General features: G+C 41.7%; 1 protein-coding gene, 1 non-coding gene and 1 pseudogene across 3 annotated transcripts; 1 reads left to right on the top strand and 2 right to left on the bottom strand.

The window, feature by feature from the left end:
• Positions 1 to 37,523: 37,523 nt before the first annotated feature.
• On the bottom strand, positions 37,524 to 137,095 carry C11H12orf56 (chromosome 11 C12orf56 homolog). 2 transcript variants are annotated; one of them, XM_003252725.3, is made up of 13 exons: positions 136,648 to 137,095; positions 104,744 to 104,906; positions 94,564 to 94,636; positions 81,688 to 82,096; positions 77,708 to 77,781; positions 68,857 to 69,001; positions 57,144 to 57,250; positions 55,898 to 55,987; positions 48,238 to 48,361; positions 45,860 to 45,934; positions 45,467 to 45,541; positions 41,037 to 41,215; positions 37,524 to 37,823 (listed from the first exon to the last, which is right to left on the bottom strand). In XM_003252725.3, the coding sequence occupies exons 1-13, from the start codon at positions 136,897 to 136,899 to the stop codon at positions 37,718 to 37,720; spliced, it is 1,872 nt and encodes a 623-aa protein (XP_003252773.1). In that variant the 5' UTR covers positions 136,900 to 137,095; the 3' UTR covers positions 37,524 to 37,717. The 2 variants fall into 2 exon arrangements, with proteins under 2 accessions (XP_003252773.1, XP_003252772.1); XM_003252724.2 differs by lacking the exons at positions 77,708 to 77,781; positions 81,688 to 82,096.
• Positions 107,590 to 107,693, bottom strand: LOC115837431. The gene has a single exon (XR_004032472.1). It is a non-coding gene; the product is annotated as a small nucleolar RNA U13 (small nucleolar RNA).
• Positions 137,096 to 137,830: 735 nt separating the features above from the next.
• Positions 137,831 to 143,596, top strand: LOC115837245 (annotated as a pseudogene).
• Positions 143,597 to 144,179: the final 583 nt, after the last annotated feature.

Genomic DNA, 144,179 nt, shown 5'->3' with positions numbered 1-144,179 from the left:
TCAGCCCCCACTCTCTTCTGGCTTGTAGAGTTTCTGCCGAAAGATCAGCTGTTAGTCTGATGGGCTTCTCTTTGTGGGTAACCCGACCTTTCTCTCTGGCCACCCTTAACATTTTTTCCTTCATTTCAACTTTGGTGAATCTGACAATTATGTGTCTTGGAGTTGCTCTTCTCGAGGAGTATCTTTGTGGCGTTCTCTTTATTTCCTGAATCTGAATGTGGGCCTGCCTTGCTAGATTGGGGAAGTTCTCCTGGATAATATCTTGCAGAATGTTTTCCAGCTTGGTTCCATTCTCCCCATCATTTTCAGGTACACCAATCAGACGTAGGTTTGGTCTTTTCACATAGTCCCAAATTTCTTGGAGGCTTTGTTCGTTTCTTTTTATCCTTTTTTCTCTAAACTTCCCTTCTCGCTTCATTTGATTCATTTCATCTTCCATCACTGATACCCTTTCTTCCAGTTGATCGCATCGGCTCCCGAGGCTTCTGCAATCTTCGTGTAGTTCTCGAAACTTGGCTTTCAGCTCCATCATCTCCTTTAAGCCCTTCTCTCCATTGGTTATTCTAGTTATCCATTCGTCTAATTTTTTTTCAAAGTTTTTAACTTCTTTGCTGTTGTTTTGAATTTCCTCCCATAGCTTGGAGTAGTTTGATCGTCTGAAGTCTTCTTCTCTCAACTCGTCAAAGTCATTCTCCATCCGGCTTTGTTCCGTTGCTGGTGAGGAACTGTGTTCCTTTGGAGGAGGAGAGGTGCTCTGCTTTTTAGAGTTTCCAGTTTTTCTGCTCTGTTTTTTCCCCATCTTTGTGGTTTTATCTACTTTTGGTCTTTGATGATGGTGATGTACAGATGGGTTTTTGGTGTGGATGTCCTTTGTGTTTGTTAGTTTTCCTTTTACCAGACAGGACCCTCAGGTGCAGGTCTGTTGGAGTTTGCTAGCGGTCCACTCTAGACCCTGTTTGGCTGAGTGTCAGCAGCGGTGGCTGCAGAACAGTGGATTTTCGTGAGACCACAAATTCAGCTGTCTGATAGTTCCTCTGGAAGTTTTGTCTCAGAGGAGTACCTGGCCGAGTGAGGTGTCAGTCTATCCCTACTGGGGGGTGCCTCCCAGTTAGGCTGCTCTGGGGTCAGGGACCCACTTTAGGAGGCAGTCTGTCCGTTCTCAGATCTGCAGCTGCATGCTGGGAGAACCACTACTCTCTTCAAAGCTGTCAGACAGGGACATTTAAGTCTGCAGAGGTTCCTGCTGAATTTTTGTTTGTCTGTGCCCTGCCCCCAGAGGTGGGGCCTACAGAGGCAGGCAGGCCTCCTTGAGCTGTGGTGGGCTCCACCCAGTTCGAGCTTCCTGGCCGCTTTGTTTACCTAAGCAAGCCTGGGCAATGGCCGACGCCCCTCCCCCAGCGTCACTGCCACCTTGCAGTTTGATCTCAGACTGCTGTGCTAGCAATCAGCGAGACTCCGTGGGCATAGGACCCTCCGAGCCAGGTACGGGACACAATCTCCTGGTGTGCCATTTTCCAGGCCCGTTGGAAAAGCGCAGTATTAGGGTGGGACTGACCTGATTTTCCAGGTGCCGTCTGTTACCCCTTTCTTTGACTAGGAAAGGGAACTCCCTGACCCCTTGCGCTTCCCGAGTGAGGCAATGCCTCGCCCTGCTTCGGCTCGCGCACAGTGCGCTACACCGCCTGTCCTGCACTCACTGTTTGGCACTCCCTAGTGAGATGAACCCGGTACCTCAAACGGAAATGCAGAAATCACCCGTCTTCTGTGCCGCTCAGGCTGGGAGCTGTAGACTGGAGCTGTTCCTATTCGGCCATTTTGGCTCCACCCCTGAACATCTTACTTTCAACTAAATTACTTTTCCTTTCGTATGACAACCCTCACACATAAACACACTCTTATTTACACTTAATTAGCTCTTCCTATTTTGTTTTTCTATATATCTAATTTTAATGAGATTTTAAAATCAAGGTTAGGGAATTATACAGAGCAATGGAGTAAGAAACTAATCCAAGCTTCAAGAGAGAAATAATATTTTAAATCTGTTCTCTAAATAACCATTGCCCAGTGTTGGTCTAAAGCCATGCTGTCAGATATAGTAGCCACCAGCAACATGTGGCTATTTACATTTTAAATGAATTTGAAATGAAATAAAATTTTAAAAATGTACTTCCTTAGTTGTGCTAGCCACATTTCAAACGTTCAGTAGTCTCCTGTGGCTACTGACTGCCATATTGGACAGCACAGATACAGAAATTTTCATCATCACAAAACTTTCTATTGGACAATGCTAGAAAGAAACAATGTTATAAGAAAGACTTTCACAGATCAGATAAACCAAAATGAACAGCGAGATCCATGTGTTATTTTAAATCCTTTTTCACACTTTCATTCTTTCTGACAATGTATATATTTGTATTTTCTTTTTAAATTATATATGTATATACATTATGTACTCAATAAATTTACCTATGATTATTTTGAATTTAGAAAGAAATGTATGTGTGTACATATATATACAGATTTCTTTCTAAATACAAAATAATCATTTATAAATATATTGAATATTTCATAAATTATAGGAGTTATGCTAAGTGCTTTACATGAATTGACTCATTTAATCCTTAGTACAATGCTGTGTTTATTGTGAAAAATTTGGAAGACATAAAGCATATATAGAAAAATTTGGAAAAATAAAGCATATAAAGAAAATAAAGCATATAGAAAAATAAAGCATATTAATCCCCAAACTAAGATAATCACTGTTGACATTTCTAGTGGATGCTGTGGTATGCTGCCCAGATCCCAAGATACAGCTACCAGGAATGTTGGCTATTGCTGGCTCAGAGTTTAATTCCTCTCTAAAATTGTCTTCAGTGAGGGAAACTGCCTCACCCACCATTCCCCTCCTTGGGTCAGCTCAAATCCAATGACTGGTCAGTGGTGGAGGTACAAAGGCATCAAGTCAATTGGCACAATCTGGGATATCCCAGCTTTAGAGTGTCCCATGAGACAAGTTAAAGCCTCTGTGGCAAGTGCCCTGCAATTCACCCTCCCCCTCTGCCCAATCCTGCCCCTGCTTCCCTTAACAGGTGCTGTTCCTGAGCATTCTCACCAGTAAATCACCTGCATACAAACCTCTGCTTCAGAGTCTCTGCTTCCTGAAAAACTCAACTGAAGTCAACATTTTTGGAATATAACTTCCATTTTTTTTCTTTTTGTATCCATCCATTTAAAATTTTTAAATATGTATTTATTTTGCTCTAAAACATTTGAAATTTTCTTATTATTTTATATTAAATGTTTAGTTGATAATACTTTATAGATAATTTAGCCTGTAAACTATCTGCAACAGTATTTTTTTTTTTCTAGATGGGATCTTGCTCTGTCACCCAGGCTGGAGTGCAGTGGCATGATCTCAGCTCACCACAACCTCCGCCTCCCAGGTTCAAGTAATTCTCATGCCTCGGCCACATGAGTATGTGAGTAGCTGGGATTACAGGCATGCACCAGCATGCCCGGCTAATTTTTGTATTTTTAGTAGAGATGGGGTTTTGCCATGTTGCCCAGGCTGGTCTCAAACTCCTGGCCTCCTGTGATCCGCCCTCCTCAGGGTCCCAAAGTGCTGGGATTACAGGTGTGAGCTACCGCACCTGGCTCACAACACAATTTTTAACAGCCACCTGAGATTCATATGGCATGTGACACTCAGTCAATCTTGTATTGTTGGATATTTTGGTATTTCCTGGTTTTTCTGTGGCCAACCCTAAAACTTAGCAGAGAAACACTCATTCCCAAATCCCTTCTCACTAACCTACCTCTACAATATCTAGGAATATTTAGTTTTGTAGCCTCACTTACAAGTTCCAGCCATTGAGAAATAAGCTCAAGTTTTGTGATAGTTGAGGGGGATGTTCCAGGAAACATCTTGCCTTCCAGATAAAATGGGACAGCCAAAGCTGGTATCATCTCTTACCTATTTCTTCTTGGTAAGGAATGAGATGTTCAGAGCTATCGTACCCATTTTTCATCCATGAGAGAGAAGAAATTAGATACTTGGCTTTGACAAAATCACTGAACATTTAAACCAATGCTAGCAACCGCCTATCTCTGGATTTCTTGATATGATGAGTAAACTAAGTATTTTTTTAATCTACTGTGTTTGGCAGCTTAAATGTCACTATTCCTTACATTCATAATTTGAAGTATGCAGTGATAAACATCATTGTATGTAAGTACTTGAATAGCAACAACTTAACATAAAAGTCAGGGAATTAGGACCCTACATTTTCAGCATATTTTCTGCTTGACCTTGTGCAGCTCTGTCCCTAACCTTCTCTCCCGTTTTATTTTTCTTGTGGGAACCAGAAAAATAATGCACATAAAGCTTTCTAAAATTTTCTGTTTCCATAAGCAATCTTGGATAAATAATTTTATCATGTGCTAAATCTCAATAGGAATAAGAATTTTGACAGTGAGGCAATCAGCCATTTTCCATAAATTTTTTTAGGCCTTTAAAAATCTCGTCAATATTGACAAGCCAACCTATTCAGCTTCTCCAGTTGTGTACTTCGAAAAGGCAGTAGTGGTTGAAAGAGGAAATAGACCTTTTGTAAGTCAGAACCTTATCTCTTCAAATAGGATGTTTTAGCAAATGCACCATTCCATAGTGTTCATATCCACTTGTACAGAATCGGCAAGGTTTTTCTGGAGCAAGTTTTGTGTGAACTGAGTTGCATTCTAGACCAAGCCTTGGATTAACTCTCCACGTACTTCCTGGGAATCATTCAGGTCTCCAGGGTTGGGATGTTTTATTTCCTCAGCATAAGCATGAAGCATCAAAGAAACTGAACTGACTACCATTTGAAGCAAAAAGGAACAATAGTGAATTGAAAAATAGTTATTGAAATTGTTTGATTTCAGCATTCTAGTGGCAGACACTTAATAATGCAAACCTGAACCTAATGAGTCCACGTCCATATCTCCCACTTACTCAGTCTTGAGGCTGCTTCTAATTCTACAGCCCCAGAAACCTTGAGTTGGCTGGTTCTGGCTCAAAGCAAAGATATGGGAATGCTTTTGGATATTGTAGAGGATCAGAATATCCAGATCTAAAGTATCCAAGACAGATGTTTTGACTCATTACCAGTAGTGTCTTTAGGACAGAAGACAGCTCCAGACCTGACCAGACTGCCAGCAGTTTGCTCCAGACTAGACTTTCATTCATGGGCAAAGATTAAAACTGGATTAGCACAATCAACAGAGTGAAAAGCAACCTACAGAAGGGGAGAAAATATTTGCAGATTCTGTGTCTGATAAAAGCTCAATATCTAGAATATAAAAAGAACTCTTGCAGCTCAACAAAAAGAGCCCTAATTTTAAAATGAGCAGAGGACTTGAATTGACTTTTATGTAAAGAAGATATACAAATGGCCAACAAGCATATGAGAACATAGATACTCAAGATTACTAATCATTAGGGAAATGCAAATCAAAACTACAATTAGGTACTGCCTCACATCTATTAGGCTAGTCAAAAAAAAAAAACAGATATTGGCATGGATGTGGAGAAATTGGAACCTTCGTGCATTGTTGGTAGGAATGTAAAATGGTGCAGCTGTTGTGGAAAACAATATAGAGGTTCCTCAAAAAATTAAAAATAGAACCACCAGCAATTCTACTTCTGGATAATTATCTAAAAGAATTGAAAGCAAGATCTTGAAGAGAGGTTCCTACACCCATGTTCATAACAGCATTATTTGCAATAGCCAAGAGGTGGAAGCAGCCCAAATGTCCATCAAGGAATGAATGAATGAAGAAAAATGTTACATACATACAGTGGAATATTATTCAGCCTTAAAAGGGAGGAAATCCTGTTATATACTGCATGTGTGAACCTTGAGGATATTATGCTAAGTGAAATAACCGGTCACAAAAAGACATATATTATGTCACTTTTATGTAGTAACTAGAGTAGTCAAATTAATGGAAACAGAGTTGAATAATGGTTACCAGGGACTGGCTGGAAGGGGAAAATGGGGAGTTGTTTAATGGATGTAGAGTTTCAGTTTTACACAGTGAAAAGGTTCTGGAGATCTGCTGCACAGCAGTGTGAATATGCATAACATTACTGAATTGTAGTGTTTTTTTTTACCATAATAAAGTTATTTTTTTAATGAACTAGGCATCAAAGTTGGGTAGGCAAGGGACAGTTTATTTACCTGAATTCTGTTGCCTCCTCTCATCAACTGTTGATCCCACCCCAGGATTTGTTGTGTGTCTTAGTATGGTAACATCATTCAACATATCTTAAATATTTTTTTCTTTTTTTTCTTTTTTTTTTTTTGAGACAGGGTCTCGCTCTGTCACCCAGGCTGGAGTTCAGTGGTGTGATCTCGGCTCAGTGCTACCTCCACCTCCCAGGTTCAAGTGATTCTCCTGCCTCAGACTCCCAAGTAGCTGGAACTACAGGTACATGCCACCACGCCCGGCTAATTTTTGTGTTATTTTAAGTAGAGACAGGGTTTCACCATGTTGGCCAGGATGGTCTTGACCTCCTAACCTCAAGTTATCTGCCTGCCTTGGCCTCCCAAAGTGCTGGGATTACAGGAGTGAGCCACTGCACCTGGCCTCATTAAAAATATCTTGCTTTTAAAAATATGAGCTATTTTCCTTCAGTATTTTAATTCTTTGACATTTCATCATGTTCTTTCGACATCTCATCAACACTCTATCAAGGGTGAGCAAACTATAGCTCATGGGCTAAATCTGGCCTGCAGGGTTTGAGAATGGTTTTTATATTTTTAAAGGGTTATTTTAAAAGAAGAGAAAGAAGAGGAGGAGGAAGGAAGAAAAGGAGGAAGGAGGAGAAGAAATCATACGTGGCTCACAAAACTTAAAATATTTACACTCTTGGCTCTTTGCAGGAAAAGTTTGCTAGTTTGCTGACCCCTGAAAACTATATATGACATTTTGCATTTTTTGTATTCTGCTGGTGTATTAGGTGCAAGAAATAGAACCACTCAAACTATTTTTAGCAAAAATGAATTTAATGCAGGGTATCAGGAGCTTATAAAATCATTGGAAAGTCTAAAGGAATGGTCACTTAGCAGGCCTCCAGAAATGATTCCTAGAGCAAGTCTGCTGGATGGTCTACTGAGGAGCTGCCATCTCTGCAATAATCAGAAAGGCAGGCAGTCAGAGACCTCCAGTGGAGTGCTGAGTTCAAAGACATACTGCTGTACCTGTGATCCAAGGATCAAGGGGCCACTGCTGCCCCTGCTACTTCCTCTAAACAGGCACAGGGGTAGGACCTAGACACTGAAATACTGCTGCAGAAATGCCCAATGTGTCTACAACTAGTTTTCCAGCAGAAACAAAACATAACTGTAGCCTAGGATCCACCTTCCAAGTGCATCTAATTGGCAGAAGCATAACCCTACCTGCGGGACATGAGGGAAATGTGTCTTTTCCTTCTTTAACCTCTGTATTCAAAGAAAGCACACTAGAAGATTGGAATGGCTGAGAGCCAGAGCCAGTCCAGAGTACTCACCACAGCAGGTTTGTTGCTTTAGGCTCTATTCAACTCTTCTCATCTTTGGACAACTCCTTATTCTTTCATTTGAGAAACCTTCCCTGACACTTCCTTCCCTACCTCCACCATTAGTGGATTAGATACCCTTTCATAACCTTCCATAGCTCTCAGCCCTAGCTCTGCAGTGTGTATATCACTCCATGTCATAATGGCCTAATTTCTTGCTGCTGCTTCCACTAGACTAGCTCTTTGCAGAAACTCAGTCTTATTCATCACTGTGTAGGTAATTGGTGTGTATTTGTTGTGAATGATAAATAGTTTATATATTATAACATCCCAAATAGCATTTCTTCTCTTTCTTTGTTCCACATGACTGTGCACTGATACCTGTATACAGTGAAAACTCAGTAAATGTTGTTAACTGACTGGCTTCCTTTTTTGTCAGCTCAAAGAGAAGTTCCATCAATACGCTATATGTGTGTCTTTGTTTGACTCCCTGTGTACCTATATAAGTTAATAATGCAGTGGAACAGCTAATATTTGAACAGTTTCAACATGCTAGGTGATATATGAAGCACTTTATACATACTATCTAATTAAATCCTCAAGATTATCCTTTGAAGTTGATATTTTTATTCTCATTTTGTAGATAAAGAAACTGGGACTTAAGTAGCTTGTCCACAGTTACACAATAAGTCACAGAACTGGGACTCACATCGAGGTCTGGCTAATACCAAAATTTGTACTCTTAACCACGATAATGATGATGATTATGATAATGATGACAGCTAATAGTTCCAGACTTGGTTCTAGGCATTTTACATGTATTATCTCAAGCCACATATTGCCTTGCCTGGAATTGATGCTTAATAGTTGTTACATGTGATAAGATAAACAAAGCTCTTGATAACTGATGTATTTCTGGCTCTGCCACTAATTTACTTTGTGACCTTAGGTAAACTGCCAACTCTCTGAGCTCCAATTTTCTCCTCTGCAAAACAGAGAACAATCTCTACAATATTTATAGTCCAAAAATTCCAGAACTCTATGAATAAATTCTACTTAGTTTTTCATTCCATCATTATTACTTCTATGTGATAACATCTTAACTTCTAAATTCTAAGCTCCTATAGGATCTCAATTTTGTTTTATAGTTTTCTTCCGTGGTACCTGGTCTGGTGCTCTGCACAGTACATAACAGGCTCATGGTAAATATGTATAAAGATACATAGATACAGATTGAAATTTGTCCAAGGGGAAATATCCATCCTCACAAGAATCTGTGCTTGTTGTCATTTAGTGTATTCCTTTGGGGGTGACATTCAAATGTAATTTAGGGCTGCCACAGAGAAATCGGCACTCAGACCTTGGGAAACCTTTTCTCTTTCTGTAGTCACAGGTAAGAGTCTTATCCTTAAAGCAGAGCTGTGGTCACTGCCCAAGCAGCTACTCTTAGGGCTGAATGCAGAAGATTTCTTTCGTGCTGAGTGCAGGTAAAAAGGTCTTGGCCTGTGGATAATGGCAGACATAGGAAGGAGTGTTCTAGAGGGAACTGGCCCCCTATCTCTCTCTCTTTTTCCACCCCACCCCCCATCTCTTATAGGGGAATCAGAGAATCCCAGATCATTTGATAGCTTTCGCAGATTACACATGAAGAGTTAATGCCTGATCCCTGAGCAGCAGAAAAATCCCCAAACTGTTGAGAGTCAGCACGGATAGGTCCGCATGCTCTTGCTCCAGTTTCTTTAAGGACGTGAATACAAAAAATCGACAGAGGTGATTGTATGAATCACCTTTGTATGGAAACTGATATTAAGAATCATTCATCGGACTGGGAAAACACTACATATTAAAAAAAAAAAACCGGAACTCGGTAACCTGTTCATATGTGCATCTGTGCATTTCTTAGTAACTGTCACCATGGTAGCAAAGCAGTTCGACAAGGGTGCCTTTTTAGCACAGTACATATAAAGGAGAAAGATGAACAGCCAATCATGTACTTACTATCTTATACCATTCTTTGTTTCTTTATTTCCCTTTATTTAATTGTGTTGATCCTAAATCCATAGCTATTAGCCTCTGACACTTATCTTCCTCAAGCATCAAGTACAGTGCTAGAAATATATTAGGCACTAAAACATGTATGGTTATTCCTTTATTTGATTGTGTTGATCCTAAATCCATAGCTATTAGCCTCTGACACTTATCTTCCTCAAGGATCAAGTACAGTGCTAGAAATATATTAGGCACTAAAACATGTATGGTTATTGACAGAATTAAATGAATGGTATTTCTGGCCAGGTGCGGTGGCTCATGCTTGTAATCTCAGCATTTTGGGAGGCCAAGTCTAGCAGATCGTTTGAGCACAGGAGTTTGAGACCAGCTTGAGAAACACAGCAAAGCCCCGTCTCTACAAAAAAAAAAAAAAAAAAAAGGTAGTCAGGCACGATAGTGCGTGCCTGTGGTACCAACTACTCAGGAGGCTGAGGTGGGTGGACACCTGAGCTCAGGGAAGTTGAGGCTGCAGTGAGCCGTGATTGCACCACTGCACTCCAGGCTGGGCAACAGAGTGAGACCCTGTCTCAAAAAAGGGTGTTTCTGCTGTGTCTTCCTTTCCAAGCGAGAGAGTGTCACTGAGAATTTGATTTTAAGAAATGGCTCCAGCGGGGCATGGTGGCTTTTACCTGTAATCCCCTGCACTTTGGGAGGCCGAAGGAGGAGGATCACTTGAGGCTAAGAGTTCCAGACCAACCTGGGCAACATAGTGATACCCTGTCTCTACAAAAAAAAAAAAAAAATTGTTTTAATTAGCTTGGCACGATGGCATATGCCCGTAGTCCTAGCTACTGGGAGGTTAAGGTAGGACAATCACTTGAGCCTAGGAATTCAAGGCTGCAGTGAGCTATGATAGTTGGTGCCACTGCGCTCCAGCAAGATCCTGTCTCAATAAAAAAGAAAAAAAAAAGTAAAAGAAAAAGGAAACGGCTTCTACATTTGGAGAAATCAAAACTAGGCCATTTTCCTGATTGGGCTGGCCCAATCCGGATTTCAGATTGAGACGGTAACAGGATGGTGATTAGGTACTCTGAGACACTGTATTACTAGAAGACTGATACCTAAGTGGTAAGTAGAATAGTAAGTAAATTCACATTCATCAGTGAGGACATTCAAAGCCCAGAAGCTTTGTGTAAGGACTTACAGTGACAAGTTTGGCAGCAGTTCCTGAAGTGTTTACTGCCAGGCCTGAGTTAAAACCCTGAGGACAAGGAGCTCCACCACTTGGGCTTCACACTGAGAAAGCTTTTTGAGCCCCTGCTTCCACCTTATACCCAATTAATACTCAGTCTGGGAAGTCTCCTTATTATAACTCCTTGAGTTAATGATAATCTTTTATTATGGTCTTTTCCCTAATGTGTTCTTACATTTCATTTTAATTGTCAGCTGCATAATTGCTCTGCATTTCAGTTACTTCCATTTCTATTTTTAATGTTTGTTATTTCATGTTTCTTTTTAAGAGTTTAAACGTAGACACACCCTCTTATTTTAATAGCCAGAGTGCCCCTATTTGCCGCTTTAAAATCTGGGTTCCTGTTGTTTCAACAGATCCTCAAGGTGTGCCACCTCCAGCTTATAGATTGATATTCTAGTCATGTTCAAGGCTGAAAACAGCTGCAAGAATTTGTCCTTGAAATTCTTTAGCAGTTGCTTCCAGTGGCTAAAGTCCTAATTTGGCCAGTCTGGTGGATCAGCCACTGGGACAGGATCATCACTGTGTTATCACCCTCACTGGGACAAACTAAGCAGAGCCAGCCTCTGGGCAGAACAAGTCATGGAAGGCACTGTTCCCAGAAAGGAATGGGTTAAATCCTTCCGAACCTGCTAAGGAATCTGACCTAGTTTCTTGAAACTAGAATGTAACTTGAAAGTATAATTGGTTGCAAATGTGTTTTCTTTCTTTCCTCAAAATTACTTTTGAACACCTGTGAGACAGGGAGAAGGCATTTCTCTTCACATGTACTCAGACTACCACCACTGATAAGTTTGACTAACTGATCATGAAAGTTGGGGAGCAAGGCCAGGTGCAGTGGCTCACGTCTATAATCCCAGCACTTTGGGAGGCCAAGGCGGGTGGATTGCTTGAACTCAGGAGTTCAAGACCAGCCTGGCCAACATGACGAAGCCCTGTCTGTACTAAAAATAGAAAAATGAGCCGGGCGTGGTGGCGCTTACCTGTAGTTCCAGCTACTTGGGGGGCTGAGGTGGGAGGATCACTTGAACCTGGGAGGTTGAGGCTTCAGTGAACCAAGATCATGCCACTGCACTCCAGCCTGGGTGACAAAGTGAGACCTTGTCTCAAAAAAAAAAAAAAAGCTGGCGAGCAGACAAAAAAATATGACTTAATTTAAGAAAAGAACGTTTGGGTCTCTGAGAAAATCTATGAATGCATAGTTGGTGTGGTTGTGGCATTCAAGGCCTCTATCTGTTTTGGGGAGTGTGTGTTGAGGAGTGTGAGATGGGTTCTCACGGTGTTACCCAGGCTGGTCTGGGCACTCCTGAGCTCAAGCTATATCCTCCCACCATAGCCACCGAAGTAGCTGGGCGTGCAGGTGTGTGTTGCCATGCCTGGCTCCTATTTTTTGTTGTTGTTTGTTTTGGCCACTGAGTTTAGCACAATGCCAGGCACAAGGACTCAGTGAATATTTGTTGAATGAATGAATAAAAAGCTTTTCACAATCTGATTCCTACCTACCTTTCTAATTGTAATTCCTACTGCCCTTCTTCTCAAACATATACACTTTCTACTCTGGCAAAATAACTATTGAGTTTCCTAAAAATCTCTTCTGCTTTCCCACTTCTGTACTTTTGCTGTTGCTGCACCCACTATCTGAAAGCATCTACCCTCATATCCCAGACTGTGAATATATTACTATTTTTAAAGACTCGGCTGGGCGCAGTGGCTCATGCCTTTAATCTCGGCACTTTAGGAGGCTGAAGTGGGCGGATCATGAGGTCAGGAGATTGAGACCAGCCTGGCCAACATGGTGAAACCCTGTCTCTACTAAAAATACAAAAAATTAGCTGGGCGTGGTGGCATGTGCCTGTAGTCCCAGCTATTCAGGAGGCTGAGGCAGGAGAATTGCTTGAACCCAGGAGGCGGAGCTTGCAGTGAGCCGACATCATGCCACTGCACTCCAGCCTGGGCGGCAGAGCGAGACTTTGTCTCAGAAAAAAAAAAAAAAGCCTCATCTCAAATGCTGCCTCCTTCATGAAAATGTTAGTGATTGTCTCAGTAAGATTATGAGCCTTTTCTCCTTCTAACTCTCACAAAACTTTGAATCTCCTGGTCATTTATTATCAGCTACCTTATAGTTATTTTTGTGGTTAACTTGTTCTCCTTGCTGTATTCTAAGCTTCTTAAAGCTAGGCACTGGGTCTTATTAATCATTATACTGCTTAGCACCTAGCTAATACTCTGTAATTTACTGTTGAAATAATCACTTTTGCTAGTGCTATATACCATGAGTACCATAAAATACACTAATTTTTATCCTTCTTAAAATTTAAGAGTTTTCATACATAGACATTATTTAAACTCTAGAACTGGATGGGAAATATGCCTTTGTCAACATTTTCTTTCCAGTTATTTCTGCAGATTGAGCACTCATTAGGACTCTCCCTTTTTGCCTTCTGGACTTGTTTCTTTTAGTGACATAGGCATCATTAAAATTTATATCTTGTGCACCTCAGAGTTGATCTTTAGAGCACTTTTTGTTAAGTGTGGATCTGTCATTAAATTCTTAACTCCTCTGAACGTTCATTCCTGTCATTCTTGCCTCCATATTAAAAGGTGGCCTTTCCCTGCATTCCCTCATTTACATTTGAGGCAAAGGTCTGCACCAACCCTTGGGACTCTGCTTTCTGCATGTTATTAAACATTTCTTTCCATAAATGCCCTCTTTCTGACACTTAATGATAAAACCAAAGATTGTCTTCCAGCTTTTTAAAAATTAGGTATTGCCACCAGTGAGGGGAGATGAAACACAGATTATCCTAGAATTGAGCCTGGAAGTGAACGACTGAGAAACTTCCCTCTTGAAAGCAGAAACAACTGCTATGTGCTGTATTTCCTAAAACTTCTAGCCCTCCTGAGGAAGGTTTGTAATATCTCATTTGGGAGAATGTGAAGTTTTGAGACAAAAGACATAAAGAGGTGGACAAAATTGGTCATTATAAAATTTGGGGTAGTTTTTGACCAGTGTCTGGGTAGCAGTTCTGGGTTTTAATTGTCCAAGTCTCCTAAAAGTACAAATGCTCCTCCAGGCAAGCCATCACTAGTTTTTATTTTAAATAAAATTCTCTCTTTTTCTCCACCCTCCTCCTCTTGCAATATAGCCATTATTCTGCCAATTTCCTCCTTATCTCTTTGTCACTCACTCTCCGTCTGCTTTCCTGCTTTTCTAATCATATCCCTCTTTTTCCATTATTTTAATTTGTATCATAATATTTAGCCATAAAATACTTTTTCACTTTTTAAGGTAATTTCATAATTGTCTTGTTCTAATTGATCTTCTTTTTCAAAATATCTGTTTGTGACTGAAAACACCTTTTGAGCGTCTACTATGAGCCAGATTCTGGGCTAGGTAAGGAGATACAGTGGTAAACATATCATACATGACCCTGCTTCATGGAGCTCATAGTCTAATGGAGGTAATGTTAATTAAATAAGAACATAAATAACTATTGTAATAACTAAAAGTGTATATATGGTAAGATCAGAAATAGCCTCAAGGAGAAAGCTGAGTTTTGTGGATGTAAGTGCACATAAACCTGGTGAAGGTTTATGTGTTTCAGGCGCGAGATCACAGCATGAGGTCACAGCATGTGTAATGGAGGTGTGAAGGGGCTTGGCATTTCAAGATAAAGAGAGAAGACCAATGTGGTGGGAACGTTGCAAGCCAAGGACAGAGTGATCTCAGGTGAGGTGGGTAGGGACCAGTAAATGCAGTGCCACCACAGGCCAGGTAAATATTTTGGACTTAATCCTAAGAAAAATAGAAAAGCTATTGAAAGGTTTAAATAAGGAAAGGTTATGATCAGATTTGATTATTTTAATAACAATGGGGAAATTGAAAATTCAGGGAGATGTGTACAAAAGCTATTGCTGAGCCAGGTGTTGTGGAACACAGCTGTAATCCCAGCTACTCAGGAGGCTGAGGCAGGAGGATCATGAGCCCAGAAGTTCAAGTCCAGCCTGGGCAACATGGTGAGATCCTCATTTCTTAAAAAAAAAAAAAAAAAAGAAAGAAAAAAGAGAAGTGGATTGGATGTTTTTTAACTATGCTCAGTCCAGGATGAGTTTGACTCTATTCTCCCTAGAGGAAGTAGTGAAATGACCTTTCATGGAACACAGGACTCTGATTCAAGACTAACTCATGATAATAAAGTATAGCATTTCATTATGGAAAGAAGCAGATGAAAGAAGGGTTAACTCCATCTTATTAAAATATAAGCTCCGGCTGGCCTCAGTGGCTTACACCTGTAATCCCAGCACTTTGGGAGGCTGAGGAGGGCAGATCACCTGAGATCAGGAGGTTGAGACCAGCCTGGCCAACATGGGGAAACCCCGTCTCTACTAAAAATACAAAAATTAGCCAGGTGTGGTGGTGCATGCCTGTAATCCCAGTTATTTGGGAGGCTGAGGCAGGAGAATCGATTGAACCCAGGAGTCAGAGGTTGCAGTAAGCTGAGATTGCACTACTGTACTACACTCCAGCCTGGGCAACAGAGCAAGACTCTATCTCAAAAACAAAATAAAATAAAACAAAAATAAAATATAAACTTCACAAAGGCAGGGATTTTTATTTCTTGTTTACTACTATATCTCTAGCACCTGGAATAGTGCCCAATGCATAGTAGTCATAAAATATGTATTTGTGGAATGAATGTGTAAGATCCCAAGTGCGGTACAAAAACTAAGCAGTTGCCTTGGCGAGGACTCTGATTTTAAGAAGGAAATTTAAATTAAACTCCACCATTAGCCCCTCATATTAGCTCTCCAAAAGGACAGTGAGATGAAGCTTTGTTTTTCAAATCTGAGAAGGTTAGGAATTGAAGCTGACTAGCCGCTATAGACTGAATGTTTATGTCTCCCCAAAAAATCATATGTTGAAACCTGACCCCCAATGTGCTTGTATTTGGAGGTGTGGCCTTCAAGAGGTGATTCATGTGGGCACAGCCCTCACAAGTGGGATTAGTGCCCTTATATGAGACTCCAGAGAACTTCCTGGCCACTTCCACTATGTGAAGACACAGTGAGAGGACAGCCATCTGTGGACCAGGAAGCAGGCCCTCACCAGACACCAAATCTGCCATGCCTCGATCTTGAACTTCCCTTGCAGCTCCTCAAAACTGTGAGAAATATTTGTTTTGGATAAGCCACCCAGTCTGTGGCATTTTGTGATAGCAGCTTGAGTGGACTAAGACACTAACCAAATGGTCTAGAAGAAGAGAGATGGATAAAATGATTGCTTGTCTGGGAAGTGTGGCTGAGACCAAGTGAAGGTCCTTGCAACCTAGTAGCTATGCAAGAACCCAATACTAGAAACCACAGTGAGTCTGAATGTACCTGAGTTCCTGGGCTGAATTCGTGGCTGTAATTACAAACCAGCAGGTGGTGAGGAGTTCATTATTGCCTATATCAAACATCTATAAGATAGATCCTTTCACCAGCAAGACCTGAGAACAAAGGACTTTCTGATTACAGTCAACTTCCAGCTCTCCTTAAGTGAGTCTTCCAAGCTCAAATAGCTGAATCCACTAACAGGCCTCTGAAATGAATCAGTTCATCTGGCATCCTGCATGAATATATCGACAACAGAAGTTGCCAACCTACCTACCACCTACAGGACCATTTGGCTCACAGCCCACTGTTGTTTATTTTTCAACAGCTTGATTTGAGATATAATTCACATACTATACAATTCACCCTTTTAAAGTGTGCAGTTCAGTGGTTTTTAGTATATTCACTGAGTTGTGCAACCATCACTACAATTTCATAACGTTTTAATCAACTCCCTCCCCAAAAAAACCCACACCCATCCAGCCCTAGGTAACTGCTGATCTACTTTCTGTCCTTATAGATTTGCCTATTCTGGCATTTCATATAAAGGGAATCATACACTATGTGTTGTTTTGTGACTGGCTTCTTTCACTTAGCATGTTTTCAAGACTCATCCATGTTCTATCCCTTTTGTTTTGTTTTGTATTTTGGTTTTTTTGTTTCAGTAGGTTTTTGGGGAACAGGTCGTATTTGGTTACAGGGATAAGTTCTTCAGTGGTGATTTCGGAGATTTTGGTGCACTCATCACTCAAGCAGTGTACGTCGTACCCAATATGCAGTCTTTCATTCCTCACCTCACCTCCCACGCTTCTCTCAGAGTCCTCATAGTTCATTGTATTATTATTATTATTTTTGAGACAGAATTTCACTCTTGTTGCCCAGTCTGGAGTGCAGTGGTGTGATCTCAGCTCACTGCAACCTCTGCCTCCCAGGTTCAAGTGATTCTTCTGCCTCAGCCTCCTGAGTAGCTGGGATTATAGGCACCCGCCACCATGCCCGGCTAATTTTTGTATTTTTAGTAGAGATGGGGTTTTGCCATGTTGGCCAGGCTGGTCTTGAACTCCTGACCTCAGGTGATTCACCTGCCTCAGCCTCCCAAATTACAGGGATTACAGTCTTGAACCACTGCACCCAGCCCATTGTATCATTCTTATGCCTTTGCATCCCCATAGTTTAGCTCCCACTTATAAGCGCGAACATATGATATTTGGTTTTCCATTCCTGAGTTACTTCACTTAGAAAAATGGCCTCCAACTCCATCCAAGTTGTGAATGCCATTATTTCATTTATTTTTATGGCTGAGTAGTATTCCATTTATATATATATATATATATAGTCACATTTTATCCACTCATTGATTGATGGACATTTGGTCTGGTCCCATATTTTTGCAATTATGAATTGTGCTGCTTTAAACATGTGTGTGCAAGTGTCTTTCATATAATGACTTCTTTTCCTCTGGGTAGATACCCAGTAGTGGGACTGTTGGGTCAAATGGTAGTTCTACTTTTAGTTCTTTAGGGAATCTCCACTGTTTTTCACAGTAGTTGTACTCGTTTACATTCCTACCAACAGTGTAAAAGTGTTTCCCTTTCACCATATCCACACCAATATCTATTATTTTTTTATTTTTAAATTATGGCCATTCTTGCAGGAGTAAGGTGGTATCACATTGTGGCTTTGATTTGCATTTCCCTGATAATTAGTGACGCTGAGCAACAATCATATGATTGTTGGTCATTTGAATATCTTTTGAGAATTGTCTATTCATGCCCTTAGCCCATTTTCATGGAATTGGTTTTTTTCTTGCTGATTTGTTTGAGTTCCTTGTAGATTCTGGATATCAGTCTTTGGTTGGATAGTTTGCGAAGATTTTCCTCCCTCTCTGTGGGTTGTCTGCTAACTCTGCTGCTTCTTTTGCTGTGCAGAAGCTTTCTGGTTTAATTAAGTTCCATTTTATTTATCTTTGTTTTTGTTTCATTTGCTTTTGGGTTCTTGGTCATGATGTCTTTGCCTAAGCCAATGTGTAGAAGGGTTTTTCCGATGTTATCTTCTAGAATTTTTATGGTTTATGTCTTAGATTTAAGTCTTTGATCCATCTTGAGTTGATTTTGTATAAGGTGAGAAATGAGGATCCAGTTTCATTTTCCTATGTGTGGCTTGCCAATTATCCCAGCACCATTTATTGACTAGGATGTTTTTTCCCCACTTTATGTTTTTGTTTGCTTTGTTGAAATTAGTTGGCTGTAAGTATTTGGCTGTATTTCCGGGTTCTCTATGCTGTTTCATTGGTCTCTGTATCTATCTTTATACCAGTATCATGCTGTTTTGGTGACTATAGCTTGATAGTATAGTTTGGAGTTGGGTAATGTGATGCCTCCAGATTTGTTCTTTTTGTTTAGTCTTGTTTTGGCTATGTGGGCTTTTTTGGGGGGGTTCATATGAATTTTAGGATTTTTTTTTCTAGTTCTGTGAAGAATGATGATATTTGATGGGAATTGAATTTATAGATTGCTTTTGGCAGTATGGTCATTTTCATAATATTGATTCAACCCATCCATGAGCATGGGATGTGTTTCTATTTGTGTCATCTGTGATTTCTTTCAGCACTGTTTTGTAGTTTTCCTTGTAGAGGTCTTTCACGTCCTTGGATAGGTATATTCCTCACTATTTTATTTTATTTATTTTTATTTTTTTGCAGCTATTGTAAAAGGGGTTGCATTCTTGATTCTTAGGTCGGTCACTGTTGGTGTATAGCAGGGTTCTGATTTGTGTACATTGATTTTGTATCCTGAAACTTTACTGAATTCATTTATCAGATCTAGGAGCTTTTTGGAGGAGTCTTTGGGGTTTTCTAGGTATATGATTATAACATTGGCAAACAGCAACAGTTTGACTCCCTTTATTGATTTGGATGCCCTTTATTTCTTTCTGTTGTCTAATTGCTCTCGCTAGGATGCTTCATTCCTTTTTTTTGCCAAATAATATTCTATTATATGGCTAGGCCACATTTTGTTTATTCACCCATCAGTTGGTGGACATGTGGGTTGTTTCCACTTTTTGGCTATTATGAATAATGTGGTATGAACATCCTATACAAGTTTTTGTGTTGGCATGTTTTCATTTCTCTTGATACATATCTAGAAGTGGAATTGCCTGAGCATATGGTAACTATGTTAACTGAGGAGCTACCAAACTTTTCCAAGGCACCTGTGGCATTTTTACATTCCCAGGAGTAATGTATGAAGGTTCTCATTCTCCACATTCTTGCTAACACTTACTCGTCTTTTTTATATAGCCATTGTAGGGAGTGAGAAGTTGTGTCTCACTGTGGTTTTGTTTTGCATTTCCCTAGTCCTCAGCCTGTTTTTATATAGCTTGAAAACTAGAATGCTTTTTACATGTTTTAGTTGTTGAAAAAAATGAAAGAAAAATATTTTATGACACATGAAAATTATCTGAAATCTAACAGTGTCTATAAAGTTTTATTGGAATACAGCCATGCCCATTCATTGTATATTTTCTATGCCTGCTTTTCTTGCTTCAGTGACAGAGTTGAGTACTTGCAACAGAGTCTGTATGGCCTGCAAAGTCTACAATATTTACTATCTGGCCCACTACAGGAAAGGTTTACCAACCCTTTGTCTACAATATAGTTGGATGAGACTACAAAGAATCTGGAGTGGGAAGAAGAAATTGTGACTTCCCTGTGGAAATGTATGGTTTCAGGGGTTTTGTTTTGTTTTGTTTTAAATAAAAGCAGAATGCAAGCAAGCAGAACAAGGGAAGAAATCAGGATGTTAGGGGGTATAGGGAGATCATTTTCACCTGAATCACTATTAATAAGATCCTTTCAACTTTGGGCCATCCCAGTCCTATAAATTTCTCCTAGAGTTCTATTTATAATTTACTGCTCTGATCATATCATCTTACTCGTGAGAAACGTCCAGGGATTCCCCACCACCACAGCCCTCTCAGCTAGTTAGGACCACTTAGGTCCTGCATGATCTGACTTTATCTTACCTTTCCAGCCTTATTTTCCAGCACTCACCTTCAATAGGACCAGACACCCAGCCCTGAATTTCAGGATTCTCTGCTTTTGCTCAGACATTTTTTTTTTTTTTTTTTTTTTTGAGACACGGTCTGGCTTTGTTGCCCTGGCTGGAGTGCAGTAGTGCAATCTCGGCTCACTGCAATCTCTGCTTCCCAGGCTCAAGCCATCCTCTCACCTCAGCCTCATACCTGTGGTCCCAGCTACTCAGAAATTAGCCATGCCTGGCTAATTTCTGTATTTTTGTGGAGATGGGTTCTCACTTTGATGCCCAGGCTGGTCTCGAACTCCTGAGCTCAAGCAATCCACCCTCCTAGACCTCCCAAAGTGCTGGGATTACAGGCGTGAGCCACCATGCCTGGCACTCATACTTTCTTTTCCTTTTTTTTTTGAAAGAGTCTCACTCTGTCACCCAGGCTGGAATGCAATGGTGTGATCTCAGCTCACTGCAACCTCCACCTCCGGGTTCAAGCTATTCTCCTGCCTCAGCCTCCTGAGTAGCTGGGATTACAGGTGCACACCACCACGCCCAGCTAATTTTCATATTTTTAGTAGAGACGGGGTTTCACCATGTTGGTCAGCCTGGTCTCGAACTCTTGACCTCGTGGTCCACCCTCCTTGGCCTCCCAGAGTGCTGGGATTACGGGTGTGAGCCACCGTGCCCAGCCTTCTCTTCTACTTAGAATGCTTTTCTCTTCTCCAAATCCTAGAGATACTTTATTGTTATTGTGAAATATTTCAAGCATACAAAGAAGAAAAGCGACATCTGTGAACTCACCGCCAAGCTTTGTCAAATCTTAATCATTTTGCCCTGTTCCTTTAGTTCTTTGAAATATTACAGGCTTAGATATGTTTTTAAACCTCCTCAAATGCCAACTCTTCTAAATAGGCCTCTTTGATGTACTCAGTCAGGATGACCTGCATTTACCTACAGGTAAAGCTACTCAGTCCCTTGTATGATGTCTTCTTTGAGCATTCCTTATTATGGTCATTCCCATAGAGTACTACAAAGATGACTTTAGGTAATTCAAGGAAGACACATTTTTAAAAATTTTGTAGGCCAGGCACAGTGGCTCATGCCTGTAATCCCAGCACTTTGGGAGGCCGAGGCAGGCGGATCATGAGGTCAGGAGATCGAGACCATCTTGGCTAACACAGTGAAACGCTGTCTCTACTAAAAATACAAAAAATTAGCCGGGCGTGGTGGCGGGTGCCTGTAGTCCCAGCTACTAAGGAGGCTGAGGCAGAAGAATGGCATGAACCCGGGAGATGGAGCTTGCAGTGAGCCGAGATCATGCCACTGCACTCCAGCCTGGGCGACAAAGTGAGACTCCGTCTCAAAAAAAATAAATAAAAACATTTAAAAATTAAAAAAATATGTATGTTTATTTTTAAAAGTACATTGGAAATATGCACATACAGCCGGGCATGGTGGCTAATGCCTGTAATCCCAACACTTTTAGGAGGCTGAGGCAAGAGGATCACTTGAGCCTAGGAGTTCAAGACCAGCCTAGGCAATATAGTGATACCTTATCTCTACAAAAAAAAAAAAAAAATTTTTTTAATTAGCCAAGGAGTGGCATGTGCCTGTAGTCCCAGCTACTCAGGAGGCTAATTAGGGAGGATTGCTGGAGCCCAAGAAATTGCTGCAGTAAGCTGAGATTGTGCCACTGTACTCCAACCTGGGCAACAGAGTGAGATGCCGTCTAAAAAAAAAAGAAAAAGAAAAGAAAAAATGGGTCTGGCATGGTAGCTCATGCCTATAATCCCAGCACTTTGAGAGGCTGAGGCAGGCGGATCACTTGAGGTCAGGAGTTCGAGACCAGCCTGGCCAACATGGTGAAACCCCGTCTCTACTCAAAATACAAAAATTAGCCAGGTGTGGTGGCACAGGCCTGTAATCCCAGCTACTCAGGAGGCTGAGGCATGAGAATCACTTGAACCCAGGAGGCAGAGGTTGCAGTGAGCCAAGATTGTGTCACTGTACCCCAGCCTGGGTGACAAAGCAAGACTCCGCCTCAAAAAAAAAAAAAAAAAAAAGCACAAACAAGTAATTTAAAACTATATACCTAGAACACCAAATCTGTGATTTCCCAGGTATTCTTTATGACAAGGCTAAGGTAGGTACAAATATTGGGAAATTATTGAGTAATATTAGGAAAATATTGAGAAAAATATTGAGTAAATCTGTATTGAGTACTATTATACAGATGATATGGGAAAGATGTTGAAGGTTGTATTCAAATAATTTAGAAAAGAATGTAAATTCTTGACAACAGAGACCCAGTTTTATTTATTTTTCTATACCCTAAGCATTGAACAAACTCAGAATAGATGCTTATTGAATCAGTTTCTCTCTGGGGCAGAGAGATCTCTGAAAATTATATGAAACCTCCTAAACTTTCTGACAGATAAAATAACTTAAAAGACATTTTCCCCACACCGAGTGCCCATGCCTGGGACAAATGATACATTTTCCCCTCTTCCTTCCCTGCCCATTTTGACAAGTTGCCCCAGCTGGGGCTTAATAGATATTAAGTAGTGCTAATAATAGTCATCCTCTGAAGGAATGAGGACTTGAGATTGCCAAAATGATCTTTTTTGCTCCAACATACCAATCTCAGCATATTTCAGTTTGTGTGCCACTTTCGTTCTTGGATATGGTCCAACACACACACACGTACATACACTTTCTCTCAAAACACTTTATATATTTTTTAGAGAAAATATTTCTCAATCTCCTTAAAAATCACTATTTCATTCCATCTTTTCATCATTGTTAACACCAAACCATTTGGAGTCACGTTGGCAACTGGATTTTATCTTGAGACTTGTCATTGAGGAATCATTTTGTTGTGTAGCAATCCCTGTTCACAACGTCAGCCAAATTATGTCATGTGGTTGCAAAACTGCTGTCCTGTCTTCCAGCTTTTCTGAGTAAATTTGACTCTTTGAGAAGCTTCGTTCTTCCTATCCTAAAATGACCTTATATGCTCTCGTATCTCAGGGGATCCTAATTGTGATGAAATCTTTCTCTTTATTTCCTTTCTTATAGCCTGTGTTTTGAGGTGGTGTTTCAGGGGTGTGGGGAGTAGGGGAACTACTGAGGTCTGAGTCACAAAAGGAGATCTGAACAAGATATCTGAAGTTCAGTTGGGCCCTCAAAGCTTCACTCATATTGGACTAGATGTGCTTCCTTAGAGAAGTCTCTGAAAGTTCTGTTAATGACATTGACCCTTTTGGTTCCTAACTCCTACTCTTAAGGCACAGGTCTTTACTGATCTTAAAACCCTAGGCCAGGATGGCTGTAACCAGGGTGTATAACTTTATATTTTATTGTCCGAATGAGGACACATTTTAACATTTTGTTTGGGGGTACAGGTGGTTTTTGGTTACATGGATGAGTTCCTTAGTGGTGAATTTTGAGATTTTAGTGCACCTGTCCCCCAAACAGTGTACACTGTACTCAATATGCAGTCTTTCATTCCTCCCCCCGTCCAACCACCCCCCACCCCATCCCCAAAGTCCATTAGATCACTCTGTATGTCTTTGTGTCCAAATGAGGACACTTTTGAAATTGAAAGTGGGTGCTGGGGAAAAAAGACGTAAGCCAGGGCCCACACAGGCAAACCATGCTGTCAGGTCAACATACCTAAAACACTTTGAGCCTCTTATCCTCTATTAGCAGAGGTTAAGTTGGAGTCTCTAGATTTCTTTTTCTTTTTTTTTTCATTGTTGTTGTTGTTGTTGTTGTTGTTGTTGTTGTTGTTGTTGTTGGGATAAGGTCTTGTTCTGTTCGCCCAGGCTGGAGTGCAGTGGCACAAACATGGCTCACTGCAGCCTCTACCTCCCAGGCTCAAGTGATCCTCCCACCTCAGCACCCAACCCAAGTAGCTGGGGCTACAGACATAGGCCACCATATCTGGCTTTTTTTTGTTTTTTGTTTTCTTAGGTTTTGCCATGTTGTCCAGGCTGGTCTCAAACTTCTGGCTCAAGCGATCCTCCCACCTCAGCCTCCCAAAGTGCTGGGATTATAAGTGTGAGCCACCATGCCTGGCCTAGATTTCAACTTGAAAGTCTGTGAGGTGGCTAGGAATGGTGGCTCACACCTGTAATCCTAGCACTTTAGGAGGCTGAGGCAGGTGGATCGCTTGAGCTCAGAAGTTCAAGACCAGCCTGGGCAACATAGTGAGACCTCGTCTCTATTTATTTTTTAAATAAATAATAAGTTTTTTAAAAAGAAAGTCTGTGGGGTTTATTGTATAATTTAAAGTTTTATTTTCATTTCAGTAAAATGCATGTGATTTAAAGTGCTTGTGTTTGCATTATTTACATTGATCCAATCTTTCTCCCTAAGTGGGAGAACTTTGTCTCTGGTCAAAGAGAGAACAGAGGTAGACTTTACCATAGTGAAATGTTCAAGCCAAGTGAAAGATAAAAAGATGCATGGCCTGTAAATAAAGACTTGTAGTGTTTCAGAAAGAGCAAAGTGGAACATGATCACAGAGGATGCTGAATTCAAGAGTATATTGTAGCATTTTACTATATTCACTTTGCAAAAAGAAATGTATTTTCAGGAAAACATCATGCATCATATTGATATTAATTTGCATTTAATAAACTTTTAGATTATAAATTTGTTGATTTTATAAGAATACAATAAGTTTTCTTACATGTACATTTATGTTAGTATGTATTATAGAAGCATGACAGCAAAAATGATTTAATTTTGAAGGTTTGCAGAAATTTTTATTTTTTATTTATTTTACAGAAGTAGGGTCTAACTATGATGCGCAGGCTGGTCTCAGACTCCTGGGCTCAAATGATCCTCCCACCTCAGCCTCCCAAAGTGCTGGGATTACAGGCATGAGCCACCACGCCCAGCCTGCAGGAATTTTTAAAGTATAAGAATCAGTGCTGATACAACACCGAAAGCATAAGTAATAAAAGGAAAAATAGACACATGAGACTACATCAAACTAAACAGCTTCCATGCAGCAAAAGAAATAACCAACAGAGTGAAAAGGCAACCTATGGAATGAGAGAAAATGTTTGCAAACCATATATCTGATAAGGGGTTAATATCCAAAATATATAAGAAACTCATTGAATTTAATAGCAAAAATACCAATAACCTGATTTGAAAATGGTCAAAGGACCTGAATAGACATTCCTCCAAAGTAGACATACGAATAGCCAACAGGTTTATAAAAAGATGCCCAGAGCCAGTCATGGTGGTTCATGCCTGTAATCCCAACACTTGGGAGGCTGAGGCAGGCAGATCGCTTGAGCCCAGAAGTTCAAGACCAGCCTGAGCAACATAGTGAGACATCGTCTCTTTTTTTTTTTTTTTGAGACGGAGTCTTGCTCTGTCGCCCAGGCTAGAGTGCAGTGGCGCAATCTCGGCTCACTGCAAGCTCCGCCTCCCGGGTTCACGCCATTCTCCTGCCTCAGCCTCTCCGAGTAGCTGGGACTACAGGCGCCTGCCACCACGCCCGGCTAATTTTTTGTATTTTTAGTAGAGACGGGGTTTCATCGTGGTCTCAATCTCCTGACCTCGTGATCTGCCCGCCTCGGCCTCCCAAAGTGCTGGGATTACAAGCGTGAGCCACTGCGCCCGGCCAAAAACTTTTTTTAAATTAGGTTGTGGTGGCACACACATGTAGTCCAGCTACTCGGGAGGCTGAGGTGGATTGCTTGAGCTCAGGAGGTCAAGACTGCAGTGGGCCATGCTTCAGCATGGGTGACAATGCAAGACTCTATCTCAAATACACATACACACACATACACACATGATGCCCAGTGTCACTAATCATCAGGGAAATGAAAGTCAAAACTACAGTGAGATATCACCTCACACTTGTTAGTATGGCCATTACCAAAAATACATAGAATAAGTGTTGAGGATATGGAGAAATTTGAACATGTGTACACTGTTGGTGGGAATGTAAAATGCTGCAGCCATATGGAAAACAGTACGAAAGTTTCTCCAAAAAATTAAAAATTGAAGTGTTGTATGATCTAGCAATACCACTTCTGGTATTTATTCAGAAGAATTGTAAACAGGATCTTGAAAAGATATTTGTACTCCCATGTTCATTGCTGTGTTATGCACAATAGCCAAGAGATAGAAAATATCTGAATGTCCATCAGTGGATGAATGGATAAAGAAAATGTGGTATATACGCACAACGGAATATTATTCAGCAGAGCTGTCCTGCAATATCTGCCATTATTTATAACATTGTTTCTATGGGGAAATTATTCTGTCTTCCACATAGCTGACCTACAAATGAAGGTCTTAAAAAGAGAAGGAAATCCTGTCACGTGCTGCAACAAGAATTGGAAGACATTATGCTAAGTGAAATAAGCCTATCTCAAAAACAACAACACTGCCTGATTCTTCTTACATGAGGCATCTAAAGGAGTCAAACTCATACAAACTAAAATGGTGTTTTTGGAGAGGGGAAAATTAGTTACAGTTTGATGGGTATAGGATGTCAGCCATGCTAGATGAGACATTTCTAGAGATATGCTGTACAACAATGTGCATATAGGTAACAATCATGTACACTTAAAATTTTGTTAAGAGGGTACATCTCAATGTGCATTTTTCACAATTAAAAAAATGAATATTCCATAGGTTAGACCAAAGTTTTGCCTTTCTTTCTCTTCCTAATCCAACTATGCCCTCTGGTGGTGACAGTTGCTAATAGAAGTAAAATAACTACTTCATATCCTTTCCAAATTCATTTTGTAGGTCAGCTGTGTGGAAGACAGAATAATTTCCTTGTAGAAACAAAGTTGTAAATAATGGCAGATGTTGCAGGACAACCCACCAAAACCCATATAAATCTTACTTGAAACAGTATTGAGAGTAGCCCTCTGTCACTTGATTTACACCCTCCTTCCTCCACCCCACCCTCCTTGTTGGTGAAACAAATGAAAAATCCCATGTCCACAGTCTACTCTGTCCCCATCACCATCAGAAGTAGAAAGAGGAAAGAGAAGGGAAGAGGATTCGTGCTTTGGCCAAATTTAACAGCTTTATTTATAGGCACACCTTCTGCCCTGAAACCCCACACCCATCCTGGGGCCTTCAAAGGAGTGGACCACCTAGAAGGAAACTTAAAGGTCCTCTTTGCCTCTTTTAGAATCTTGGGGCAAATATTAAGATGACCTTGCATTCTAAAAATGAGCCGGGCGTGGTGGTGGGCGCCTGTAGTCCCAGCTACTTGGGAGGCTGAGGCAGGAGAATGGTGTGAACCCGGGAGGTGGAGCTTGCAGTGAGCCAAGATTGCGCCACTGAGCTCCAGCCTGGGCAACAGTGTGAGACTCCATCTCAAAAAAAAAAAAAAAAAAAAAAAAAAAGAAGACCTTGCATTCTTTTCTCTTGCTCAACCCATAGTCCTTAGCTCTCCAGGGCTTCACCATGTTGCCCAGGCTGCTCTTGAGCTCCTGAATTCAAGCAATCCACCTGCCTTGGCTTCCCAAAGTGCTGGGATTACAAATGTGAGCCGCTGTGCCAGGCCAGTAATTCCAAAGTCAAAGTCACCAGAGTCTCCAGAGTCAAAATCACCTTCTAAGTAGAACGCAACAAAAAAGAAAAAGAAGTCCAGAAAAAATAAAACGGAAAAAAAAGAAAAACTCTTCCACCCAAGGTCTACTCATACCTGGAAATCTCTACGATGTATAACCAATAAACCTCCAAAGACCTTGTCTTTTCCCAGTTTTTTAAAACTTTCCCCCAGTCCCTTCTAGGGGCTGGCTGGAAGAAGGAAGGGATGAGGGATGGAACAATCCCAGTCTAGTTGGTGTACATCATATTCCATTAATGCTTGATTGTCTTTCTCTTTTTTTTTTTTTTTTTTGAGATAGAGTCTCACTTTGTCGCCCAGGCTGGAATGCAGTGGCATGACCTTGGCTCACTGCAACCTCTGCCTTCTGGGTTCAAGTGATTCTCCTGTCTCAGCCTCCTGAGTAGCTCGGATTACAGGCACGCGCTGCCACGCCCGGCTAATTTTTGTATTTTTAGTAGAGATGGGGTTTCACCATGTTGGCCAGGCTGGTCTCAAACTCCTGACCTCAAGTGATCCGCCTGCCTCAACCTCCCAAAGTGCTGGGATTACAGGTGTGAGCCACCGCACCTGGCCCAATGCTTGATTTTCTTGTGTGCTCAACTATTGTTTGTGCTGTATGATTCCCAGGGCCTCTCCCCAGGAAGGGACAAGAATGACATGGAACCTGCTGTATGTAAACATACATTTTTGTTGTTGTTATTTGGTTGGTTGGTTAGACAGGGTCTCAGTCTGTCTGCCAGGATAGAGTGCAATGGTGCCATCATAGCTCACTAAATCCCATTTCTAAGGAACTAGAAAACTGTGGAGTATTATCAAATCCATTCAAAGTGACAAGAGGAAGAAATCTATATTATGATTTTAGTGATATAGGAAAAAAGAGCTGGAAGAGCATATAGACAAGTAAAAACACTTGGATTGTTTAGAATGACCTGATGTTGGTGCATTATTTAATTTGGAATTACCGGCCGGGTGCAGCGGCTCACACTTGAAATCCCAGGACTTTGGGAAGCTGAGGTGGGGGGATCACTTGATTCTAGAGTTCAAGACCAGCCTGGGCAACATGGTGAAACCCTGTCTCTACAAAAAAAAAAAAAAAAAAATGTAAATATTATCTGGGCATGGTGGCACATGCCTGTAGTCCTAGCTACTCAGGGGGCTGAGATGGGAGGATTGCTTGAGCCTAGAAAGTCAAGGCTGTGGTGAGCTGAGATTGCGCCACCACACTCCATGCACTCCATGCACTCCAGCCTGAGTGACAAAGCGAGACCCTGTTTCAAAAAAAAAAAAAAAAGAATAATTCAGAATTATGCAAACATTGGTATAATGCATAATTTTGTTTAATGATAAATGAAAATATTATTGACTGTTTTATACTGTCAAAATGCAAAACTTAAAAACTTAAGAGGCTTAACACAACCCTTTATTGTATCTCACAATTCTGTGGATTGGATGGGCAGTTCTTCTATAGGTCTCACCTGGGTTTCCCACGAGTTTGCTGGGAAAGGGCAGCTGGTGCTCTTCTGTGTGGTCTCTCCATGCCTATGATGTCATCCTCCAAGGCCTCTCTACATGGTGGCTCGGAAACAGAAGCTGCCAGACCCAGACCGTCTTGAAGTCTGGGGTCTGAAATCCTAGAACTTTACTTCCTCCACATTCTTCTGGTCAGAATATCACAGGCTCAGCCCAGATGAGAGCAGAAGAGACACAAACTTCACCTCTTTTTTTTTTTTTTGAGACAGGGTTTCATTCCTGTCGCCCCAGGCTGGAGTGTAGTGGCATGATCTGGGCTCATGATCTGCAACCTCCGCCTCCCAGTTTCAAATGTTTCTCTTGATTCAGCCTCCTAAGTAGCTGGGACTACAGGCGTGCACCACCATGCCTGGCTAATTTTTGTATTTTTGGTAGAAACAGAATTTTGCCATGTTGCCCAGGTGATCTCAAACTCCTGATCTCAGGTGATCTGCCCACCTCAGCCTCCCAAAGTGCTGGGATGGTAGGTGTGAGCCACTGCACCTGGACAAACTTCACCTCTTGATGGGAGGAGTAACATACAAATATAGTGAGGGGTGGTATGGTTTGGAACATGCTTGGAGATCAGCTATCACTTTGACTTTTTTTAAAACCATACTGATGCTGGGTGTGGTGGCTCACACCTGTAATCCCAGCACTTTGGGAGGCCGAGGTGGGCAGATCACTTGAGGTCAGGAGTTCGAGACCAGCCTGGCCAACATGGTGAAACCCTGTCTCTACTAAAAATACAAAAAGAATATTAGCCAGGCATGGCGGTGTGTGCCTGTAATCCCAGCTACTTGGGAGGCTGAGGCAGGAGAATTGCTTGAACCTGGGAGGCAGAGGTTGCAGTAAGCCGAGATTGCGCCACTGCACTCTAGCCTGGGCAACAGAGTGAGACTCCATCTCAAAAAAAGAAAAAAACAAACAAAAACAAGCAAAAAAAAAAACATACTGAAATCTTAAGCCAGTAATTAATCCTCATCTAATTTGTGTTTTCTTAGTCCATTTATTCCTTCAACATAGCTGAAACACTTTGTGCCAGGCACTATTCCGGGTGCTGAGGATAAAGTATTGAACAAGACAAAGAAGGGTCAAACCCTCATGGAGCTTACATCCTGAAATTCTCACATTGCAAAGAATAAGCAAGTAAACAAATACATTAAAAGGTAATGTAGGTGGGTGAGACTCTACTGTAGGGTGATCAAAGAAGCTCTTTGAAGTGACAGCTGAAGATCAGGGAAAAAACATTTACTAGTACAAACTTCCAGGGCCTGAAAGAGCTTGGGGTGTTTATTAGAAGGAATAGCACAGAGGCCAGTGTGTTTGGGGAGTAGCAAATGAGGAGGAGAATGATTTGGATTAGGTCACAGAGATAGTCATGGGTCAGGTCATTAAGGGTCTTGAAGGCCATGGTAAGGATGTGGGATTTACTCCTGGATAATGGAAAGCAGTGCAAAGATTTAAATTCATTGGCCAGGTGCAGTGGCTCATGCCTGTAATCCCAGCACTTTGGGAGGTCAAGGAGGGTGGATTACCTGAGGTCAGGAGTTCGAGACCAGCCTGGCCAACATGGTGAAACCCCGTCTCTACTAAAAATACAAAAATTAGCTGGGCTTGGTGGTGGGTGCCTGTAATCCCAGTTACTCGAGAGGCTGAGGAAGGAGAGTCGCTTGAACTCAGGAGGTGGAGGTTGCAGTGAGCCGAGATCACACCATTGCATTCCAGCCTGGGCAACAAGAGTGAAACTCTGTCTCTAAAAGAAAAAAAAAAAAAAGATTTAAATTCATTAACTCAGAAGTTATATTGATTTCCATGTTCAAAATACCACTGTCCCTTTAAAAAATGGATTGTAGGGGTCAAAAGTGACTAAATAGGCTATTACAGTAGGTGCTGGAGATTCAAACTAGGGTAATAGCCATAATTATGAGAAGTCAGTAGATCAGGAATATATCTTGAAGAAATTGCCAATAAGCACTGCTGATGGGTTACATTTGGGGAATAAAGAGAAGGGAGGAAACAGATCTCTCAGGTTTCTCTTTTGAATAGTGGAGTGGAGTGCCATTCACTTAGAGGGAGAGACCAGTGGAAGAACAGACTTTTACTGTCACATAAGGCAATCAAGAAAATTAATTCCATTCTGAACATGTTTAGGTATGTTATAACCACACAATAATTTGTAAGTGAATTCTATGACTTGATGTATGGTTTATGCAAATCTGTGCAAGAATAAGCCATGCTATAACAAAGTGTCAAACTACTTGGGAAATGAGAATAAACTATATACTGTATATTTAAAGTACAAGGTCACTAAGCAAGTGAGTATTTCTGTTAAGATAATAGCTACCGTTTATTGAGGGCTTGCTGTTTGTTTGAACCATATGGAATTGCAGATCCCAAAATTTCAGCCTTGAAAATGGCAATGCTATATGGGTCATCCTAATATCTAGTAACCATAGAATTAGATGTTTATATACAAATTAATTAATATTCACAAAAACCCTTAAGGTAGGCTTCTTACTATCTTATAGTTTACAAAATAAAGGTTCTGGAAGATTTTAAATAACCTGCCAAAAGTCTGATGACAAGTAAGAACAAGGTCTGACATAGCATCTTATCCCAAAAGTTACACACCCAGATTTCTAGCCAAGGAATCATGTTGCCTTCCCCAAAATGACAAAAGCTTCAGAGCCACAAGGCACAGAAATACAGACAGAGAAGTGCTTGGTCTGACTGCATGGAGAATGGCTGTCTCCCCACTATAGATACGCAAATTCGAGTTGACCTTACAAGCCTGTACTGCATTTATTTTATTTTATTTTTTATTTATTTTTTGAGACAGAATCTCGCTCTATTGCCCAGGCTGGAGTGCAGTTGTGCAATCTCGGTTCCCTGCAACCTCTGCCTCCTGGGTTCAAGTGATTCTCCTGCCTCAGCCTCCCAAGTAGCTGGGATTACAGGCACCTGCCACCATGCCTAGCTAACTTTTGTATTTTTAGTAGAGACAGGGCTTCACCATACTGGCCAGGCTGGGCCCGAACTCCTGACCTCAAGTGATCTGCCCACCTCGGCCTCCCAAAGTGTTGGGATTACAGGTGTGAGCCACCACGCCCGGCCTGTACTGCATTTTAGAAGCAAATCCAATGAACAAAGAGCAATCAGACAGTAATTTAACACTATTAAGAGTTGTTCAAAAATTCCCACCATGAACCTGGCATGCTGGCATGTGCCTGTTGTCTCAGCTACTCGAGAGGCTGAGGCAGGAGGATTGCCTGAGCCCAGGAGTTTGAGGCTGTGGTGTGCTGTGATCTCACCTGTGAGCAGCTGTTGCACTGCAGCCTGGCCAATATAGCGAGACCCCATCTCAAGAAAAAAAAAAACCATCAAATTTATCTCGTCAAGAATTTTCAGCTTCTCTTCCGTAGTTATCACTGAACCTCTCTAATTTGCAAGTATGTTAAGTATAAAACAAGTGGTTCTAGCCTCAGAAAAAATATAATGGCACAGGTTGAAGCTTAGCAGCCAAAAAGCTTTCACTATGCTTATCAGCTGCCTTATAGAACATTTATTAATGTACTCTCAAGCATTTCCATGCAAAATTAAAATTTGTACCGCAAGTGAGTGAGATTCAATATGAAATTATGTAAAACATGCTATCAGTTATAGGAACTTCAGGCTTTTCCCTCTTTACACAGTAGCTAGAGTATCTAAATTTCAGTAAAACTCAAGAAATTTGGCCGGGCATGGTGGCTTATCCTTGTAATCTTAGCACTTTGGAAGGCCAAGGCGGGCAGATCACTTGACGTCAGGTGTTCAAGACCAGCCTGGCCAACATAGTGAAACCGTCTCTACTAAAAATACAAAATTAGCTGGGCGTGGTGGCACATGCCTGTAATCCCAGGTACTTGGGATGCTGAGGCAGGAGAATTGCTTGAGCCCAGGAGGTGGAGGTTGCAGTGAGCCGAGATTGCACCATTGCACTCCAGCTTGGGGGACAAGAGGGAAACTCAAAAAAAAAAAAAAAAAGAAAGAAAGAAAAATTCTTCATGTATCTCCTCTAACACTACCTGTAAATCCATTTGGAACTCTGTAAGTAAAGAATGGCTATTTCTATTTGGTCACTTAGCAATTACCCGTTCAAGTCAAAGGCTGAAAAAAGTTTAGGAACTAAAAAGCTTTCTGTCCACCCTTGGAAAGAGTATTTTCCACATAGATCTTCCATTGATGGCACTAATTAGAGCCAACACTCTTTCCTGGTGGTAAGCAGTGAAAATAGTCACGTGTCAGGCCGGGCACGGTGGCTCACGCCTGTAATCCCAGCACTTTGGGAGGCTGAGGCCAGTGGATCACCTGAGGTCAGGAGTTCAAGACCAGCCAGGCCAACATGGTGAAACCCCGTCTCTACTAAAAATATAAAAAAATTGCCAGGCGTGGTGGTGGGCACCTGTAATCCCAGCTACTTGGGAGGATGAGGCAGCAGAATTGCTTGAACCTGGGAGGCAGAGGTTGCTGTTAGCCAAGGTTGTGCCATTGCACTCCAGCCTGGGCAAGAAGAGTGAAACTCAGTCTCAAAAAAAAAAAAAAAATTCAAATGAAGCTGTTCTCCAGTGCTCTATAGATCAGGGGTTCTATGAGTATAGTGGCTGGTCCTCAGATTGGTTTAAAGAAAAGGCAATATTTACTAGTCTCTAAATTCTCACCCAGCTTTGTTAACTTTAACAATATATACCCCAAGTCTTTACTGCACGTCAGATACCGTGCTGTGTGCTAAAGCATTTATGTTTTCATTTAAATCTCCTAACACCCTTTGCAGTAGGTTATATTATCTTTGCTTTAACCGCAGCTTACAAATATTTGTAACTTCCTAAGGTCCAAAACTAGTGCAGAACTGGAATTTAAACCATTTTGGCCCCAAAACCAGTGTTCTTACCCCCATTATATATAGATGAAATTTTAAAATTATAATTATATATAATTACATATAATCTCTATATATTATTTACATATATTTTTTAATTTTTTAATTTTTATATTTTTATTTATTTTTTGAGATGGAGTCTCACTCTGTAGCCCAAGCTGGAGCGCAGTGGTGCGATCTCGGCTCACTGCAACCTCCGCCTCCTGGGTTCAAGTGAGCCTCGTGCCTCAGCCTACCCCGATTAGCTGGGACTACAGGTGTGCACCACCACGCCCAGCTAATTTTTTATTTTACTAGAGATGGGGTTTCACCATGTTACCATCATGTTCGTGGTCCTGAACTCCATTGCTCAGGTGATCCACCTACCTTGGCCTCCCAAAGTGTTGGGATTGCAGGTGTGAGCCACCCTGCCCAGCCTATTTACATATATTTTTTATTTTTTATTTTTTTATTTTTTGAGACAGAATCTTGCTCTGTCACCCAGGCTGGAGTGCAGTGGTGCAATCTCGGCTCACTGCAACCTCCGCCTCCAGGGTTCAAGCGATTCTCCTGCCTCAGCCTCCTGAGTAGCTGGGACTACAGGCGCATGCCACCATGCCCGGCTAATTTTTGTATTTTTAGTAGAGATGGTGTTTCACCATGCTGGCAAGGCTGGTCTCGAAATCCTGACCTCATGATCCACTCACCTTGGCCTCCCATAGTGCTAGGATTACAGGCGTGAGCCACAGTGCCCGACCTACCTATATTTTCAAATGGAGAGCTGATGACTGCGGGGGGTAGGTAGTGGTGGTAAATGGCAATGCTTGTATTATAAGGATGGCAAAAGGGTTTAGAATCTTGACCCTGGCTTGAAAACTGTCCATGTGTACTTGTCTTTTTGGCAAGCCTTTGGATTCTTAAAAAGTTATTTATTTGATCTTCATAGTCAAAGTTTTCTACAATCAGATTTCCTGAAAAATAATTATTTTGTAGGTGAGGTCAGTATTTAGTTAAAATGTTAACTGTGTCTGAGCACTAATAGAGATGGATTATTCTGTGATTTTTCTTGCCTTTGACAACAATGCAAACAAAAACCACACAGCAGAGAAGAATAGTGGTTGGATAATCCTTCAAATTATTAGTTTCTGGGTCCCAGACTGTGCAAATGAATAGACATGAGTTATACAGAGTAGACTGAAGAAAATCAGGGTGACAAATATTCAACCATTAACTCTCCAAAAAACCACTGACTTTAGCCCCACATGAAAAGATTCAGATATATTTTGACAGAGCTTTTGCTCCCAGAGATTAAAGTAATATCCCAGGGCAAAGAGAGGAGTGGGAGAGGCATGCAGAAGTCCCGTGGGAGAGAAACCCCAAGCCCTCACCAGAGCCTGCACCGCTACTAGCCCAGATCCAGGGCACTGCTTAGAAGCTAAGGCAGAGCTGAGTTGATCCTCTCGTTGTCATCCTGCGGGTTCACCAGTACATTCTTTGTCCGGTTTGAGGTGATACTTGCCTGTGTTCCGAGAATCTTTTCATATTCCTTTGATTGACCATCTCTTGAAAATAATCCCCCATCTGACAGCCAGGACACTCAAAAACACCATTTTGCTCCTCGCTCTCTACCCCCAAAATTGAGGGTAGAAAATGTGGACTCCTCACTGGGTAATGAAGGAAAAGACTTGGACACTTTATGGGGTGATCGCTGGTGACAGCTGAGAGGGAAACTTTGGGTAAAAAGAAAGGAGGATTACTTGAAGTTAGTGCAAAATCATCCACTGAGCCGAGATAGCAGAGAAACACACTACTCCATTTCAGAGTGTTAAACGTCTCGTCACAGGCAGAGAATGTAAGAGCTGGAAGAGAACTTGGAGAACATCTAGTCCCAGCCTTCCACCTAGCAGAGGAAGCCCAGGAAGAAACAGATGTGGCCTGGAAAGGGGGCCTGACTTGCTTGAAGTCAAATAGCTGGTCATTTGGCTCTGTCAGAACCCGGAATAAAATGTCCTAGTAATTATCTCCACTGCCCAACACAGGCAAATCTGGCTTAGGAACTCTTTCTTTGGAAGTAGATTTTTCTTTGATCCTCCCTCAAGTCATAATCAGTTGAATGAAGAGTCCAGTTCCGATGTTCTTAGAAGTCCAAATTCAACACCTCACAGTGACGCCAAAGTTAAGTATTTGTGGAATTAAATTAGTTTATGGCATAAAATATAGTAAAGACAAGTTTTAAATGGTTGTGGGAGAGCCATAACTGCTCATGGACAATTTGTCTTTCATAGAGACTCTATGGGACTACACAAATTAGCCCACAGATGCCTGAAACAGAGTGGCACCATGCACTTAATTTTGTTGAAGTCCAAGCTTCTTTCCCTGTGATAAAAGAGGAAGTGACATTCTATACAGCTATGCCTGTGTTCTGCTGATTCTTCCAGGAATACTTTTGTCACTAGAATTTGTACAGGTAGAGGAGGAGGGTGTCATCCTATTGCTCGGCATTTCCCAAATAATCACTCTGTAGCTTATACTCCCCACAACAGTTTATCTCAGGATGTTTCGTGGCTTCACACCACTCACCATTATTACACCAGTGAAACTCACCAGATTCTATTTTCTGTGTTCACTCTCCATAGGCTTCTGTTCCCTTGATAGATTTTTGTCTTAGAACCTTTTTCTCTGGAGAAACACTAATGTTTAGCACCACTTTATGTTTGTCAGAATGGATGTAGGTTTCTTTGTAGCAGATTTTAAAACTCTGGCCTCCAGCCCTGGTGGTTTCTGGTGCAGGAACTGGGAGACCCTTTGGTGTTCTACCTGGAGGTGTGGCTGGTGGACGAGATCTTGAGTGAGTGACCCTAGGCCCAGACCAAGCTGTAATTCCAGAAATGGCATGGATGCACCAGGCCCTGCTGGTGGTGGACATAGTAGACTCCAAGAACCTAGTTGAAATGATGGTTTTTGGATGGCTCTGAGTACAGAATCGGGTGAAGAGCATGCTCCTGTGCCTGGCATGGTTTCACCGAGAACACTGTGCCCAAGCTGAGAAGATAAAACACCTTGAGAAGAACTTGAATCCCGTGCCTCAGGCCCCCACACTCCCCGGCATCCTATTGCTTAAGGCAACAGAACTATTATCAGGAGAATTTTGAGAACCTTCTTGCTTTTGCTGCTAAGGTTGAAGAGAATCGAGTACAGCATTCCTAAATCCCTGCATTCCTTTTTCCTGTGTCTTGATGGATAGTGGTTTATTTTATGGCAAGAGTGAGTTTGAAGAACTACTCTAATAAAGAAATGGCTCTTTTGCCCAATGGCATAAAGATCTTTGCACACTTATAATAAAGCAAATTTATTTTTAAAAATTTGAAACTTCTCGTAGAGAGGTATTGATGGAACATTCAATTAAAATCTTTGTTTATAGGACTCAGAGATAGCCAGATATTAAACAAATCAAAAAATGTTTCTCATGAATATCAAGTTGACTCTTGATTAACATTTTATACTCTTATTAACATTGTGTACATTGTTTCTATTCAACTAATTTCAGAACTTCATGAAAAAGTTGAGTGGTAGGTTGAGTGATGGGGTAACACAATGGGAGCTTTTTCTGCAAGGCTGGCATGTGAATAAAGTACCTGCAAATCATAAAAAGAAACAAAATAGAGAGTTTTAAAAACAAGAATTTTCACATTGGTCACTTGAGTACATTCACACTCACTGGCTAGGGTTGTTGGGTGTGGGAGTCTAAGCTACAAGACTTGGTCAGCATTTTCAGCCCTCCAATCTCCCCCATTTGTGACCTAGAAAATCTCTGACATGTGGACTGTCCTCACCACAGTATGAGCAGAGGCTCCTGCTTCTTGGTTTATCAGGCAATGTGCAGTGAGGAGTTGAAATGAAAGGGTCAAGCTGTGGTGACTACTAGGGCCAAGTCAAGGGGGAAGAGTAGAACTCATCCCCTACGGCCTCAGTAAAAGCCTAGGAAAGGCCAGAGGAAGAGGCAAAAATGAGAAGGCCTTCAACCATCCCCTTGGATGACTTAAAAGAATGGTTCTCAACCCTGAGTGCACATTGGAATCACCTGGAGAAATTTAGCTTTAAAATCTCACGGCCCTGGGACCACCCCAGACAAATGGAAACAGAATTTCCACAGGTGACACCTGGTTATCAGTATTTTTTTAATAGGTTGAGTATCTCTTATCCAAAATGATTGCAATCAGATGTGTTTTGGATTTCAGATTTTTTCAGATTTTGGAGTATCTGCATTATACTTAATGGTTGAGCATCCCTAATATGAACATGTAAAATCTGAAATGCTACAATGAGCATTTACATTGAGCATCATGTTGGTGTTCAAATGATTTCAGATTTTGGAGCATTGCAAATTTTGGATTTTTGGTTTAGGGATGCACAACCTGTAGTTGCTCAGATAATTCCAATGCAATGTGAGTTGAAAACACTAGTTTAAAACAAGAATCCAAACCTAAATGGCTACCAGTAATGTAATTTAGGGGGTAAGAGTAAGCAAGAGAGAGAGGAGATGGTGGCAAACTAAACAGTACATGATGCACCTAAGGGGGTAGCTGCAGGAGTTCTGCCTAACTGTTGTCATCTCACAAGTGTGACACCACTTTGCCAGTTGTCCTGATTTTCAGATGTTCGTATCTAAGTTTTAAAAATTGAGTTGTATGATACATGCTACAATGTGGATGAACCTTGAAAACATTAAGCTCAGTGAAAGAAGTCAGACACAAAAGACCACATATTATATGATCCATTTATATAGAATGTCCAGAATAGGCAAATCCATCACAACAGAAAGTAAATTAGTGGTTTCCAGGGGTTGGGAAGAGGAGAATATGTGGTGTGATTGCTTAATGGGTACTAAGTTTCTTTTGAGGTGATGAAAATGGTGTGCAATTAGATAGTTATGACAGTTGCAAAATATGGTGAATTTAAAAACTATGGAATTATGTATTTTAAAATGGTAAATTTCATACTATGTGAAATTTACCTTAATATATATATATTTTTTAAGTGAGGATGTGCAGGAGGGAAGAGATGGGAATTCAGTTGTTTGGACCAACTCAGAGCCAAACAAATCGCTTTTATGGGAGTCAGAATGGAACACCTCATGGAAGACAAAAAGTCAATGGCTGAGTGTGGTGGCTGACACCTGTAATCCTAGCACTTTAGGAGGCCAAGGCAGGTGAATCACTTGAGGCCAGGAGTTCGAGACCAGCCTGGCCAACATGATGAAACTCCATCTCTACTAAAAATACAAAAATTAGCTAGGCGTGGTGGTGCATGCCTATAGTCCCAACTAAGGAGGCTGAAGTGGGAGGGGGGATTGCTTGAGCCCAGGAGGCAGAGATTGTGATGAGCCAAGATCACAGCACTACACTCCAGCCTGGGAGACAGAGTGAGACCCTGTGTCAAAAAAAAAAAAAAAAAAAAAAAAAAAAAAAAAGTCTATAAATTGGACTGTAGTTTTTTTTTTAAAAAGACAGTCTAAGGCCGTAATTTATGTCTCCACATCCTTTTATGTCTTCATCCAAACAAACGACAAAGCTATGTCCGCTGTACCCTTTTCATCTTAAGTCAGAGACAACCTGGGTTTTCTCCTTAATAGGTGCTATGCAGGGCTGCACTGCTAAGTGCTCTTGGCTTTGGCAACCTATAAATAGAAATGGAACCCCTGAGGTGCAGGAGAACAGGCTGGCAGATGAAGCCAATGCTGGCTACTGCTCTTTCTTACTGTTCTGTTACTGAGAGGGTTAAGCGAAACAAACAAAACCCCTGATAACCATGTTCATTAATTGTTACTCCTTTATCAATTGCTTCTGTCCAATAGCTCAATTGTAAGTCACAATCCATAATTTGTTATCCTCTTCAGTGAAGTTTATTACACTTTTTTTTTTTTTTGAGGCGGAATCTCCCTCTGTTGCCCAGGCTGGAGTTTGTTGGCATGATCTCAGCTCACTGCAACCTCCGCCTCCCGGGTTCAAGTGATTCTCCTGCCTCAGCCTCCCGAGTAGCTGGGATTACAGGCATGCACTACCATGCTCAGCTTATTTTTGTATTTTTAGTAGAGACGGGGTTTCACCATGTTGCTCAGCCTGGTCTCAAACTCCTGACCTCAAATAATCCACCCGCCTCAGCCTCCCACAGTGCTAGGATTACAGGCGTGAGCCACTGTGCCCAGCCAAGTTTATTACTCTTAATTAGTCATAGCCGGTTAAAATTATTACTACTTCTGTGAGATGCAGCTACAATAAAGACAATGAGTGACAAACCGTTCTTCAAAGAGAGTTTGATGTTTCACTAGTCTTTTCTGGCCTGGGAATATACTTCAAATGGCAATGGTTCTTAGAGGTCCCCAAAATCCTACCCTTTTCACAGATCAAAGTGAAATATTATTAAAAACAAAAATAGGCCGGGCACGGTGGCTTACACCTGTAATCCCAACACTTTGGAAGGCTGAGGTGGGTGGATCATCAGGTCAGGAGTTCGAGATCAGCCTGACCAACATGGTGAAACCCTGTCTCTACTAAAAATACAAAAAAAAAAATTAGCCAGGCATGGTGGCGGGCGCCTGTAATCCCAGCTACTCAGGAGGCTGAGGCAGGAGAATTGCTTGAATCCGGGAGGCAGAGGTTGCAGTGAGCCAAGATTGCACCACTGTATTTCAGACTGGGTGACAGAGCAAGACTCCATCTCAAAAAAAAAAAAAAAAGAATTCCCCATAAATACCTAATCTTCTAAATATTGGGCCATGTTGCAGGTTTGCATGAACTCAGAAATGAGTGAAATCTTACTGCAGATTAGATTCAGACATTTTTTCTTACCTGAATTCTTCTCTGTAGTTATTCCTAATATACTCAGCTAGAGTCCTGCTGTGCCGCAGACAACTTTTGAGGATGTAAAATTGCTGGTACAACAGAACTGCTTGGCAGGGACTTAGCAGCTGAAATGAAGCTGAAAGCCCCCTCACCACTTGTTTCACAATACTGGCCACAAAAGTAATCTAGAAAAGGAAAATACAGTTACATATAGGCCGTGTGCCACCCACAAAAGCAACTATTTCAGCTGGAGCTTCAACTACAAATCTAGACTGAAGCCCTCACTACCCTAACACCACTGTTGCAATGTTCCTCATTGAAATGGTATCCAACGTCAAATAAAAAGTATAGGAGGAAGCTGGGCGTGGTGGCTCACACCTGTAATCCCAGCACTTTGGGAGACCAAGGCAGGTGGATCACGAGGTCAGGAGTTCGAGATCAGCCTGACCAACATGGTGAAGCCCCGTCTCTACTAAAAATACAAAAATTAGTCAGGCATGGTGGTGCATGCCTGTAATCCCAGCTACTCAGGAGGCTGAGGCAGGAAAGTTGCTTAATTCGGGAGGCAGAGACTGCAGTGAGCCAAGATCATGTCACTGCACTCCAGCCTGGGCAACAAAGCAAGATTCCATCTCAAAAAAAAAAAAAAAAAAACAGTATAGGAGGCCAGATCAGGCACTGTGGCTCATCTGTAATCCCAGCACTTTGGGAGGCTGAGGTGGGTAGATCACTTGAGGCAGGAAGTTCTAGACAGCCTGGTTAACATGGCAAAACCCCGTCTCTACTAAAAATGCAAAAATTTGCCAGGCATGGTGTCACATGCCTGTAATCCCAGCTACTTGGGAGGCTGAGGCAAAAGAACTGCTTGAACGCAGAAGCAGCGGTTGCAGTGAGCCAAGATTGCACCACTGCACTCCAGCCTGGGCGAGTGCAAGTAATTACTCTTCTGTGTAATTACTATCCATAAATGTAGGCTTGTGTGAGAAGCAGAAAAGAACGCTAGTGCCTTTTCAAGCTCTAACCAACAGGTCACACTACACACCCATTAAATTAGTATCAGTAAAAATGTATTGCCTTTTCTATTGTAATTTGTTGCAACTGGCCCTTCCCTACAGGTAGGGCAAGTAGGTGGAAGTGGATTTTTCCCATTCCGAACCATTTACATATGTTGACAAAACATTAGATAGATGATAGATAGATAGATAGATAGATAGATAGATAGATAGATAGATAGATAGATAGATTAAACATATATTGCCTGGCAAACACAGCTTGAGCTGAAAGAGTCTGAGGCAGTAGAATAGAACAATGTTAATTAGCCCATTTAGAAATTAAATTTTTAACTTTTCTAGCACCTTTCTCTAACCAAGTAAGATAATGAGAGCTGACTGACATGCAGGTGCATAGCAATGATCCCAATTTCTTTGCTTGCAAATGTCTCTCTTATCATTTGTTTCTGCCCATACTGTTTAGAACTGGGTTAATATTGAAGCTTTCTTTTGCCAACCCTTCATCCTCACATGCTTCATGGTCACAGACTAGCCTCATACTCAACCCAATTCCTTTGGTGAACCAACTTTAGAGGCTGGCAAAGAAACTTCCTTTTAGCCAGAATGCAGTGACACATGCCTGTATTCCCAGCTACTTAGGAGGCTGAGGCAGGAGGATTGCTTGAGCCCAGGAGTTTGAGACCAGCCTGGGAAACATAGCAAGACCCCATCTCATTTTTAAAAAATTTTTAAAATAAATAAATGCGGCCAGGCACGGTGGCTCACAGCTGTAATACCAGCACTTTAGGAGGCCGAAGTGGGAGGATCACCTGAGGTCAGGAGTTTGAGACCAGTGTGGCTAACATGGCGAAACCCTGTCTCTACTAAAAATACAAAAATTAGCCGGTCATGGTGGCGGGTGCCTGTAATCCCAGCTACTTGAGAGACTGAGGCAGGAGGATCACTTGAACCCAGGAGGCGGAGGTTGCAGTGAGCCGAGATCATGCCACAGCACTCCAGCCTGGGTGACAAAGCGAGACTCCATCTCCAATAAATAAATAAATAAATACATACATACATACCATGCAGGAAGGCTTACATGGGAAATAAAAGTAAAAAAATAAAAAGAAATAAATAAATAAAAAGAAACTTCCCTGTTACATGGAGTCTGTAAAACCCAGATTTCCACACATCAGTCCATGTGATAAGGTCTGCAGCCACCACACAGAAAACAAAGGGATCTTGCATCTTGCACATATGAGATTCCATTGCTGTGAATGTCTATAACTTTCAAACATTCTGTGAAGTGGTCTGAGATTGGTTGGGGCCTGTGTGCTACTGAGGAAGACAAGTTCATGGGCTCAACCTCTGTAGAAGGCAGCTGCCTGTTCTACTGACAAATGTACCCTCTGACCCCAGCCAGCTTTGTGTAAACATATGTCATAGGGATCTGACAAGAGAGTCTAGATCTCATAGGACAGACCCAATATCACTCTAGAGAAACAGCAGGGGACCACTGATGGTCCAACAGATGCATGTCCACATATGGAAAGAGAACAGGCCGGGCACAATGGCTCATGCCTGTAATAGCAATTTGGGAGGCCAAGGTGGACGATCACCTGAGGTCAGGAGTTCCAGACCAGCCTGGGCAATATGGCGAAACCCCATCCGTACTAAAAAATACAAAACTTAGCCGGGCATGGTGGCAGGCGCCTGTAATCCCAGCTACTTGGGAGGCTGAGGCAGGAGAATTGCTTGAATCTGGGAGGTGGAGGTTGCAGTGAGCTGAGATCGCAGCACTACTGCACTCCAGCCTGGGCAACAGAGCAAGATGCAACAGAGCAAGACTCTGTCTCAAAAAAAAAAAAAAAAAAAAAAGAACATATTACCTCGTGTTCATCAGCAATGGAAATTTAGTTTACTCTTTTGAAGAGATTTCCAATTAAGTGTTTGTTGACTGAATGCATAAGTTTGAGGAGGTGAGAAGAGATTACGGGATAAAGCCTTTACTAAGAATTAATTCAGCAGATATTTTACTGAACATTTATGGTGTGCCTAGCACAACAGACATAGCTTCTACCCTCATGGCACTGGCAGTCTGTTGGAAGAGAAAGATATTGTATCAGTCGTGATGGACTAGATTATGCTGTGGTAACAAACCTCCCAAAATACCAATGCTTTGCTTGAAACAGCAAAGGTTGATTACTCATTCACACTGCATGTCCCAGAGGGGTCTGCAGGGCTCTGCTCACTGTAGTTACTCTCGGCCTTCAGTGGTCAGAGCAGCCACCTTGTGGGTGCTATGCCAAAGGAAAAGAGAATGCCAGGTGGCACACACTGGCTCTGAAAGCTTCTGCCCAGAAGTGACATAGGCCACTTCTGATCACATTTCTTTAGCCAAAGCAGCCTCAGAGACCGCCCCCGCCCCACAATTTCACATGGAGAGGGAAGTGCAGTCCCACCATGTGCCCAGAAGGAGACAGAGACAGAATATGAGTGGGCACTAATGGCCGTGACACGGCAGAAGCAAATAATAACACAAACAAACGTAAACTGCAACAGTGATGAGGCCTATAAAGCAGAGGAAGAGGACACCATGCCATGCACTATTTATGCCTCTAATGAGGGAATCTCCCCTGTCACGGGGGGCAGAGAAGTGTCCTCCACTGCCACACCCCAGGAAGGGGCCCTGAGGCCTGAGGGATGAGTAGAAGTTGACCAGGTGAAAAAGGGAGGGAAAAGCATTTCCAATGGAGAGACAGATGCAATGGTACAGGTCCTGTGATGCAGCTGTGGGGAGGGGGGTGGTAGTGGGGAGAGGGATGGTAAGCAAGAGACCCACACAGCAGAGAGGCTGAGGGACCAGAGGCTATCGGCCATAGCATGCAGCGCCCTGTAGGCCATGTTAAGGAGTTTAGTTTTCATTCAGAAGGAAGAGTTATTGAGAGATTTGAAGCAAGGGATGACAATCAGATTTTTATTTCAAATGGATCCCTCAGCCTGTCATCTGGTGGGAAGACAGGGACAGACCACTGAGATGTGACTGTAGCATCAAGGAAAGAAATCGTGATAATAGGAACTAGGACGGTGTCTGTGGGATAGAGCACACAGATGATCCCAAGTGTTAGATTCACGCTCACTATTTAAGGTAAACACCTTACCTAATTATGCAGCTAATAATTTAATATTCTGTTTTCTACATATATCTTAGAGTTTTTCATGAAATAACATTCCCATTTAAGATATAATTTCAGTGCCTTAAACATTCAGGTCCAAAATGTAAAAACAATTTATTAATTAAATAATAAACTGTAAAATTTACACTTTGCTTCTGGTTGATAAACTTGATTACATCACAGGGAAAATGTGTGTTTTATTAATTAAGCACAAGAGTATCTGTTTAATTAGGCTTGAGGGGTGATTTCGTTTTGACTTCTAGATACTTACGATGGGAGGACAGCTTTGTAGAAAGGACATCATCCAGCTAATAGCAAACTTTGTGGATCCCAATCCGAGATTTCCCTAAAAGACTCAAGGAAATAAACAAGTTATATTCATAAAGTTCAAGTTGTATATAAAAGCATACTCATTCTTAAATACATTTTTATCCTGATTAATCGAATCAAATCAGTTTTGGAAAATAAACTAGATGAGCACTTAAGAGCAAAGGTCGTATCATTGAAATCAACCAGTTTTGGAGACCATCTCAAATACAAGCATTTTTGGTATATTATTAATCATATAACATAATCACATAATATACCTATATCATAATATATAGTAGTCGTGTAATTTATAGTTACATAAAATATTTAAAAATATAATTTTTAAAAATTGTACCTGCTGAAAGACAAGAAGTATCTCATATAAAAGTGCTGTAGCGGTATTTGTATACTCCAGAATAAGCTTCTGTAACTAGAATTTTCAAGAATAATCAATGTAATGTCATAAGCCAAGTCAGAAAATGATAATTTCCCTTGGTTCCCTTTAGGTACTTATACAATAATTTTTTTCTCTTTTTTTCGAGACAAGGTGTCATGCTGTCACCTAGGTGGGAGTGCAGTGCTGTGGTCATGGCTCTGTGCAGCCTCAAACTCCTGGGCATGAGCCATTCCTCTCACCTCTGCTTTCTCTGTAGCTGGGGCTACAGGTGCAAGATATCATGCTGGCTAATTTTATTTTTTTAATTTTTTGTAGAGATGAGGTCTCACTATATTGCCCAGGCTGGTCTCAAATTCCTGAGCTCAACCAATCCTTTCACCTCAGTCTCCCCAATAGCTAGGACTACAGGTATGTGCCACCACACCCAGGTAATTTTTGATTTTTTATTTTAGTAGAGACAGGATCTTGCTTGTTGCCCAGGCTGGTGTGGAACTCTTGGCCTCAAGCGATTCTCCCACCTCTGCCTCCTGAGTAGCTGGGATTCAGATGCAAGCTGTTATCCCTGGCTGGCCCACAGAATACTAAGACAAAAAATTGCATACTTGATTTGCAAAATCAATCAGATCAACAACCCTACTTCTTTTCAAGAATGTAGAAATACACTCCCCAGAGTTGAGGTGAGAGATTCTCTGGGGAATTTAGGCTTATGCCCAAATTAAACTAAGATTCCTTCTGTGGGATGGATAAATAGAGGGCTTAGGGATATTTCATTCCTCTCAAGAATTCCAAACTCCTCTTTACAATTACTATCCCTTTTCTTCTTTTCTTCATTTATTTGTTCAACAAACATGCATCAGACACCGTGCTAGGTGTTGGGGATGCAAGGGAGAACAACATAGACATGAGACCTGCCCTCATGGAACATGCAATCTAGTTGGGGAACAAATATCAAACGATCAAATAAACAAATGCATAATTATAAACTGAGACAAGGGCTATGAAACAAATGTACAGGAAGTTAAGGGAGCTCTATAAAGGAAGACTAGTCTCATTTGGGGATCAAGGAATGCTTCCCTCTGACCCATATAATTCCTTACCTAGATTACAGCACTAGCTTCTTAATAGCCCTGCCTATCTGAGTCTTGCTTCCACCCCACTCTTTAATCCCTAATCCACCATTGAAAGTGGTATTGGAGACTCTCTATATACAGTCTGTAATTATGTATTCATGGATATATTTGAATAACGTCTGTGTCTCCCAGCAGAGTAGAAACTAATGAAGGCAGGGGTCATGTCTGTTTTACTTACTGTTTTGACCCTATGCCTAGCACACTGTTTGCTCTTAATAGATGCTCAATAAATATTTACTGACTATGGCCGGGTGTGGTGGCTCATGCCTATAATCCTAGCATTTTGGGAGGCCGAGGCAGGCAAATCGCTTGAGCCCAGGGATTTGAAACCAACCTGGGTAACGTGACAAGACCCCATCTCTACAAAAAATACAAAAATTAGCCAGGTGTGGTGGCTCATGCCTGTAGTCCTAGCTACTCGGGAGTCTGAAGTGAGAGCATCACTTGAGCCTGGGAGGTCAAGTCTGCAGTGAGCCGAGATTGTGCCACTGCACTCCAGCCTGGGCAAAAGAGTGAAACCCTTTCTTAAAAAAAAAAAAAAATTACTGAGTGAATAACTAAATGAGTTTTCTAAAACGTAATTCTGACCATATATTTAAGAACTATCAAATCATGTTTCATCCTTTAAAAAAAAAATCTGTTAACCTGGCTCAAAATAAACTAATAATAAGTTGGTTTATTCTCTCAGAAGATATGCCTTCTAGGCAGTTTGATATTTCTAATGTCTTTGTACAACCTTAGAAAAACAAGTAACTGTTGCTGAGAATTTATACTGTTCATTTAGGTAGGAAAATGGTCAAGTATGAGAGTTAACCTTAAATCTCTAAGACAGTGATTTTTCACCCATTAGCCCCCTGCTATGGAATTACATACATCATATTTTGTACAGAGACAGACATAAACAGATTTATCAAATTTATAAAGAACGCTAATTACTTTCCTTAATATACACACCTTAAGACATATAAAAGGGATATATTAGTATTGACTGAATAGTTATTTTTTCCTTTTTCTCGACCCTCTAAATCTCTAAATCTACTTTAGACTGAATAGTTATCTAAGTTTTGAGGTTATGACAAAAGATCTACTCTTTGGTTTAATTATGTTTCTGTATTCTACGGTGTCATGGTCCACATTAAAAGAAGCCAGGGCCCCTATATATACATATATAATATAATAGTTTACCCCCCCAAATTCTCATCTCACCTCAGCGTCAAAAGACATTCTGACTAAAGTTGAATCAGCCACCAACTGGATATCAAACACAGGACAAGATTTTGGAATCTGAGGCTCACTAATTAAAATTACCAAGAGATTAAATAGTGCTCCCCTGGAAAAAAATAAATAAAAGGCAATTAGTGAGCAAAGTGTTGAGAGGAAAAATGGTGAAGCCAAGTTTCAAACAGTGAATATAATTATGTTTAAAAGAATGAAGCATTGCAGACCATCCTTGACTGAAGTTTTGGACCCTTGGACATGCAAATGGATATCTAGAGATAAAAAATTTAAATGAAAATATAATTTCTTGGTCTTCTGGCTCAGAGCAAGTGGAGTTCTAAGCACATAGCTTAGAAAGACTAGAAAATCTAGATTTAAGGGAGATTTGGGTAATTTCAATTATAGCATTATTTTCCAAAGGACTTTTTATGGATTGCTAATTCCAGACAATATTATAGTTAAAATAGATTCTGTGGTCAAAGGAGATAGGGGAAATACTTGGTTAAACCGAGTTTATCAGATGTGTTTACTACAGGACTTCTCAGAGGCTTTATATGCTAATATGCACTGTGTATCTCTGGGACAAAGCAACAGCATGCAGCTCTTCTTTTTTCTTTTTTTAAGTTTGTTTGCTTGGGTTAGTTTTGGCACAGGATCTCATGATGTTGCCCAGGCTGGGCTTGAACTCCTGGACTCCAGTGATCCCCTGCCTCAGCCAAGTAGCTGAGATTACAGGCTTGAGCAATCACTTTCAGTTTTTACTTTTTTTAATTGATAATAAAAATTATATATATTTATGGTATACAACATGATGTTTTGAAATATGTATATACTGTAGACTGTGTACATATTTTATAAATCAAGTGAATTGACATATGCATTACCTCACATGCTTATTTTTACATAATGAGAACACAAAATCTATTGTCAGCAATTTTCAAGTATACAGGACATTGTTATTAACTATAGTCACCATATTTGTATGATTGATCTCTGGAACTTCATCCTCCTGTCTAACTGAAGTTTTGTACCCTTTGACCAACATCTCCCAATTCCACCCCACCCCTAAGCCTCTGACAACCACCATTCTACACTCTGTTTTTATGAGTTTGCCTTTTTTAGATTCCATATATAAGTGAGATCATGCATGATCTCAAAAGTCAAACTAGTATTTGTCTTTCTGTGCCTGGCTTATTTCACTTAGCCTAATATCCTCCAGTTTCATCCATGTTGTCACAAATAACAAGACTTTATTTTTATGGCTGAATAATATTCCATTGTGTATATGTACCACATTTTCTTTATCCATTCACCCATTGCTGGAAACTAAGTTTGCTTCCTTTTATTGGTTTTTGTTAATAATGTACAGCATTTCTTTTTTTAATATAAAAATTTTTAAACATAAAAATGGGGTCTTGCTTTGTTGCCCAGGCTGGACTTGAACCCCTGGCCTAAAGCAATCTGCCCACCTCAGCCTCTCAAAGTGCTTGGATGACAGGCATGAGCCTCTGCACCCAACTCCACCATTTCTTAAAATGCTTATTTGATTCCAAAAAACCTCAGATATTTTACTTTCCAATGTGGGGTACTGTCCATTGATAACTCACTTAAATGTTACATGTGCATCCTGATGAGCTGGGTTAATAACACTATCTTCTCCTATTGGGTAGTATAACCCCTGTATGGTTGAAAAGCAGCTGAAGGCAGACTGCTAAAAACTCAGTTGCCTAATTGAAGACAATGTCAGAGTAGATTTGAGGAGTAGGAGTAGTAAAATAATTCAAAGATAAGACTATACAAAACTTCTCCATAACTATAAGCATTCCTTTCATAATGGAAAAAAGGAGAGTGAGTATAAATACCCTTGTTTAGTAGGATCTGAGGCTTTCTAATCTTTTTACAATCATTTAAATCATTACCATGATTAGAAGCTCATGATTAACCTACACTCTAGTAAAAATACAATGCCCTTCCTTTCTCCAAGTCAAAAAGCAAGTCTAGTTCTTATATTTGGAAAGAAGAATCATGTCAGTTAGTACATTTCTCACAAAAGCAGGATATACCCTACAGGGTATTTAATAATGTTTTATTCAGGCTATTTAAAATGGCCAATCTTACTTTTAGAAGACCCTTTTAAAATCAACAGAACACTCCCTTTAGAAGTGTTTCTTGATATTGTTTGAATTGGCATTCCATTCACTGTTTTATTTAATTATAGTCCTTTATTTTCAGTAACAGCTTATTTTCAAAGTATCATACATCCAAAGCAAAGAAAAAGAACTCTCAAATTATGGGTCATTTGCTATGATAACATATGAATTCAACCTTAACAATACTAGGATATGAAAAAATATGGCACATTTCAAGAAAGTTACGGCAAAGTATGTTGAACTAATAAAATCTCCACTCATGAAAATAATAAAGAGGAAAATGCTGAAATGATTAACTGCTTTTTTATTTACCCAAGTGGAATTTAATTTGAAATCCACCCCTTCTGCCAATTCAATTTAAAATCCACTAGGACAATAATAGATAGAAGAAATTTTAATCAAAATGGTAGTTTCATCCTGAAAATAGAGATTACTTAGAGGATTGACATCACAGCCTTAAAAAGAGTCCCAACAGTTTAATACTTTATTCTTTAGGTTGTTATTATTTCTAATGTATGAATTTTGAATGTACTACAATATCTTTAAAAATACAGACTTTGAAGGCCACATTGATAGTCTCCTAAGTCAGTCTATGTTATTGTGGTGGGCAGAAATCTAACGTGGCTTCCAAAATTCCCAGCCTGCTGGTACAAACCCTATCAAATTCCTTCCCCTTAAGTATGGGCAATACCTCTGAATATGTTTGTCTGTCACTCTTGTGATTATGTTATATGAAATGGGAAAGGCGAAGGGATTCTGAGAATATAATAAAGGCCCCTAATTAGCTGACTGTTGAGTTAATCAAAAGGAGATTATCCAGAGTAGGCTTGCTCTAATCAGGTGAGCCCCGAAAAAGAGATACTCTCCTGCGAAGAAACAAGCCACCTGAGTCCCACAGCTGTAAGGAAATTCAGTCTGCCAGCAACCACCCAAATGAGCTAGGAAGAGTCCCAAGCCTCACATGAGACTATGGCCCGGCCAACACCTCAACTGAAACCTTGTGAGACCCTGGGCGAAGGATCCAGTTAAGCTGTGCCCAGATTTCTGATCCACGGACACTGTGAGATAAGAAATACATGTTGTTTTAAGCCACTCAGTTTGTGATAATTTGTTATATGGCAATAGAAAACTAATACAATTTTGGCTGGGCACGGTGGCTCATATTTGTAATCCCAGCACTTTGGGAGGCCGAGGTGGGTGGATCACCTAAGGTCAGGAGTTCAAGACCAGCCTGACTAACATGGTGAAACCCTGTCTCTACTAAAAATACAAAATTAGCAGGGCGTGGTGGTGCATGCCTGTAATCCCAGCTATTCAGGAGGCTGAGGCACAAGAATTGCTTGAACCCAGGGGGCGGAGATTACAGTCAGCCAAGATCGCACCATTGCACTCCAGCCCGGGCAACAGAGCAAAACTCCATTTCAAAAAAAAGAAAAAAGAGCCCGGGTGCAGTGGCTCATGCCTATAATCCAAGCACTTTGGGAGGCCAAGGCGGGTGGATTGCCTGAGGTCAGGAGTTCGAGACCAGTCTGGCCAACATGGTGAAACCCCGTCTTTACTAAAAACATTAAAAAAATCAGCCGAGCTTGGTGGCACACACCTGTATCCCCAGCTACTTGAGAGGCTGAGGCAGGGGAATTGCTTGAACCAGGGAGGTAGAGGTTGCAGTGAGCCGAGATCACGCCATTGCACTCCAGTCTGGGCGACAGAGTGAGACTCCATCTCAAAAAAATAAAAGAAAAAAGAAAACTAATACAGTTTTATTAGATATTTACTGGGCTACGTAATACTATGGGGCACATGATTTGACCCTAGGGATATAAAAACTGGCTGAGAAAAGTTAATATTACAACCAGACTCTACTATAGCAATGTAATATATGTATTGAAGGACATGAAAAGAATTGGTAATATCAGGAAAGAGGCTTGATATAGGACGGCTGATGTGATCAAACCAAGTTAAAACAAAACAATTAAAGGCAATGCTTTTAAAGAAAAAGAACAAAGAAAACCCCATAAAAACAATATTTTACAACAGAGGTGACTAAGGATGATTTTTTTCAACTTGGAAACAGAAAGGTAGGGACCAAAAGGTGGAGAAAAAGGATAACAAGATTTAGTGGTAATTTTAATGCGGGAGAAGACAGAACTATCAAAAATAATGTTGAATCTCCATCTTGGAGATTAGGGAAATGGCAGTACTACCAATCGCACAAAGAAGTATTCAAGATGGGCACGGTGGCTCATGCCAGTAATCTCAGCACTTTGGGAGGCCAAGGTGGGCAGATCACTTAAGCCCAGGAGTTTGAGACCAGCCTGGACAACGTGGCAAAACCCCATCTCTATGAAAAATACAAAAAAATTAGCAGGGCATGGTGGCACATACCTGTGGTCCCAGCTACTGGGGAGGTGAGGATCACTTGAGCCCCAGGGAGGCCAAGGCTGCAGTGAGCCAAGATCGTGCCACTGCACTCCAGCCTGGATGAGAGTGAAACCCTATCTTAAAAAAAAAAAAGCAAAGAAAAAAAGCATAATATGCCCATAGTCCCTGGCACATAGCAAGTGTGCTTAAGAAATATTAATTAATGAGGCGGGGCGTGGTGGCTCACACCTGTAATCCCAGCACTTTGGGAGGCCGAAGCAGGCAGATCACCTGAGGTCAGGGTTTGAGACCAGCGTGACCAACATGGTGAAACCCCATCTCTACTAAAAATACAAAATTAGCTGGGCATGGTGGTGCACGCCTGTAATCCCAGCTACTCGGGAAGCTGAGGCAGGAGAACCACTTGAACCTGGGAGGCAGAGGTTGCCATGAGCCGAGATTGTGCCATTGCACTCCAGCCTGGGCAACAAGAGTGAATCTCCATAAAAAAAAAAAAAGAAAGAAGGAAGGAAGGAAGGAAGGAAGGAAGGAAGGAAGGAAGGAAGGAAGAAAGGAAAGAAAGAAAAATATTAATTAATGAAATTAGGGCCCGGCATGGTGGGTCATGCCTGTAATCCCAGCTACTTGGGAGGCTGAGGCATGAGAATGGCATGAACCCACAAGGTGGAGGTTGCAGTGAGCTGAGGTCGCGCTCTGCACTCCAGCCTGGGCGACACAGTGAGACTCTATCTCAAAAAAAAAAGAAAGAAAGAAATATTAATGAAATTAGCCAAGTGTGGTGGCACATGCCTGTTGTCCTAGCCACTTGAGAGGCTGAGGTGGGAGGACTGCTTGAGCCCAGAAGGTGGAGGGCTGGAAAAATATTACCAAGAGTTTTTATTCTTTCCCCTCGAGTGTTTTTGTCTGTTTTTCTTTTTTTCTTTTTTTAGAGACAGGGTCTCATTCTGTCACCCAGTGTATCACAGTAATAGCTCACTGCAGCCTCGAACTTTGGCTCAACTGATCTTCCTGCCTCATCCTCCTGAGTAGCTGAGACCACAGGCATGTGCCACCATGCCCAACATTTTTTTTCCTAGAGATGAGATCTCACTTTGTTGCCCAGGCTGGTCTCAAACTCCTGGCTTCAATTGATCCTCCCACCCTGGCCTCTCAAAGTGCTGGAATGACATGTTTTGACTATTTTAGAGTCCATTGCTGTCATCATTTGCTCCACCCATTTTTGTTTTTTGGTTTTTTTTAAGAGACAAGGTCTCACTGTGTTGCCCAGGCTAAGTGCAGTGGTGTGATCATAACTTACTGCCACCTGGAACACCTAGGCTCAAGTGATCTCTCCCTTCGGCCTCCTGAGTACTGGAATTACAGGTGTGCACCACTGTGTCTGGCTCATTCCTCCACCTTTTAATACAGTGGATTTAGATAAACAATTGATGAAAGTGGAAAAAAATAAGATTTTAGCCACAACATTGCCCAAGAATATAATTTAGAGTTTATAAATACATATTAAAAAATCAAGTGGCTAGGTGTGATGGCTCACACCTGTAATCCCAGCATTTTGGGAGGCCAAGGCGTGTGGATCTCCTGAGGTCAGGAGTTCAAGACCAGCCTGGCCAATATGGTGAAACCTCATCTCTACTAAAAATACAAAAATCAGCTTGGCATGGTGGTGGGCACTTGTAATCCCAGCTACTTGGGAGGCTGAGTCAGGAGAATCACTTGAACCCAGGAAGCAGAGGGTGCAGTGAGCTGAAATCGTGCCATTGCACCCCAGCCTGGGTGACAAGAGCAAAACTCTATATCAAAAATAAAATAAAATAAAAAATCAAGCAGGCAGTATGCAAAACTGCAAATCAAAATCAAAAGACAAAGAATGCTACTGTCCCCCCTATACATTCTTCCATTCTTCCTTTTAATAACAGATGTCCTCATTACCATTCAAAACTAAGTTAGGCACATAGCTGTCCAACTACAGACACATTTCCAGCCTTTCCCGCAGCTAGGTGTGGCCATGTGCCTAAAGTTCTCACCAGGAGAATGTGAGTGGAAGTGTTACATGCCTTGCTTAAAGAGGAAGCTTGTTTGCCCTCTGCTTCTCTCTCTCTTTTTTTTTTTTTTTTTTTTTTTGTTTTTTAACTGGAATGCCCTCTATTTCTCTTTCTGCTTCCCACAGGGTATAATGAAGTCATCAAGGTCAGCCAGCTTCCACTATAAGGATAAAGACAACACGATAGCAGGCAACAGAGTAACAAAGGGGAAAAAACCTAGGTCCCTGACTCACCTTGTGTTTGAAAGCCTGAATATTTACTCTGAACTGTTATGTGAGAAAGATTTCAATTAAGATCTTCTTTGGGCCACATATTTTAGAGTATCTTTTTTTTTTTTTTTTTTTGAGACGGGTTTGCCCAGGCTAGAGTGCAATGGTGTGATCTCAGCTCACTGCAACCTCTCCCTCCCAGGTTCAAGCCATTCTCATGCCTCAGCCTCCCGAGTAGCTGGGATTACAAGCGCGCACCACCACGCCCAGCTAATTTTTGTGTTTTTAGTAGAGACAGGGTTTCACCATGTTGGTCAGGCTGGTCACAAACTCCTGACCTCAGGTGATCCACCCACCTTGGTCTCCCAAAGTGCTAGGATTACAGGCATGAGCCACCATGCCTGGCCTAGAGTGTCTTTATTACAGCAGCTCACCCTAGATATTAATAAACTCTCCAAAGTCATTTACTCTAAGGTCACATGATTATATTGTAAATGAGGCTACTATAACACCTGATTTTGCAATTTTTCTGTTGTGTGGATATAAGGACACTCTGGGAAATTCTAGTGGAGATCCCCTGGCTTTTAATGTATGATGGGTCATTCGGTCTTTTTCAAGTTCACCAGACTAGGACAAAAAAAAATTATGCTGAGAAAATCTTTGTACCCTTAATAATCCAGAGAGAACTCGGCCTGTGCCAATTAACCTGTTCATCACAGAAGGAGGGAAAAAAACAAAAGGGTGAAATATACTGGGAAGGGTGTTGAACAGGGAAGTTGGAGAATTACATGCTTTGGAAGACACTCAACAAGAATAGTTAATGGATTGCAACTACAAGGTCCCAATGTCTTCTAAAAGACCTTACTTCTTAGCTGCCAATGTGTTCAGGCGTGATGACTCAGTTTCTGTTTCTCTGAACATCAATACTAGGGTCTGTATAATTTCAATGCATGCCCTAGAAAATAAAATGATAAAAGTCAAAGAAATGGCATGATTTCATTAGAAGCTCAGAATTCCATGAAAGTAGTAATTTTTGCTAAAACTGCTTCCAGATATCCATACAGAAAAAAGTACAGGAAATAAATTTTGTACATCAAATTGCTAACATTGGTTAAGTGCCTACTCTGACTGCTACACAGTAAACACTCAAAAACATTTGCTGGTTGGGTGGGGTAGATAACACATTACTCATGCTGTAATCTCAGCACTTTGGGAGGCCCAGCTGGGCAAATGGCCTGAGCCCAGGAGTTTGAGACCAGCCTGGGCAACATGGCGAAACCCCATCTTTACAAAAATTAGCTGAGGTGGAGCTCAGGAGGTCAAGGCTGCAGTGAGCCATGATCACACCACTGCACTCCAGCTTGAGGGACAGAGTGAGAACTTTTCTAAAAAAAAAAGAAAAAAATTGTTGAGTGAATGAATAGCTGGATGTCAGTACTAAATCATTTTTATATGTATCTCTTGTCCAAAATTTTTAGGATAATCACACACTGTTTTAAAATTATTGTTTAAATTTTTAATATTTTCAGAGAGGTAATATTTGGCTCAAAATGTCAATGGTAAAAAAGAGAATACAGTGAAAGCTGTCTCTCCTCCAGATACCCATTTTTCCCACTTTGGGACAACAAATATTACTAGTTTCTTGTGCATCCTTCCATTAAAATTAGAACAAAATGAGTTCTATTTTTTAAAATACACAGGAAGAGGCCAGGCATGGTGGCTCATATCTGTAATCCCAGCACTTTGGGAGGCTGAGGCAGATGGATCACCTGAGGTCAGGAGTTTCTACTAAAAATACAAAAATTAGCCAGGCATGGTGGCATATGCTTGTAATCCCAGTTGCTCGGGAAGCTGAAGCACGAGCATTGCTTGAACCCACAAGGCAGAAGGTGCAGTGAGCAAAGATCGTGCCACTGCATTCCAGCCTGGGCAACAGAGCGAGACTCTGTCTCAAGAAAAAATAAATAAATAAAAATAAAAATAAAATCCACAGGAAGAAAAACTTGCAGTGCCATTAATCATTAACACAGCATATATTTTGTCCAGTGTCTTCCATTTATCTTTAACACCCTAGCAAAAAAAAAAAAAATCAATGATTAGTTAGTACTTACACCAGCTCATCAACCCTTTGGCTTTGATTTTGAAGTGCATTCTTATCCCTAGACTCCGGCAAGTACTCATGAAGTTTGTTTACTAGGAAATAGAAAAGGTCACTGGTCTGTGAAAGCAAGTGGGAAAAAAAGACAGTAATTAAGGTATCTGTTGTTAAAATTCTGTACTCTCATGTACTAAAAATATGAAGAAATAATTTGTCCTTTGATTAGAGAAGTGAATTACAATATCTCCCGTTAATACTAGCATAACCCAAATTGGAAACATACTTCTTACTTACAACCAAGAGACCACTGTCCTGGTGACCAGAGCAAGGGCTAGGGGGCGATGCTGGGAGATGCCACTTAGGCCTGGCTTGACCATTAACCTTGAAGATCATCCAGAAGTAAGTGTGTAATCTCAGGCAACTCATTCAGTCACCTTGAAAAATGGGGCTCCTATAATTTCTGCCTTTCCAAAGTAATTTGGCCTTTGTGAGGATATAATGAATAATGAATAAGCAAGCTCTCGTTTTAAAATGTTTACTAACACAAAAACAAACGTACAGCACTAGGCTAGCTTATGGAAATGGTGCAGAACAATATTGATTCTTCTGGTAATACAGTGAAAATGTAGATTGCCAGTTCTGTCAAAATAAACACTGACTTAGAGCTGGGGAACCCATTTTTTTGTGTTCCTGTCCAGTCTCATGAGAAATCGAGCATGAAAATAAGCGCTGGCCCATGAAATCAGGCAAGTCGGCATTAATGAGAAATGTAATGTAATTGCTTTTCTTTTCTATTCCTCTATTGTTCATTTTTTTTCCCCAGGATTTTGGTTTACTAGTGACAATTTAGGCTTTTCATTTAGAAAGTGTATGTGTCCCCTTAGTCAGGTGATATGGCATGTGAAGAGGCGGGAATAGCATGGAGAAAGGAAAAAGAGGAAGAGGAGCAGAATGTTTACCAGATACTCTCAGAAGTGCTTGGGCTTTGAAAGAAGGAAGGACTTGGCCGGACGCGATGGCTCACACCTGTCAGCCCAGCACTTTGGGAGGCCGAGGTGGGCAGATCACTTGAGGTCAGGAGTTTGAGATTAGCCTGGCCAACATGGCAAAACCCCATCTCTACTAAAAATACAAAAATTAGCTGGGTTTGGTAGCATGCACCTGTAATCCCTAATCCCAGCTACTTGGGAGGGTGAGGCAGAAGAATCACTTGAACCTGGGAGGTGGAGGTTGCAGTGAGCTGGGATTGCACCACTGCACTCCAGACTGGGCAAGAGTGAGTGAGACTCCATCAAAAAACAAGAAGAAGAAGAAGGAGAAGAAGAAGGAGAAGGAGAAGGAGAAGAAGAAGAGGAGGAAGAGGAAGAGGAAGAAGAGGAAGAGGAAGGAGAAGAAGAGGAGGAAGGGGAAGGGGAAGGGAAAGAAGAGGTGCTTGGGCTTACCCAGTGCCTGATAAATTAGCATAGTGTGGCAGTTTTACAAACTGACCCTGGAGTTACATTCTTTGAGCTCAAATCCCAGCTCTGCCACTGGGCAGTTGTGTGACATTTGCCCAGTTACTTATACTCCCTGTCGCTCAGTTTCTTTGTCTTTCAAATGGGGTTAATAATATCACCTCATGGGGTTGATATTACGTTTAAATAAGATAGTATGTATTTGTAAAGCTTCAACAGTGCTTAGCACATAACAAGTGTTTAATAAGTATCACTTGTTATTATGACTTCCCACCTGCTCACTGATTCATGAATTTTCACTTATAAAATATCATGCATCTACCTGAAACAACATGGAAGAATCTCAAAAGTATTGTGCCAAAAGAAGCCAAATGCAAAAGAGTACTTAGTGCAGAATTCCATGTAAGTGCAATGCTAAGAGAGGCAAAATGAATCTACAGTGACAGAAAGCACATCGATTGTTGCACGAGGCCAGGAGTGTGAGAGAACTGGCGGCCAAAGGGCACAAGGTGAAATTCTGGAGTGACAGAGATGCTCTAAATCTTGATTGAAGTAGCGTTAATAGTTATATGAATAGAGACATTTGTCAAGACTCTTCAAACTGTATCTTTAAATATGGGTGCATTTTATTTCATGTAAATTATACTGCAATAATTTCTTCAAAGAAGATAGATGGATGGCCAACAAGCACATGAAAGATGCTCAACAGCACGAATCACCAGGGAAATGCAACTCAAAAGTGCAATGAGAGATTATCCCACACCCATTAGGATAGCTACTATTTAAAAAAAAAACCACAAAATAGCAAGGGTTGGCAAGGATGTAGAGGAATCAGAACCCTTATATACTGTTGGTGGGAGTAGAAAATAGCACAGACACTGCAAACCAGTATGGTGGTTCCTCACAAATTTAAATATAGAATTACCATCCAATCTAGCAATTCCATTTCTGGGTATATACCCAAAAGAATTGAAAGCAACGTCTTAAAGAGATATCTTGCATACCAATGTTCATAGCTGCATTACTCACAACATCTAAAACATGGAAGCAACCCAAGTGTCCATTGACAGATGAATAGATAAGGAAAATGTAGTCTATACATACAATGGAATATTATCCAGCCTTAAAAAAGGAAATTCTGATACATGCTACAACATGGATTAAACTTGAGAACATTATGCTAGGTGAAATCTCAGTCACAAAAAGACAAGTACTATATCATTCCAACTATATGAGGTACTTAGAATAGTCAAAATCACAGAGACAGAAAGTAGAATGGTGGTTTCCAGGGGCTGTGGTTTGAGGGGGTGGGATGGGGGAAAGAAATGGAAAGTTGTTGCTTAATGGGTAGAGAGTTTCAGTTTTGTAAGATGAAAAGTGTTCTGGAGATGATGGTGTTGATGGCTGCACAACATTGTGAATAAACTTGACACCACTGAAATGTATGCTCAACAATAATTAAGGAAGTAAATTTTGTGTTATGTATATTTTGCCATAATTTTTAAAAATGGGAAAAAAATCATATGAAGAAAAAACAATTTTTTTTTTTTTTTGAGATGGAGTCTTGCTCTGTCACGCAGGCTGGAGTGCAGTGGCACGATCTTGGCTCACTGCAACCTCCACATCCTGGTTTCAAGTGATTTCCTGTCTGGGATTACAGATGCATGCCACCACGCCTGGCTAATTTTTGTATTTTTAGTAGAGACGGGGTTTCACCATGCTGGCCAGGCTGGTCTTGAACTCCTGACCTCAGGTGAGCCACTCGCCCTGGCCTCCCAATGTGCTGGGATTGCAGGCACGAGCCACTGTGCCCGGTGGAAAAAATTTAAACTAGAAAAAGAACATAGATAACTGTTTTATCTACTCATTTATTCATTCACTGAATGCATAATTATTGATTGCCAGCTATGTGGCAGGTATGCTAGATAATGAGATAACATCTTGAGCAAAACGGACAAACAGACATGTGTCTGTTCTTCTGAAACTTGGAGTTTAGTCAATCTATGAAAAAGTGTTCTCAGCCTGTGTAATCTCATGCCTGTAATTCCAGCACTTTGGGAGGCCGAGGCAGGTGGATCATTTGAGTCCAAGACCAGCCTGGGCAACATGGTGAAACCCCTTCTCTACAAAAAATACAAAAATTAGCCCAGCAAGGTGGCATTTGCCTGTAGTCTCAGCTACTCGGGAAGTACTCAGCTACTTGGGAAGTATTCAGCTACTCAACTACTTGAGCCCAGGAGGCGGAGGTTGCAGTGAGCCGAGATGGTGCCACTGCACTTCAGCGTAGGTGACACAGTGAGACCCCATCTCAAAAAAAAAAAAAAAGAAAAGAAAACCTATTCTCATAATTTAAATTTTACCTTCAATAAAATTAAAAAATAAAGACCACTTAAAAGAAAAAGGTATGCCTCAATAAAGTTCATTTTAAAAGAGAGGGAGAAAACTATACATAATATATATTTTTACATCTATAATATATATCACTCTATATTATAGTGTATCTATAATTTTTATATCCATAATATGTACATTATATATGTGTATAATTTTCCATCCTATTACAGGAACCAAAAATTAGAGATGCCTGTGATGGTTAATTTTAGGTGTAAACTTGGCTACATTAGGAGTACCTAGAGAACTGGTAAAGCATTATTTCTGTTATGTCTGTGAAGGTATTTCCAGAGGAGACTGGCATGTGAGTTGGAGAACTGAGTGGTTCTGTCTCTCTGGAGAATTCTAATACAGATTTTGGTACCAGAAGTGGAATTGTTGCTATAAGGAATACCTAAAAATGTGGAAGTGGCTTTGGAATTGGTTAATGGATAGAGGCTCGAAGAATTTGGAGGAGCAACCTAGAAAAAGCCTAGATTGCAATAATTGGAGCCTTAAAGGTGATGCTGGTGGGGGCTCAGAGAAAGAGGATGGCTGTAGGGAAAGTCTGAAACTTCTTAGACATTTCTTAAGTGAAAGAGTGAAAGATTATTCTCCAGCTTTAAGACACTGTTATTTTCCCTGTTGGGTTTTGGACTTACTTGGCCCTTTCCTCTTGCTTATATCTTCCTTTTGGAATGGGAATGTCTATCCTCCACACATCCCACCACTGTATTTTGTAAGTAGATAACTTGTCTTGATTTACAGGCTGACAACTGGAGAGGAATTTGCCTCAGGATGAATCCTGCCTTGAGTCTCACCCATACCTGATTTAGATGACAATTGGTAATTTGGACTTATGAGTTGATGCTGGAATGAATTAAGATTTTTGGAGCTATTGGGATGGAATAAATGTATTTTGTATGTAAAAAAGACATGAATTTTGGGGGCCAAGAGCAGAATGCTGTGGTCTGAATGTGTCCCCCAAAGTTCATGTTTTAGAAACTAATCCCCAATGCAACAGTGTTGAGAGGTGAGACCTTTAAGAGGTTGATTGGGTCATGAGGCTTCTGCCCTCATAAATGGATTAATGTCATTATTGTGGGAGTGGGTTTCTGATAAAAAGATGAGTTTGGCCCCCTTCCACCCCTTTTTTTTTTTTTGCATGCTCTTTTGCCCTTCTGCCTTCTCATGGGATGACACAACAAGAAGACCCTCACAAGATGCTAGCACCTTGATATTGGACTTCCCTGTCTCCAGAACTGTCATAAATACATTCATTTTCTTATAAATTACCAAGTTTGTGATACTCTGTTATAGCAACACAAAACAGACTAAGACAATGGCCCTAATCTCTCCACCCCAGTATGGGTTTCTAAGGGAGCTTCACAGAACGTATGTTTTCCAAGAAATATAGCATAAAGTTGAAAAACCACTGTTCTAGCTTAAGGCTATGATAACAATTTAAATTAAAAAATCTTAAAGGATGTTGACTTTTATTAGTCATATATGCTAATTTTGTGAAAACAAATCTGAGGATAGATTTTGGTTGTGGATTAGACAAAAGAACATAAGGCTACTGGGTTTGATGGCATGGTTGGGGATAGGGCCAAGGGGGACTCCACTGAAGTGTAGAAAGACCCCAAATAGGGAGACTACCCATTTATTTTTTTTTCTTTTTTTTTATTATACTTTAAGTTCTGGGGTACGTGTGCAGAATGTGAGTTTTGTTATACATGTGCCATGGTGGTTTGCTGCACCCATCAGTCTGTCAGCTACATTAGGTATTTCTCTTAATGCTATCCCTCCCCTACCCCCCCATCCCCCGACAGGCCCCAGTGTGTGATGTTCCCCTCCCTGTTTCCATGTGTTCTCATTGTTCAACTCCCACTTATGAATGAGAACATGAAGAACATGTTTGGTTTTCTGTTCTTGTGTTAGTTTGCTGAGAATGATGGTTTCCAGCTTCATCCATGTCGCTGCAAAGGACATGAACTCATCTTTTTATGGCTGCACAGTATTCCATGGTGTATATGTGCCACATTTTCTTAATCCATCTATCACTGATGGACATTTGGGTTGGTTCCAAGTCTTTGCTATTGTGAATAGTGCCGCAATAAACATACATGTGCATGTGTCTTTATAGCGACATGATTTATAATCCTTTGGGTATATACCCACTAATGGGATTGCTAAGTTAAATGGTATTTCTAGTTCTAGATCCTTGAGGAATCACAACACAGCCTTCCACAATGGTTGAACTAATTTACACTCCCACCAACAGTGTAAAAGCATTCCTATTTCTCCACATCCTCTCCAGCACCTGTTGTTTCCTGACCTTTTAATGATCACCATTCTAACTGGCATGAGATGGTGTCTCATTGTGGTTTTGATTTGCATTTCTCTAATGACCAGTGATGATGAGCTTTTTTTCATATGTTCATTGGCTGCATAAATGTCTTCTTTTGAGAAGTGTCTGTTCATATCCTTTGCCCACTTTTTGATGGGGTTGTTTTTTGCTTGTAAATTTGTTTACATCCTTTGTAGATTCTGGATATTAGCCCTTTGTCAGATGGATAGATTGCAAACATTTTCTCTCGTTCTGTAGGTTGTCTGTTCACTCTGATGATAGTTTCTTTTGCTGTGCAGAAGCTCTTTAGTTTAATTAGATCCCATTTGTCAATTTTGGCTTTTGTTACCATTGCTTTTGGTGTTTTAGACATGAAGTCTTTGCCCATGCCTATGTCCTGAATGGTATTGCCTAGGTTTTCTTCTAGGAATTTTATGGTTTTAGGTCTTACGTTTAAGTCTTTAATTCACCTTGAGTTAATTTTTGTATAAGGTGTAAGGAAGGGGTCCAGTTTCAGTTTTCTGCACATGGCTAGCCAGTTTTCCCAATACCATTTATTAAATAGGGAATCCTTTCCCCATTGCTTGTTTGTGTCAGGTTTGTCAAAGATCAGACAGTTGTAGATGTGTGGTGTTACTTCTGAGGGCTCTGTTCTGTTCCATTGGTCTATATATCTGTTTTGGTACCAGTACCATGCTGTTTTGGATACTGTAGCCTTGTAGTATAGTTTGAAGTCAGGTAGCGTGACGCCTCCAGCTTTGTTCTTTATGCTTAGAGTTGTCTTGGCTATGTGGGCTCTTTTTTGGTTCCATATGAAGTTTAAAGTAGTTTTTTCCAATTCTGTGGAGAAAGTCAATAGGTAGCTTGATGGGGATAGCATTGAATCTATAAATTACTTTGGGCAGTATGGCCATTTTCACGATATTGATTCTTCCTATCCATGAGCATGGGATGTTTTTCCATTTGTTTGTGTCCTCCCTTATTTCCTTGAGCAGTGGTTTGTAGTTCTCCTTGAAGAGGTCCTTCACATTCCTTGTAAGTTGTATTCCTAGGTATTTTATTCTCTTAGTAGCAATTGTGAATGGGAGTTCACTCATGATTTAGCTCTCTGTTTGTCTGTTATTGGTGTACAGGAATGCTTGTGATTTTTGCGCATTGATTTTGTATCCTGAGACTTTGCTGAAGTTGCTTTAATAAGCTTAAGGAGATTTGGGTTGAGACAGTGAGGTTTTCTAAATATACAATCATGTCATTTGTGAACAGAGACAATTTGACTTCCCTTTTTCCTATTTGAATTATTTCCTTCTCCATTCACTTTGGCCTTTCATTTTTGGTAACTGAATTAGAAGATCTGTTTTAGCCCTGGTAAGAACATTATATTAAATAATGGCTGCAGTGTTTTCAAGTATAAAACAGATCATGAAAGCTTCATTTTTAGACATTGGATTAGGTTAATATTTCACAAGAGAACAGATTTGCAATTCAATATGAATAGCTTACAGCACCTGGAATATGCATGCATTGTGTTTGGCCTGAGGGAGAATACAAAGGTAAGTAAGACATATACTTGTCCTAAAGAAGCTTTTAGCATATTATGATAAATAAGAAAAATGTGCCAATCACTATAGTAAAAGGGAGGATATCTGTGCTAATTCTCGATGGTAGAAACTGTATCATAATCATGCTATATTTCTAATACCTATCACCAAGCCTCACCCAGATTAGGCATGAAACCTGTCTGTTAATTGTTAAAGAGGAAGTGCTATGAAAGATGTCGTAGAACTACATTGTTTAACTTGGTAGCTACTGGCCATAAGTGGCTATTTAAATTAATTTAAATTTAATAAAATTAACATTTTACTTTTTTAGTCACTAGCCACATTCAAGTGCTTAATAGCCACATGTGGCTAGTGTCTGCTGTATTAACAATGCAGATTATAAAACTTCAAACAAAGTTCTATGGCATGGAATTGACAGAGAAGATCGAAAGGAGGAAGGTACTAAAGTTCCCCATTCGGCATGACAGGAAAGGCAGAAAATGGCATTTGAGATGAGCCTTGATGAATGGGTATGATTTTTAACAAGAGAAATTAGAAGAACAGTATTCTATAGAAAGCAAACATCAGGGAGAAAGGAGAGCTAAGGAGAACAGGTGTCCGAGTTATCCCACATGGCTCGATCTTGTAGAGGACAGAGGTGAGAGAGAAGATGAAGTGGCGGGTTGGGTCTGTGAGTCCTAACCTTACTCTCTTTCTCTCCATCCTTTTTTTGTTCCACAGCCTAGGCCACAGGTATCAGGCCTGTTTTTAAATTGAAGATGTTTAAATGACCTCCAGACTAACACTGGTGCTGATCCCATTAGGAATACACATCAACATCCTTCTTAATCTAACCCTTAAGTGGTACTTCAGTTCTCCTACCTAGACATGCATTTTAAATCCAGTCCCTGATTGTGTCCAGTGTATGTGGGTGGACTTCCCCTTTGAGCACTGTCCTAAGTCCTTTCCCAGTCCTCTCCTAACTGCTGGCTTTACTCTTGACAATCTTTATGTCCTCACATTCCATAAAACCCTGTCCCCACACCCTAAACAAGCAGATCTTCCTGGTGCCAAATATTTGTGCAGACATCAGGGTGTAATTCACCCACATGCTAAAATATCCTGATATTTCATTTTGCTCACTCTTATGTAGAGATCACTCTCACCTTTGGGCCCTGTGCCTTTTCCATGAGCATCTACATCTGGATTCATTTTCCCAGTGCCCACCTTGTCCAGATGGTAGCCTGATATGGTCTGGTTCTGTGTTCCCACCCAACTCTCATCTTGAATTGTAATCCCCACTGTCGAGGGAGGGTCCTGGTGGGAGGTGATTGGATCATGCATGCTGTTTTCACGATAGTGAGGGGAGTCCTCATGAGATCTGATGGTTTAAAAGTGGCAGTTTCCCCTGCACATTCTTTCTCTCTCTCCTGTTGCCATGTAAGACATGACTTGCTTCCCCTTCGCCTTCTGCCATTATTGTTAAGTTTCCTTAGGCCTCCCAGCCATGTGGAACTGTAAGTCTGTGGCAGGCCAGGTCTTCATAACAGCTGAACAGACAGGCCTCCATAACAACTGTTCCTGGACTGACTGAGTGCAGCTTTTAAATATTAAAAGCTGATAGAGCCAGTGTCCTTACACAAAGGCTGGGATGTAACAAAAGCCCACCAAGAGTTTTGCCCAGGCCTTTCCTGGGCCTTGAAGCATGACAAGATAATGAAGGAATTCTTAACAGGACCTGTTTAGAATTAAACTAGTTTTACTGGGGGTCTGAAGAAACTCCCCAGGCCGCCACAAACAAGTTTATTCGTAGTCTGAAGGAAACCCCAAACCTCTGTGATTTAGCAGGAGGCAAGATAAGGGTAATCACCCCAGGACCTGGACCCATTTAGATTGAGTCAATTTACTGAGGCCCCATAGGAAGGTCTTCAGGACCTTCCTTAGGTCCTGATCTAATCTTAGTTATAGATTAAAAGAAGTTAATCACTTATATCTTTAGATGAATGCACTTACATGTAGACATATAGCTTAGAAGGTACATAAGCTCTGGAAAACTTTGTAATTTTGAGTTGGTCTGGCGATAATTTCCAGGCCTTTCCCTTCTTTCCCAGTTCATCTGTATCTCATTATTGGGCTGTGAGAATAAGCAGCTCGACCCTTGGTTTGGTCCAGGAACAAGTCAACTAAACCTTCTTTCTTTATAAATTACCCAGTCTCAGGTAGTATTTTTATAGCAGTGTGAGAATGGACTAATACACAGCCCTTTCCTGAAGGGAAAATAAACTAAAATAAAGGCCATACCTGTCCAAATTTGAAATCTGTGATTAGTAGAGAGCCTTAAATGCCAAAGCCAAAGTCTTTACTAGTAAGGAAAGTCACAAGAAACTTTTGAACAAGCAATCCCATACAATCAGGGTTGTAGATTAAATTGATACTGTGTGCGGGATGGACTGGAGTGGTTTATTTGGGAAGAAGATAATCCTAATTTATTTACCATTTCCACATGAATTCCATTTCATCTTCATAATCAACTTGGTTGGTCATATTTTCCACAATCTTCTGAAGTTCTAGAGTCAAAACTTGGATGGTGTATTCCTCACAGGATCTATCCAGTACCAACCATTTTAGACTATGCAGCACTACATCATCCTTACCTGAGTCTCAATGTCTCAATGTTGTGGGACGTTTGTCATATTATTCTCTACAGCTAATCTGCCTTCACCATACTGATTTGCTTGGAACTGTTCTAGCTTTCCAATATTGCAGGAATTTCCTTAGTCCCAGGCAAACTGGAATAGTTGGTCACCCTAATCTGGGCAAACCAAAATGGTTGGTCACCCTACATATGAAGGACCTAGAAGCTAATAAATGGCCAGGACTGTCTTGTATGGTTGGGAGTTCACATGCCTTACAATTGCTCAGTAAAATGATGGCAGCTACTTATGTGACCAATGGCCAGAATTAGGATAAAATATATAGCAATCAACATGAACACAGCCCTAGGCAGGGCTCACCCTCTCACCTAGGCCTCATTAGCACCACACCAGGTTACTCACCTGGGCTTCTTAACACTTTCACCTGAACATGAAAATGAGGCATCTGTAATTTACTGAGTGAGAATGAGATTGCCTTGCCTCCCCAGGAGTCACATTTTAAAAAATACCAGTCCTATACTCAAAAATAAATTTTTAAATTATATTTTTACAGTATGGGAAACTGCACAATAAAACCCCAGGTACAGTGGCTCTCGCCTGAAATCACAGCACTTTAGGAAGCCAAGGCAGGAGAATCGCTTGAGCCCAGCAGTTTGGGACCAGACTGGGCAACAGAGTGAGACCCTGTCTCTATTTAAGAAATAAACAAATAAGCAGGGTGCGGTGCCTCACACCTGTAACCCCAGCATTTTGGGAGGCCAAGACGGGTGGATCACCTGAGGTCAGGAGTTCAAGACCAACCTGGCCAACATGGTGAAGCCCCATCTCTACTAAGAACACAAAAAATTAGCTGGGCATGGCGGTGGGCACCTGTAATCCCAGCTACTTGGGAGGCTGAGGTAAGAGAATGGCTTATACCTAAGAGGCAGAGGTTGCAGTGAGCTGATATCGTGCCATTGCACTCCAGCTTAGGTGACAAGAGCAAGACTCTGTCTCAAAAAAATAAAAAATAAACAAACAAAAACTTCTTAAAGTCTACTTTCCCATCTCACTGTCTATATATCTCGTATGCCAAAAATGTTCCTCCTAATATCTCTCCATTGGCTCTGCCAATCCAATGCATGGGAGCTACTTTTTGCTACCACTCCCCTCTCTTCCCATCTCCCCTCAACACACACGTACATTACTGATTACATCACAAAGTATCCAGCATTAAGACATGACTACATTAAATTTTATCAACATTTAAAAATATAGCATCAGAATACAAGACAACGCTTATTTGTATTTTAATGTATGCTTGTATTTGGTAAACAGGAGACACAAACTTTAAAGATTAAAAATAAAACAAAGCACTTACCTTCCAGAAAAGCCTTTTCAGAATGAAGTTTTTCTGGGCTGCTACCTTAAGTTCCGTAAGTAAAGAAAGTATCCTCCTCAAAGAATTGTCTTTAAGAAAAAGTTCAGATTTAAGTTGACTGAAGTGCTTAATTTTCTCCTCAGACCTACAGAAACAGAAGAAAATTTTCCACTTAAAAAATGGTAAGAAATAGCAGTTTAGGAATATCGATGATTACTGACAGGTTTGTTAAACTTTGTTACTAATGGGATTTTAATACAGTTTTATTCTTCTAGCCTTAATACTCATCAGTAGTGAAACTTGCTCCCCGCAAATTGAACTGTTTGTTATGCTCCAAACATACTTTTTTGCCCATGCCCCTTAACTCAAGCTGATCCTATACCAGGAATACTGTCACTGTCCCTGGTAAATTTCTGTCCCTCTTTCATTTACCATAATCCATGAGCCTTTGTGTAATATTTTTCTTTCAATCAACTAGCTTTTTTTTTTTTTAAGAAGTTTATAAAGAAAATGTTGTGTCACTTTCCAGGGAAAACCAGTATCACTTGGTGTAAATGACATGAAAGCAACATAAATTCTAAGTAAATGCTCCATGTTCTGAGCCTGTAGCTGGCTTCTCTGTGAGGAAAGGGCAGATGAGCATGTGTTCAAGAACTGTCACTAGTGGCCCCAAGACGAGAGGTTCTCCCTGATGAGATCAGCCTAGCTGGAAAAAGGAATCACATATTTCCACCATGGAATTCAAAGTTGTTTCACGCCATGTCAGAGTACCACCTGGAATCATCTCCCATTACTGAACCGTGTGTTCCACACTTAAGGAAAAGCTGGCTTAGCAGAAAAACCTTCTCCTCAGATCTTTCCCTAATTCTACCAACAAATGCAGCCCCTCTCCCACTGCAGTTTTTTCATACTCCTAGTATCACATTAATCCCATTTCACTCATTGTAGTTAGTTACTCGTGTACCTATCCTAGCCCCTCAGCTGACTTTTAGCAACTTGGAAAAAGTGTCATCGGGTTAAGTATTGATTCCACCTCCCACTGTGCTCAGTAATAACAACTTGCGCTTAACTGGGCCCGGACTAGGTGGCCGGCTCTGGCCTGAGTGCTTTCCGTAGACTCGTTCTTGCACTGAGCTGGCTCCACTGTGGGGACCGAGCTGGGAATTTATCGCATTTTACGGAAGTTGTGGGGCGGTTTAAGTAATCTGTCCAAGCTCACACAACCAGTGATTCAGACAGCCAGGGTGCAAGGTAACAGTAGAAAAGATAGTTCACGTTCTATGTAGATTGATGGAATCTTAAAATTTCTGACTTGAAGTAAAAACATTTTTTACCACTTACTCCAGAAACCTATACCAGCCATTTATCCCAATACTAGCTACTGCATGGAATGTTGGTACTTGCCTACTACCTCCCCCTTTGTTTAAAAAACATCTACGATGTTCTCCTTTGTCCAATCAATGAGTTGCTCTTATTAACCTGAAAATTAAGACTTCCGGAAAAAAATGGTCTCTTTTCTAGTGGAGATGCTGGAGGGAAACTGATCATTATGAATTCAATAATAGCAGAGAGGCAGAGGAGCATAATGATTATGGACGTGAAGACTGAGGTCAGAATCCTAGATCTGCCCCTACTCAGTTAGGTCATTATCATGGGCAAGTTACATAGTTTCTTTGTGCCTCAATTTCCTCATGTGTAAAATAGGAATAATGGTAGTACCTATCCAAATGTGCTGGGTTTTTTGTTTGTTTGTTTGTTTGTTTGTTTGTTTGTTTGTTTTGAGACAGTGTCTCACTCTGTCACCCAGGCTGGGGTGCAGTGGCGTGATCTTGGCTCACTGCAACCTCTGCCTCCTGAGTTCAAGCGATTCTCCTGCCTCGGCCTCTTGCATAGCTGGGATTATAGGCGCATACCACCACGCCCAGCTAATTTTTTGTATTTTTAGGAGAGATGAGGTTTCACCATGTTGGCTAGGCTGGTCTCAAACTCCTGACCTCAGGTATCCACCCATCTTGGCCTCCCAAAGTGCTGGGATTACAGGCATGAGCCACTACGCCCGGCCAAAGGTGCCATTTTGATATTTTAGTTAATGCATGTCCTTCATACACACTAAGTGTTGGATAAATGGCCTCTAAATAAAACAGGAATAAGTTTAAGATCCTGCTTCCCTATCCACTTCTAATTACCACCATATTTCATTTAAAAAGTAACTATGAAATCCCTCTACTCTCTGAGAACTCCAACAACAGAAATGTAATTTTTACAAACAAAAGAGCTTGGAAAAGCAAAAGCTCAGATAAGATACAATATCAGCAGAATTATTTTGAAATTGATTTTCCTGTTTTTTCATTTGGAGTCAGCAATTTGCTAAGATCTGCAATAAAAACAAACTGTTTTTAATCCTTTGCCAACTAGGATAACAGATTGTAATGCCAAACTAATTTTTTTATGGCCAAAACAATTTTCACAGAAAACAGCATACTAATCTCTTCAGAATAAAAATCAATTCATACATAAATGGAGGTCTCATATATATCATAAATTCAAGTTAGAGTACACATTCTATATTACTGCAGAAAAGTTATGAATAATAATTTCTTTGAGGATTCAGAAAATATTAGCTTATACATAGATGACAAACTTCATTTGACTGAAGAAATAAGAAAAAGCCAAATGCCAGAAGACTCCATTATTCAACTTAGGAATAAGAAGAAAATCTATACTAATGTTAACAAATACTCTATTTTCATCAGGTAGAAAACGTAAATTCACCAAAATAATGTTGCAGGAAGGTGTTTTGCTTTTTTTTTTTAAGACAGGGTCTTGTTCTGTCACCCAGTCTGGGTTCAAGCGATTCTCATGCCTCCTGAGAGTAGCTGGACTACAAGTGCATACCACCACACCCAGTTAATTTTTGTACTTTTAGTAGAGACAAAGTTTTGCCATGTTGGTCAGGCTGGTCTCAAACTCCTGACCTCAAGTAATCGGCCCACCTCGGCCTCTGAAAGTGCTGGGATTACAGGCATGAGCCACTACGCCCAGCCGCAGGAAGGATTCTTAATCTAATAATAAGCTCTATTTTTCCTGTATTTTTTCATCTTTCCAGACATTTACTATAAATAATACCTCACATTTGTAAAGCACTAGAAAGGCTCTTCCTATATTATCTCAGAAGCGCTGTGTATGATTTTCACAGTGGTCAGCTTGCAGAACCGTCCCATCTGTGACACAGTTCTAAATTGAAAACCTAAAGGATGTTTATTCCTTTTAAACTGAAGATGCCTTGCAGGTAGGGGCTATTTCTTGTGTATCACTGCATCCTTCACAGTGCATTTGAAATCATGGCATTTTAAGTATGTTGCCTTCAGGAATTAACTTAGTAAGAAATATGCTTTTCCTGAGCCAAGAGAGTGGTAGAACTCATCCTTCTTGCCTTCAGGAATAAATTTCAAGCCACACACACACAGAATTTGAGTCTGTTTTATTATACAATTAGCTTTAAAATCACTTTAAATAAAACACCAAAGTGAAAACTGATGCTTTTTTTACAGTAAACATGAAAACCTATAGAAATTTTAAGCTATCCATATAACTTTTTAAAAAAGAAATCCCAAATATTATGTCACTTAACTCTTACATACCTCAAAATGCATCTCTAAATAAAATGAATACTTTCTTACAAAATGATTATCACACCCTACAAAATTATCAAAAATTCTTTGGTATTGCTAATACTCAGTCCTTTTTTTTTTTTTGAGACGGAATCTTGCTCTGTCACCCAGGCTGGAAGTGCCATGGCACAATCTCAGCTCACTGCAACTTCCACCTCCCAGGTTCAAGCGATTCTCCTGCCTCAGCCTCCCAAGTAGCTGGGATTACAGGCGCACACCCACCATGCCTGTCTAATTTTTGTATTTTTGTAGAGACAGGGGTTTCACGATGTTGGCCAGGCTGGTCTTGAACTCCTGACCTCAAACGATCTGCCTGCCTCGGCCTCCCAAAGTGTTGGGATTACAGGCGTGAGCCACTGCACCCAGCCAGACTCCGTCCATTTTCAAATTGTTCTACTGACTTAAAAATGTGTTTTTACGGCTGGGCTTGGTGGCCCAGGGGTGTAAATCCCAGCACCTTGGGAGGCCAAGGTGGGAGGATCGCTTAAACCCAGGAGTTCCCAGACCAGCCTGGGCAATATAATGAAAGACCCCATCTCTATAAATAAGTAAGTAAGTAAATAAATAAATAAATAAATAAATAAAATTAGCCAGCCATGGTAGTATGCACCTGTAGTCCCAGCTACTTAGGAGGCTGAGGTGGAAGGATTGCTTGAGCCCAGGAGGTTGAGGCTGCAGTGAGCTGTGATCAAGCCACTTCACTCCAGCCTTGGTGACAGATAAGACCCTCTCTCAAAAGTAAATAAAATAAAAACGGCTGGGCACGGTGGCTCATGCCTGTAATGCTGGTACTTTGGGAGGCCCAGGCAGGTGGATTGCCTGAGCTTAGGAGTTCGAGCCTGGGCAACATGGCAAAACCCAGTCTCTACTAAAAAACTACACAAAATTAGCCAGGCATGCTGGTGCATGCCTGTAGTCCCAGCTACTCAGGAGGCTGAGGCATGAGAATTGCTTGAGCCTGGGAGGCGGAAATTGCAGTGAGCCAAGATCATGCCACTGTGCTACAGCCTGAGTGATAGTGGAAGACCCTGTCTCAATAAATAAATACATACATACATACATAAATACATAAATAAAACATGAAAATGTTTTCTTACTTTTGGTTTGTTAAAATCAAGACTAAATAAGATACTTCTTATATTTGCTTGTTATGTTTCTTAAGTCTTTCAAAAAAAGTTTTCTATATCACGTCATCAAGCAATAAAATTTTTTATTATGGAAATTTTCAAACATACATCAAAATGGAGAAAATTTTATAAGAAATCCCATGTACCCAGCTGGGCGGTGGCTCATGCCTGTAATCCCAGCACTGTGAGAGGCCAAGGCAGGCAGATCACCTGAGGTCAGGCGTTCGAGACCAGCCTGGCCAACATGGTGAAACCCTTTCTCTATTAAAAACACAAAAATTAGCAGGGCGTGGTGGTGCATGCCTGTAATCTTAGCTACTCGGGAGGCTAAGGCAGGAGAATTGCTTGAACCCGGGTGGTGGAGGTTGCAGTGAGCCGAGATGGTGCCATTACACTCCACCTTGGGCAACAGAGCAAGACTCCATCTCAACAAAAAAAAAAAAAAAAAAAAAAGAAAGAAAGAAAAAGAAAGAAGGAAAGAAAAAAGAAATCCTATGTACCCACCACCTTGCTCTAATAATTTTTAATATTTTGCCAATCTTGTTTTATCTGTTCTCTTACATACACATACAAACACACATATATACTTTTTTTAAAAATTGAACTAAAATTATATCACAAAGTTTCCCATCATATCCATTTTTAGGTGTACAATTCGGTGGCATTAAGTGAATTCACAATGTTCTACAAGTATCACCACTATCCATTTCCAGAACTTTTTCATCTTTCCAAATAGAAATTCTATACCCATTAAACAATAACTCTCCCTTCACCACTCTCCCCAGCCCCTGGAGACCTCTATTCTATTTTCTGTCTCTATAAATTTGCCTATTTTAGGTACCTCACATAAGGGAAATCATATATTTGCCCTTTTGTGTGTGGCTTATTTCACTTAGCTGATGTCTTCAAGGTTCATCCATGTGGTAGTAGCAGAATTTACTTCCTTTTTAAGGCTAGCACATTCACACTGTTTCTTTGTTTGTTTGTTTGTTTGTTTTTGAGATGGAGTCTCATTCTGTTGCCCAGGCTGTAGTGCAGTGGTGCCATCTCAGCTCACTGCAGCCTCTGCCTCCCAGGTTCAAGTGATTCTCATACCTCAGCCTCCCAAATAGCTGGGATTACAAGCATGTGCCACCACACCAGGCTAATTTTTGTATCTTTAGTAGAGACAGGGTTTCGCCATATTGGCCAGGCTGGTCTCACACTCCTGTCGTCAAGTGATCCTCCCTCCTCGGCCTCCCAAAGTGCTGGGATTATAGGTGTCAGCCGCTGCACCCGGCTTATCATACTCACACTTTTGAGTCAGATTCAGGTTTAACCGTTTTACCACAAATACTTCATAGGTGGTGCTGTGTATTTTATATCACATCAAATAATGAGGCACACAAAGTCCGGCTGTCTCACTGAAGTGATACTAAGACAAATCAATGGATTTAGTTATTTACAACATGATCCCTCCATTTTGAAGTTCCACTTCACCTTTTTTTTTTAATCTCTTTTTCTTTTAGAGACGGTCTCTCTCTATCACTCAGGCTGGAGTGCAGTGGTGCAATCACAGCTTATTACAGCCTCCACCCCCCAGGCTCAAGTGATCCTCCTACCTCAGCCTCCCAAGTAGCTGGGACCACAGGCACACCTGGCATTTTTAAATTTTTTTGTAGAGATGAGGTCTCACTATGTTGCCTAGGCTGGTCTCAAACTCCTGGGCTCAAGCGATCCTCCCACTTCGGTCTCCCAAAGTGCTGGGATTACAGGCATGAGCCACCATACCTGGCCCCACTTCACCTCTCTGTCTAATGGTTTCATCCACTGAAGATTGTCAAATGAATCTGTCATTTCATTACAGGCTACATAAATTGTAATTTTCTAATTCTATTAAGCCTTCCGCATTCACTAGCTGGAATTCTGTAAAATGAAATTTGCACTCATCATCTACGGCTACTTGGTTATCCTGAACTCATTACAGTTCATGGAGGAAAGGAAGAATATATTATATTTTTTCCATTTGTTTGATGGTTTGCAGAGTAATGAATTGGTGCCCTATTTTTTTCTAATGTTCCATGTGTTTTATTTCCTTGCAGGTGGGGAGGGAGGGCCCTCTCTCTATCATGCACCATTATACACTTCTGAATTTTTATATATTCATTATGGTTCAGTCATCTCATTTCTTATTCTGCCATGTTGGTGTGCTGCACCCATTAACTCATCATTTACATTAGGTATGTCTCCTACTGCTATCCCTCCCCCCTTCCCCCACCCCACAACAGGCCCTGGTGTGTGATGTCCCCCCTTCCTGTGTCCAGGTGTTCTCATTGTTCAATTCCCACCTATGAGTGAGAACATGTAGTGTTTGGTTTTTTGTCCCTGCGATAGTTTGCTCAGAATGATGGTTTCCAGCTTCATCCATGTCCCTACAAAGGACATGAACTCATCATTTTTATGGCTGCATAGTATTCCATGGTGTATATGTGCTACATTTTCTTAATCCAGTCTATCATTGTTGGACATTTGGGTTGGTTCCAAGTCTTTGCTATTGCCAGGCCTGGTGGCTCATGCCTGTAATCCCAGCACTTTGGGAGGCTGAGGGGAGAGCATCACAAGGTCAGGAGCTCGAGACCAGCCTGGCCAACACGGTGAAACCCAGTCTGTACTAAAATTTAAAAAATTAGCCGGGCATGGCTGCTCGGGAGGCTGATGCAGGAGAATTGCTTGAACCTGGGAGGCAGAGGTTACAGTGAGCCAAGATCGCTCCACTGCATTCCAGCCTAGGCGAAAGAGCAAGACTTTGTCTCAAAAAAAAAACAAAAACATAAAGAAAAAAAAGGTGTGAACATAGGACGTTATGGAGGAGTCCCTCCTAACTTAGCTCTGGAGTGTCAAGAAAGATTTTTAGAGAAAATGATAAATAAGCTGAGACTTGATGAGTTGAAGTTATTCAGGAAGAGGAAGAAGAGTACAGTAGTGTTCCAGAAGAGGGGCCATCATGATAGGCCCCAGAGGGAAGAGAACAGAGAGCTTCCTGAGAATTGTGAGAAGTTCATTTGGAGCAGGAGCTTAGGGCAAGAGTGAGGATGGACACAACGCCTGAGGACAGAAAAATAAAAAGAGATGTCATACATATTTTTTGTACGCTGTTTAGACTTTCACCTAAGGGCAATGGGAAGCCATTCAAAGGATCCCGGGAGGAGTTACATGATCAGATTTGTGCTTCCGAAAGATTCCTCTGTTGTAATGGAGAATGGGCTGGAGAGGAGCAAGAGTGAAGGCAGAGAGACCAGCTAGGAAAACACTGTAGGAGCCCAGAACTGAGATAACTGGGCCTGAGCGAGTGACCATGGAAAGAAGTGGATGTTATCCAGAGATAGTAAAGGCACAATAAATAAGGCATGCGATGACTGGCTGGATGCCGGAAATGGTGAGGGAGAGAGGAGGCAAGCGTGATTTCCAGGACTCTGGCTTAGGTGATCTAGGGATAATGACATCATTCCCTGTGTTAGGAAGCACAAGACAAAAGTCAGGTTGCAGAGGGAAGATGCTGAGTTCTCTTTTGAATATGTTGACTTTAAGGTTCCTAAGAGACATACAAAAGATGTCCAGTGGATACCTGTGTTTGCAGACTTAACCGTCAGAGCAGGCAGATGAGTTAGAGGTATAACTGTGATAGCCACACATACAACACAGAGTTAGGGGAGGCAAAGAGGGCCGGGCGCGGTGGCTCGCACATGTAATCCCAGCACTTTGAGAGGCCGAGGCAGGAGGATCACCTGAGGTCAGACCAATCTAACCAACCTGGCCAACATGGTGAAACTCCTGTCTCCACTAAAAAATACAAAAATTAGCCAGGTTTGGTGGCGGGTGCCTGGAGTACTAGCTACTTAGGAGGCTGAGGCAGGAGAATCTCTTGAGCCCAGGAGGTGGAGGTTGCAGTGAGCCAAGATTGTGCCACTGCACTCCAGCCTGGGAAACAGAGTGAGACTCAGTTTCAAAAAAAGGAGAGGCAAAGAGGAGAGAAAAATCCCCCATGCAACTCTATCATACATCATCACTTCTTACCTATATGGCTTTTGACTTCCAATAGCAGGACTGAACTCACTAGCATAGAAGGGATCTTGTAAAAGGGTAGCTTTCTGAAAAAGGAAAAAGTAGAAATTGTTAGAATTTTTATTTACTGAAGATCAATTCCCCCACCTTTAGTCAATGTTATGTATCTATTCTTTAAGCCTCCTATAGTATACGATTTGTTTATAAAACTCATTTATTGTTTAATAATACCACAGGGAATTTTTTTCTTATCTAGTTTTTTAAAAGTTTTAAATATAATACTTGCTCATTATAAAATGAAATTATTTAAGCCGGGCACGCTGGCTCATGCCTATAATCCCAGCACTTTGGGACGCCAAGGCGGGCAGATCACGAGGTCAGGAGATCGAGACCAACCTGGCGACCACTGTGAAACCCCATCTCTACTAAAAATACAAAAAAAATTAGCCAGGCGTGGTGGCGGGCGTCTGTAGTCCCAGCTACTCAGGAGGCTGAGGCAGGAGAATGGCATGAACCCGGGGGGCGGAGCTTGCAGTGAGCAGAGATTCACACCACTGCACTTCAGCCTGGGCAACAGAGCGAGACTCTGTCTCAAAAAAAAAAAAAAAAAAAGAAATTATTTATCAAAATCACACAGTTTAGATAAAGTAAAATATAAAATTCTCTGTTTTTCCCTACCCCTTCCATCCCACTACACAAAATGTCTGATCATGAAGCCAGGTACCATGGCTCGCACCTGTAATCTCAGCTACTTCGGAGGCTGAGGCAAGTGGATCGAAAGAGTCCAGGACTTGGGGGCTGCAGTGAGCTATGATTGTGCCACTACACTCCAGCCTGGGCAACAGAGCAAGACCTTGTGTCTAAAATTTTTTAAAGTATCTATCATCTGTTTGGTTTAGGTCTTTCCAGGCATATAAAGACATATGAATTATAAACACATAAATTTATAGTATTTATATATTTTTATAATATATATTTAATCCTAAATTATATCACATATATTAATCTGGAACTTGATTTAACTGAATATATGGTGGATGGTTTTTCATGTCTGTGTATATAGATTTACCGATTTATAGCCCGGCGCAGTGGCTCACACCTATAATCCCAGCACTTTGGGATTCCAAGGTGGGCGGATCACGAGGTCAGGAGTTCGAGACCAGCCTGGCCAACATGGTGAAACCCCATCTCTACTAATAATACAAAAATTAGCCAGGCATGGTGGCACATGCCTGTAATCCCAGCTACTCAGGAGGCTGAGGCAGGAGAATCGCTTGAACCTGGGAGGCGGAGGTTGCCGAGATCACACCATTGCACTCCAGCCTGGACAACGAGAGCGAAACTCTGTCTCAAAAAAAAAAAAAAAAAAAAAGAGATTTACCAATTTACTTCAATTTTTTTTTTTTTTAGGAGACAGAGTCTCACTCTGTCACCCAGGTTGGAGTGCAGTGGCATGATCATACCTCACTGCAGCCTCAAACTCCTGAGCTCAAGCAGTCCTCCTGCCTCAGCCTCCTGAATAGCTAGGACTACAGACATGTTCTACCATGCCAGGCCGATTTTTCACTTTTTATTTTTTAGTAGAGATGGGGTCTTGCTATGTTGACCAGGCTGGTCTTGAACTCCTGGCCTCAAGCGATCCTCCCCCCCGAGCCTCCCAAAGTGCTAGGATTACAGGCATAAGCCACTGCATCCAACCAGTATCAATTCTTTTAATGATTATTTAGTATTCCATAGCATAGATATACAACACTTTTGTTGACTGTTTCCTTATTAATGGAGTTATTTTTCCTTAAACCTTCAGTGTTGCCATTTCTCATTTATTCTGGGTCCTCAAAATAGTCATACAGTGTTCAGCAATTTCTCTAAATAATCTTTTATTTATGTTGAAGCTTAAGACAGGTCAGAAGGAATTTCTCAAATGTTGTTGATTTGAAACTGCAGACAAGCTTTTTTTTTTTTTTGAGACGGAGTCTCACTCTGTCAGGCTGGAGTGCAGTAGCGCGATCTTGGCTCATGGCAACCTCCGCATCCCGGGTTCAAGCGATTCTCCTGCCTCAGCCTCACGAGTAGCTGGGACTATAGGCGCCCGCCACCATGCCCGGCTAATTTTTTCTATTTTTTAGTAGAGACGGGGTTTCACCGTGTTAGCCAGGAAGATCTCGATCTCCTGACCTCCTGATGCGCCCGCCTCGGCCTCCCGAAGTGCTGGAATTGCAGGAGTGAGCCACCGCGCCCGGCCAGCTTTTTGTTTTTTCTTTTTTTTTTTTTTTTTTTTTGAGACTGAGTTTCACTCTTGTTGCCCAGGCTGGAGTACAATGGCATGATCTTGACTAACTGCAACCTCCGCCTCCCAGGTTCAAGCAATTCTCCTGCTTCAGCTTCCTGAGTAACTGGGATTACAGGCACCCACCACCACAGCCAGCTAATTTTTGTATTTTTAGTAGAGACGGGGTTTCACCATGTTGGCCAGGCTGGTCTCAAACTCCTGACCTCAGGTGATCCACCCGCCTCAGCCACCCAACCTGTCTTGTGCTTAATATCAGAGTGGTGTAGTGGGTGGATGGTGGCAGGGAAGATATGTGCTTTTTCTTACTACTTTTGTCATTGTTCTACGTTTTTTTGTGTGTGTGTTTTTTTTAAAGCAGCCTTTCTTCCCTCCCCAAATATTTACGTTTTCCTTAAATCCAGAATTTTAATTTAGGGTATCCCATATTTAGCTTTGTAGCAGCTATCTTCACAAATTATGTACTACTGAAGATAAAGGGATTGTATTACTCTTTTAATAATTACTTATTTTTTAAACCAATTCTAATAAAAAGGTCCCTAAATGGGAGTTCTGACTCTGTCCCTAAAGTTATACAACCTTGAGTAAATCACTCAAAAATGTGTTTCAGCCAGGCGTGGTGGCTCACGCCTGTAATCCCAGCCTTTGGGAGGCCGAGGTGGGCGGATCACCTGGGGTCAGGAGTTCGAGACCAGCCTGCCCAACATGGCAAACCCCGTCTCTACCAAAAATACAAAAATTAGCTGGGTGTGGTGGTGGTGGGCACCTGTAATCCCAGCTACTCAGGAGGCTGAGGCAGGAAAATCACTTGAACCCAGGAGGTAGAGGTTGCAGTGAGCCGAGATCACACCACTGCACTCCAGCCTGGGTGACAAGAGCAAAACTCCATCTCAAAAAAAAAAAAGATTGTGTTTCAGTTTCCTCATTTATGAAATAAGGACTTAACCTAGTGATTTCTAGATAAATTTATCTGATCCTACAACAAGGTCTCCTCCATCAACCCACTTTCAATAGCACAGCTAAGCAATACAGAATCATACTGACAACGTTGAACCTTACCTGAGGTCTTTGTCACCCCAGCAACTGCAAAAGACCACCTGCTCACACATATTCCAAGATAAGTCCTGTCTCCCTCCTTCTTCGTGACTTCCATGACCCACCTTACCTACCTCTACAAAACCCCAGGTGTTTTTTTGTTTGTTTTTTTGTTTTGTTTTTTTGAGATGGGGTCTCCCTCTGTCGCCCTGGAGTGCAGTGGCGCAATCTCAGCTCACTACAACCTCCGCCTCTGGAGTTTAATTGATTCTCGTGCCTCAGCCTTCCAAATAGCTGGGATTATAGGCGCGCACCACCACATCCAGCTAATTTTTGTATTTTTTAGTAGAGACAGGGTTGCACCATCTTGGCCAGGCTGGTCTCAAACTTCTGACCTCAAGTGCCACCTCGGCCTCCCAAAGTGCTGGGATTACAGGCATGAGCCACCATGCCCATCCAGAAACTGCTCATTAATGAGCATTTTTCACTATTGCAATCGCCTAAATAAAATCATCTCCTTAATTGTTCAGTACATTTTGTTTTTCACAATATTATTAAATTCCAAGGCTAAATTTCCAAAATGGGAGGTAAAGGAGGGAGGAGGGCTTGTTTGCTCTAAAAAATAAAAATATAAAAATTCAGGTTAAGGTTAACTTAGGGCGACACTTACTATAATATAATTGTTCCATGAACTTTTTAAGTGCAGAAATATTGATGAGGTTGTGGAAATAACATACAAATGAAGTTCTGACTCCTTTTTCTCTAAATTTGAGTTGCTCCGTGAAGGGGAATCTAGGAGGGAATTTCCTAAGTAAAACTCATTTCCGTTCCCATTGCACTTGAAAGGAATTTCACTTATGGAGTTGTTGTGATCTGGAAGTCCCTGGGGTTCTTTTGTGTTTGTTGTGCAAGATGGCTCGCTGACAGCCTTGCCAGTTGTTGGTGCAGACTGAGAGCTCCTCCTGGAGGGGGAAGGTAGGGGTCGAAAGGCACCTTGGCCATGAAGGGACAGCTTTTTGAGGCCTGGACGAGGACAGAGAGTTGAGTCCTTGGATGGTGTACTGCTCTCCTGCTGGTCCCTGTCAGGTAGAATTTAGTGTTAAACATGACATGCAAAATTTCACAGTAAGCAACAAAGAGAACCGGTAGTTTAAGACTGAACACAAATGTTTTCTCACAAAAGGAATGCTTGTTAAAACAAGGAAGTCATTGAACCTCGCTGGTAATAACCCATTGACTAGAGGAGATTTGATACTGCAATCTTTTAGTATACTTTTCTGTTTTCAGAAATAAACTGTATTTCTGAAATACATTTTATTTCATAGAATGAAGCACTTGATATATTGAAAGCATTGTGCCTGTCCTTCATGGAGCCCTGATATTTCCACTGAAAGGACTTTTTCATTCTAGTTTTGAAACCTGATTGTCCTTTAATTGTACATTGCTAATGGATCCTATAAAGAAAAAAAAATTCAAATAGGGATATGAAGAGAGGGGGTTTGTTTGTTTGTTTGTTTGAGACAGGGTCTCACTCTGTCACCCAGGTTGGAGTACAGTGGTGCGATCTGGGCTGTCTGTAACCTCCACCTCCCAGGCTCAAGTGATCCTCCCACCTCAGCCTCCTGAGTAGTTAGGACTACAGGCATGTGCCACTATGCCCAGCTAATTTTTGTATTTTTTTGTAGTGATGGTGAGACACACGACTAGCTGGATTTCCTAGTCCAACTAAGAATCCCTAAGCCTAGCTGGGAAGGTGACCACTTCCACCTTTAAACACGGGGCTTGCAACTTAGCTCACACCCAACCAATCAGATAGTAAAGAGAGCTCACTAAAATGCTAATTAGGCAAAAACAGGAGGTAAAGAAATAGCCAATCATCTATCGACTGAGAGCGCAGTGGGAGGGACAATGATCAGGATATAAACCCAGGCATTCGAGCCAGCAACAGCTACCCTCTTTAGGTCCCCTCCCTTTGTATGGGAGCTCTGTTTTCACTCTATTAAATCTTGCAACTGCTCTCTCTTTTCGTCTGTGTTTGTTACGGCTCGAGCTGAGCTTTCGCTCGCGGTCCACCACTCCTGTTTGCCGCCGTGGCAGACCCGCCACTGACTTCCATCCCTCCGGATCCGGCAGGGTGTCTGCTGTGCTCCTGATCCAGTGAGGCGCCCAGTGCCGCTCCCAAACCGGCTAAAGGCTTGCCATTGTTCCTGCACTGCTAAGTGCCCAGGTTCATCCTAATCAAGCTGAACACTAGTCACTGGGTTCCACGATTCTCTTCCGTGACCCACGGCTTCTAATAGAGCTATAACACTCACAGCAAGGCCCAAGATTCCATTCCTTGGAATCCGTGAGGCCAAAAACCCCAGTTCAGAGAACACGAGGCCTGCCACCATCTTGGCAGCGGCCTGCCATCATCTTGGGAGCTCTGGGAGCAAGGACACCCAGGTAACAATGGGGTCTCACTATGTTGTCCAGGCTGGTCTGAAACTCCTGGGCTCAAGTGATCTGCCCACCTCTGCCTCCACCTCCCAAAGTGCTGGGATTACAGGCCTGTGCCACTGTGCCTGGCCTGAGATTTTTTTAAATGATGTTTTCTTTAATTCCCCTCCTGCTAATACTCTTCTGATTTTCCCAATAGCATCGGCACTTTTTTCAGAATCAATGCTGTGTCCTTTACTTTCCCTATTCTCTCCAGTTCACCATGACCTTTCTTTACTTTGCTGCACAAGGAAACAAGTTGGAGAAACTAAGAAGTCACAGAGTATGGTGAGACCTAAATTCCAGTCCTGGCTCTGCCACTTAGTGGTTATGTGACCTTTGTTAAACAAAGTTTATGAGAGGCCATTGTTTTCAACTAGCCTCCTGCATGAGGCCCCAGCAAAACAGACCAAAACAGAAGGGAGTCCCTTGTGCTTAGTACCAGTAATCAAACTGAACTTGGAAACTGACCAGTTTTCCAGAAGAACAGATTCCACTCACCCTCAGTCAATAATGAAGTAGTGTCCTCTGTTTTCACCCTATAAGAACAGTAACTTTGAAACAAGCAATCCAATTTTTATCTCGTTTCAGCTTACTTCAGCCTTTCTGTGCCTATAAAGTCAACCTCCTCTGCTCAGCTTTTCAGACCACTTCTTCCAATTCTAGAATCACAAATAAAACTAAATCTATGCTTATTTTGTCTTTTGACATCTTAGTGGACCCAGGACTTCATTTCCTAATTTTAAAATAGAAACAATAATAGCACCCATCTCATAAGGTTTCTGTGAGGATACATGCAATGAGTTTGCAAAGCTGGAAACAATATGTGCAAGCTATTACTATTACCCTGTATTGCCTTCAGTTGATGGTTTATCTTTTTTTTTATTTCAATAATTTTGGGGGGAAGTTTATCCTTTTACATTGTTATCTTCTCTCTCCCATAAGATTAGAACCTCCACTATAGTGGAAAACTACTTTGTTTTGTAGAGATGGGGGTCTCACTACATTGCCCAGGCAGGTCTTAAACTCCTGTCCTCAAGTGATCCTCCTGCCTCAGTCTCCCAAATTGCTGGGGTTACAGGCATGAGCCACTGTTCCCAGCTTGAAATCTCTCTTTTATTTTTACAAACTTAAAAATTTTTTGTAGAGATGGGGTCTCACTATGTTGCCAGGGCTGGTCTCAAACTCCTGGGTTCAAGCAATCCCCCTGTCTCAGCATCCCAAAGTGCTGGGATTACAGGTGTGAGCCACTGCACCCTGCCCCAGCCTACAATTTCTTAAGTGGAATTTTTAACTCATTTATTTTTTTAAATTCTCTTATTTCTTGGTGAATACAGTAAAACCTGTAAATACAGCTTTAGAGCAGACCTCTAAAGTCTGCTTTAGCTCAGTTGCATGCACTTTGATATGTATTGGCATTAAGTTCTAAGTATCTTTTAATTTCCTTTATTATTTTCAGCAGTTTGATCATGATGTGTTTGGGTGTGGAATTTTTTTGAGTTTGTCTTTTTGGGGGTTCACTGAGTTTCTTGAACCTGTAAGTGTATATCTTTTGCCGAATTTGGAGAATTTTCTGTCATTATTCCTCCAAATACTTTTTCTTTTCATTAATATTTTTTACATTTATTTAATTAATTATTATTAATTATGTGTTCCATTCAGGATTTTTACTTGCATTCAGTAGAAAAGGTGGAGGAAAGTGTGCTTACTCCAGCTTGATCTGAATCAAAACCTTCTTGATTAATTTTATTAATATCAAAATTAAAATTATATTCAATAAAGACACCACATAGATAAAGCTAACAGGTAGCCAACAAAATGGGGGGGTGATATTCGTAATGTCTAAAACCAACAAGCAGATTAATATATAGAGTGTACAAAACAATTCTGCTCCTGACTATATATGCAGTGAAAAATTTCAAACAGGTATATAAAGGGAAGGCAGAGAGAGGCGAAAAGGAAAAGAAGATAGGAATAAAAGGATGGAGGAGAGTGAAGAGGAGAGGAAGAAAGTATATTGATTCTACCTCAATGGTCAATCTTTTTTTATATTTTAATAAATATTTGTTAACAGTAATAAACTGAGAAAATTGTATTAGTATATATTAATATATAAGAGAATATATCACTGGGCATGGTGGCTCACACCTGTAATCCTAGCACTTTGGGAGGCTGAAGTGGGCAGATTGCTTGAGTTCAGGAGTTGGAGACCAGCCTAGGCAACGTGGCAAAACCCTGTCTCTATGAAAAATACAAAAAAAATTGCCTGGGGGCTGTGGCTCACGCCTGTAATCCCAGCACTTTGGGAGGCTGAGGTGGGTGGATCGTTTGAGACCAGGAGTTCAAGACCAGCCTGGCCAACATGGCAAAACCCCGTCTCTACTAAAAATACAAAAATTAGCTGGGCATGGTGCCACGTGCCTATAGTCCCAGCTACTTGGGAGGCTGACACACGAGAATCGATTGAACCTGGGAGGTGGAGGTTGCAATGAGATTGCACCACTGCACTCCAGCCTGGGTGACAGGGTGAGACTCTGCCTCAAAAAGAAAACACAAAAAATTAGCCAGGCATGGTGGTGCGTGCCTGTAGTCCCAGCTACCTGGGGGACTGCAGTGGGAGGATCACTTGAGCCCAGGAGGTTGAGGCTGCAGTGAGCTGAAATCTTGCCACTGCACTCCAGCCTGGGTGACAAAGTGAGACCCTATCTAGAAAAAAAAAAGAGAGAGAGAATATATCTATTTAATATTTTCAGTTTAGTTTGAGAAATATCAAGAAATAAAGACTTAGAACAAATACTGGAGTCTTTGAATCTTTTCTCTTGAGTTTCTAAACATCCTGGATTCATACATTTACACACATAGTATATTTAAATAAACACAGGACTTGGTCCTATAATAGAACTAGAACAATCTATTGTATAAGAAATTCTTAGAAAATTAAGAATGGTACCTCATGCCATATTATTACACAACAGCATTTTTATTTTTTAAATAGTACAGTATTACTAGTGAGAGTAGAAAAAGAAGAAAGCCCCCTGGGGGCTTGATCAAAGATTCTGAGGATGCTGAGTAGTGATTATTCTGTGATTGACTTACTGATCATCAGCAGTAATAAAAGAGCTATGTTTTATAATAATACAGACTCACTATGTGCCACACAGAGTTTAAGCACCTTATATGTACATGATTTAGCCCTTACATATTATGACTGTGGGATAGGTACTATTATGAGCCCTTCCACCTATGAGAAGAGTTAAGCCTGGAAAGATTAAATAGCTAGCTTAAGGCGGAGTCAGGATTTGAAGTCAGCCAATATAGCTCCAGAGCCTGCATCTTTATCTACTATGAGAGAGGAATATGAGAGAGGTATTTAAAGGCCTGTTGTTTACTATCACCCTGAACAGTAATCATACTTATGCAAGTCTGATGTCCCAAGATAACAACATCCTTCTTGTGGCCTGTAGCTTCTCATCATTAGGCCTAAAAAATGGCACCTAGGAGGTGTTTCAAATCTCTGTACATGATAACATCCTTTAGTCCTCTACTTAGTGTTTTCTATCCCACCCTGCCTTTTGTTTAGGCTTCTAACTCAAATGTTTAATTACTGAGATGACAGTGCTAGAAAACTATGGTACAGTAGACCCAGCTCCCTCTTCACTCTCCTTGTTTGGAAACTACTCCTCTCCTCTATAAACAGAGCACACAGAAGCTGCCATGTTTTTAAAGACCCTGATTTGTCGGCTGTGGTGAATATTTTTCAGCAATGTGTCATTTATTCAAGCTGGGCAATCAGAGACTTTCTTCAGGATTTAAAAATTCAATACAAGATAGTGTGTGAGTTAGACTTTGTCTGGTGGTAGAAGCTGTAAAATGTGAATTTAAGACAGTCGGTGACTCGTGTGCTGCCCCATGGAGGATGTGGTGTTCAGGGAGAGAAGATGCAATTGACACACAAACATCAGAGAAGGAGACAGGGACTGAGTCCTGGGACACTCAAGCCCCCAGTTCCAGCTGTGTCTAAATTCCGTTCTCACCATTCCTACATTCCCAGGATTCCATTTCTAAACTTTACTGAGTTTGCTCACCATTGTATTAATACATTTAAAATAGAACACAGAGCCCAGCAATTCGAATATGCCAGATTAGACTGACAGATAGATCTATGTCTGTATCTATATCTTTATATATTTCCATTTCTAAATATATCTGTTGAATGAATACTGAATTTCATGAGTTGACCCATTAATTCCAATAAATTCCCTTTTTAAATCTAAAATGCATTTCTGTCACTTTTAACAGAGTTTTAACCTCCACAGTAACCTAAAACAACTACTGCAGACATTTGCTTTTTTTTTTTTTTTTTTTTTTGCCTAAACAGGGTCTTACTCTGTCACCCAGGCTGGAATGCAGTGGTGTGAGTAGCTTGGACGAGAGGGACATGCCACCAGCCCAGCTAATTTTTCTTTTTTGTTTGTTTGTTTAAGAGATGGGGTTTCATCATGTTGCCCAGGCTGGTCTTGAACTCTTGGGCTCAAACAATCTACCCACTTTGGCCTCCCAAAGTGCTGGTATTACAGGCGTGAGCCATCATGCCCAGCTGCAAACATTAACTAAAAAGCTCTTTTATTTTTCTAAATTGGAGGAAAACAATGGAACTGTCAAAGTATCCTAGAAATGTGGGGAATTACATGCTGAAATGAAGACTTGACTCTGGGAGCATGTGGATGCCTATTCCTAGAACTGCCCCTCCCTCAATCCTTCCAATTACAAAGACCATGTTAAGAATTTCACTCAGTGCCTTGCTAGAAGGCAGAGCCCTCCCCGCAGAAGCTCATAAGTCACATTCTTCAGGGCAATAATGGAAATACATCAACTCTGTCCAAACATGGTTTATTATTACATGGATTTAGAGCAAATCACACTCCCACAAGCCAATATTATGAAAGCCAGGCTAGGTTGTAAAGAATATGATTATTCATTCAACAAATATTAAGCACCTAGTATGTACCAAGCACTGGGCCAACACTAGAAATATATCAGTGCACAAGAATATCTAGGTCCCAGCTCTCATGGAGCTTGCATTCTAGTGGGAAGACAGACAATAAGCAATGAACATGTAGTTATAACTTATGAAAGTGCAATGAAATCAACACAATAGTCTGATAAAGAAAACCTGTGTGTGTTTGTTGACAGGTAGCATACTTCAGACTAGGTGATCAAGCAAGAACTCTCTGGGATAAGGACATTTAAGCTGAGATCTGAAGGATGAGAAGGAGTGAGCCATGTGAAGAGTGATGTTAAGAGGGGTAAGAAGTTCAAAGATCTGAGCTGGAAAGAGTTGCAGTGCTCTAACTATTGATATGAGCAAGAGAAGTAAGAGATGAAGCTGCAGCGGTAGGCAACGGCCAGGTCTTGCAGGGATGTCTAGACATGGTAAAAGCTTTATTTGCTGTGCAATGGCATACCACTGAAAGGTTTTAAGCAAGAAAGGGACATTTGGAAAAGATCATTTTGTCTTTAAGGTGGATAATGGATTCAGGCAGAGGCAGACAGGTACTGAGAATGGAAGTGGAGAGCGTAGTTAGAGGTGTTGCAGAAGTGATGAGAGATGATAGTGGAGTTTTGGCAGTGGAGATAGAAGTTGATGGGTGAGTTAGAGACATATTATGAACTCAGGAGTTCCAATAATCCAGGGGAAGATTGATGTCATTGTAGATTATTTAGGCCAGCAATTCTCAAACCTTGGTAGCTAGCTAACAGAATCATCTAGATAGCTACCAAAAACAGATGACTGAATACTGTCCCTAAAGCTGAGGATTCAATAGCCTGGAGTAGAGCCTAGGAGTCTGTACTCTCCATGAGCCCTTAGGAGATTCTTATACATGGCCAAGATTGAAATAAACATGGACTTTTGCCATTATTCCAGGTCAGCTTTATTTCCACACCCCAGAAGATCTAGGCTAAGTCCTCACATCGCCCAGTCAGCATGTGTTAAGAGTGTAGACTAATTTCAAAGCAGTAACACTACATTAAGCAGCAGCAGTGGAGCTGGGCATAGTGGCGCATACCTGTAATCCCAGCTACCTAGGAGGTTGAGGCTTTAGTGAGCCATAATCACACCACTGTACTCGGCCTAGGCAACAGAGCAAGACCCTGTCTCAAAAAAAAAAAAAAAAAAAAAAAAAAAGAACAAAAGAAGAAGCAGCAATGAGTGTCCCAGATTCTGACTTTCTGATAAGTAAATTCAAACCCCTACAGTCTATTTAACTTTACACAGAAGGACTACTGGGGGAAAATAAGATCTCATATTCAATTGACTTCCCTAACTAACCTTGTATGGGATACTTAACTTTGTTAAGAAAGTTTTCTAAAAGTGTGTGGTTTTATCTTTTTGTAAAAGGCAGAATAGTACGCGTACATGAATCTTTGATAATTTAGGTCCTTCTGAACTTCAGGATTATCTTCATTAATATAGTCTGGAGCTGAAATTGACGAGTTGGCCTGAAACAGCAGGCTCCCAAAGGCAGAAGCCAAAAGAAGGGGCGACTTTAGTGCCCCCACTCCCTAGGATCTCCAATAGTCTTCCCCTGAGTGAGCCACCACAAATAAATATCTATGCCACATTAAAACAACATATCTGTGCCTGCTAAGGAAAAAAGAGTTTCCATCTACCCCACATAAACATACAGTCTAGGTAAATGAATTCCCTAATCTCCCATATTGCTGCCCCAAAGATCTTTTTTATAGAAATTCCAGAACCATCCCTGACTCCAGGAAGGATCTAACACCAGTCCAAATCCTCTTCTATATATATGGGTATAAACCTAAAATTCTACTAGTTTTTTTCTGCCTGTAGCCAAGATTGAGTAATACGGACTATATATACACTCCCACCTGAAACAACCAAAAATTGGACAAAATATATGCAAAAATAGATTTCAAGACACTAGACACCAGGCAATAAAAGACAATGAGCCCTGGTAGGTGGGAAATAATCAAGGTGAGACCTAATGACTGCTCCAGTTTACTGCCTTGAAAAAAGTCTCCAGGGCGCAGTGTAGAGAAGAGGGGGGTGATACATACTGATTGTGGTAATGGTTTCATGGGGAGATATATATGATAAAACATATATGCACAGTTTATTGTGTGTCAATCACACCTCAGTAAAGCTGTTACAACAAAATTCTACAACTAGAACTTCTTTCCTGGAGCTGCTGGCTTTCATGCCTGCTAAAATGGAAATCCTACCAAAGGAATAACCATTTTAAATCTGTATTATTAAATTATCACAGTGTTCTGGGCACGGTGGCTCATGCCTGTAATCCCAGCACTTGGGACCACTGCCAGCCGAGGCGGGTGGATTACAAGACTGGGAGTTCGAGACCAGCATGACAAACATGGTGAAACCCCATCCCTACTAAAAATAAAAAAGAATTAGCCGGGTGTGGTGGCGGGTGCCTGCAATCTCAGCTACTCAGGAGGCTGAGGCAGGAGAATCGCTCAAACCCAGGAGGCGGAGGTTGCAGCGAGCCAAGATTGAGCCACAGCACTCCAGCCTGGGCGACAGAGCTAGACTCCGTCTCAAAAAAAACAGAAAGAAAGAAATTATCACAATGTGGTATCAGTAAAAACCCAAACATAAAATGTACAGGAAGAGCAAGGATACTTGCTAGGTGGTATGGTTTGAATATTTGTCCCCTCCAAAACTTACATTGAAATTTAATCCCCAGTATGGCAGTATTGAGAGGTGGGGCCTTTAAGAGGTGACTGGGTAGTGAGGGCTCTGCCCTCATAAATGGATTAATCAATTCATGGATAAGTGGGTTAATATGTTAATGTGTTATCATGGGAATGGAACTGGCTTTATAAGAAGAGGAAGACAGACTTGAGCTTGCATGCCCAGTCCTCTTGCCATGTGATGTCCTGCACAGCCTAGGAACTCCGCTGAGTGTCCCCACCAGCAAGAAGGCTCTCAGCAGATACAACTACTTGACCTTGGCCTTCTCAGCCTCCATAACTGTTAAGAAATACATTCTTTTCCTTATAAATTAGCCAGTTTCAGGTATTCTGTGATACACAACAGAATACAGACTGAGATACTAGGGAAGGCTAGAGAGAGGACAGCACAGAGAACGGAGAAAGAGCATAGAATGGGAGAAATGGAAACAAATCTTGACCATTTGACAAGTGTGTTGAGAGCTGGAAGTAGCCAGGGTAGTTCCATGAAAATGCATGGTAACCATGGCTCATATTTACCTATGTAACAAATCTGCATGTCCTGCACATATATCTCAGAACTTAACATAAATAAAATAAAATTTTTAAAAAAGAAAATGTGTAGTGGTATTTTTTAGTTGCCACAATAAATGGGGAGCATTATTGGCACTTAGTGGACAAAAGCCAAGGAAGCTGAAGTTTCACAATGTGTGGCCCCATTCTGCACAGGTACAAACGGTACCACACAAATACCAGTAATACCCCTTGAGAAATCTGGCGAAAGGAATTCAGCTACACAGGCTGTTGGTTCCTTCTCCAGTGCTAGAATTTTAAAGGGTTCTCAATGAGCATTTTAAGCTGTGGTTTGCCATGCTAAATAGAACACACTAGACAATTCTGTCTTAGTAAGTTTTTTTGATGTTTAGGTTCAAATATAATCAGAACCTCCAAAGCCTTGAGAACACTGACAGGAACACAGAACTCCTTAACCTTGAACTTACTTAAGCACCTCTAAGAATATTAGTTACTGCAGCCACTGTCCAACAATTTTCTTATCCAGAATAATTGGCCCTAAGGTTAAAATTCTACAAAGCAAATTGGTAATGTGTTTAGGAAAAATCAACTTCCTAAGCCTTTTTTTTTTTTTGGTGAGAAAGGAAGTTATAATAATAATGAAATTTAGGTTTGGAAGAGACCTCATAGGTCCTCTTGTTCAAACTGTGAGGGAGGGTGGGAATGACAGAAAGTGCAGTGAGAAAAGGCCTCTCCCCAGCAAGCTAAGAAACACAGCACGGCCCACCACGGGTTTGTGAATATCCCCAGTTAGGATTTCACTTTTTCTGAACAGCATTTTGCAATGCTTTTCTAATCTGGTTATTTCCCCTTGCTATGACCTGTCTTTCTAGGATCCAATTCATATTAATTTTCCCTATGCCTCTATATCCCTTGACTGGCAGCTCCCAGAATCCTACACTCCCCTCTTCCTTCTAATATCTAAATAGAGAAAGTGTGTAACAGTATCACACTTTGGCCATGCACAGTGGCTCATGCCTGTAATCCAAGCACTTTGGGAGGCTGAGGTGGACGAATCACGAGGTCAGGAGTTCGAGACCAGCCTGGCCAACATGGTGAAACTCCATCTCTACTTAAAATACAAAAAATTAGCTGAGCTCGGTGGTGGGCGCCTGTAATCCCAACTACTCGGGAGGCTGAGGCAGGAGAATCACTTGAACCCAGGAGGCGGAGGTTGCAGTGAGCCGAAATCGAGCCACTGCACTCCAGCCTGGGCGACAGTGCAAGACTCCATCTCAAAAAAAAAAAAAATACAGCATCACACTTTAACTTAAGCAACTTAAGAAACTCCTTTTTTTTTGTCCAGGTGCGGTGGCTCAGGACTGTAATCCCAACACTGGGAGGCTGAGGTGAGCAGATCACTTGAGGTCAAGAGTTTGAGATCAGCCCGGTCAACAGAGCAAAACCCCATCTCTACTAAAAATACAAAAAAATAGACAGGCGTGGTGGTGGGCGCCTGTGATCCCAGCTACTCAGGAAGCTGAAGCAGGAAAATTGCTTGAACCTGGGAGGCAGAGGTTGCAGTGAGGACAGATCACACTGCTGCACTCCAGCCTGGGTGACAGAGCGAGACTCAGTCTCAAAAAAAAAAAAAGAAAAAAAGAAACTCCTTTTTCTCCTTTTTAAATTTACCCAGACTTCTTTCCCACCTTCCAGACTGAAATTTCAACTGCCAGATGAACTTCTCCACCAGATAAACCCACTAGGACCTCAAGCTTAACCTGTTTAAACCAGTACTTGAGCATGATCCCTTCTGACATCCTTATTTCTTTGAAGAGCATCACTGTTCAGTCACCCCAGCTGGAAACCACAGTAGTTTCTCCTTCCATCTCTCCTATTTCCATCAAATGTTAGTATTGTGGATTCTGCCTATGAAATGTCTCTTCCGTCCGTCCCTTTTTTTTTATTCTTGCTACCACTACCCCAGTTCACATTCTAATGACTTTCCACCAATCTCAGGTCTTTCCCTACTTCAATCCATTTTAAGCACAATCATCAGATTATTTTTCTGTAGTAAAGGTTTTTATGTCATTCTCATGGTCAAAACTTTCAATAGTTTTTCATATCCTGTGAAATGAAATGTAAAGTCTTCATCTGGACTTTTAAGATCCTTCAAAGTATAGGATCCATTTCACTTTCAGGTCCTATTTTCAATCCCACGGGGCTAACCCATGTTCCATTTCTTTTCTGCCTGGATCTCCTCTTCCACTATTCCTCCAGCTGCAGTGTCCCCATCTCTAGGTGCCCTATTCCTTTACCAACTGTCACCAGGCATCTTGACTTCTCCCCACAACTGAATATCATCTGTCCCCTCTTTAAATCTCTTTGAAAATTGCTCAGACTCATTCAGGACACTTAGCATGTGGACTATGTATTTTCTTTATTTGTGCGAATGCTGTATATCTTGGTTAGAATCAGCTTCTCAAGGACAGGATTTAGGAGTTACTCATCTTTGTATCCATCATAGGGCTTAACATAGTGCCCCACGCAGAACCAGAGCTCAACAGGTGTTTTTGATTTTAATTTTAATGAATTATTTATCTATATTGTGACATTTGTATGTTCAGTAATATATAGACAATTAGAAAAACTATACTATTTAACTGATTTGAATTGAGAAAAAGTTCTCTCAAAAATACCTTCTTCATTATTGCATATATCAGATTAATAGAACTCAGTCCAAAGCCATTAGTAGAGAAAAAACATTAACGAAAACAAGTTGCAATGTAAAAATGTTTTGGTTAGCAAGTTAAACACATACTCCAAACAACAATCTCACCTGAGAGGAGATTCATTCAGACTTCTGGGCTCTTTGCTTCTCCAAAAGGCAAGGCCATTCTTTTCTTCCTTGACTTAAAAAAAAATAGTTATTTGGTCATTAATTAAGTAATTTGATTGAGATTATGAAGAAGACCTAGTCACATGTACTGATTAAATGACTGCTCATAAATCCTCACAAAAATTGTAAGTCCAAAATTGTAAGCTGGGTAGCATGATGGAGCAGAAAGGACTTTGGCTTTGACATGAACATGCCCTTGGCCAAGCACGGTGGCTCACACCTGTAATCCCAACATTTTAGGAGGCTGAAGTGGGAGGATCACTTGAGCTCACAAGTTCAAGACCAGCCAGGGCAACATAATGAGCTGTCAACTCTACAAAAAATAGAAATATTAGCTGAGTGTGGTGGTGTACATCTGTAGCCCCAGCTACTTGGGAGGCTGAGGATGGAGGATCGCTTGAAGCTAAGTGGTTGAGGATGCAGTGAGTTATGATCACACCACTGCACTCTAGCCTGGGTAACAGAGCAAGACCCTGTCTCAAAAATAAAAAATTAAAATTAAAATTAAAAAATAGGGCCTTTTTGGAAGTGATTAAGTCACTAAGGCTCTGCCCTCATAAATGGGATTAGTACCCCTATAAAAGGTTGATGGGATTACCTTAGTCCCACTGCCCCTCCCACTATGTGAGGACATAGGATTTGTTCCTTCCGCCATGTGAGGATGCAGCAAGAAGTTGCTATCTCTGAAGCAGAGAGCAGCCCTTACACTGAGTCTGCTGGTGACTAGATTTTGGACTTCCAGCCTCCAGAACTGTGAGAAACAAATTTCTGTTGTTTATAAATTACCTAGTCTAAGGTATTTTGTTATAGCAGCAGGTGCAGGATAAGACAGTGGTCCGCTGTTATTCTGTCTTTCCAGCCTCCCCCTTTTTTGAAGAATTGCTCTCTTCCTATAGTTACCATGAGTGTCCTCATCCTTAAATTAAAAAAAAAAAAAAGAAAGAAAAAAAAGACTTTGCTCCTTCCATGAAATGAATGATGCTTAAGTTTCAGTGCCCCTGGCCAGGTGCGGTGACTCACACTTGTAATTACAGCACTTTGGGAGGCTGAAGCAGACGGACCACTGGAGGCCAGGAGTTCGAGCCCAGCCTGGCCAACATGGTGAAACCCAGTTTCTACTAAAAACACAAAAATAGCCAGTCATGGTAGTGTGGGCCTATAGTCCCAGCTACTCAGGAGGCTGAGGGAGGAGAATCACTTGAACCTAGGAGGCAGAGGTTGCAGTGACCCAAGATTGTACCACTGAACTTCAGCCTGGGTGGAAGAGTGAGACTCCATCTCAAAAAAAAAAAAAAAAGTTTCAGTGTCCCTCAGTGCATGAGTTCCTTCCAACGTCTTAGGAGAGACCCTAAAAATTTGTTCACATGGCCAAATGTTTTTATAAGAACTGCAAAGAGAATAATCCACCTCTTCAACCACAATAATTTAAGACCACAGGCCCTTCTTCCCACTTCAATTTTTCTTCTATCTCACTTCCTCTCTTGAGAGTGGCTGTAGGCACTCTGTATTTGTGATTTCTTCTGTCCTGATTTCTTTGGAGTGCTGTGGGCATTGTATTTGTACAATGTAAAACAGACGTCTTAGTTATTTCAAGGGGGGCTCTCCAAATTGTATGAGTTTCAGTCCCCATAAAACCTAGATCCGCTCCTGCCCTAGCCATAGGTGATGGGTCTAGAGGTAGACTGCTGACCCAGTCTGGGCCAATCAATGTCTTGCCCTGGATTTGTGATATTTGTTCTTGAGAGACAGGGCTAGAAGTCTTTGGAGCTGGCTGGACCCTAGGAAGAGGTCCTGGCCAAGCTGCTCAGGCCCCAGAACAGGCACCTGGGTTCCTGGTCTTTCACTATTTGGCTCTTTTGTTTCCCTTTTGATTCCCTAGGAGACTCCAAAATCTTCCAACAAATTCCCCTTGACATTAAGATAGGCAGAATCAGTTTTTTCTATTTGGAATTTAAGAAACTTTAAGACCCCAATCATCACAATCACTTGTAAAAGTAGGTATTTCACAAATAATGGTACTAAATGTGATACAAATAATGCGTTTGTATATTGCTGGAATTAGGTGGAAGCACTTATGACTCATCAATCAGACAGGTTTGAGCCCATCTCCTACTTCAGATCACAGATTACAGAATGTCTAGGAGGTAAACCACTTGGTCCTGGTGATACAGCAATACCAACCCAGGGATCAAGCAGCTTGGAGGAGAACAGGAAATATAGAGCACATCACTGCTGGCATGCTGGAAAGGAGGATGAGATCACCGAGGCTTATCTGTTAGGATATTAGTGTCACCTGCACAATCATCCTGTAACAGTCTTAAGTTGTCTCTTAAACCTCATTCCATCCAAATTCACTAACCAAACTTGAATTCTCTCTTTTTTGTGTGAGGTCATTAAAAAATTGAAAAAAAACAACTTTAGTGTTCACATCCCTGCCTCTTTCTATGTTAGCTTTATTTTATTTATTTATTTATTTATTTATTTATTTATTTATTTTATTGAGAAGAGTCTCACTCTGTCGCCCAGGCTGGAGTGCAGTGGCACAATCTCGGCTCACTGCAGCCTCCGCCTCCCTGGCTCAAGCAATCCTCCCACCTCAGCCTCCTGAGTAGCTGGGATTACAGGCACTCGCCACCATGCCTGGCTAATTTTTGTATTTTTAGTAGAGATGGAGTTTCACCACTTTGGGCAGGCTGGTCCCAAACTCCTGATCCCAAGTGATCCACCCACCTTGGCCTCCCAATGTGCCAGGATTCCAGGTGTGAGCCACTGTGCCCAGCCTATGTTAGCTTTAAATTTCACTTTGTAATAATGGTCTGGAGAATCAGGATCATCTGTGCTCTCCACTCAGAAATAAAGTACAGTTCAGTCTATTTCTGCACTTGGTGGAAAGTCTGGTCTCCTGGACACCAAAGACCAGAGTCTGGCAGGTGTAAGGCAATAATGACAAAAGAGCCTGAGTGCAGAGTCATCTGTTGCTGTATTCTCTAGTGTGCATGTAGCAGTTGACACGCTTCTTCAGTGGCTTGGATAAGAATTCCTTCAGTCATTTAGCACAATGCATATCTGATGGAATGCTTGGTAGTACAGGCCAGCTGAAGAACATTTTTAGAAGGGACACTACAAAAATAATACATCTGCTTTCTCTATTGCAAGAGGTTCAGTTATATTCATAAAGTCCCATTCTTGTGGGGAAGATTGTCAGGCTTCCATATGTAAAAACTATCCATGAAACCTGAGAGACTCATCAGTTTCTTGTGCTTTTGCTTTTGCCCTACATCATTGGTTTTAGAAAATATCTAGGTTTTACATTTATTTTTAAAAATTACACACACACACACATATAGTTGTCCCTCAGTATCCATGGAAAATCGGTTCTAGAATCTCCCTTGGAAACCAAAATCTGAGTATGCTCAAGTGCCTGATAGAAAATGGTATAGTATTTTCATACAACCTATGCATACCCTCCCATATACTTTAAATAATCTCTAGATTACTTATAATACTAACTACAACAAAAAATGTCATGTAAATAGTTATACTGTATTGTTTAGGGAATAATTACAAGAAAAAAGTCTGTACATGTACAGCACAGATTCGATTTTTTTTTAGTATGATTTCAATCTTCTGTTGGCTGAATCTATGAATGTGGAACTCACGAATATGGAGAGCCAATATTCACTGCAGCTCTAGAATAACAGAAAAGATCTTAAAGGCTTTTGTGGTATTACTAAACTTTGGTTCAGTTTAGATTTCATTAAACTATGTTTCAATCTAGTTGGGGATTCGTCTATTTAATTTTATGCCAATATTTCAAAATATACCACTAAAGCCTGTAAGGTCTTTTCTGTTTTTCTAGAGCTGCAGTGAATATTCGAAAACACTAGTTACCTGTGTCTATTTAAATGTAAACTTAAATTCAGTTATTCAGCAGCACTAGCCACATTTGAAAAGCCCAATGGCCACAGGTAGCCAATGGCTACTGTATTAGACATGATTAGACAAGATATAGAACATCTCCATCATTGCCAAAAGTTCTGTTGGGTAATGCCGTTCTAGAATGTACCTGAAACTGAAACTAAGTGGTTAAGAACCCAATCCATTCAAGAGCTTTTGTGGCCAGGCATGGTGGCTCATGCCTATAATCCCAGCACTTTGGGAGGCCGAGGCGGGCAGATCACCTGAGGTCAGGAGTTCGTGACCAGCCTGGCCAACATAGAGAAACCCCATCTCTACTAAAACACAAAAATTAGCCAGGTATGGTGGCAGGCGTCTGTAATCCCAGCTACTCGGAAGGCTGAGGCAGGGAGAATTGCTTGAACCTGGGAGGCAGAAGTTGCTATGAGCCGAGATCACGCCACTGCACTCCGGCCTGGGTGACAGAGTGAGACTTCATCTCCAAAAAAAAAAAAAAAAGAGCTTTTGCTACTATTACAGTTCAATCCTGTCACTCTGTTCCCATCTGCATTGTTCATTTAGAGTTTAATAACCGTCCTCTTTTAACCAGCATTTAACATCTAAATGTAAAAAGTACAATTCAGGTATGGCATGTTGCCTCACACCTGTAATCCAAGCACTTCACGAGGCTGAGGCAGGAGGATTGCTCGAGGTCAGAAGTTTGAGATCAGCCTTGGCAATTCAAAGTGCTAATTGTGGCCCATATAAGAACATATGTATACTAAAAAGAAAAGCATCTTTTCCTCTATATATTCAGAAAAGTTGGGTCTAATTAGGAATCCTGTTTAAAATGTGATAATTTAAACTAAGTATTTTTACTAGAAATGATTTCCAATGTTGAGCTTGCTTTGTTCAGTTGACCGAGTTGATTGGACCATGGGCACCTGTATCACATGACAAAAATATCCCCTAGGCTTTTTTACCCAAGAGGTTTGGAGTTAGTCCTAATAATTACCTTTATTTAAGTGCTCAGTAGTTATTGTGTGCTGCTGCTCTAGGCATGACATCATCATTATTAACATATTAAACATTCTAGAAATGACTATTGTCAAATAGATGGTCGAGTAGGTTGCTTCAGGACACATATTGCAGAATGTCTCTGAGGTGAACAACTGGGGCCCTAGATATATAGCAATACCTGACTCAGGGAACAAGCAGCTGGAAGAACAGAAAACACACAGCATTACTGTTGGCATAATGGAAAAGGGGAGTGTTTTCTATCTTGTAATGTAACTGGGGCTCCTTGTGACAGTGGCAGTTTTGTGTTGTCAAAAGCCCCCACGCCCAAGTGTCAGATGGTACTTTTGGGAACGAAAGTAGAGAACAGGTGGGGGCAAGTGTTATTCTATGAATAGCCCTGCACATCAGCACAGGACAAACTCTTCACTAATTTTAATTTCACTTGCAAAGTTTCTAGGAATTTAAATGTCATCAAACTTCGATCTGTTTTACTACATTATTTGCATATGTGTTTTTCTTTTCCTATACACGTTGAAGGAAAAAAAAAGCCAAGAATAATTATGCTTGTGGACAAGGATAAATATGCATTTAAGGTAACCAACCCAATTAGATACCCTAATTAATGTGACAGGAGACCTGGTGAGCAACCAGGGATTTGATAAACCTGATAATTACAACTTCTACAAACAGTTTCCATGCCACAGTATGTCAGCATGGAAAGGTGCTCATCCATGAAAGTGTAAAAACACCACACAGTTTTCTTACACATCGTAGCTCTGAGTCCGACTTTGAATAAAGTCTAGTGGACAAGGAATGGGCTGAATGTGCTGGCCTAGCATGTGTAGCTAGGCAGACAAGCTGGATGCCAGAAGTAGAAGGGCCTATCCAGCTCCTCGGACCTTCATCCTTCCCTTCTCCCTCTATGCTAAAGATTCAATCTTAAGGGCTGACTTCATTAAGTCAGCCACCCCAGCTGTGTACCCTGCCCTGTCCACCTTATTTCATGTAATACAACAACTCTGTGAAGCTAGTAACGGAGATGAGGAGACTGAGACTCACAAAGGTTAAGTGACTTGCTGAAGGTCACACATCCAGGAAATGTGAGAAACAGGATTCAAACCTGGGCTTAGTGAAATGCAAAGTCCATGTTCTTTTTCTATGCTGTTCATCAACTCCCAATTACAGGGACAGATACCTTTAAAAGGCTCATATATCAATATATCTATATAGACGTAGATATACAGATATGTCTGAGCTGTTTTTACTCACTTCAGACACCAAGTGTGTGATTTTTTTCTCTTTCACCCAAAGCCAATTCTCTAATTCTCTAGATACCAACTGGGAGTACTACAATTCAATTCCATTCTGCCATTCACTACTTGGCAGTAGCACAGACCCCACAGGTTAAGGGCTCAGTCCCACAAACTGCCCTAACTTCAGATGCCAGTTGCAACTCCCAGGTTTCCACCTGTATTTCTGACCAACCAGCTATAAATCAGGGGCTCCCCATGAAGTGAACCAGAACATGCCACCCAAAATATGCCACTTTGGCATATTGGTTATTTTGACCTGAAGGTGCTTGAGAGACAGCAGATGTAGGAAAGGCTCTCTGACCTTTCTACCTTAAAACAGGACATAGACCAGGCACAGTGGCTCACACCTGTAATCCCAGCAGTTTGGAAGGCTGAGGCAGGTGGATCATTTGAGGCCAGCAGTTTGAGACCAGCCTGGCCAACGTGGCAAAAACCCAACTCTACTAAAAATACAAAAATTAGCCACGTGTGATAGTGCATGCCTGTAATCCCAGCTGCTCAGGAGGCTGAGGCACAAGAATCACTTGAACCTGAGGGGTGGAGGTTGCAGTGAGCTGAGATCACACCACTGCACTCCAGCCTGGGTGACAGAGCAAAATTCTGTCAAAAAAAACCCAAAAAACAAAAAAACACCAGGACATACACTTCCCATGAGAAAGGCAACCTCTTTATACCAGGAAGAGGAGAACATTCTTTTTTCTTTTACTTTTAGATGAACTGGAGGTGAGTCCTGATCATATTCCATGAAGCTTTCCACCATTGTGAACAATTAGGCAAGGCATTAGTGACAGAGGGGCATCACTGATAAATACAGAGCAATACTGGGGCAGTAAAGAGGAAGCTACAGAGACATTGTGTTTCTTCAAATATCAGAAGCTTCCACATCACAGCAGGAGAGCTGAGGACGAGCTCCACCTCCCGAAGGCTTAGTCCGAAAACTTCCTGTTGGCATTTGCCCTGAACAAGCCCCCCTGACTTCTGGCATCATCTGCTGGACTATGAGATCCAGCCGGCTTCCCAGGGTATTGGAAACCTTTATGTTTATGTCTCTACTAAAAATACAAAAATTACTCAGGCATGGTGGTGGGTGCCTGTAATCTCAGCTACTCAGGAGGCTGAGGCAGGATAATTGCTTGAACCCAGGAGGTGGAGGCTGCAGTGAGCCAAGATCATGCCATTACACTCTAGCCTGGGTGACAGAGCAAGACTCCATCTCAAAAAAAAAAAAAAAAAAAAAAAAAAAAGAATGATACAATGGACTTTGGGAACTTGACGGGAAGGGTAGGAGGGAGGTGAGGAATAAAAGACTACAAATAGGATGCAGTGAATACTGCTTGGGTGATGGGTGCACCAAAATCTCACAAATTACCACTAAAGAACTTACTCATGTAACCAAATATGACCACTAAAGAGCTTACTCATGTAACAAAATATGACCTGTACCCAATAACCTATGGAAAAAATAAAGAAAAATGAAATTCAAGTTTGAATACATCATTGCATTAGTTTGATAGGGCTGCAGTAACAATGTACCACAGAGTGGCTAAAAAAAAAAAATCAATTTTCTTTGCAATAGGATGCAACTGGAGAAACTGGTTGTTTTACCAAGGCTTTGACTGGAAGGGTGTGCTTCCCTTTAAGGAGTCAGGCTTGACTTGCAGAGCTAATAAAAGCCTCTTGGGAAACCTGGCCTGATACATTGTCTATACAGTCCCCACACAGGGTTCCTAATTTGTGGTGAGTAAAGAATGTCACTTTCTAACAGATCCAGGAACCCCATGCTCTTGGGACCTCAAAAAGAGAGGAGTTTACTCAACTTACAGGTATTTGAGGGTAAAAGCCCCTGGCTGGGCTCAGCTTTAGAAAGTCTTATCTGAGATTCCTTGTGGAACAGAGTTTCATCAAAGCCAATCTAAAAAGCCTATGTAAAAATAATTATCTTTGCTGCACTTTATGCAAATAACCAGGCCAAATATAAGACTAAAGTCTATTTTGCAAACAACTCAGTCCTATCATGATTTGTTTTTAACAAAAATGAGGACTGGGGAGAAAGAAATTATATTTCAAAACTTATACATTTGTCATTAAATTCTAGACTTTTTAGATAAGCTGTGTTTAAGTTTTTGCCTACATTTTAGACTAACCCTGTTTATTCCTGTGAACCAACCAGCAATCTCTGGCTGTAGCTCATAAGGAACAAAAGGGGATGGGTAATGTAAAAATCTGGATCAATATTCTAGTTCTGAGAAACTATCCCACACATCCTGCCATTTGGGAAAATAAGACCAAGGGAGTTAACCAAAGCCAAGCCCCACGCACCCAAATCTTAGCAAGCATAAATATAGCCACCACTTATCTGGGCATGTCACAAGACATCCTTTTCTCTCCCTTGTTAGAGGAGGACTCAATTCCACAGTTACACCTTAGCAATCGGCTTATGATGAGGAGTCTATGCAACCCCCTCCCCTGCAGACACATTTTTGTCCCAAACTCAATTCCAAGCTTTGGGTCAAAGCCCTAGGAAAGCAAGCTGGATCTGAAGGATCCAGGTGCAGGCAATAACAGAAGTTAAAAGGCACAGCACATGTGAGTGTGACTGATTCCTGCCAATTAAGCCAAGCTTCACAATTCATGGATAAAGATCATGCTGATACCCATGGCATGAATGAAGGGAACTCGATGGCTACTGACAGCACGGGATATAGGCTGTACATGAGTAAGGGCATATATTTCCAGCCCCTAGTCCCCCCGTCAACATCAGTGAAAGCCGCTTATTCGCTAGGAAGAGATGGGAATGTGGGATGCCTCACTCCCCTCCTTCTGTTAACACAGGAGTAGCCATTCATCTTCAAGTTGTACCCCTTTCAAATGCAACCAGAAACCCTGGGACTCCTTTAAAAAAAAAAAAGCCATTTTCTTTCCCCTTTCCTTCTCTGTCCTCTCTTCACAGATAGGTAATTATATCTCTGTACTACAGGATACTCCCTTGGTATACATCCTTCAAACTGGGAAAAGTTAATTTCCCAAACCTTAAACTGGTTGGCTTAAGATTGGGCTCAGGGGAAGGGAGCCCAGAAGCCCAACATGCCAGCAAAAGAGTAAAAGGTTTGTTTTTTTGTGTTTTTTTTGGTTTTTTTAACCAGTCAGGCTTTTGGCTCCCCTCTCCCTGGGCAAACCAGTAAAAGACCTCAGGATCTTTGAGCTATCCTTACCCACCACCCTTGTTTCATTTTGATACATGTTTTCTAATAAGCCAGTTTGTCTCTTCTCACTTTCAGGCCATCAAACTCCAAATGGTCATGCAACCAGAGCCCCAGAGGATGGCCCCTTCTACATGGAACCCTGAGATAGGCCTCTGAGGGAGATCTGACTGCCATTTTCCCAAAACAGCACCCCCTGTCAGCTGGAAGCAGTTAAGATCATTCTTCGTTTTTACCCTTATTATTATTCTAATGGCAGCTAGATGTACTTCTTTAGACAGGGGAATGATAGATGCAGGAGGAAGATAAGGGAACCTGCCCAGGGTCTTGTCTGGGCGTGCCCACAATGGCTGGGAGGGGCCCACATGTCACTGGGAGAGTAGGGTTAGAGCCACCAGGAATTCGAGCCTTGCGCGGGAGGATGAGCCTGGCCTCTTCAGCTCTTGCGTGTGACGGATTGATATTCACAGCCAGTTGGCCAGACCCCTTTTTTTCACTGAGAGCTTTCTTTTAATAAATCCCGCTCTCCGCATCTTTCAATGTGTCCCCATGCCTAAATTTTCCTGGCTGCGTGACAAGAACCTGGATTTTAACTGAACTAAGAAGCAAAATATCCTGCATCAATTTTAAGAAATATATTATATACTTTTTTTTTTGCCTGAGATCCAGAGACAGACTGGAAGTACCTACCTTTCTTGTTGTTAGCTTTAGTATGATGAAATGGAAATTGGAATTTCCTGACACCATTTGACTTTTTACACTGTTTTTTCAAAACGGTTGAAGAATAGATGATACGAATGTGTTGGCTGATTTCTCTATCTGGCGAACTCAAAAATTCTGGGTAATCATCAATCTGTAAAAAAAATTAATTCACCTCATTGAAGACAAATACAACTGCTTACCTATTTTGGTATAATAAATCTCCCAAAGCCAAGGGCAAGTTTTTTTTTTTTTCTACATATATATATATTTTTTTCAAAATGGAGTCTCACCCTGACACCCAGGCTAGAGTGCAGTGGTGCGATCTCAACTCATTGCAACCTCCACCTCCTGGGTTCGAGTGATTCCCCTGCCTCAGCCTCCTGAGTAGCTGGGATTACAGACATGAGCCACCACACCTGGCTAATTTTTGTATTTTTAGTAGATACAGGGTTTCACCATGTTGGCCAGGCTGGTCTTGAACTCCTGACCTTAAGTGATCGCCCACCTCGGCCTTCCAAAGTGCTGGGATTACAGGCATAAGCCACTGCAAAGTTTAAACTGAGTTCTTTTTTTTTTCCCTTCATTTTCTGCACTGGGACGTCTTCCTTTTCTTGTTAGGTTTCCCAATTATTTCTCTATTTGTTTTAGTCCTTACTAAAAATGTGCTCAGCAACAGAACCCAAGAAACTATTTATACTATAGAATTGCTACATAAACACTAACAGTGTTTTGTTACAGTATTTGTTAAAATGCATCCCTCTCCACTTCCATTTTATTTTATTTTATTTATTTTTTGTTGTTGAGATGGAGTCTCTCTCTGTCGCCCAGCCTGGTGTGCAATGGCACAATCTCCGCTCACTACAACCTCCACCTCCTGGGTTCAAGCAATTCTCGTGCCTCAGCCTCCCAAGTAACTGGAATTACAGGCACCTGCAATCACACCCAGCTAATTTTTGTATTTTTGTAGAGACGGGGTTTCACCACGTGGGACAGGCTGGTCTTGAACTCCTGACTTAAGGTGATTCACCCACCTCAGCCTCCCAAAGTGCTGGGATTACAGGCGTGAGCCACTGTGCCTGCTCCACTTCCATTTTAAAAATAATTTTTTCATAAAGGTCTCAAAAATGTATAATTAATTGATTTTACACTAAGATTCTTCTATGCAGGAGACAATGTCCATTTATACGTAACAGTCCACAGAGATTCTGGGAAGACAAACTTCTAGGTTTGAACTACTGGAAATGTCCTTCTCTCCAACGTGCTCTGTTCTCTATTCTGGATAAAAAAGGGAAAAGGTCTCAATAAATAGGACATTTAGATCTTCTCTGTAACAGCCTACTTCACTTTCTATGACAAGCAGCAATAACATTTGATTGAAAAGCTAAGAGTGAGACAGGCACAATGGTGCCCACCTGTGGTCTCAGCTACTCTGGAGGCAGAGGCAGGGAAATCACTGGAGCCCAGGAGTTGAGGCTGTATTGTGCTATGATCTGTGCAATGCACTTGTCTGTGACCACTATAACCCACGCTGGGCAACATAGCAAGATCCCACCTCTTTATTTTTTATTTTGAGATGGAGTCTTGCTCTTGCCACCCATGCTGGAGTGCAATGACATGATTTCAGCTCACTGCAACCTTCGCCTCCCAGGTACAAGCGTTTCTCCTGCCTCAGCCTCCGGAGTATCTGGGATTACAAGTGCCTGCCACCATGCCTGGCTAATTTTTTGTATTTTTTGTAGAGATAGGGTTTCACCATGTTGGCCAGGCTGGTCTCAAACTCCTGACCTCAGGTGATCCATCCGCCTCTGCCTCCCAAAGTGCTGGGATTACAGGCATGAGCCACCGCACCTGGTCTACTCCCACCTTTTAAAAAAGAGATGGGGTTGCCAGGTGCGGTGGCTCACGCCTGTAATCCCAGAGCTTTGGGAGGCTGAGACCAGTGGATCGCCTGAAGTTAGGAGTTCGAGACCAGCCTGACCAACATGGTGAAACCGTGTCTGTACTAAAATACAAAAATTAGCCAGGTGTGGTGGTGCATGCCTGTAGTCACAGCTACTCAGCAGGCTGAGGCAGGAGAATCGCTTGAACCCTGGAGGTGGAGGTTGCAGTGAGCTGAGATTGCGCCACTGTGCTCCAGCCTGGGCAACAACGTGAGACTCCATCTCAAAAAAAAAAAAAAAGGTGTGGGTCAGGCAGAATTCCTATATAGGCTTTTTGTGAGTACCTAGAATTTAGATAAAAATGTTTCCTGTGATCGTGGTTTCATTTTTCTTTTCACAAATATAAGAAAGAAATATCAAGAAATACAATTTATAAAATCTAAAAGTAATTGAAGATAGGAAGATGAATTAATAAAAAGCTATCAGTATCTACTCAAATTCAATTTTTAAAAATTATTTTCAAATATGCAGAGTAATTCAAACCAGTTAATGAATTTGTACCTGAAATCACCACTCAACTTTCTCTGATTTAGGCTAAACAATTTTAATTCCATTAGTCTTATTTATTTTTATGATTTGAACAGTAGTTTAATTTTAATTTTTTTTGAGACAGGGTCTCAAAAAATTAGAAAAAATGTAAATTTGTGCTCAATATAATGAAATCATTATTCTGATAGATTTTTATTTCAACTTTATGTTTTATAATATCTCAGATTGAAGATAATTTCCAAGATCCTTAGGTAACTTAAAGCCTTGGGCAGATATTAAATTCAGTTAATAGATAATCATCAGACACCAAGATAATTCCTAAGTAAGACAGAATACTGAAACATTGGCTACTTGACCATTATTTTAAGTGTATATACATACAGTTTTGTTTTTTTCTTTTTCTCATGTCAGATGGGTAATGTGCCCACATCATAACAAGCTTTGAGGGTGGTAGATCTCACGCATGAGTGTGAAAACCCAATCACCATGCTTATGAACTTCAGAAGGATAAAAAATACATAAACTTGCTTGGGCATGGTGGTTCACACCTGCATTTCCAGCACCTTGGGTGGCCGAGCTGGGCAGATCACAAGGTCAGGAGTTTGAGACCAGCGTGGCCAACATGGTGAAACCCCATCTCCACTAAAGATACAAAAAATTAGCCGGGTGTGGTGGTGTGCACCTGTAATCCCAGGCAGGAGAACCGCTTGAACCCGGGAGGTGGAGGTTGCAGTGAGCCGAGATCGTGCCATTGCACTTCAGCCTGGGCCTGTTGCCCAGGAGCAAGACTCCATCTCAAAAAAAAAAAAAAAAAAACCATACATTTAAGCTTATTTTTATATTTTACAGAGAGTTTATGTATTTTGGTCATGTTAATGAATATGCTCATTTACTAAGTTTCCATGCTTGTGAAAGAGATTCTTGTCAGAAACAAATGCTTGTTCCTCAGTGCTGAAAAGAACTAGTGCTCAGATAAAGAATTTTCTCAGCAAGGCAATTTTTACTTCCATAGAAGGGTGCAACTCATGGATGGAGCAATGGCAAGAGCACACCTGAACAAGGGAGGGGAAGGGGTTCTTATTCCTGATGTAGGTAGCCCCTACTGCTGTGTCATTCCCCTGTTGGCTAGGGTTGGACCACACAGTCTAAGCTAATTCCAGTTGGCTAATTTAAAGAAAGCAGGAGTACAAGTCGGAGTGGCGGGGTGAGTAGTTTGGCAGGAAGGAGGGTTACAGAACAGGTGACTCAGGATGAGTCAGGACGGAGCAGGTGACCAGAGGTGACTCAGGTAGGAGCAGGTGACCAGGGGAACAGATGTGAACTACTGATTAGAACTAGCGGGAAAGTTGTTTACTGAAACTAGAGGCAGGGGGGCAAAGAGAACCAAGAAGTTCAACTTTAAAATGGAGAACAGAGAATAAGAGAGCTGAACATACTGACATACTGATTCTTTGAAGAGAAGCTTGGAGTTCACTATATCTAACATTCTTTTCAAGCGTGTTGCTTTCCATGTCTATTATTTAATGTTTTATTGTCACTTTGACTCACTAGGTAACCAGGCATTGTTTCTCAGGCAGCCATGATTCTCTCTTAACCAAAAGTCAAAATCTCCTTTAATAAACACTTGATTTTTGCCTTCCCCAAATAAGATTCTAATTATAAGAAAGAAATATATTAAAATCTCAGGATATATTTTATACCTAAAACATCTTTGAGATTTATCAGCAGGTTCCTAAAAAAAAAAAAACACACCAAAACGTGGTCTTTCAACTCGTGAAAAGAGGAGGCTGGAAATAATTTAGTCTACTTACTACTGTTTCATGGGAAAAATTGTCAAGACCGAAGAGATGTTCAGTGTTCCTTAGCTTAAGTTTGTATAGGTAAGTTATTAAGTAAGTTGTATAACATAAATATTTCAGAAATTGTTTTATGGGAGATTTGTCAATGCTTTTATTGCCTATGTATCAGTCTTGGGGGTGCTTTGCCTTATTATATTAGACAACTGAAACGTGTTATCAATCATCATTTTTTCTTTGTTTTTTCTTTTTTTTTTTTGAGACAGGGTTGAGCTCTGTAGCCAAGGCTGGAGTGCAGTCGTACAATCTCAGGTCACTGCAACCTCTGCCTCCCAGGCTCAAGTGATCCTCCCACCTCAGCTTCCTGAGTGGCTGAGACTACAGGCACATGCCACCAGGCTGGGCTAATTATTTTTACTTTTTTTGTAGAGATGAGATCTCGGGCCAGGTGAGGTGGCTCACGCCTGTAATCCCAACAGTTTCAGTGGCCAAGGCGGGTGGATCATTTGAGATCAGGAGTTCGAGACCACCCTGGCCAACATAGTGAGACCCCCCATCTCTACTAAAAATGCAAAAATTAGCCAGGCTTAGTGGCACGTGCCTGTAATCCCAGCTACTCAGGAGGCTGAGGCAGGAGAATCGCTTGAACCTGGAGACAGAGGCTGCAGTGAGCCGAGACTGCGCCACTGCTCTCCAGCCTGGGTGACAGAGGGAGACTCCATCTCAAAAAGAAAAAGAAAAAGAAAAAAAGAAAAGAAAGCCACTTCTACATACCCTACAAATCCTCCATCACTGTAAGGTGATATGTGATTACACTGATGGTTGTCACACAAACAAGGGGACATATCTGTGTATGTAAAAGGAGGGATCATGACAGATGTGATAAAAGGAAACTATGAATAGTGCTAGTACTGAAAGATTACGTACCAAAAGTACTATGATTTCTCATTTCCCTTTTTCTCTCTTATTGATTCATTTAGAAATCATCATCTCGGCTGGGCGCAGTGGCTCACACCTGTAATCCCAACACTTTGCGAGGCCGAGGTGGGCGGATCACGAGGTCAGGAGTTCAAGACCAGCCTGGCCAACATGGTGAAACCCTGTCTATACTAAAAATACAAAAATTAGCCAGGTGTGGTGGCATACGCCTGTAATCCCAGCTACTCAGGAGACTGAGGCAGGAGAATCGCTGGAACCCAGGAGGCAGAGATTGCAATGAGCTGAGATCACGCCACTGCAATCCAGCCTGGGCAACACAGTAAGACACTGTCTCAAAAGTAATAATAATAATAATAATAATAATAATCTCAGCCAAGCATGATGGCTCAAGCCAGGCATAATTGCAGCACTTTGGGAGGCTGAGGCAGGCGCATCACCTGAGGTCAGGAGTTCGAGACCAGCCTGGCCAACGTGTTGAAACCCTGTCTCTACTAAAAATACAAAAATTAGCCGGGCGTGGTGGTGCACACCTGTAATCCCAGCTACTGAGGAGGCTGAGGCAGGAGAATCACTTGAACCCAGGAGGCAGAGGTTGCAGTGAGCCAAGATCACACCACTGCGCTCCAGCCTGGGCGACGCAGTGAGACTCCATCTCCAAAAAATAATAATAATAATCTCAGTTGCAAAACTTATGGTCACAAAACCATAGACAGAACAAAACTCTAACAGAAACATTTAATTCAACTTGGACTTAAGTAAAGAGGGCAAAGTGTTAGAGAAAGGAAGATGGTTTCTCCTTTTTCTTATTTGCTTATGTTGGAGTTCAGGACATACTACCCCAAAATAGGGCACTTCACCAGATTGATTATTTTAAGCTGAAGGAACTTGAGGAATGACATGTACAGGAAGCACTTTTTGACCTTTCTCTGAAGCAGGTCATAAAATCTAGGAATAATTTTCTAACCTTCTTTTGATGCAGGTCATAAAACCCTCATGCAAAAGATGCCCTCCCTATATCCAGAGGAAAGGATAAAGTATCCGAACTGTTAGGCCTGTTTAGGCCTACCTTTCTCCAATTTGTTACACTGAGCTCATACTTTTTCTTTGTCCTATTATATTTCTCCATGACCTTCCTCTCTTCATCAAACCAGGCATAAAAACATTCAGGTTTAACCACTTCTTCAGATCTTCCTTTCCTTACGAAGGCCCCCACGTCACAGCAAACTTAAATAAATGTGTATGTTTTTCTCTTGTTAATCTATCTTTGGTTACAAGGGCCCCAAGCCACGAACCTAAGATGGGTAGAAGGAAAAGATGTATTTCCTCCTTTATACTTTTAAAAATTAAAAAAAAAAAATTCAAAAGTAAAAATCTCTGTTTAAAAAATGTCTCTTTCTAAAGATCACAGCATGTTTGTGAAGCCAGAGAGGACCACTCAGGAGCTAAGCAAGCCTAATTTACACATCTATGCGGGGTAAAGAGTTTTCTGAAAGCTTTTCCACTGTGAGCACTGAACAGGGCAGGAAAGCTTAATCCAAAGAACATGCTCTCAGTGCCTGAAGAAAGAAAAGAAGCTCTTTTTTTTTTTTTTTAAAGACGGAGTCTTGCTCTGTCACCCAGGCTGGAGTACAGTGGCATGATCTTGGCTCATTGCAACCTCCTCTTCCTGGGTTCAAGCAATTCTCCCTGCCTCAGCCTCCTGAGTAGCTGGGATTACAGGCACCCATCAACATGTCCGGCTAATTTTTGTAGTTTTAGTAAAGACGGGGTTTCACCATGTTGGCCAGGCTGGTCTCGAACTCCTGACCTTAAGTGATCCACCTGCCTTGGCCTCCCAAAGTGCTGGGATTACAGGAGTGAGCCACTGCGCCCAGTGAAAAGAAGCTCTTAAAAGGGACAAAGCTGAATTCAATCCCTTGTTAGCAATTTAGTTTAAACATGGTATTATTTGAAAAAAATTTTTTTTGCTTTACATCAGAGACATTTTTACAAAATTGAAAAACTGGCCAGGCGCGGTGGCTCACACCTGTAATCCCAGAACTTTGGGAGGCTGAGGCCAGGGATTGCATGAGGCCAGGAGTTCAAGACCAGCCTGGCCAACATGGCGAAACCCCGTCTCTACTAAAAATACAAAAATTAGCTGGGCGTGGTGGCAGGTGCCTGTAATCCCAGCTACTCAGGAGGCTGAGGCAGGAGAATCGCTTGAACCTGGGAGGTGGAGGTTGCAGTGAGCCAAGATCATGCCATTGCACCCTAGCCTGGGCAACAGAGCAAGACTCCATCTCAAAAAATAAAAAAGAAAATTCAAAAACCAAAGCTTCCATTTAATCCCAAAATGTGAAAACATATAGATAATAGGTAGGTAGGTAGATAGATGATAGATAGATAGATAGGAAGGATATTGTAATGCTCCTATAAAATACTTTTAAAATTTTCTAACTGTCCTAAAATAAGCTCAAAGTATGGTGAGTAAAATTCTATTTTGGATGACTATTTAGCTTATTCAGGTTGAAAATAAGTTAAGATTTTTCATGTTTCATATAACATTGAATTTGTTTTTAGGACTGTTTATGAAAGTTGAAAGAACTGCTTTTATCCAGACCCTTTTTAACACAGGCAATAATATCTAAGTAATATATACCTGAAAATAATTTTAAAAGTCCAAATCAGGACACATACTTTTTTTTCCTAAGAATTGCCAGCAAAAAACCTTTGGTGTAACAATATATCACACCATTTATATACATTTGATAAATCAACTCTTTTAAGTGTAATTGCATAAAATTATTATTGAGCCAGGTGTGGTGTCATGCCTGTAATCCCAGAATTTTGGGAGGCCAAGATGGGCGGATCATTTGAAGTCAGGAGTTTGAGACCAGCCTGGCCAACGTGGTGAAACTGGTCTCTACTAAAAATACAAAAATGAGCCGGGTGTGGTGGCGTGCACCCGTAATCCCATCTACTCAGGAGGCTGAGGCAGGAGAATCACTTGAACCTGGGAGGCAGAGGTTGCGGTGAGCTGAGATTGCATCATTGCACTCCAGCCTGGAGACAAAGTGAGACTCCATCTCAGAAAAAGAAAAAAAAACAAACAATTTTTATTGAACCAACACTGTATTTGTATGCCCCACCAATATAATGGTAATGTTAGAGGTAATTGAACCAGCAACTCCATCTTGAATAAGGGCTGCGTAAAATGAGGCTGAGACCTGCTGGGCCACATTCCCAGGAGGTTAAGGCGTTCTATAATAAGTCACAGGATGAGATAGAGCTCAGCACAAGATACAGGTCATAAAGACCTTGCTGATAAAACAGGTTGCAGTAAAGAAGTCAGCTAAAACCCACCAAAACCAAGATGGTGATGAGAGTGACCTCTGGTTGTCCTCACTGCTACACTCCCACCAGTGCCATGACAGTTTACAAATGCCATGCCAACCTCAGGAAGTTACCCTATATAGTCTTAAAAAGGGAGGAATGAAAAATTCACCTTTTGTTTAGCATATAATCAAGAAATAACCATAAAAATGGGCAACCAGCAGCCTTTGGGGTTGCTCTGCCTATGGAGTAGCCATTCTCTTCTTCCTTTACTTTTTTTTTTTTTTTTTTTGAGATGGAGTTTCACTCTTGTTGCCCAGGCTGGAGTGCAATGGTGCAATCTCGGCTCACCGCAACCTCCTCCTCCTGGGTTCAGGCAATTCTCCTGCCTCAGCCTCCCGAGTATCTGGAATTACAGGTATGCGCCACCATGCCCAGCTAATTTTGTATTTTTAATAGAGACGGGGTTTCTCCATGTTGGTCAGGCTGGTCTCAAACTCTTGACCTCAGGTCATCTGCCCGCCTCGGCCTCCCAAGTGCTGGGATTACAGGCATGAGCCACCTTGCCTGGCCTACTCCTTTACTTTCTTAATAAATTAGCTTTCACTTTATGGACTCGCCTCGAATTCTTTCTTGCACAACATCCAAGAACCCTTTCTTGGGGTCTGGATCGGGACCCCTTTCCAGTAACAGCAACTAGCTGTCTTTTCTCCTTAGAAACTGGGGCTGGGGAAGTTGGAGTTAGTTGCAAATGGTCTCCTAAGTTCTCACTCCCTGTCATAAATTATAGAATTTTGTAATATTTGGCCTAAGACTTGCTTTGGAAGGTGCTGTTACCAGAAAGGGGTCTCGATACAGAACCCAAGAGAGGGTTCATGGATCAGGCACAAGAAAGAAGTCAGGGTGGGTCCACACTGCAAAGTGAAAGCAACTTTATTAAGAAAGTAAAAGAGGCCAGGCGCGGTGGCTCATGCCTGTAATCCTAGCACTTTGGGAGGGTGAAGCGGGTGGATCACCTGAGGTCAGGAGTTCAAGACCAGCCTGGCCAATATGGTGAAACCCCATCTCTACTAAAAACACAAAAACTAGCCAGGCGTGGTGTCGGGTGCCTGTAATCTCAGCTATTCAGGAGGCTAAGGCAGGAGAATCAGTTCAACCTGGGGGGCAGAGGTTGCAGTGAGCCAAGATCACGCCATTGCACTCCAGCCTGGGTGACAGAGCAAGACTCCATCTCAAAAAAGAAAAAGAAAAAGAAAGTAAAGCAATAAGAATGGCTACTCCACAGGCTACGCCATAAAAAAATAGCCAATTTATTTCTTGATTATATGCTAAACAGAGGGTGGAACTCCTGACCTCGTGATCTGCCCTCCTCAGCCTCCCAACGTACTAGGATTACAGGCATGAGCCACCATGCCCGGCCACTATTCCCGTTTTATAAGGGAATACAAGGAACCTAAGGCTCAGAGAACTAAGTTACTTGCCCAAATTGCCACTGCTAATGAGTGGCAGACCAGAGATTCAAAATGAAGCCTATGCTCTCAGTTTACACAAACTGACACACAAAATATAAAACAGCATGGTGGCTCATGCCTGTAATATCAGCACTTTGAGAGGCTCAGGTATATATAATATAATATATTCTACTATATATTATATTATATATTATATATTATATATATTATATAATATAATATATAGTTTATACATTATATAATACGTAGTTTATATATTATATTATAGTTTATATATAATATATAGTTTATATGTTATACTATATATAGTTTATGTATTATATAATATATAGTTTATAAACATAATATATAGTTCATATATTAATATATTATATAATATATATTTTATATATTATATAATATATATAGTTTATATATTATATTATATATTATATAGTTTATATATATAGTTTATGTAATATATAATATAATATAGAGTTTAGTTTCTTTATATATACAAATATAAAGAAACTAAAATACTATGGGTCTAAAAATAAAATTGCTTCTATTATGAGATAGGACAATGTTACAACAAAGTAGATTTTTGTATTCTCACTATGAGACAACGTTTAAGGAGAGATATTCTTTTTTTTTTTTTTTTTTTTTTGAGACAGAGTCTCGCTCGTGTCACCCAGGCTAGAGTGCAGTGGCATGATCTTGGCTCACTGCAACCTCTGCCTCCTGGGTTCAAGCGATTCTCCTGCTCAGCCTCCCGAGTAGCTGAGATTACAGGCACCCACCACCACACCCAGCTAATTTTTGTATTTACTAGAGATAGGATTTCACCATGTTGGCCAGGCTGGCCTTGAACTCTTGACCCCAAGTGACCCACCTGCCGCAGCCTCCCAAAGTGCTGGGATTACAGGTGTGAGCCACCGTGCCAGGCACTCTTTTTTTTTTTTTTTTTTGAAATGGAGTCTTGCTCTGTCACCCAGGCTGGAGTGCAGTGGCACAATCTCAGCTCACTGCAACCTCCACCTCCTGGGTTCAAGTGATTCTCCTGCCTCAGCCTCCGGAGTAGCTGGGATTACAGCTGCATGCCACCACACCCAGCTAATTTTTGTATTTTTAGTAGAGACGGGGTTTCACCAAGTTGGCCAGGCTAGTCTCAAACTCCTGACCTCAGTTGATCCACCCACCTCAACCTCCCAAAGTGCTGGGATTAGAGGTGTGAGCCACTGCGCCCGGCCTTGTTGTTTTGAGACCAGGTCTTGCTCTTTTGTTCAGGCTGGGGTGCAGTAGCACAATCATGGCTACTGCAGCCTCAACCTGCTTGGCTCAAGTGATGCTCCCACCTCAGCATACCAAAGTGCTGGTACTATAGGTGTGAGCCACCATGCCCAGCCTAAGGAGAGACACGATACTACACAAACATGATTACTGTAACAAATGTCACAAAACCCTCAAAAATTCCAAATTTCCTAATTACTGAATTGACCCTTTCTGCTTGTGTGGTGGCAAATTTCTTCATTTCTCATGCATTCTCATGAATCGTTCACCTATGGAGTTTCTTATCAAAGGCCTGACATCAAAGAGAGATTGAAACATGAAAGAACCTCAGACTATGAAAGCCTAAAAAATGAATTTAACACAAAATAATGTACACAGGTCAGGATTAAAATCACTTAGAAATCAGGATTCTGAGTGGACCATATTAAAGTGTTCTGAAGGAAAGCCATCAGGCAGACAGCAATCTCATTACCGGAAATACATTATTCTAATTAAATTCTTATGGGCCAATTCATTCTTTTGTGCCCTATTATTAAGTACATCATCAACAAACTGGGTAATCACAGTAGACATCTTGACAAAAATTTGGAATGGTGGGGAAAACTATAAACTAGCAGTCAGGAAATCTGATTTCCAGTGTGGCCTCCACTACTAACTAGCAGTGTGACTTCAGTCAAGTCACTTAACCTCTTTTGACATTGATTTCCTCATGTGTAAAACAAGAAATATGGAATAGGTTTAAGGTCTCTTCTGCTTTGTGAAAGATACTGGCACTAGCAAACCTACAAGAAATACTAACTAAACAGGGTCTTTGAGGCTGAAATAAAAGAACTTAGGGAGTAACTTTAATGCAAATCAAGAAATCTCTTAAAGATAACTACATAGGGCTCACCATCATGGTTCATGCCTGTGATCGCAGCACTTTAGGAAGCTGAGGAAGGAGGATCACCTGAAGCCAAGAAGTCAAAACCAACCTGGGCACCATAGTGAGATCCCATCTCTCTACAAAAAAAAAGAAAAAAAAAAAGAATACTTAGGTAAAAATAAAAGACAGTTAAATGTCTTTTTTTTTTTCTTTAGACAGAGTTTCATTCTGTTGCCCAGGCTGGAGTGCAGTGGCACAATCTTGGCTCACTGCAACCTCTGCCTCCTGAGTTCAAGTGATTCTCCTGCCTCAGCCTCCCAAATAGCTGGGATTACAGGCATGCGCCACCATGCCCGGCTAATTTTTGTATGTTTAGTAGAGACAGGGTTTCGCCATATTGGCCGGGCTGGTCTTGAACTCCTGACTACAAGCGATCTGCCAGCCTCAGCCTCCCAAAGTGCTAGGATTACAGGCGTGAGCCACTGTGCCTGACCTTAAAATGTATTTTTTGTTTGTAACTCTTTTTATCTCCTATCTAATTAAAAGACCACTGCATAAAGCAGTACTTATAAATCTGTGTTGATGGGAACACAATGTATAAAATGTAATCTGTATGACAGTAATAGCACAAAGGAGGGGGAAAGAACAGAGCTATATGGAAGCAAAATTTTTATATACTATTAAAATCAAGCTGATAGGCCAGACGTGGTCAGGAGTTTGAGACCAGCCTGGTCAACATAGCAATACCCTGTCTCCACAAAAAATACAAAAATTAGTCAGGTGTGGTGGCAGGCACCTGTAATCCCAGCTACTTAGGAGGCTGAGGCTGGAGAATTGCTTGAACCCAGGAGGCGGAAGTTGCAATGAGCCAAGATTGTGCCACTATACTCCAGCCTGGGTGACAGAGTGAGACTCTGCCCACCGGCCCAAAAAAAAAAAAAAAAAAAAGGCCAGTTGCAGTGACTCGTGCCTATAATCCCAGCGCATTCAGAGGCCAAGGCTGGAGGATCATTTGAGGTCAGGAGTTCGAGACCAGCCTGACCAACAGAGCAAAACCACACCTCTACCAAAAATACAAAAATTAGCTGGGTGTGGTGGCACACGCCTGTAGTCCCAGCTACTTGGGAGGCTGAGGCATGAGAATCGCTTGAGCTCAGGAGGCAGAGGGTGCAGTGAGCTGAAATTGCGCCCCTGCATTCCAGCCTGGGCAACAGACTGTGTCTCAAAAAAAAAAAAAAAAGATAAAAAGATGCTAATTGCACCAATTTTAAAATTGGAACTAGAAGAAAAACCCTTGAATAACTGAAACAATCTTGAGAAAGAAGAAAAATGCTGAAGGCATCACATTTCCTGATTTAAAATATATTATAAAGCTCTAGTAATTAAAACTGTAAGGTACTAATGTGAAAACAGACATATAGACCATTGGAAGAGAATAGAGAGCCTAGAGCCAGGCATGGCGGCTCACACCTGTAATCCCAACTACTTGGGAAGATTGCTTGAGCCCAGGAGTTCAAGGCTGCAGTGAGCTACCATTGCACCACTACACTCCACATTGGGCCATAGAGTAAGACCCCATCTCTAAAAAACAAAAACAAAAGAATAGAGAGCCCAGAAATAAACCCACACATTTACAGTCAGCTGATCTTCCACATGAATGCCAAAAATACACAACAAGGATATGTTGGAAAAACTGGATATCAGCCAGACACGGTGGCTCACACTTGTAATCCCAGCACTTTGGGAGGCCGAGGCTGGTGGATCATCTGAGGTCAGGAGTTTGAGTCCAGCCTGGCTAACACCGCAAAACTGTCTCTACCAAAAACATTACAAAAAAACATTCGCCGGGAGTGGTGGCACACACGTGTAATCCTAGCTACTGAGGTGTGACAATCACTTGAACCCAAGAGGCAGAGATTGCAGTGAGCCGAAATGGCACTGCTGTACGCCAGCCTGGGTGACAGAGTGAGACCCTGTCTCAAAAAAACAAAACCAAAACACTGGATATCCACATGCAAAAGAAGGATAATGATATCAGAATATCTTATACTATAAAAAAATCAACTCAAAATGGATTAAAGACTTAAATGTTAAGAACTGAAATTGTAAAACTCCTTATAAGAAAATCCAGGGGGTGGCCAGGCGTGGTGGTTCATATCTGTAATCCCAGCACTTTGGGAAGCCGAGGCAGGTAGATCATCTGAGGTCAGGAGTTTGAGACCAGCCTGGGTAACATGGTGAAACCTGGCTCTAAGAAAAATACCAAAATTAGCTGGGCATGGTAGTGCACGCCTGTAATCCCAGCTACTTGGGAGGCTGAGGCAGGAGAATTGCTTGAACCCAGGAGGTAATGGTTGCAGTGAGCTGAGATCATGCCATTGCACTCCAGTCTGGGTGACAGAGTGAGACTCTGTCTCAAATAAAAACAAAATAATAATAAAAAGAAAATACAGGGGGAAAGTGTCATGATATTGGTCTTGGCAATGATTTCTTTTCTTTTTTTTTTTTTTTTTTTTTTCATGCACCACCACACCCGGCTAATTTTTGTATTTTAGTTGAGACAGGGCTTCACTATGGTGGCCAGGCTGGTCTCAAACTACTGACCTCAAGTGACCCCTCCTCCTCGGCCTCCATAAGGCCTAGGATTACAGGCGTGAGCCACTGCACCTGGCCACTTACATAGTACTTCCTATGTTCAAAATCTGTTCTAAGCATTTTTTGTACATTTACTTATTTGATCTTCATACCTACCCTAGAAGATAGGTATTATATGTTATAGTTGAGGAAACTGAGGCATGGAGGAAGTTAAGGGATTTGCCCAAAGGTTCATAAAACCCAAGAGTTCATTTGTAAGCAAGTATTGAGAACATGCTATTAAATGATGTTTTTTACCTTTGTTCAAAAAAAGCCCTAAGAGTTTAATCATACAAACTGATTTGTAGTTTAGCAAAACAGTTCATTATCATTTAAATATGAAAGTATTCCATGGCAATATTTTATTGCGAACTATGTCTGACTACCTATTACTTTAACCTAAATCTTAAGCTGTAGGAAATGGTTTGAATTTAATGATTTTGAGGCTTTTAGTAATTTTTTTTTAGGTTTTGCTTTTCTTTTCCTTGAGACAGAGTCTTGCTCTGTTGTCCAGGCTGGAGTGCAATGGCGTGATCTTGGCTCACTGCAACCACTGCCTCCAGGTTCAAGCGATTCTCCTCCCTCAGCTTCCTGAGTTGCTGGGATTACAGGCACATGCCACCATGTCCAGCAAATTTTTGTATTTTTAGTAGAGACGAAGTTTCACCATGTTGGCCAGGCTGGGTCTCAAACTCCTGACCTCAGGTGATCCGCCCACCTCAGGTGATCCTCCCAAAGTGCTGGGATTACAGGCATGAGCCACCATGCCCGGCCTGGCTCTACTAAGTCCCTATTTGAGTTTAGATACATTGTAGAAACCTGATCAAGCACATGCTTTTCCCTCCTTTTGGAACACACTAGCCATTTTTCTCTGCCTAGAAACTTGTAATCATTCTCTAAGACTAAGCTTTTTACTTCCTCCATGAAACTTTACCTGCGTCCTGCCCTCAACAGAATATGTCACTCTCTCTTCTGGTTTCCTACAATATTCTGCTTATTATATCTGTTTTCACATTTCATTTCATTATCATTATCTGTTTATAACTGTTTTCCTTTTTCCTCATTTGCTTGCCTCCTTCCCTAAGTTATGAGTTACTCAAAAACAGGTACCATTTTTTATTCACTTTTATGTTTTTGGTTCCTGGTAGTTCAAAACATTTGTGGAATACTCCATATGAAATCTAATATTGAGGCAAGCAGATTACTTGAGCCCAGAAGTTTGAGACCAGTCTGGACAATATGGTGAAACCGTGTCTCTACAAAAAATATGAAAAATTAGCTGGGCGTGGTGGCATATACTTGTAGTCCTTGCACAGGCTGAGGTGGGAGGATCGCTTGAGCCCAGAAGTCAGAGGTTGCAGTGAGCTGAGATTGTACCACTGCACTCTAGCGTGGGCAACAGGGCAAGACCCTGTCTTGAAAAAAAATAAAGAAAACAAAATCTAATATCCATGTAATGGAAGTGCACAATGTAGAGAAAAGTTTGGAGATCAACTGGGCCACAGTTTTGAAATCAGTGTAAGACCCAGCAAGTGCTAAATTGTGAGACATCTTTCAGCTTCCATGGTCCTTTCAGGACCCAACTTCTCTGCACAGCAAACTCTAACTCTCCAGTCTCCATTAAAGGAAGGAAAGCAAGTAACAAATTATTTGTTGTAATTTAATGAGTTACCTGATCTGAGAGTATTTCAAAGAATCTAAAAGAGGACCAATGGTAAACCCAAAGGATTGAATCCACTGATAAATTTTTTTAGGGGGTTAAAATTTATTTCTATATATTTTTATCTTCTTGTTCATGTTCTCTCATGAAAATCTACTAACACCGTGGCCAATATATGGAAACATTCTGAGTAGCTTTTCCCCAAATTAAACCACATCAGCAATTACCTTCACATTGTACATAAGCTTAGTCCTAAGTAGAAACTATTTTTCCATTTGAAACTTGGCAAACCCTCTCATTTTCATAATTAAAAACTTCATTGCCATCTCCACCAGGTGGTCTTTTTTTCCATTATATTCTACTTGGGCTTTAGTGTACCAATCCCTAAGGAAGTCTGGGTAGATGAGCTATTTTTAGAATCTGTGAATATTGCTGGCATGAATGATCCATCTACAAATTCCCAAAAGAATTACCAGTTTTGAGAATTAAGCAGTGCCTCATCATAATATTGAAAATTATTTCAGTGTTAGGCTTGAAAAATCATTGCCTCAGGGTCTGGATACATAGCCAAGAAAGACTAAAAGTAAAGATCTTTCAAATCCTGGCCCTAGGAAAAGGATGCTACATCCCACCTGGGCCTTTTCAGCTAAACTGGTCCTTGAACCTCATCAACAACAGCAAAGACACCAGTCTGGGCTTTGAAGGATGGCAATCTTGAATGGAGAGTCGTGGGGTCTCTAAGAATAATATATCACTCACAAATGTATCTACATCATTTTTCACCATATGTATATTTGCAACTGATATTAATTTATCTTACTTTTATCAAAACTTTTTTTTTCCAACATTTTTTTTTCTTTTTTTTCCGAGATGGAGTCTCGCTGTCACCTAGGCTGGAGTGCAGTGGCGAGATCTTGGCTCACTGCAAACTCTGCCTCCCAGGTTCCAGTGATTCTCCTGCCTCAGCCTCCTGAGTAGCTGGGATTACAGGTGCCCACCACCGTGCCCGCCACCATGCCCGGCTAATTTTTTAATTTTTATTAGAGACAGGATTTCACCATGTTGGCCAGACTAGTCTCAAACTCCTGACCTCAGGTGATCTGCCCACCTCAGCCTCCCAAAGTGCTGGGATTACAAGTGTGAGCCACCATCCCCAGTCTTTATTTTCAACTTTTAAGTTCAGGGGTACATGTGCAGAACATGCAGGTTTGCTATTAGGTTGGTGCAAACATAATTGCGGTTTTTGCATTGTTGAAATTAGCTGTTTGATATTGGAATACATTCTTAAATAAATGTGGTTATGTTATACATCATTTTAATGCACGTTTCTTGCTTTTTTTGCTAATGACTTATTACTTGCTGTTTATTTTATATTTATTTTATTTTATTTTTTTTTTTTTTGAGAGGGAGTCTCACTCTGGAGTACAGTGGCATGACCATGGCTCACTATAACCTCTGCCTCCCAGGTTCAAGCAATTCTCCTGCCTCAGCCTCCTGAGTAGATGGCAGTACAGGCCCATGCCACCATGCCCAGCTAATTTTGTATTTTTAGGAGAGACGGTTTCACCATGTTGGCCAGGCTGGTCTTGAACTCCTGGCCTCAAGTGATTCACCTGCTTCAGCCTCCCAAAGTGCTGGGATTACAGGAATGAGCCACCGTGCCAAGCCCGTATTTTATATTTATTTTAAAGTATGGAAATGAGGTTAGAGGAAAAGGAAATTATTTTTGTCTTTTTGAGCAATTTTCTTATTCAAGTTCAAAATGGGTCATAAAGCAGTGGAGACAACTCGCAACATCAACAATGCATTTGGCCCAGGAACTGCAAACAAGTGTACAGTGTAGTGGTGGTTCAAGAAGTTCTGCAAAGGAGACCACAGCCTTGAAGATGAGGAACATAGAGGCTGGCCATTGGAAGCTGACAATAACAAATTGAGAGCAATCATCGAGGCTGATCCTCTTACAACTACACAAAAAGTTTCGGAAGAACTCAACATCAACCATTCTATGGTCATTTAGCATCTGAAGCAAATTCGAAATGTGAAAAAGCTTGATAAATGCGTGTCTCATGAGTTAAGCGAAAATTTAAAAAATCATCATTTTAAAGTGTCATCTTCTCTTATTTTATGCAACAACAACAAACAGTTTTTCCAATTGGATTGTGATGTACGATGAAAAGTGGATTTTATACTACAATCAGTGACAACCAGCTCAGTGGTGGGACTGAGAAGAAGCTCCAAAGCATTTCCGAAAGCCAACCTGCACTGAAAAAAAGGTCATGATCAGCTTGTGTGGTGATCTGCTGCCGGTCTGATCTACTACAGCTTTCTGAATCCCAGCAAACCCATTACATCTGAGAATCATGCTCAGCAAATAGATGAGATGCACCAAAACTGCAACGCCTGCAGCCGGCATTGGTCAATAGGAAAGGCCCAATTCTTTTCCACAACAATATCCGACTGCACATCACACAACCAACACTTCAGAAGTTGAAAGAATTGGGCTACGAAATTCTGCCTTATCCGTCATATTCACCTGACCTCTTGCCAACTGACTACCACTTCTTCAAGCACCTTGACAACTTTTGGCAGGGAAAATGCTCCCACAACCAGCAGGATGCAGAAAATGCTTTCCAAGAGTTCATTGAGCCCCAAAGCATGGATTTTTAAGCTATAGGAATTAACAAGCCTATTTCTTGTTGGCAAAAATGTATTGATTGTAATGGTTACTATCTTAATGAATAAAGATGTGTTTGAGCCTAGTTATAATGATTTAAAATCCACGGTCCGAAACAGCAATTACTTTTGCACCAATCTAATACATAGATAAATCTGTGCCATGGGGATTTGCTGCACAGATCATTCCATCACTCAGGTATTAAGCCCAGCATCCACTAGCTATTCTTCCTGATCCTCTCCCTCCTCCCTTCTCCCACCCCCACCCTCTGACAGGCCCCAGTGTGTGTCATTCCCCACTATGTGTCCATGTGTTCTCATCATTTAGCTCCCACTTATAAGTGAGAACATGTGGTATTTAGTTTTCTGTTCCTGCATTAATTCGCTGAGGATAATGGCTTCCAACTCCATCCATGTCTCTGCAAAGGACATGATCTCATTCCTTTTGATGCTTCCATAGTATTCCATGGTGTATATGTACCACATTTTCTTTTTTTTTTTTTTTCTTGAGACAGAGTCTTGCTCTGTTGCCCTGGCTAGAGTGCAGCAGCCAGGTATTTCTGCCTCTCGGTCTTTAAGGAATTGCCACACTGTCTTCCACAATGATTCAATTAATTTACACTACCACCAACATTGTAAAAGGTTCCTTTTTCTCCACAACCTCACCAGCATCTGTTATTTTTGACTTTTTAATAATCACCATTCTGACTGGTGTGAGATAGTACCTCACTGTGGTTTGGATTTGCATTCTCTAGTGATTGGTGATGTTGAACTTTTTTCACATATTTGTTGGCCACATGTATATCTTCTTTTGAGAAGTATCTGTTCATGTCCTTTGCCCACTTTTTTTTTTTTTTGAGGAGTCTTGCTATGTTGCCCAGGCTGGAGTGCAGTGGTGCGATCTCTGCTCACTACAACCTCCACCTCCTGGATTCAAAAGATTCTCAGCCTCAGCCTCCTGAGGAGCTAGGATTATAGGCAAGTGCACCACCCCCAGCTAATTTTTTTATTTTTAGTAGAGACAGGGTTTCATCATATTGGCCAGACTGGTCTGGAACTCCTGACCTCAAGTGATCTGCCCACCTCAGTCTCCCAAAGTGTTAAGATTACAGGCGTGAGCCACTGCACCCGGCCTCTTGGCCCACTTTTTAATACGTTTGTGATTTCTTTGTAAATTTTAAAATGTTACTTTCAAAATGCAAAGGAGTACCTCTTATTTCTTGGTTTCTCATATTTTGTGAATAAATCCGTATTTATCTTAGCCGTTATTCTTGCTTTCATAGACTTGATTCATATTTCTTTTATCAGCTTTTAATTTCAGAGAAAAAAAGACCCCTAAGCTTTCAGCAGTTGATTATCTAGTTTCTGATTTGTTCAGTTCAATTCACCATAAGTATTTTTGAGCTCCTACTTCGAAGGCCAAAACTGAAACATACAAAATGTAAGATGGGTTTCTGTTTTCAAAAGGCTTAAAGTCTTGTGGGAATTCAGGCAACCAAAAAAAAATTTTTTTTATGATCTACTAGGTACCAAAGAAGCTGTAGCCTAGAGATTAAAGCACTGACTCTGGAGCCAGATGATCTAAATTCAAATTCTGGTTCTGCCCCTTAATGGACAACCTTGGGCAAATTGCTGAAATTCTCTGTAATTCAGGTTTCTTGTCTGTAAAACTGAGCTAAGAATATTATCTGGGTTGTTATGAGGATGAGCTAAGCTAAGCACTTAGAACAGCATCTAAGTGGCATATAGTAAGCACTCAATAAATGTCAACTATTTGAGATAGTCATTAAGTACTGCTCACAAATATTACTGTTTTCCTCTCTTCCAGACATGTGGAATGCACACATGGTTGAATCACATTTTCCTGTCCTCTTTTAAGTTAGGCATGGCAATGTGCCTGACTCTGGCTAATAAAATGTGAAAAGTGGCATGTATCAGTTCTAGGTAGAAGCTTAAAAACCAGTACATAAATTTACTAAGTTAATTTTTGCCTGTCGTGGTGAATAAGCAAACATGTGCTGAGAAGGATGAGATAAAACCTCTGAGACTAAGATGTGTGACTAAGTATCCCATATCTTGGGACTTTTTTTTGAGACAGAGTCCTACTGTCTCCCAAGCTGGAGTACAGTGGCACAATCTCAGCTCACTGCAACCTCTGCCTCCCAGGTTCAAGAAATTCTCATGTCTCATGAGAATGATCTGCCCACCTTGGCCTCCCAAAGTGCTGTGATTACAGGCGTGGGCCACCACACCCAGCCCATATATTGGGACTTTTAAAAATGAACAGAACCTGGCCGGGCGTGGTGGCTCACACCTGTAATCCCAGCACTTTGGGAGGCTGAGGCAGGTGGATCACTTGAGGCCAGGAGTTCAAGAGCAGCCTGGCCGCCATAGTGAAATCCCGCCTCAATTAAAAATACAAACATTAGCCGGGTGTGGTGGCACATGCCTGTAATCCCAGCTACTCAGGAGGCTGAGGCAGGAGAATCGCTTGAACCCAGGAGGCAGAGGTTGCAGTAAGCTGAGATTATGCCACTGCACTCCAGCCTGGGTGACAGGAATGAAACCTCGTCTCAAAAAAAAGGTGAACAGAACCCCTTGCTAATCTGTGATGAATAAGTAGCTTGAATCCTGAATCAGACCTAAACTTCTGTTGTGTTGAAGCATTGAGACTTTGGGGCTATTTGTTAGTGCAGCTTAATCTAAGCTTCCTGACCAATGCACTGTCCTTACAATCACTGGGAATATAGCAGTGAATCAAATTGATAAGATGCCTGCCTTCATGAAGCTTCTTAAGACTTGAATGCAATTTTCATACTATTCTATTCAAACAAATAATTTAGAAGAAGACAAATTGACTGATGTGACTTTACCACTTCCTGCTGTCTCCCACAGTGAGAGCCTTAAAATGCTATAAAGTAGTCAAAATAAAGAAGAAAGCTGGAAAAGAAAAGAAGCATCTATAATATGGCCTCAGCTTACGTTAACTCTTAATACCTGTCAAAACGCATGATACAGCTGAACAACACAGGGATCATCTCACAATATGCACAAAGAAGTGTGTAGAGAGCTAAACATGAGCATCATGAGACCTGTAAGATTTTATCCAGGCTCTGCCACCCGCTGCCTGAGTAACCCTGGCCAGTGTGATAAGCAGTCAGTTTCTGGGATCCCTCAACCCTTGGATATAAGGAAATATGAACTCCTTCTCTAAGAGATAAGCTATATGATAGATCTGAGCATTTATTAATTCATTCATTCATTCTTCTAATAGGCAAATAGTTATTGACCATCTACTAAGTGTCAGGGAATGTGATGCACAGTGACACAGGGATGAACAAGAGAGGCAAGGTCCTACTCCCATGTAGCTTACATTTACCATGGGAGATAGAGAACAGCAAATTGTTAAACAAGTTAATCTTATAAAATGCAAATAGTGATAACTACTTTGAAACAAGCAGATGGGTAAGTGTGATGGGGGAATGGTACTTTTAGTTTGAGTGGTCAGAGAGGCATCCTTGTGGAAGTGATGATGAGTCTGGGCTGAAATATGACTTACGCAAAAGAACCAACCCCCGAGGATCTCGAGTGTTCTAGGTAGAAAGGCAAGTACAAAGGCCCTGAGGTATAGAAGGGCGTAAAGAACGTGGGGAAGAGTGGTAGGAGATGAGTCAGAGAGACAGCAGGGTTAAATCATGCAGGCTGCCGGGCGCGGTGGCTCACGCTTGTAATCCCAGCACTTTGGGAGGCCGAGGCGCGCGGATCACGCGGTCAGGAGATCCAGACCACGGTGAAACCCCGTCTCTACTAAAAAAAAAATACAAAAAAAAAAAAAAATCATGCAGGCTTTTGTAAGCAATAAGGAGTTTGGAGGCTCATGGAGATTTTGAATCAGAAGCATGTTATAATTTAATTTATGATTTATTTTCAAACATAACCACAATGTAACCACCCAACAGGTTCACCTTGCCTGCTGCCTAGACAATTTATCAAGACAGGAGAACTGCAATAGAGAAAGAGTAATTCATGCAGGGCCAGCTGTATGGGAGACTAGAGTTTTATTATTACTCAAAACAGTCTCCCTGAGAATTTGGGGATTAGAGTTTTTAAGGATAATTTTGGGTGGGGGCAGTGAGTCAGGAGTGTTGATTGGTTGGGTCGGAGACGAAATCATAGGGAGCCAAAGCTGTTCTTTCACCCTGAGTCAGTTCCTGGGTGGGGGCCATAAAATCAGACAACTCAGTCTATCCTACCTGGGTGGTGCCAGCCGATCCATCAAGTGCAGAGTCTGCAAAATATCTCAAGCACTGATCTTAGGTTTTACAATAGTGATGTTATCCCCTGGAACAATTTGAGGAGAGTCAGAATCTTGTAGCCTCCAGCTGCATGTCTCCTAAACCATAATTTCTAATCTTGTGGCTAATTTGTTAGTCCTACAATGGCAGTCTAGTTTTTAGGCAAGAAGCGTGTTTGTTTTGGGAAAGGGCTGTTATTATCTTTGTTTTAAACTATGAACTAAGTTCCTCCAAAAGTTAGTTCAGCCTATGCCCAGAAATGAACAAGGATCGCTTGGAGGTTAGAAGCAAAATGGAGTCGGTTACGTCAGATCTCTTTCACTGTCTCAGTTATAATTTTGCAATGGTAGTTCCACCAACTGCTATATGGGAAGGAATGAGTTTGGAGGCAATTTCAAAAGTCTGGTTAAGAAACTGGACAGGTGGAAACAGAAAATACGGTCAGAAAGTTCATGAATATATTTTGGAAAACAAGTCAAAAGAACCAACTGATGAGTTGGATGTGGCAAGTTAAAGACTGAATCAAGGATGGCGGAAGATGATGTCATTTGGTAAAATAGGGAAAACCAAGGAGGAATGGATTTGGGGGTGGAAATGAGCAATTGTGTTTTTGAACACATTGAACTTGATATACCTACCAGGCAGAATTTTTAGGAAGAATAAACTCAGCAGGGCGCGGTGGCTCATGCCTGTAATCCCAGCACTTTGGGAGGTCAAGGCGGGTGGATCACCTGAGGTCAGGAGTTCAAGACCAGCCTGGCCAACATGGTGAAACCCCGTCTCTACTAAAAAATGCAAAAATTAGCCAGGCATGGTGGTGTGCCTCTGTAACCTCAGCTACGTGGGAGGCTGAGGCACAAGAATCGCTTGAACTGGGAGGTGGAGGTTGTGGTGAGCCGAGATTGCACCACTGCACTCCAGCCTGGGCCACAGAACGAGACTCTTGTCTCAAAAAAAAAGAATAAATGAGATAACATTTTAAAACACCTAATACATAATCAGTACTCAAAAAAAACAATTATTTTCTTTCCAAATTTGCCAAATTTCTTAAAGCCAGGTGCCCTAATTTGAAAAAGGGACGATAATCTTACAGATTCATAGTGTGCCTTAATTGACTTAATATATGTGAATAAAGGTTATTAATAATAACTAATGCATATATAGGTCTTACCATGTTCTAAGCAGTCTTTTAAGTATATGTAATCTATTAATCAGTTTAAGCCAACAACTCTATAAGTAAAAGTGCCATTATAAAATTATAACTGACGGCCGGGCACAGTGACTCATGCCTGTAATCCCAGCACTTTGGGAGGCTGAGGCAGGCAGATCACTTGAGTCCAGGAGTTTGAGACCAACCTGGGAAACATATCAAAACTGTCTCTACAAAAATTACAAAAAATAGCTGAGCATGGTGGAGTGTGCCTGTAATCCCAGCTACTAAGGAGGATGAGGTGGGAGGATCACTTGAGCCTGGGAGGTCTAGGTTGCAGTGAGCAGAGGTGTCACCAGTGCAATCCAGCCTGGGCGACAAAGTCTCAAAAAAAAAAAAAAACAAAAAACCAAGAAAACCCAAATAGTACCTCTTTTGTTTAATTGCATTTTCCTGATTATAAATGAGAGAACCAATTTTTTTTTTTTTTTGAGACAGAGTCTTGTTTGTTGCCCAGGCTGGAGTGCAGTGGCGTGATCTTGGCTCACTGCAACTTCTGCCTCCCGGGTTCAAGCAATTCTCCTGCCTCAGCCTCCCGAGTAGCTGGGACTACAGATGCGTGCCACCACATCCAGCTGATTTTTGTATTTTTCATAGAAACGGGGTTTCATCATGTTGGCCAGGCTGGTCTTAAACTCCTGACCTCGTGATCTGCCCACCTCAGCCTCCCAAAGTGCTGGGATTACAGGCATGAGCCACCAAGCTGGACCCAACATTTCCCTTCCCCCTTTCATAATATAGGTAAATGTGCTGATACAATGTAAAAAAAAAAAATGATTAAAAAAAGAAGTCCACAACTGTAAATCAACCAAATATGAGCTTTGTCCTTTGTTATACGTTTACCCATTCAACCAGTACACATTGAACTGATATTTGCCAGGCCTGGTTTACAAAGCTGACTAAGATATTGTGTGGAGACAAAAATGAATTCAGCTAATTATAAGGCAGTGAGCTAACTGCTATAATAGACATAGGTTCGCAATGCATGCCTGGAAAAATAGCATTCATCCTTCAAGAGTCCTTCATATTTCTGCAAAGTAATAACAACTAGCATTGATTGCTTGTTCTGACCTATTCACTGTGCTAAATGTATCACATGAATGATCTCAACTGATCTTCACAACAACCTTAAGAGGTAGTTCTTATTATTTTCTCCATTTCATAGGTGAAGGAACTGAGGCAGAGAGAAGTTAAGTAGTTTTTTTTAAGGTTGTGACAGGACTTGGATTTGAAGACAGGCAATCTGACTTCAGAGCCTGTGATCTTAGGTACTTATACTATTCCACCTCCTTAATCTATTCTGTTTACCTCCCCTTCCTCTTTCCATGCAAAATCAGAAGACAGTATTTTGTGGTATCATAGCATCCTAGGAATACCTCTATTGGAGATTCTACTGTTTTGAACTATTATGTTCCAGTGACTGTCTCCTTTAGAAAAGGAATGTATTATTCTTTTTTAGACTGCATAGCAAGTAGTAGGTGTTCAATAATGTCACCAAGGATAAAACAAGTGATTAAAAATGTGATTATTTCAACCACCTTGAAGGAGGACAAACTGTTCATAGCAAGCAAGCAGGCCAGGCTGTAAAAGGTGCATTTGTTCTTGTTCAAGAGGCCTCATGGAGCCCAGGATACCTAGAGAGCAGATATTCATGAAAGGGGTGAAAGGACTAGGAGAAAGAGAAGCAAGGGCTGCTGGAGTTGACAGATTTTCTTTCCTGTAGGTGATGGGGTGGATTTGCAGGACAGTGATCTGTAGGAAATGCATAGACTGCTCTGCGTATTTGTTCTCACACTTAAAAATGTAACCAGCTGGGCACGGTGGCTCACGCCTGTAATCCCAGCACTTTGGGAGGCTGGGGTGGGCAGATCGCCTCAGGTTAGGATTTTGAGACTGGCCTGGCCAACATGGTGAAACCCCGTCTCCACTAAAAACACAAAAATTAACTGGGTGTGGTGGTGCGAGCCTGTAATCCCAGCTACTCGAGAGGCTGAGGCAAGAGAATCGCTTGAACTCAGGAGGCAGAAGTTGCAGTGGGCCCAGGTCTTGCCACCACACTCCAGCCTGGGCAACAGAGCAAGACTCCTGCTCAAAAAAAAAAAAAAAGTGTCTAACCCTAGAAGGGCTTAAGTAGTATTTTGATGCACCCAAGAGCAGAACTCTAGAGAATTCTTTCAAAAGTAACTTTTAAAGGAAATGTCAGCCTTTTATAAAATATCTGCCCAAGTAACTTGGAAACTCTTTCTCTGAGAAAATGAACCACATCAAACACGTACTGAGATCGTCAAGTGCACTTTAAGCTCATTTTTGCTGGAAGGGAAATCTCACTTGTACCCTTCTTCAAAACAAACGTGTAGACTCTGGTCTGTCTAAATTTTGTTGCTGTTACCTTTAATTTTTTTTCCTTTGTGAAGGGAATAGAATTTTATCTGTATTGTTTGTAAGGGCTTTTTCTCCCCTGAGATAAATGTGACATACGTCAGGAACTAGAGTTAATCTGGCCTAACATGGAACAAGGAGGGCTGGGGCTCAGAGGCATAAAGGACTTTATTTGTTCCTAAGATCAGTGCTTGAGATATTTTGCAGATCCTGAACCTGATGAATCAGCTGGCACCACCCAGATCGATTAACTGGCTCATCTGATCTTGTGGCCCCCACCCAGGAACTGACTCAGTACAAGAGGACAGCTTCCATACCCTATGATTTCATCTCCTGCCTAACCAATCACCACTCCTGACTCCCTGGCTTCCCCCAACCAACAAGCTGTCCTTAAAAACTCTGATCCCTGAATGCTCCGGGAGCCTGATCTGAGTAATAATAAAACTCCAGTCTCCTGCACAGCCTGCTCTGCATAAATTACTCTTTCTCTATTGTGATTCCCCTGTCTTGATAAACTGGCTCTGTCTAGGCAGCGGGCAAGATGAATCCATTGGGCAGTTACAACTTTAGAATCCTCCCGAGGTGGGAGGATCATTTCAGGACAGGAGTTTGAGACCAGCCTAGGAAACATGGCAAGACCCCATCTCTATAAATAAATTAATGTGTTGGCAGGACCTTCTGCAAGCTTTAGGGGAAAATCCATTTCCTTGCCTTTTCTAGATTCTACAGGCCGCCTACATTCCTTGGCTGCCTTCTTCCACCTTCAAAACTAGCAATGGCTAGTCGAGTCTTTCTCATGCTGCATCAGTTGGCCACTGACTCTTCTTCTGCCCCCCTCTTCCACTTTTTTTGTAATTTGTAATTTTTATTTTTTTGAGACAGTTTCACCCTGTTGCCCAGGCTGGAGTGCAATGGTGCAATCTTGGCTCACTGCAACTTCCGCCTCCCGGGTTCATGCGATTCTCCCACCTCAGCCTCCCGAGTAGCTGGGCTTACAGGTGTGTTCTACCACTCCTGGCTAATATATTGTTTTTTGTTTTGTTTTGTTTTGTTTTTGAGACGGAGTTTCACTGTTGTTGCACAGCTGGAGTGCAATGGCGCAATCTCGGCTCACTGCAACCTCCACTTCCCGAGTTCAAGCTATTCTCCTGCCTCAGCCTCCCGAGTAGCTAGCATTATAGGCATGCGCCACCATGCTCCGCTGATTTTGTATTTTTAGTAGAGACAGGGTGTCTCCATGTTGGTCAGGCTGGTCTCGAACTCCCAACCTCAGGTGATCCGCCCATTTTGGCTTCCCAAAGTGCTGGGATTACAGGAGTGAGCCACCATACCCGGCCAATTTTTATATTTTTAGTAGAGATGGGTCTTCACCATGTTGGCCAGGCTGATCTCAAACTCCTGACCTCAGGTGATCTGCCCGCCTGGGCCTCCCAAAGTGCTGGGATTACAGGTGTGACCCACTGCGCCCAGCCATAAACACATCTTTAAAAGTGTAAGAGGCCAGGTGGTCAGGAGTTTGAGACCAGCCTGGCCAACATGGCGACACCCTGTCTCTACTAAAACTACAAAAATTAGCTGGGCATGGTGGTGCGTGCCTGTAGTCCCAGCTACTTAGGAGGCTGAGGTGGGAGAATTGCTTGAACCCGGGAGGCAGAGGTTCAGCAAGCCAAGATTCCACCACTGCACTCCAGCCTGGGTGACAGAGTGAGACTCTATCTCAAAAAAAAAAAAAAAAAAAAAAAAAAAAAAAAAAGGTGTTCACATTGAGCCCACCCAGATACTCCAAATTAATTTCCCTATTTTAAGGACAAATGATTAGCAACTTACTTCCATCTGCAACCTTAATTCTCCTTTTCCACATAATATAACATATTCACAGGTTCCAGGGATTTAGCATGTGCTTATCTGTGGGGCTTAATTATTCTGCCTATCACAACTTCCAAAGTTGAACTATATTGTGCAAGATGGACATTCAAGCTACCAACAATGTTGAAAACTTAGATTTGTTCAGGACATCTATAGTCATTACACATTCTTTATGCCTGAAAGGTAAACCTTGTCCAGAAAGCATGAATAAATAAATTGGTATCCTTTTTTGTAGGATTCTTGGCTCAGGACCAAAGGAGCTTTACAGTACTTTTCAGATTATCACAGGTAAAAAACAAAACAAAACAAAACAAAAAAAACAAGCCAGGCACAGTGGCTCATGCTTGTAATATAATGCCAACACTTTGGGAGGCCAAGGTGGGTGGATTGTTTAAGCCCAGCAGCCTGGGCAACATGGCAAAACCCTGTCTCTACAAAAAATACAAAAACTAGCCAGGCATCGTGGCACGTGCCTGTAGTCCCAGCTACTCAGAAGGGTGAGGTGGGAGAATCACTTGAGCCAGGCAGGCAGAGGTTGCAGTGAGCTGAGATCGGGCCACTGCACTCCAGCCTGGGCAACAGAGCAAGGCCCTGTCTCCAAACAAAACAAAAAAACGAGATCTATAACACTATTGACATACATAAATGTCCTAAAATCATTACTTTTGTGTCAAAACAATAAATGTTTACACTGGAGAAAATAGAAAAAGCTGAGCATTCAAAGTTTTTTGTTTTTGAGACAGAGTTTTGCTCCTGTTGCCCAGTCTGGAGTGCAACGGCACCATCTCAGCTCACCGCAACCTCTGCCTCCCTGGCTCAAGTGATCCTCCTGCCTCAGCCTTCCGAGCAGCTGAGATAACAGGCATGCGCCACCACACCTGGGTAATTTTTTTATTTTTAGTAGAGACAGGGTTTCACCACGTTGGCCAGGCTGGTCTCAAACTCCTGACCTCAGGTGATCCACCTGCCTCAGCCTCCCAAAGTGCTGGGATTACAGGCATGAGCCACCACCTGGCCCCTTTTAAAGTGTTTTGTTTGTTTGTTTAGAGACAGTCTAGCTGTGTCACCCAGGCTGAAGTGCAGTGGTGAGATCATGGATTACTGCAGCCTCGAACTCTTTAACTCAAAGTATCCTCCCGCTTCAGCCTATGAAGTAGCTTGTACTACCAGCATGCACCGCCATACACAGCTATTTATTTTTATTTTTGTAGAGATGGAGTCTTGCTAGGTTGCCTAAGTCTCCAACTCCTAGGCTTATGTGATTCCCCTGCGTTGGCCTCCCAAAATGCTGAGATTATAGGCATGAGCCACCTTGCCCAGTCTAAAGTTTTAGAAAACATTTAGTAAAGGAAATTTAAATTAAAAAAAAAAATTTAGTTCAAGGCCAGGTGCGGTGGCTCTTGTCTGTAGTGGATCACTTGAGCCCAGGAGTTTGAGACTAGCTTGGGCAACACTGCAAGATCCTGTCTCTACAAAAAAAAATTTTTTTAATTAGCCAGCTGTGATGGCATGAGCCTGTAGTCCCAGCTACTTGGGAGGCTGAAGTGGGAGGATTGCTTGAGCCCTGGAGGCTGAGACGGCAGTGAGCCGTGATGGTGCCACTGCACTCCAGCCTGGATGAGTGAGTGAGACTGTCTCCAAAAAAATTGTTTTAGTTCAAGAGAATGGAAACAATGGTACTGAGGAAAAGCAATGTTGTACCCCGAACTTTTCCTCAACAAAGAAAATAAATTGCCACAGTTATATTAGTTCACAAAGGTATTCCGAGTAGAAAAAAATTTTTTTTCATTTAATTTTATTCTTTTCTTACAGACTCGTTCAAAACAAGCCATGACTCCTCAGCAAAACAGCTCCATCAAGCGTCTCGCCAACCTCTCCCTTGGGGCTCAGTCAAGGGAATGAAAAAACGAGGTTAGACACCTGTCCCCAACGGAAAAACCAAGAACACACCTGGAGAGCCGCTCAGACAAAGGGAGCCAGGCGGGGAAAACAGTAATTGGAGAGGAGACCGTGCTTCCAGTCTGTTGCTGGTTTACAAGGTAAATCTATTCCTGGACAAAAGGGGTACAGGAGCAGCACCCGAAAACCCGGCACAGGCTGTGGCAGGCCCGACGTCTTTCAGGCCCAGCTCCTAGCGTCGACGCCACTCCTTCCAAGGCGTTTCCCAGCAGGCCCTGCGAGTTTGGATCAAGTGAGCCGCCTGAGATTGCCAAGCGTCCTGTGCGCATCTCATTAACGCATCTGCTTATTCATGCATTTATTCTTTTGTGGGGGAGGGGGTGGAGGGGAACGGTGTCTCACTCATTCTGTCGCTCAGGCTGGAGTGCAGGTGGGGCGATCTCGGCTCACTGCAACCTCGGCCTCCCAGGTTCAAGCGATTCTTGTGCCTCAGCCTCCCAAGTAGTTGGGATTACAGGTGCACACTGCCACGCCTGGGTAATTTTTGTATTTTTGGTGGAGACGGTGTTTCACCATGTTGGCCAGCTTGGTGTCGAACTACTGACCCCCGGTGATCTATCCACCTTGGCCTCCCAAAGTGTAAGGATTACAGGCTGATCCACGGCGCCCGGCCTTATGCATTTATTCTTATTGAGCACCTAATATGCTTTAAGCATCGGGGGCAAAAAAGTAAATGAGACATAACAGCACTTAACACACAGCATTTATTTGCACGGGTGTTGGCTTTCTAGCCCTCCAGCGACTGCTTCTAGGTAGGGGCCCTCTTTCGTTTTTGCATCCTCCGAGTCTAGCACAGTGCCTGGCACTGACTAGGTGCTTTGTTAACAAAGGAATGACTTTAAAAAGTATTTTTGATAGGGAGCTCGGTTCTCAAACCTGTAGCCCTACGCGGGGTAGGGGAGGCGGGAGAATGGGTGAACAGGCAGACACGAGGAGAATGGGAGACGTGTTTGTATTAGGAGTGCTCACAGCAATCCACAGCTTCCCTGTGTTCCTTGTTCTCAAATAAGAGTAGGGGAGTCGAGGGCAGGATGGGGCAGCCCTCCCACGCGCAGGAGGGCTGGGTTTGGGGGCCCCAGCCGGGAGTTCTCACTGCGCTCCCGAGCCCGCCTGCCCACCCGCGCCGCTCACCAGGTCAATGGCCACGACGTCCCGCAGAGCCACTACTCGCCGGATGGACTTGGGCGGGTTTTCGGTTAGGTAGACGAGCCGGTCGCTTAGCACCACGTACTTGAGGATGTGGTTCTCAGAGCTGGACACCACGATGCATGGCTCGTAGGCGCGGACCGCGTCGTAAACCTCAGGCGGCAGATGCCGCCGCAGGAACACATCCAGGCGGCTGTTCCTGCGCGCGGGGAAGCCGGACGGCAAGGGGCTGGCCATGCGCGGCGTCCGCAGCGGGGCGGAGTGCTGGGACTCGAGGCCCTCAGCTCGCCCTCTCTCCCCGCCCCCGCGCTGGAACCCGCGCGCCACAAAGCCGCCGGCCCCGCGTCGCCTCCTCTCCTAGGCGCGGGGACCCGGGCCGCAACTGCAGGAATCGACGCTAGGTCGGCTTCCCTGGAGGGCCCTCCCCAGCCCTGTCCAGCCTCTCGATCTTTGTCCTAACCTCAGACGGCGATGGGCGGGGCAAGACGCTGGTCCTTCAGGCCCGAGTTGATGGGCACCTCGGGCTAATCACCGTGAAGTCCCCTGCTGCCGACGGGCGGTGATTTTTAGGGTCTCTCCCGCCCGCCCCTCATGCCAGTCCCCACCACTGCCTACTCTGTTGCGGATCATACCATCCCATACAAACTTTATTGGTACAAACAGTTTCAATCTGGTTTCCTGTTAGAAACTTGAGAGTTTAATTTACCGATTTATTTTTAACAACCCTAGAAACCTATTAAACCCAATCACACAGATTTAGCTTTTGGTTATAACATGGCCTGGCACAGCTTTCTGATATTGTCGGAGTGTAAACATAGGTCTTCTTTCTCCAACCAGTGAGAAAGGGATTCTTTTTTTTTCTTTTTTTTCTTTTTCTTTTTTTTTTTTTTTGAGACGGAGCTTTGCTCTTGTTGCCCAGGCGGGAGTGCAATGGCGCGATCTCGGCTCACGGCAACCTCCACCTCCCGGGTTCAAGCGATTCTCCTGCCTCAGCCTCCCCAGTAGCTGGAATTACAGGCATGCACCACCACGCCCAGCTAATTTTGTATATTTTAGTAGAAACGGGGTTTCTCCATGTTGGTCAGGCTGGTCTCCAACTCCTGACCTCAGGTAATCCGCCCGCCTCGGCCTCCCAAAGTGCTGGGATTACAGGGGTAAGTTACCTCGCCCAGCCTTTGGATTCTTAACGTGAATTGATGTGAGCACACCCAAACCAACCTAAGGGATATGGTTTTGTTCCCAATGCCCAGGACAATCTATGCAGGAAGAATGAATGGGTGATGCTGGCATCTTGAAAAGTTGAAGCTGATAGACTGAAGAATGCTGATTACATACCCTGAGGCTGCAGAGGAGTAAGTATTCCTTAGTTTTTACAGGCCAAGAATAACTTATTAATTAGGTTACAGAAATGAGAAGGGCACAACAGAAATACTCTAAGTCAGAAGTTCCATTTTTTATTTCGAATCCTAGAAAAGTTATTCTCTTCCCCTCCCCATTGACCCAAAAACCTGATAATGAAACCATATCGTTCATTGCTGTGGCTGCCAGCAACCCTGAATCAAATTTGATATTCTTTGTATTCTCCCTTTCTACATATTTTACTATTGTATACTGTATGTTATAAGCAACTTCAAATCCCTTGTGGAAAGAAGGTATAAATATATTACAATCTATAAACAGATATTGTAGACTACACTGGTACAAAGGGAAAGAGAAATGTTTTGGTCTGGCTAAACTTTTTTTTTTTTTTTTTTTTTTTGAGACAGAGTCTCGCTCTGTCACCCAGGCTGGAGTGCAGTGGCATGATATCGGCTCACTGCAGCCTCTGCCTCCTGGGTTCAAGCCATTCTCCTGCCACAGCCTCTCAAGTAGCTTGGACTACAGGTGTGCACCACCATGCCCAGCTGATTTCTTTTCTGTGTGTATTTTTAGTAGAGACGGGATTCCACCATGTTGGCCATGGCTTGTCTCCTGACTTCAAGTGATCTGCCTGCCTCGACCTCCCAAAGTGCTGGGAATACAGGCATGAACCACCGCCATGTAAGGGTCTGGCTAGACTTAAGTCTAAGATCACGTTAAGGGAACTCAAGTGAGTAAAGAGAAGTGCTGCTGGCAAAATCTTAAATGACCTAGTAGTTAAAGTTTTCTTAGGATCTCATCACACATCTGAGCCTTCCTAACTTCATAAATGGATGAAAAATGAATGAACTACACCATCCGTAGCAACCTTTATTGATAAAAGATGTGCATGGCTATTTCCTCCAAAATAAAGACTACTCATTATCTAAACCACTCTAAATAGAGTTTGTTGCTTCAAACCAACAGAAAGGCAAAGGCCCTTCACCTCTGCTGAATAGCCACACCTCACAAAAGCAGTTGAAAGGCAAATGACTACAACATTAGAGGTGGAAAGTGAGGCCCACATAAGGGAAAGGCCTTACCTTAGTCTGCTATTTTGTGTCTCTCAGGCTTCCTACTTCATATCCACTTCCCAGGACTAAGAGAAACAGAATGACTGCACCAGGACCAAAAAAGACAGCACACTTGATATATCTGCCAAGAAGCCCATCTTCAATAAGCTTTTGGTGACAAGTGCACTAAGCTTAGCAAACATTAAAATCAAGCATAAGCTGGGTGTGGTGGCTCACACCTGTAATCCCAGCACTTTGGGACGCCGAGGCGGGTGGATCAGTTGAGGTCAGGAGTTTGAGACCAACCTGGCCAACATGGTGAAACCCCATCTCTACTGAAATTACAAAAAATTAGTTGGGTGTCGTGACACATGCCTGTAATCCTGGCTACTCGGGAGGCTGAGGCAAGAGAATTGCTTGAACCCAAGAGGTGGAGGTTGCAGTGAGCTGAGATTGCCCTACTCCACTCTGGCCTGGGTGACAGAGCAAGACTCCGTATCAAAAATTTAAAAATAAAAAAATAAATAAAATGAAGCACAGAAAGAAGGGAATTTGACTGGGAGATTGGTGGTCAAGATGGCTTCAGTTAAACTTTTAACTTTGTGGCACACAGAGAAGGCAATACAATGGTTTCCAGGCACTGTACAGCAGTGTTGCCAAGGTAACAGCAAAATTTCTATTGCAGGAGACGGATTTAAATATGTAGGAAAGATCACTAGATTTGGAGTCAGGAGAACTAGATAAGGGCACTAACTCTGTTATCTATCAGACTTTTGGAAAGTCACAACCTTTCCGAACCTCAGTTTCATCATCTGTAAAATGTGAGGATCCAATGTGATGAACTATAAACTCTATGAGCACTACAGACATATGAAACATTCACATTCCCTTATCTTTTGGTGAGCTTTACATCAATCCACGGCCCATAGGCCACATGCAGCCCAGGAAGGCTTTAAAGGTGGCCCAACACAAATTCATAAACGTCTTAAAACATTATGAGATTTTTTTGCGACTTTTTTTTTTTAGCTCATCAGCTATCATTAGTGTTAGTATATTTTATATGTGGCCCAAGACAATTCTTCTTCTTCCAATGTGGCCCAGGGAAGCCAAAAGCCTGGATACCCCTGTTTTACATGTTTAACCCAAATGCACCAAAGATAGGTACTCCCTCCTTATCTTGTAAGTTCATCCAAACTCAAGAAACATTTGGCAAAGGAACACCTGCAATCAAGCACTTAATAGATGTTTCTTGATAAAATTATCAAAAGGAATGGAACATTACTTACCTGGACTAATCCTCAAATGCAGTCTCCTTGAATTTCATCGGAACAGTGGTCTTAGGTCCAGGGATGGTCAATTCAAATAATTCGAAGGACAGTAGTTATGAGCATAGAACTGTAGAGCCAGATGACCTGGGTTCAAATTCCAGCTCTCCTATTCAGTAGCTGAATGACCTATGCCTCAGTTTCCCCATCTATGAAATGGGGATAATAGTACCAACCCCCAAAGGGTTACTACGAGGATTTAAAAAGCTTCAGTAGTACCTAGAACAGAAACCTGGACTGGAGTAAATACTATATAAGCGTTTAAAGAACAAGTTCACTGGGCATGGTGGCTCACACCTGTAATCCTGGCACTTTGGGAGGCCCAGGTGGGTGGATCACATGAAGTCAGGAGTTCTAGACTAGCCTGGACAGCATGGTGAAACCCCATCTCTACCAAAAAATACAAAAATTAGCCAGTGTGGTGGCAGGCACCTGTAGTCCCGGCTACCTGGGAGGCTGAGGCATGAGAATCACTTGAACCCGGGAGGCAGAGGTTGCAGTGAGCTGAGATGGCACCACTGCACTCCAGCCTGGGCAACTGAGTGAAACTCTGTCTTAAAAAATAAGAAAGAAAGAAAAAGAAAGAAAGAAAGAAAGAAGAAAGAAAGAAAAGAAAAGAATAAGTTCAACAAGTATGTGATTTCCTGTTACATACATGGTCATTCTGCTCCCTATCTACAAGGTAATATTAAATTCTTCTGATTGGATACAAGTCTAACTTTCTGAGATTGACCCAAGGCAAATTTTACCTTTTTTGGGTCACATTTTTAGTGGAGAAGAGACCAGCAGGTTAGGACATGAGAATCATGTAAGGATTCCAAACTAGAAGTACTCTTCAGTGGTTCTAGGGATCCCAAGTATTCCCATTCCCCCAACTTGAAACTAAAGACAGACAGTACACACAGTAAGATATTTAGAGTATGTGGCATATAAATAGAACCTAACCTTTTTTTTTTTTTTTTTTTTTCTTGAGAAGGAGTTTCACTCTATCACCCAGGCTGGAGTGCATTGGCGCAATCTCGGCTCACTGCAACCTCCACCTCCTGGGTTCAAGCAATTCTCCTGCCTCAGCCTCCCGAGTAGCTGGGATTACAGGCATGCACCACCACGCCCAGCTAATTTGTATTCTTAGTAGAGACGGGGTTTCTCCATGTTGAGGCTGGTCTCGAACTCCTGACCTCAGGTGATCCCCCCGCCTTAGCCTACCAAAGTGCTGGGATTACAGGCATGAGCCACCACGCCCAGCCCTAAACCTGACTTTTTAAAGGTGTCTCATTTAGGAATCTCTTAGTGCTTCAACTTAGTTGTTTTGTTGTTGTTGTTGTTGTTTTGTTTTGTTTTGTTTTGTTTTGTTTTGTTTTGTTTTGAGACAGAGTTTCGCTCTTGTTGCCCAGGCTGGAGTGCAATGGTGCAATCTTGGCTCATTGCAACCTCTGGCTCACTGCAACCTCTGCCTCCCAGGTTCAAGCAATTCTCCTGCCTCAGCCGCACAAGTAGCTGGAATTACAAGCATGCACCACCACACCTGGCTAATTTTTGTATTTTTAGTAGAGACGGGGTTTCTCCATGTTGGTCAGGCTGGTCTTGAACTCCCCACCTCAGGTGATCCACCTGCCTTGGCCTCCCAAAGTGCTGGAATTACAGGCATGAGCCACCACGCCCAGCCCTGTACTTATTATTAATGGATACTGATCATTTAAATATCTACTATTAGTAATCTACTATTAGTAATTAGATGACATACAAAGGAAAGATGTCATTGTTATAAAAACCAGACAAATGATTTGGATTAATGTTTTCTTTCACTGAATAATACTCCAATGCTCTATTCTGCCTCTCAGGCTTCCTGCTGCACATGTACTTCCTGTAAGAGGAACTAATGGTTGGAATAAGACCAATAAAGGCAGCATTCCTGACCTGTTTTCCAACTTCTTTCTCTGCCAAGAAGCCCATTATGCATAAGCTTTTAGTGACAATGGCATTCGGCTTAAAGAACAATGAGATGAAACACACAAAGAGAATCTGACACAGAACTCAGGGGCTATCAGCTCATAATTATGTTCTTTTTGGTTCAACTCAATATATTTCACTAATATTTACTGAGAAATATGTATTAGCCATAAACAGAATCAGGATAACACTTACTTTCAATCTTTAAAAATTGTCTAGTTTTGGCCGGGCATGGTGGCTCACACCTGTAATGTCAACACCTTGGGAGGCCGAGGCAGGTGGATCATGAGGTCAAGAGATCGAGACCATCCTGGCCAACATGGTGAAACTCCGTCTCTACTAAAAATACAAAAATTAGCTGGGCGTGGTAGTGCATGCCTGTAGTCCCAGCTACACAGGAGGCCGAGGCAGGAGAACTGCTTGAACCGGAAGGTGGAGGTTGCAGTGAACCAAGATTGCACCACTACCCTCCAGCCTGGTGACAGAGCGAAACTCCATCTCAAAATAATAATAATAATAATAATTGTCTAGTTTTTTCTCAGGCAGCCAAGAAGATGGTGGACATTGAGACTGAGTATGCCTAACACAAGCAGCTGACCATCATTTAAAGCAAGAAGAGGATCCTGCTAAAGGAAACTGGCAAGGAGCAGTTCCTATGGTACTTACAAGAACATCAGTCTAGGCTTCAAGAGGTCCAAAGAGACTATTGAGGGCACCTACACTGACAAGGAATGCCTGTTCACTGGTAATGTCCCCATCTGAGGGCAGATCCTGTATGGCATGGTGACCAAGATGGAGATGCAGAGGACCACTGTCATCCACAGAAACTATCTCCACTACATCTGCAAGTACAATTGCTTCGAGAAGTACCACAAGAACATGTCCATGCACCTGTTCCCCTGCTTCAGGATGTCCAGATCAGCGACATTGTCACCCCGGATAAGTGCTGGTCCCTGAGCAAGACGATGTACTTCAATGTGCTCAAGGTCACCAAGGCCACAGACATCAAGAAGCAATTCCAGAAGTTCTGAGGCTGAATGTCTGCCTGCTCCCCAAAATGAAATAAAGTTATTTTCTCATTCATACACACAAAAAATGACTAATAGGTAAGATAACCACACAAACTTGATACACAACAGAAACATATTAAAACATATTAATGCAATTAGAGATTAAAAAAAAACAAGCAAGCTGTGTCAAAGATATGATCAAGCACAAGCCTGGTTGAGGACATCTGGAAAGACTTCATGAGGGAGGTAACATTCGATAAATGCTCACAGAGTGAATGAAACAATTTCTTTTTTTCCTTTTATTATAGGCAGTTTTTAAATTTTTTGACCAGTTGTAGTGGCTAACACCTGTAATCCCAACAGTTTGGGAGGCCGAGGCAGGTGGATAGCTTGAGCTCAGGAGTTCAAGACCAGCCTGGGCAACATAGTGAGACCTCACCTTTACTAAAAAAAAGTTAGCTGGGCATGGTGGTGCCCACCTGTAGTCCCAGCTACTCCAGAGGCTGAGGAGGGAGGATTGCTTGAGCCCAGGAGGCAGAGGTTGCAATGAGCAGAGATTGGACCACTGCACTCCAGCCTGGGTGACAAAACAAAAAAAAAAAGGTGTTGTTGTTTTTTTAATTTTCTGATTATCAAAGTAGTACATGGTCACTGTACAGAATTTTTTTTTTTTTTTTTTTTTGAGTTGGAGTCTCCCTCTGTCGCTCAGACTGGAGTGCAGTGGCATGATCTCGGCTCTCTGCAACCTCTGCCTCTTGGGTTCAAGCAGTTCTCTGCCTCAGCCTCCCGAGTAGCTGGGATTACAGGCACCCGCCACCACA

Source organism: Nomascus leucogenys, chromosome 11, assembly GCF_006542625.1.
Source record: "Nomascus leucogenys isolate Asia chromosome 11, Asia_NLE_v1, whole genome shotgun sequence".
Classification (NCBI taxonomy): domain Eukaryota; kingdom Metazoa; phylum Chordata; class Mammalia; order Primates; family Hylobatidae; genus Nomascus; species Nomascus leucogenys.
The sequence above is the reverse complement of the archived record's forward strand: the minus strand, read 5'-3'. Positions and strand labels throughout refer to the sequence as shown.

Excerpts from the sequence above, each read along its gene's own strand:
- C11H12orf56 (XM_003252725.3), bottom strand. The coding sequence starts at position 136,899 with ATGGCCAGCCCCTTGCCGTCCGGCTTCCCCGCGCGCAGGAACAGCCGC. Across the intron at positions 77,782-81,687 it reads CATGGAACAATTATATTATA|AAAGCTACCCTTTTACAAGA; the intron begins GTAAGTGTCGCC and ends TTCCTTTTTCAG. Across the intron at positions 45,935-48,237 it reads GAATGTCTTTTGACGCTGAG|TTACAGAAGCTTATTCTGGA; the intron begins GTGAGATGAGAA and ends TGAAAATTCTAG.